Source organism: Sturnira hondurensis, unplaced genomic scaffold (genome assembly GCF_014824575.4).
Source record: "Sturnira hondurensis isolate 20B ecotype Veracruz unplaced genomic scaffold, ASM1482457v3 Scaffold0017436, whole genome shotgun sequence".
Lineage (NCBI taxonomy): Eukaryota > Metazoa > Chordata > Mammalia > Chiroptera > Phyllostomidae > Sturnira > Sturnira hondurensis.
The window spans coordinates 18,954,060-19,096,218 of record NW_028090067.1 but is presented as its reverse complement, the minus strand read 5'-3'; the positions used below and the strand labels follow the sequence as shown (position 1 = coordinate 19,096,218).

The following is a 142,159-nucleotide window of genomic DNA, read 5'->3' as shown; positions in this document are numbered from 1 at the left end:
GTGGCAGAGCAGGTGTCTTTCCCCGCTCCTCCCCATACAGGGTGCTGTGGCAGGAGGCAGGTGGAGACTCCACCACTGCCCCCCCCCCCGTGCCTTGCCAGGCTGTCCTGAGTCCCCGGCCACAGGCTGCCTTTGAGGAGCTGCCAGTCCTGGGCAGGAGACAGACAGTTGGGGCCCACTGTGGGGACAGTGGGCAGTGAGGGCGGGGCGGCCTTCAAGGGCCAGGATGCAGCAGGAGGGAGGCTGCGGAGGTGGATGGGGTCGCTGAGGCTCGGGGCGGCTGGGCCTGGCGGCAACAGGACCTTCAGGCAGATCCGCCACAAGGAACCCAGCCGACGTTTCTGAGGATGAGCAGTCTTGCTGTCTGTGACACTGCCCCTCACACACCAGCACGTTTTCTGGTGACACCCGAGAAGCCTGTGTCCCAGGTTTCTGTAGCAGAAGGTGCTGACGAAAGTCTTCTTGGACGCTTCAGGAGTGTTGGCAAGAAACGTGCTGCTGATCTGGGTTTGGAGGGGTATCGAGTGGCTGAGGCTCAGTGGGGACGGTCCATCTATCACATTCGTCCTTGTGATCTGGGAGGGCGGCAGATGAATTGGCCTCCTGGTTAAGCATGTTTTAGGGGTAATTTTCCCTACTCTAGGCAACGTTAAACACCACACTTCAGTTTTGTCTGTGTGCGGAGACTGAGTGACTAACGTCTAGAACCCTACGTAGTAGACATTGTCATGTGTTCTGAACAAAAACAGGGATGCCAGGACTGAGTCTCCAGGTTCCACTTGGGCTTCTCGTGGGTGATGTTTGATGGAGGAGAAACAGGCTCAAGGCTGAGCAGTGGCCTGTCCGAGGCACTCCGGCCTGGCTGTTCTTTTCTTTTGGTCCCAGGCGAGCAGGTTCGGACTGCCCTGGCCCCTCTCACCCTCCAGACCAGCTCAGCCGTCAGGACCCCTGCCCAGCTCCAGGTGCAGAGAAAGGCCGGGAAGCCTCTAACTTCCTGCTTTCTGAGAAAGCCATAGCCTTTGGGGTTTTCTCCCAGACTCAGGTACTCCCCAAAACTACAGATGACCTAAGCTTGAACAGGCTGCAGGTCCGTAAGCACTAAGATTTGGGATCTGCAAGATCACAGATGCGCTGGCCTGGGACCCCTACATGGAAAGAGCCTGCTCAGCACCACGCTGCTCCCACCAAAGGGAACGCAACCACCGGCTCGGGGCCAAAGCACCAATTCTTCTCTGAAACTTTGACCAGAGGAGCCCAGGAAGCCTGGTCACAGGTGCTCCCAGCAGCACATCTGCTGGCAAGAACCTAGAAACGACGCGCAGACCAGTACTGGGAATGGATCAGATGCAGAGTGGCCCAGTGGAACAGTTTGCCATGGTGACAACGCGCCAGCAAGGGTCACGTGCACACCACGCACACCACACACACCACACACACCACAGGGGGATCCTTGGCAGGGTTGGGTGGAGAGAATCTCAGCGCCACACCATTAGCAGGTTAGCGTCTACTTAGGCATGTGCATGCATGCGACCAGCACAGGAGGGGCTAGACCCAAGGATTCTGAGTGGGACAGGCAGGGCCAGGGCTGCGTGGAGCGCCGAGTGTTCAAGGTGATCCAGGTCCATCCCTATTAAGAGCCATATTCTTCAAAAGGAAATAAAACAGGAGAGCATTTTTTGACATAAAAAAATTTTAACCACCTGGCTGGTGTAGCTCAGTGGATTGNCGTCTACTTAGACATGTGCATACATGCGACCAGCACAGGAGGGGCTAGACCCAAGGATTCTGAGTGGGACAGGCAGGGCCAGGGCTGCGTGGAGCGCCGAGTGTTCAAGGTGATCCAGGTCCATCCCTATTAAGAGCCATATTCTTCAAAAGGAAATAAAACAGGAGAGCATTTTTTGACATAAAAAAATTTTAACCACCTGGCTGGTGTAGCTCAGTGGATTGAGCACGGGCATGCGGACCAAACAACCGCAGTTCGATTCCCAGTCAGGGTACGTGCCTGGGTTGCAAGCCAGTTCCCAGCAGGGGACACACGAGAGGCAACCATACATTGATATTTCTCTCCCTCTCGCCTTCCCTTTCCCTCTAAAGATAAATAAATAAAAATTAAAAAATAAAATAAATAAGAGCCAAAAAAAAATGTTAACCACAATGAAGCTTGCCCATGTCAAAAAATGTAAAACGATGGGAAGATACCCTACAATGGAAGAAAAGCCGATGGCGTCGAAAGACCTCGTGACATACACAGCAATAAAACCAGGACTGGGGTCGAGCATATACATCGAACCCAAAGCTGGGCGAAGTGTGTGCACAGGTGTCCCACAGAAGAAGCAGCCTGACACGCCAGCCCCGACGTGTCCTGCACGCGGCTGGAGGGTGTCGCATCGATAAGCCGCCCGCCAGAGCAGTCTGGCAGATGCCAGCACGACTGGGGCCTGTGACCCTGGATTTCATCTCTGAGGACCTACCTCAGAGCACTCGTACGCGTGCCAAGGGGGCACATACAAAGGCAGTCTGATAAGGGATACCAGAAAATTAAGAATGGACCTAAATGGCCGTCGGTAGGAGAATGATCACATGTTGGCACGTGTGTGCAATGATATGCAGCAGTTAAGCCAGAAGTCACCTGCATCCACATGAATGAATCTGGACAACATTGGGAAGACATAGTTGTCTCCCAGAAAACTACAGAAGGTAGTGTAGCTGAATGTCTTCAAGACCACAGGAGTAAGAAAAAATGAATAAATTAATCTACATTTAACCTCCTGATTTGCCATTCTTGTAGGGTGTTCAAGCAATGGACACTGTAGCGATAAGAGCAGGTTTCTCTTCACCAAAAGGCATCATAAAGGAGTAAAATTAAGACATAGAAAGAAAGCAATTACAGCGTATATAGTAAAATAACCCAGAATATTTGGTTTCTAAAAATTCAAGACAGCTCAATAGAAAAATGAGCACTTCACAAAAAAACATGAAAAGCTGCTTACTTTAACTAGTCTTCAGAGAAGCGCGTACTAAAATCACGATGTGATACCACTATATCCTCACTGGAATGGCTAAAATACAAAAGACAGCCCTGGCCGGTGTGGCTCAGAGGATTGAGCAGTGGCCTGCAAAGTTAAAGGTCGCCAGTTCGATTCCCAGTCAGGGCACATGCCTGGGTTGCAGGCCAGTTCCCAGCAGGGGGTGTGTGAGAGGCAACCGATTGCTGTAGCTCTCTCACACATCGATGTTTCTCTCCCTCTCTTTCTCCCTCCTTTCCCATCTCTCTAAAATAAATTTAAAAAATTTAAAATATACAAAGGACAAATGATACCTAGCATTGGTGAGGATGTAAAGCCACTGGAATGCTTGGCCGCCACTAGTGAACGTGTGAACTGGTGCACCCGCTTCGGGGGACTGGTGGGCTCCCTTGGAGATGAAAATAAGGGCATTCTAAAAGCGATTCTACCCGTAGGTATGTGTGTATGTAGGTATCCTTACAAAAATGGGTTGTGATATGTTCATGAAAAAAGTGTGCAGAGACTTTCCGCCAAGATGGAGGGGTAGGTGGAAACACTGTGCCCCTTCCAGGAACTAATTTAAAGACAGCGAAGTTTTAGAAACAAAAACAAAGCCAAAACAGTGAAAACTGAACTGTATGGAAGTCCGACAACAACAAACCACCCAGCCAGACCAGTAAGAGGGGAGGAGTCGGCGGCGGAGCGGAGTCGGGCTGGAAAGATCCTTCTGAGCCGGAGGCAGTTGGCAGATCCCAGGCGTGGGGTGGCAATGGGAGGGCGCAGGGCAGCTGGCTGACTGCGGTCACACATTCGCGCGCAGATAAACCAAGCGAAGGAGCGAACAGTGAGACAGACCCTGCAGGCTAGGGCCCCAGTGATGGGAATTAGAGCCTGAAAGCACCAACTGGAAAGACTTTCTCGGGGTCAAGGGGCTGGGATAGGCTCCCAGGCTCACAGAGAGTTCATTGGAGAGACCCACAGGGTCCTGGAGAGTACACGGGCCCACACACCTGGGAACTGGCACCAGAGGGGGCGAATTTGCTTGTAGGAAGCTGCAGAGGGGACAGAAATCTGAGAGAGAGTGGAGCACAGCAAAGCGCCATTTTCCCCCCCCTCTCTGACCCCTCCCCCACATACAGCGTCACAACCCAGCATCTGGGTCGCTGGTCCTGATGAACACCTAAGGCTCCGCCCCTCAAACATAACAGATGTGAACAGACCAAACATTATGACTCAAGAACAGCTCAAAGCTCCAGAGCCTATAATTCTCAGTGACCAAGAAATAGCCAACCTTTCAGATGCACAGTTCAAAACACTGGTGATCAGGAAGCTCACAGAATTGGTTGATTTTAGCCACAAATTAGAGGAACATGAAGACTAAACCGATTGAAATGAAGGGAAATGCACAGGAAACCAATAGTAATGGAAAGGAAATTGGGACTCAAATCAAGGGAGTGGACCAGAAGGAAGAAAGAATCAACCAAACAGAAAAGAAGGAAGAAACAAGAATTCAAAAAAAATGAGGAGAGGCTTAGGAACCTCCAGGACATTTTTAAACGTTCCAGCATCCAAATTATAGGGGTACCAGAAGGGGAAAAAAAACAGCCACGAGTGGAAAACCTATTGGAACAAATAATAAAGGAGAACTTTCCCAGTCTGGCAAAGGAAAGAGACTTCCAGGAAATCCAGGAAGCTCAGAGAGTCCCAAAGAACTTAGACCCAAGAAGGAACACACCAAGGCACATCATAATTACATTAGCCAAGTTGAAAATGAAGGAGAGAATCCTAGAAGCAGCAAGAGATAAGGGGACAGTCACCTACAAAGGAGTACCCATCAGACTGTCAGCGGATTTCTCAAAAGAGACCTTACAGGCAAGAAGGGGCTGGAAAGAAGTATTCCAAGTCATGAAATCCAAAGACCTACATCCAAGATTGCTCTATCCAGCAAAGCTTTCATTTAGAATGGAAGGGCAGATAAAGTGCTTCTCAGATAAGGTCAGGTTCAAGGAGTTCATCACCATGCCCTTATAATAAGAAATGTTAAAGGGACTTATCTAAGAAAAAGCAGATAAAAAATATGAACAGTGAAAGGACAGCAAACTCACAGTTATTAACAACCACACCTAAAACAAAAGCAAACCAAGACGACAGCTAGATCAGGAGTGGAACCATAGAAATGGAGATCACATGGAGGGTTAGCAACAGGGGAGTGGGAGGAGGAGAAAGGGGGAGAAGGTACAGAGAATAAGTAGCATAGACGGTAGGTAGAAAATAGACAGGGGGGAGGGCAAGAGTAGTAGGGGAAATACAGAATCTAAAGAACTTGTGACACATGGACAAAAGGGGGGATGGTGGGGGAGGGGTGTGCAGGGTGGAGGGGGGTGAAGGGAGGGGAATGGGACAACTGTAATGGCGTAATCAATAAAATATATTTTTAAAAAAAAATTTTAAAAGTGTGCAAATCTGGTATGCAGCACTTCCTATTAGCCCTACCCTGGACACAACCCAGATGCCCACCAAAAGTGGGATGGATAAGGATTGTGGTTCAGTGAGGCAGAGGTGGCCACGGTCTGCCCACACAGGGAAAGATATTTTAGACCGCTTTGCCTGGTTCTAGGAAGTGTATCTCCACCCCTTGTGGCTAAGGGTGAGGGACTACCTCTGGAATGTGAGCCCCAGGATACAAAGCTTGTCTCTGGTAGCAAATGCTGCCTCAGTTTCCTCTCCCTGCCCCCAAAGCTTGGTCGGAAGTCAATGACAGGTAAGACCCCTCACAGTGGGGAGCAACCTAAGCCAGACTCGATCCCTTGGGAGGCCTTCATGGAAGGACTCGGGGCTGCAACAAGGAGCAATGGACTCTCGCCCCTCAGCTTTGACATAGCCCGAGTCCCCATGCCCTCTGGGAGAAGCGCTTCCTGGCTCTAATCCCCTTAAGCCTGAATACCTGTTGGGGAGGGGTGCAGCTCCTTGCCTTGCTAGAGAGTGTCCTGGGGAAAAACCTGGCATCACAAAGACTTCCTGATAAACCTGTGAAATCTGCTCTGCTAAGAGTGCTTTCGTTCATATGTTAAGGGTTCAAGCCGGAAACCCTGAAACTGTTCCTGACAGACTCGGACTCAGACTAAGCCCTCAGATTTCTTTGAAATGTTATCTACTGTTTGATCCTTGCTGCCCTGTATTCCTGTGTATTAAAACCCAAAAAAAGGCCCTGGAGGAGGGGGCTCAAGGCCATTTTCTCCTCAGAGAAACTGACCGCTGCTGGCCTTTTTCCCCTGAGAAACTGGCCACCTCTCCTCCCCAAGCAGATCGCATCATATCTCAGTCATATTTACTCTCATCCGTGGCACACGGGGGGACTTGCGAGGCAAGTCGCCCCCGCAGAGAGACAGTTTGGTACTGACAGCGATTAGAATTGCCAGTGGATGATGGTGAAAAGCAGACCAACTCTAAGTTGGTCCCACTGCATCTAAGTTCCCTGCAGATGGTACCCTGCTTGCCTCCTGCATTCGGTGCAGACTGCCTCCGCCTCGGCCCACGCCACTGGGGCGGTACGTTTACAGAATGGAGTGCTGGTCAGAAAAGGAAATGCACAGGTTAAGAAAATATGAATCATAGGCGAATCTCACACACAGTTGAGTGAGGAAAGCTGGACACAGAAGACGTGATTCTGTGTACTGGGATTCTGTTGGTAGGGAATTTGCTGAGTGACACGGTGCATGTGGAAGGTCGAGTGCCATGTGGTGCTATTTCTGCCTAGAAAACAAACCAACCCAAATGAAACAGTGAAAGATGCAATTTCGTCAGAAAAATTAAAGGTGCATAAATGTTTGCTAGGATTGGACGGACTCTTTAATTGAAGATGCATATGCGCCCAAGTAGGTAATCATTTGTATACTTTTGCAACCTTGTCATCGCAAAAACTTGGAGGTAGCAGAGATGAAGGAAAATTGCCCTGGCTGCTGTGGCTCAGTGGATTGAGAGCAGGCCTGTGAACGGAAAAGTCACCAGTTCGTGGGCACGTGAACGTGAGTCAGGGCACAGGCCTGGGTTGCAGGCTGGGTCCCCAGTTGAGGGCATGTGAGAGGCAACCAATCCACTGGTGTTTCTCTCCCTTTCTCCCTCTTTAAGAATAAGCAAAATCTTTTTTAAAAAATTAAGGAAAATTGATATGTGTATGCCGTGGAATGCTATATAGCGGCCAAAATGAAGGAGCACGACTGAGAAGACAGCGCCCAATAATCTGATGCTGAGGGAAAGAACAGAAGTGTAGAAAGTTGATGTATAGTGTTGAACAATGTGTGTAAAGGCATAATCACAAAAGGAAAGGACAGAGTTAATCATTCTTGAGCACCTACTATGTTCCAGGTGCCTACCTTCGTTCCCACAGCAACACTCTGAGCTAGTTGCTACTTCTGTGTTTTTCTCACAGAGCAAGAAATGGAGGCCCCGTGAGGCCCAGCTCACCCAGGGACCCACAGCCGGAGGTCCCACAGCCCTCCAGTCCCCTCTCTGCCGGGCCATCCTGGGACTCCGCCGCCCAGGCTTGGGCTTCAGGCCTGGGCCAGGATCTCAAGCTGGTGCAGGGCAGGAGGCCCTGTAACTCCAGCTGCTGCTCCAGCCGCTGCCCCAGCCCCTGCCTGCCCCTCCTTCACCTCAGCCTCCGGCTGAGCTGCCCACAATGCCTCCCATTCAGCCCTGTCTCCGCTGCCAGGCCCACAGGCAGGGAGGGGGGCTCCCGCCAGTATCCAGACTGGGACAGACGCGGCTTTTCCCTTGCGCTGCACCTCCAGGCTGGACTGACCCTAGGCCGTGGCATGGAGAGGTGAGTCTTTAGGCCCCGGGGTTGGGGCAGGGGGATTGGAGGTGTTGAGCTGCTGAAGTCAAGCCCCCACCCCACTCTGGGCCTCCGGGATCTGCCTGGGCAGAGCTTCTCCAAGGGTCTCCTCGAAGTGGGTTCAGAGGAAGGTGGTGTGGGGCATTGTGGCTGCTTCTGTGGCTAGTCCCTTGGGGGCTTGTCTGAGAACTCTGTGGCCCTCTGAGCCCTGGAAGCTTGTTCCCCGGATCTGCCTCTCCTCCCAGTTGCCTTCCCTGCCCCACCCCTGAGCCTCAGCCTCCCCACAGACTGGGGAATATCACCAGCCCCAAGGCCAGGGCTGGACCCTGGGACCCCAGGGAGGCTGAAAAACAGATGATTGACAAAGCACTGAGCAGAAATGGGGGAGACTCAGGGTGGGGGCCCGGCCCAGGGATCCAAAGAGGCTGCTCGGAGGTCCTGACAACTAAAAAACGGAAAGAAGAGCTGGGCGCCCTGTGTGTCACAGACGACGAGGAGCCAAGTGCTGAGGCTGAAGAGTGTGAGCCGGGTCTTCCCACCACGGGCAGAGGGAAGGTGCTGGGGGGCTTTCAGTGGTGTCAGAGCCCAGCTGCATTTTGGAAAGTTCCCTCTGGTGGTTGGTGGTGAGCCGGGCCCCAGGGAAGCCAGGAGACCCTGTGGCAGGGGTCGGCCCCAGGATGCAACAGGCGGTGGCTGAAGTTTTGGCTTGAGGAGGTCCAACAGGGGAGGGGGGAGGATGGACAGATCAGTGGACAGACAGGTAAGTGGATAGGCGCTGCCCAAAGCCCAGCCCTAAACCCAGACCCTCATGTCCCCACCCCAGTCCTGGCCAGCTGGTGGCACTAAGACGAAGGGAGGACAACAGGGAGGACATAAACAGGAGAGAAGAGGACTGAGCCGTGCCGGCTCACCCGTGAGGGTGGCTCTGACCAGCCACTAAGGCTCCTCAAGGCTCTCAGACCCCACAACACCTGGTGCCCAAGTCTTACCCCACAACCCGGGCCAGGCCTCAGTCCTCCCCTCTGGCTGCCAGGCCACCTGCTCGAGGTAGATGCGGCTTTTGGAGGACTGACTGCTTCTCTCTCCACCACCAAGCTCACACTGGGGGTTCAGGCCTCCCCCAGACCTCGGCACAGCCCAGGCACCGACAGGACCCCGTTTAGCAAGGCCTCACGGGGCCTACTGGGCAGACAGCAGCAGGGATGTGCCAGGTCGCCTCTCTAAGCCTCAGTTTCCTCCAGCCTAAAACAGGGCTGACAGTGTCTGCTGCATGTCAGGGGTGTGGGGGGCTCAGAGAAATGACACCTTCACTGGGGCCAAAGGCCCAGAGCCTGGGCTCAGTGCGTGGACAATGTTGGACCCCTGCTCCTGTGAACAATGGACTCTCCCTCTATCCGCCAGGCCCCAAAGGGTCTCCTTGGTCCTGCTGCTTTTTCTGCTGCTTCCACTGGGCCCAACTTGGCATGCGGCCGCCCAGCGCTGCCCACAGACCTGCATCTGCGACAACTCCAGGCGGCATGTGGTCTGCCGGCACCAGAACCTCACTGAGGTGCCCAACACTATTCCTGAGGTCAGCAGGGCGAGGCGGGGGGCTGGGGGGTGGGATGGCAGGAGGAGACTGGGCTGGCATGGGAGGGTCTGCCGCTGCCTGACTGGGAGGAGACCTTGGAAAGTAACTTTTCCTCTCTGAGCCTCAGTCTTCACATCTGTAAAATGGGAATGATAACTAACAACAGGGAGATAAACTATCTGAAATCCTCTGTGATTGGCACCAGTAGGTGACCTGTGGGTATATACTGAATTAATTGTAAACCCCGGGGCAGAGAACTGGGGATAAACTGGGGGAAGATACAATCTCTGCCCTATGGAGTCAAGAACTAGTGGGTAAAAGAGGAAGTAAATGGGCAGTGACAATTCAGTGCGAAAAGTGCCAGAGTTGGGGATGCCCAGGTGGCTGAGGAGGAAGGCTTCCTGGAGTAGGTATCAGGGAGCAGGATGAAGAGAATGAGAGCAAGTCCACGTGGAGGAGTCCCAGGTGAGGGAAATTAGCCAGCAGCACTGGCTGTAGGACTTACTGTGCTGTCTCCCTGCCTCTCTCCCTGCTCAGCTGACCCAGCGGCTGGACCTCCAGGGCAACATGCTGAAGGAGATCACTTCAGCTGCCTTTCAGGACCTGCCCTATTTGACCCACCTGGACCTGCGGCACTGCCAGGTGGAGCTGGTAGCTGAGGGCGCCTTTCGTGGTCTGGGCCGCCTGCTTTTCCTCAACCTGGCCTCCAACCGCCTCAGTGCACTGCCCCAAGAGGCGCTGGATGGGCTGGGCTCATTGCGGCGGCTGGAGCTACAGGGGAACATGCTGGAGGAGCTGCGACCTGGGACATTTGGGGCACTGGGTGCACTGGCCACACTCAACCTGGCCTACAATGCCCTCGTCTACCTGCCCCCCATGGCCTTCCAGGGGCTGGTGCGCACCCGCTGGCTGCAGCTGTCCCACAATGCGCTCAGTGTGCTGGCCCCTGAGGCCCTGGCTGGCCTGCCGGCTCTGCGCCGCCTCAGCCTGCACCACAACGAGCTGCAGGCCCTGCCAGGGCAGGCCTTGTCCCAGGCCCGCAGTCTGGCTCGTCTTGAGTTGGGCCACAACCCATTCACCTATGCAGGGGAGGAGGATGGGCTAGTGCTGCCCAGCCTGCGGCAGCTGATGCTGGACCACGGGGCTCTGCAGGCCCTGGACCCCAGGGCTTTTGCCCACTGCCCACACCTGCACACCCTGGACCTCCGTGGAAACCAGCTGGACACTCTGCCACCGTTGCAGGGCGCAGGGCAGGTGCGCTGGCTGCGGCTGCAGGGGAACCCGTTGTGGTGCGGGTGTCAGGCCCGGCCACTGCTTGAGTGGTTGGCACGAGCACGCGTGCGTTCGGATGGCGCGTGCAGGGGGCCCCGCCGCCTGCAAGGAGAAGCCCTGGACACCCTGCGGCCCTCAGATCTGCGCTGCCCGGGAGACCCAGCAGAGGATGAGGAGGGAGAGCTGGTGGCCGTGAAGCCCCGCGCCCCTCCCAGTGCTCCCAAAGAGGAGGGTGGGGCCTCCCGGCCCTGCCCACGCGCCTGTGTGTGCGCCTCTGAGTCCCGGCACAGCAGCTGTGAGGGCCGAGGCCTGCAGGCCGTGCCCCAAGGCTTCCCCAACGACACCCAACTCCTGGACCTGAGGCAGAACCACTTCCCCTTGGTGCCCCGAGCAGCCTTCCTGGGCCTGAGTCAGCTGGTGTCGCTGCACCTGCAGCGCTGCAACATTGCGGGGCTGGAGGAGGGCGCCCTGGTGGGGCTGGGCAGCCTGCTGTACCTCTACCTCTCCGACAACCAGCTCTCAGGCCTCAGTGCTGCTGCCCTGGAAGGGGCCCCTCACCTTGGCTACCTGTACCTGGAACGAAACCGCTTCCTGCAGGTGCCTGGCGCTGCCCTGCGCACCCTGCCTCGCCTCTTCTCCCTGCACCTGCAGGGTAATGCAGTGGGCCACCTGGCACCTGGGGACCTGGCAGGCATGCAGGCCTTGCGCTGGCTCTACCTGAGTGGGAACCAAGTCACCCAGGTGTCCCCAGGGGCGCTGGGCCCAGCTCCGGAGCTAGAGAAGCTGCACCTTGACAGGAACAAGCTGCAAGAGGTGCCCACTGGGGCTTTGGAGGGGCTGCCCGCCCTCCTGGAGCTGCAGCTCTCAGGGAACCCGCTCAGGGCCCTGCGGGATGGGGCCTTCCGGCCTGTGGGCCGGTCACTGCAGCAGCTGTTCCTGAACAGCAGTGGCCTGGAGCAGGTGGGCACAGGAGGGGTGTGGGGGAGGCAGCGCGGCCCTGTGCAGTGAGCACTCACTGGACAAACACTGCCAACCCCTCAGTGCCGGCCCGGGGTGGGCGTGCGGACCCTGAGATAAGCCGCACTGCGTCTGCCCTCAGGGAACCCAGGTGTGAGTGACAGCAGGCGGAATCCAGCGCCACTCAGGCCTGCCAGGGAGACACACAGGAGGGAGGATGTGTGTCCACAGGGTCACCTACTGTTGTACACTTTCAGGACAGGGCTGGAGCCCCCAAGAGGCTTTGCCATTATTGGGGAGGGTTCAGGAAAAGCAGGAAGAACCATGAATCAGGGGCCCAGGTGTCTCGCAAAGGGCAAGTGCTTTGGCATCAGACGAACCTACGTTCCCACTGCCGCACTGCCCTTCCTGCCCGGCCACCTTGGGGGTCCCCATTTCCCCATTTCTGCTAGGGGAGCAGGAGCCTCTCTCTCTAGTCTGACAAGAACTCACTCCTGGGCCTGACACCTCCTTGCAGATTTCTCCCGGGGCCTTCTCGGGCCTGGGGCCCCAGCTGCAGAGCCTACACCTGCAGAAGAACCAGCTGCAGGCCCTGCCTGCCCTGCCCGGCCTCAGCCGGCTGGAGCTGGTTGACCTCAGTGGCAATCCCTTCCGCTGTGACTGTGAGCTGCTCCCACTTCACAGGTGAGTACCTCCACCTGGACCCCCAGCTGGGAGCCCACCAGCTGTCCTCAGTCAAGCCCCCCCCATCTGCCCAGGGCACCATGTCTGCCCGACCGAGTAGCTTTGAGAGCAGGGGCCAGTGCCAGCTACCCTTCCTGGGGGAGCCAGTGTGCACTGGTTTGGGGGTGAACTTCTCTGAGTCTAAAGTCCATCGTCCACAGAATGGGGATGAGATCCGCTCTGCCCAGTGGGGCTGGACCTAATCAGTATTGGTGGACACTTCACATAATTACACGGGAAAGCAAGGAAGACCTTGGAGTTCCACAGACCCGGCTGAAATCCAGTGCTGTCTGTCTGACAGACTGACTAACTAGGGCCACAGGACCTGTCTGTGCCGGGGCCTCAGCTATTAATTAAGGAGACGATAGTAATCGTGTCCATCTTGTGGCAGTGGCTTGTTAAGAATTACATTGAGCCCTGGTTGGTGTGACTCAGGGCACTGAGCGCCCCCGCCTACGAACCAGAGGGTGGCAGGCGGGTTTGATTCCTGGTCAGGGCACATGCCTGCGTTGCAGGCCAGGTCCCCAGTAGGGGGCATGTGAGAGGCAACCACACATTGATGTTTCTCTCTCTCTTTCTTCCTCCCTTCCCCTCTCTAAACTAAGTAAATAAAATATTTTTTTTAATTAAAAAGAAAAAGAGTCACATTGAACTAGTTACGTGTGCACATTGGTTTGACCAGCACTTGGACCACTAGCCCTTTGTGACTGTTATCACTGTGACTACCCCCTGGTTACAGAGGGAATGTGAGGTTGAAAGCGACTTGCTCCGGGTCACGAGAGGTGAGCAGCTGAACCAGGGTTCCATTTTCACGCACGAGGCCCCGCTGGCCCAGATTCCCTAGGATCTCCGTTCTGTCCCCAGGAGAGCTCAGCACTGTGGGTTCTTCGAACTCTCTCTCCTCAGGTGGCTCACTGGGCTGAACCTGCACGTGGGAGCCACCTGTGCCACCCCTCCCAGGGCCCGTGGCCAGAGGGTGAAGGCTGCAGTTGCCGTCTTTGAAGCCTGTCTGGGCTCAGCTGCCAGGAAGGCCAAGCGGACACCCAGTGCCAGGAAAACCCACATGAAGGGCAGACGGTGGGGAGCAGACAAGGTTGGTCACGGGGCAGGTGTGGAGGCCCAGGTGGGTGGGTCAGGTTCCAGTGCTCCCAGGGGAGCAGGGCTCCAACTTCCCTCCGCCCCTGTCTTGTGTGGTTCTCAATCTGGGCAGTGACCGTGTTCTTTCCTGCGCTCTCCCCTCATCTGGCCTGGCCCGGGCCCAGGGAGTCTGCAACGACTCGCTGTTCCGTGTTATTCCGGTCAGTGGGGCAGTGGCCTTTCCGATGAGCCACAGCACACCAGGCCCAACGTGCCCATGGAATCAATTCCGCTGTTACTGTAATCGCCGGGTCTCTGTGGACGGAACCTTCTTCCACCCTGGCCTCACAGGCCTGGCTCATCCCTGGGGCGAGCTGAGCAGCAGTGCTGGTGCCCGCTGCTTCTCGGCCACAGGTTGGACCCCACTCCGCATCAGCCCATCACCCCCAGATGTTAGGCTCACCATCCTGACACACACATTCACACTTGGCGGCTTAGCTGTAGTGAAGTGTAGCACATCAGTGAGTGGGATGTGGGTGCCTCTCCACGTGTGGTGAGGGCACCTGGTGGGGGGCCACAGAGGGGCAGCCAGTCCTCACAGAGAAAAGGAGAGCAGGACAAGGGGGCACTGGGAAGGTGGGGAGAGGGCCTGCGTTTTGAAAATGTGGGGTGTTAGCTCCCAAGGCTGCCGAACAAAGCACCGCACGCTGCACATGCCGGCTACCTCCCTGCCCTGGAGGTCGGGTGTCTGAAACCGAGGCAGAGCCATGCTCCCTCTGACGGCTCTAGAAGAGGGTTCTTCCTGCCCTCCCAGCTTCTGGTGGCCCCAAACATCCCTTGTCTGTGGCGGCATAACTCCAGTCTGTCTCCATCTTTAGATGGTATCTCCTTGTGTCTTTTTATTTACTTACTTTTAGAAAGAAGAGGAGGGAGGGAAAGAGAGGGAGAGAAACATCCATGTGTGGTTGCCTCTAGTGTGCTCCCAACTGGGGACTTGGCCCAAAACCCAGGGATGTGCCCTGACTGGGATCGAACTGGTAACCCTTTAGCCATGAAAAGGGTTGAGCATGGATTGGCCATGCTCAATCCATTGAGCCACCCCAGCCACAACTTCCTTGCATCTTTCCATCATCTTCTCATTACCTCCTGGGGTGTCCACATCCCCCCCTTTTATAAGAACAGTCATATTGGATTAGGGTCCACCCTAATGACCTCATATGAACTTGTTACCTCTTTGAAGACTTTTTCTAAGAAAAGTCTTACTCTGAGGTCCAGCCTCTTTGGAGGGACAGAATTCAACCTATGTTCCTTGTCAGGGTAGGCTGGGAGGGAGGAACCCCTAAAAAGATCCCACACTGGAAGTGAGCAGCTTTGCCTTAGAAGCAAGACCTTAATGACAACAGCAGTGGGGGTGTTGCCTGACACTGGCGTGGCACCTACTTGCTGCCAGGCCTTGTGCTGATCGACAGCACCGGGCTGTCCCTGTGTCAGCCCAGGGAGCCCAGGGAGCCCACCTGATGGGTCCACCTCCAGGTCAGGGCTTTGGTTCAAAGGGAGCCCCCCGCCCCCTGGCTGGTGTAGCTCAGTGGATCGAGAGCTGGCCTGTGAAATAAAAGGTCGCCTGCTAGATTCCCAGTCAGGGCACAAGTCTGGGTTGTGGGCCAGGTCCCCAGTAGGGGGTGCACAAGAGTCACCTACACACTGCTATTTCCCTTTCTCCCTCCCTTCCTCTAAAACTAAAGTCCTAAAAAATCTTTGTGAGCCCCATACCCTCAGTATGGTGGCTGTAGCTAGGCACTGGGACACCTCTGCCTACCCCACCCAGCCACCCCTTCCCGACATGAAGACATTTCACCCAAGGCTGCACTTGGAGCTCTATGTTTTCATCTTTGTTCAAAGTGGCAGTTCTCTCCCAGGGGCACAAAGGAATTGAGGGCCAAGGGTCCCGAGGCCCAGTAGGGTGTTCTGGGAGGGGTGCTGCCCTTGCTGCGGCACAGGCTGGACCACGCAGGGCTCTCCCCTTAGAAGCCTGACCTCCAGCTTGGGGTTCGGCCTGTGCGAGACGCTTAAACGTGTTGCGTGAACAAACGAGTGCAGAGCACCAGCAAAGCCGCCAACAGACTGGGGCTTGACCCCACTGCTGTCATTGTAGTAAATTCCGGCAACCAAGTCGCTGGGCCGCAACGAGCCTTCTTACCCTTCTGGGCCCACTGTGCAGGGAAAGCTCTGTACAGGAACCAAGGCCTGTCAGAACCAGCCATCCCCTTGCTTCCGGCCCCTGGAGCAGAGCAAAGGGGAGGCCCGGGTGACAGGAAAGGTGTGAGGTGGGGGGTCCCTCAAACATTTGGATTTGGTCTGACGGGCACCCGGGAGCCACTATGCGGCAAGCAGTGGGAGGCGGGGAGAGTTCCTCAACTTGCTTCCCAGCCAGCAGCCCCACCGCGGCGAGACCACCCGGGGAGGTTGAGGCACGGGCCCATTCTGTGCCGTTAGTGGAAATGTCCCAGAGGTCCACACTTGCATCTGCGATTCGTCACACCGTCACTTATGCCCCAGTAACACATTACCCACACTTCTGCGTCACACTCACATGATGCCAGGCCCTGCAGAGGGTACGAGGGACAGACAAGGCACAGGCTTGGCCTTTGGGGAATTCGGGGTCGAAGGGAGTGGCAGAAATAAAGATGTCAGTTGCTCTGGAGGCCAGCCCTCAGGAAATGACAGGCGACATTTATTATCCTCACCACACGTGGCCTCACTTTGTAATTGTCCCCGAGGTGGCATACAGAACGCACTGCTGCTTAAGGAACAAATACCCAACAGATCGCACTTACTGTCTCACTGTCTGGGAGGCCAGCCCAGGGCTCAAGTGGCAGCTGGACCTGTCCCCCGGCCCTGCCCTCGGAACCACGGGGCCTTTGCACCCGAGGCACCCAGAGTAGCCGACACGCCCTCACCCGAGGAAGGACTAAAGGCCAAAAGGCCGTGCTGGTCCAGTTTCCTCAGAAGTTCTTCAGTCAGAACTGGACCCCTTGCTAGCCAGGGGGTCATTTTGACTGGGCACACTGCCCTCGACAAAGGCAGGGCTCCACGAGCAGGCTGAGGGGAGCAGGCCGAGGGGCCCGAGCAAAGGCGGAAGCCATCTTCCTCCTTGAGGGCTGTGTCACTGACTGGCCACAAGCCCACTCTGGGGTGCGAGAAAGAGACAGCTGTTCGTTTTTGGTCTTCACTGTGCTCCAAATGCAGCCACTTTTGGAGCATTCGGGCTGCACCGACAGGCTGCTCTCTGCACTATGCAGGTCTGCCTGTGCCTTCAGCAAAAGATAGCAGACCAGGTGCTCTGAATCGACTAAAAATTGGTTTCCTGGGCTGCTCTCCCCATCCCTGAGATGACATCAAATAGCCCAGATCCCAAGCAAACAGCATGCCACACAGGCCACGGCCCCTGACAGACCAGCTCATGGAGGCCGCTGGACACCAGGCAAGCATGGCTGTGCTCCAAGACTCCATCTGCCCACCCAGCAGTGTGGTCCTCACCCCAAACTTGGGAGGAAAGAAAAGGGCCTAGACTGCAGCTTCGGCCTCAGGTTCCAGAAAGAGCAGTTCATGGAGACAGGACTGATTGGAAAGGAGAGTTTCAAGGGAGACTAAGAGGGAAAAAAAAAGCTATAGTTTGGGCGAACACTAGGTGAACTGGAATAGAATTCCAGAGAAGAGCGGGGAAAAACCTACGGGCAGGGTGAAGGGCTTGGAAAGGAAAGGGGAGAGAGCCAGCAAGTGTCCTGCTAACCCTCTTCTCAGGTGGGGCTCCACCACACCCAAGCCAAGCTCCCCTTCCATACGCCACCCCAGCCCCGTCCACCACCAACCCTCCCCGAAGCACACGAGCTAGTATGGTCTCCCCTCCCTAGGCACTAGGCAAGCCCCCCAGCCCAGGGAGCAGACCCCACCTGTTCCACCAGTCCTTTTAGAAATGGGAGTCAGTGTCCCTGCCAACAGAGGAAACCGGTCAAAGCCACCTCACAAGTCACTGAAACCGACATCCTGGCCACTGCTTCTCTGCTGCCTGCTGGAGATGGGTGTCTGCACGGGCTCCCCAACCTCCCTACGGTGCTAGGAGGAGCAGAACCCAACCTGGAGGCAAGTAGGCCACTTGGTTACATTAGACAGCTGACCCGGCACTCGGCTCACCATCCATCAGGTGACTGCCCTTTGTCAAGAGCTGCCGCAGGCCTTTATTTATGTGACCTGCTCGGGCACCCACACACACACACTTCACTGCCTTGTCTTGCAGTGTGACTGGATGACAGCCTCCCAGGCCCAGCAACTGAGGGCTGTGGTGGGCGTGGAGGGAAGCTACCAGAAAGGAGGGCTTCAGAAACTAGCGGGAGAGGGAGCCACTCACAGACCAGTGTGGGGACTCCAGGCAGTCCCAGGCACTAGGCCTTGCCAAAGAGGGCAGAGGTCACAGGGTGGGTCAAAGGAAACCCCGGCTGGTCCTTCAGTGCCAGGGACCCTAGCACCAGGCCAAATTTATGCAAAAAGGCTCAGTCTCCAGGTTAAAGTGGGGTGGTGGTAACAGAGGAGCCCTGGGCTGGCGTCCTAGGTGGCCAGGCTGGCGGCAGGGACAAGTCAGTCTTCTGTCTCCTGTTTGATGTTCTCAAGGGAAACAGGCAGCTCTGGACTCGGGGCCTTGTCAGGCGTGGCTGCATCCATGTGCTCTTCCTTCACGCGCACAGTGATGACTGCGAAGGGTGGGTGTGGGAGGCAGGGAGAGAGAGGGGGTTGGGGAGAGACTGCATGTAACTCTGGGAAGGGCAGGGGCTCAGGATCTGGGGACGGGGTTGTGCTTCCCATGGATGGGGGCGTCCGGGTGAGGTGGGGAGAAGGTGGGGGCCCTGCCACATGCCCGCCAGGCAGGAGCTGCTCAGCTCCGTTCAGATCTTCGGGTGGGTGTCTGGGAGCCCTGCAGGCCCAGGGGTCTGAGGATGGCTGTTTGGCGCCCAGAAGATTCCCTTCAACACTGACTGCGCTTTTCTGTGCCCAGGCGGGGAAGAAGGGCCGCCTCTGAGCCCGGGAGCAGGCCGGCCCTGCCTCGCCCTGCACGGCTCTTACTCTCATCAGGAGCAGACGAGACCTTCCCTGAGGCCTTCGGACCCTCCTCCAGCAGGGGCTTCTTTGACCCCTGTCTCAGGGGCCGGGTCTTGGTTGGTGGTATTCTTTTCCCTTTGAATAAAAATGGAATTACACCCAGCGTTAGGGTTATATTCATGTGAGGCTTGAAGGTTATATTCATGTGAGGCTTAATGTCGCAGAGGTGACAATACCAATTTGGGGGAACTGGCCTAAACCTTTGACATCAGCCCTCAGGGTCCCACAGCTCTGGGCTCAGAGCGCTCCATACCCTCTCACAATCTTTTTTTTTTTTAAGGTTTAAAAAAATATTTTGATTCATTTATTTTTAGAGGAGAAGGGAGGAAGAAAGAGAGGGAGAGAAACATCAATGTGTGGTTGTCTCTTGCACCGTCCCGCAACTGGGGGGGACCTGGCCTGCAACCCAGGCACATGCCCTGACTGGGAATAAAATTGGCAATCTTTTGGTTTGTAGGCCGGCACACAATCCACTGAGCCACACCAGCCAGGGCCCCTCCCACGACTCTCTGTGCTCAGGGACCCCACCCACTGGCTCTCTGTCCCATTTCGGTCATCCTCTCCTCTGTATGGTGCCAGGTCACGGGCACCACCTCACCGCCACCAGCCCAGACAGCTCCACCTCCTCCAATCCTGGCACCTTCAACCCGATGCCCCCTGAGCTAAGCTTCTGCTGGACCCGTTGAGAGTGGGGCACCACCCAGGGAAATGACCCCAAAGCTCTGTGGCCACCCTGGCTCCCACCCTTAGGCTGGTGGCCTCAGGGAGCAGCTTCTGTTTCTGCCAGTGCCTCTGACATTCACACCCCGCAGCTCACACTGCACGGAAGCCAGTTTCTGCCACTCGGGGGCTGCAGGGCCGGGGCCCCTTCCCTTCTCTCTCTCAGACACAACTTCTTGTCTTTTCCTTGGCATCCCAAACACTGCCAGAGACTGAGGCTCCCTGTTACGGATGCTCTGGGTCTCTGAAGACAGGATGACAGCCCGTGGGGCCAAAGGGCAAGGGGAGGAGATGGAGTGACTGCCATCAGTACCTAAGTGACAGCTCCCAGGGACACAGGCCTGGCCCATGCCAAGGCCCACACCAGCCCAGGCTGCTTTACAGCACTACTTACTTTTCTTTCCAAACTGTTTCTTTTTCTTTTTCGTGGCCTCTTTGGCCTTCAGAGGTGCAGTGGGCTCTATTGTTGAAAAAAAGGACAAGAGGTGAGGAGAAACTGAGAGGACAGGGGGCAGAGGCACATCCGGAGACCCCTGCCCACCCGCACTAGCCTCCCTTACACATGGGACACCCCAAGAAGGAAAGTTAAAGTTGGGCAACGAGAGTGGGGGAGGGTCGGGGGGAGGGACTGGAGAACAGCTGTCCCTTCCCACCCTCGTCACCAGGGCTGCTCCGAGGGACCTGGGTAGTTTACCTGGGTGCATAAGGGCACGAGCATATGACAGAGTGGGCAAGATCAAGGAAGGAGCTCTGCAGGCCAGAGGGAAAGGGAGACAGAGAAGTCAGGAGCAAGGGTGGTCCAGGAGACTTCTCGATCTCATGCCAAAGAATGAGGTGGGAATGGGGCACGGGGAGGGGTCGGCAAGAAGGAAGAAGGAAAGTCAAGAGCCCCTCAGGGCTGCAAGAACCCAGACCTGTGGCCACGGGTGGCTGGAGCTGGTAGCCAGTGAGCTCGCACCAGCCCACGGGGTAGATGTCCGGGGACTCACAGTCCACCCACTGGTCATACTCGCTGTCCCAGCCATCGAAGTGGATGCTGAGGAGCCGATGCACCACCCGTTTCACCGTGGCCACACAGATGAGCCGGGGTTCCATCAGGTCCACGGCCTCTAGCTTCATGCCCACCTTGAAGCCGTGGTTGGGGCAGTCCTGGGGAGCAGGAAGGAGGCAGTGACCCAGCCAGCCCGCTCCCCAGCCCGGTGGGGCAGAACGGCGCGGGGGGTGCCTGTGGGGGCGGTCCCTTGGCCCCACTGTACTTTGTGCCCAAGCGCCAGGCCCCATGGAAAAGGGAGCGGTTGCACTGTGGGGCGCAGTGCCTATGTCGGGGCCAGGGCTTCTCCCCGGAAGTGGCTGATTGCAGCAGGAGAGACTCTGATGGCGGGCAGGGCCAGTCTGAGGCCGCCCTGGGCACCCCGCCCCCACCCTGCTCCCGGTCTCCTCACCATGTTGAAGAGTCTCGACGGAGCTGCTTTGGACTTGGTCTTCTCCAGGTAGGCGTCCCAGCTGAAAGCGTGTGCCTCGTACCCTGCAGGGGCGGAAGGCACAGATGCAGAGGGAGGAGGGGAACTGCCAAAGGGGCGCCTGCAGCTTGGCCGGGCCACTCGTACCTTTCGGGGGTGTGAGCTCGATGTCATTCTTTTGGCAGAAGGTGGCTGGGAAGATGGCATGGGAGGAGGCGTGGTAGCAGAACCAGTCGGAGCCGTCTGTGGAGGGCCCCCCATCCACAGAGATCATCAGGTAGCCATCCAAGAGGACCTGGGGGGTGGTAGAATGGGGGGCAAACCAGAATATGGTATCATGAGCTGCACCCCCACCCCAGGGGCAAGGTGGCTGCCGTGGGGACTCGAGGCTGAGGATCCAATCGGAGCCAGGTGTCAGCTCACCCAAGCTGCCGTCCCAGAGCTCTCAGGTGGTCTGCAACCTGTGCTTGCGAGGTCACTGACCTCCCGCACTAGAGGGCAGTCCGTGCCCAGAGGGACCATGTCTATCTTTTTGCCACTGTGCTCTCAGTGGCCAGTGCCCGGACTCTGCCTGGAGATCAGCCGAATGGACAAATGAGCACGTCTCCCAGGAGGGCGAGGTCATTTGCTCCTCAGGCTGCAGCAATCACGGGGGAGGTTCTTAGCAAAGCCAGCCCCACTGTGGCACTCAGCTGGGCTAGGCCAGGACCCAAAGGAGATGGCATGTGGCTGTGGGGCGGACCCCAGGGTGGTGAAAGGGTGGGGCCTACACCTGACACAGGAGCAGGATCGGACCAGAAGGCGACCAACAGACACCTGCCCAGTGCACCTCGGACCCTGACATGAAAGCAGATGCCAAGCAGGTGCAGGTGAATCTCCTGCTCACAGAGTCAGGCACCCAGGGGCACACAGCCTGGGAGTGTGGGAGGGCTGGGGGTATAGGGCTCTGCACCCTTGCCCTCCCCCGAGAAAGCCGTACTGGAGGTCGGAGGGCCAGTCCCCGGCTCACCTTGCAGATGGTTGCCACGCAGATGTTGCCCAGGTTCAGGGGGTCAATGGCCTCCAGCTTCATCCCCTCCTCAAACCAACCGCCTTCTGTGTAGACAGCTCGAACCTTAAAGGAACGGGACAGTTGGGGAATCTGGGCCTGCCCAAGTGCAGGGTCGGTGGGGCAGGCCTCACGGCCATAGACCTGGAAGGAATCGGGGAGGGCCAGGGTCCTGAGGCCTGGAATGGACCCACGGTCGAGGGGGAAAATGCCCAAGGGCTGTGCCTCACCTTCTTGAACAGGTAAGGAACAGCATCACAGTAGATTTTCCGGAAGGTGGGATGGTGGGCCATGTCGCTGCGCCTCTCTTTTGGGAAGATGGCGGAGGGAGAGAAGGCAGTTGAAGGCTGTCAAGAGGGCCGTGGCTACTACACCCTCCAAGAAACACGGGTGCTGCCCGGCGTGTGCTGTAGCCTGTCTCCACCCCTGCCCACCTAGACTAGGAGACCGAACACGGCAGGCACTCTGCAGGGAGCACTCAGACCCACGACCCCGGCTATTCCTATGATAAAGGAGAAGATGGGCCTTCTAAGCTGAGTGACCTTGGTCTCCCCGGGCCTCAGTCCTGACACTGGCAGGGTGGAAAGGATCGCCTCTCCCAGAGAGAGTTGTCATGGGCATAGGTATGCTGGAACCAGGCCTTGGGGCAGCGGAGCCTGGGGTCACGCTGGCCTAGGGTTCTGCTAACCTGACAGCTTGATGCCGTGGCCGACACGTCGTGACCAACCCACTGGGTGGATCAGGGGGCTCCACATGTGGCACCAGAAGTCATCATCACTGTCGCCATCCTCATAGAGGAGCCGTAGGCGACCCCCAATTACCGTGTCCACCACGGCCATGCGGGTCCGTGACACCTGGGACTTGTCCACCACCTCCAGCCGCATGCCCTGCCGAAAGGGGTACTTCATGCTCTCCACCATCTGTAACATTGGAACACAGGCCTGTTGTGGGCACGTGGGCCCTCCCTCCACCTTCCTGTTCCGTCTCTTACAAGTGAGCGGGGGAAGAGGGAAAGCGGGTGCAGCCACCCAAGCACTAAGTCAGGAGTTAGCTCTCCTGCCCCGGCAGGTCCCACCCTGGCCTCCGAGTCCTTAGGACGACAGTGAGAGAAGGCACATCGCCTACAACATGCACACCGGAACGCCAGGGAGCCAATCTGGTGGGAGTCACAAAACCTTCCTCAGAGTAAGGGAACAGGGGCCCCAGGGAAGCCGACTGACTCGCCCAGAGTCACTCTCAGGAGTGCAGAGCTGAGCCTTGAACCTGGTCAGTCCCAGTCTCCAGCCTTGTGCTCTTCACGGGAAGTGCACTCTGATCCAACAGGCACCCACACGCCCCTCTCCCTCCGGCCCCCTGCTGATGGCACACACGAGCCTCCCGTCCAGAGCCGAGGGGTCCCCTTGGCTTCCATACGCCTCATTCCAGCTCTGGCCTCACTAGGCTGTGGCTCTAAATGGCTCTCCTAGCACCTGAGTAGCAATGCCTGCCCTCAAATGTAGCAAGCGGACAGGGACCCCAAGAGGACCATGAGCTGCTCTAGAGAGCCCTGATGGCAGGCACTCATGAAGGGGTAGAGGTTTCTTTGTTTGCTGTGACTTCAGTGAGGACCAGGCACAGCGTGCTGCAAGGCAGTCAGTCCCAGCCCGGGGGCCCGGCCAGTTCAGGGAGAACCAGCCTCGGCCTGGCCTGGGCAGAATGAGCTGTGGGTTTCACATCCCCTGGTAAGGGGAGTGTCTCAGAGGTCAAGACACAGTCACCAGGAATAGCTGACACAGTCCCTCACCATAGACCCTCGGCCTTCAACTCAGGGCTAGAACCACCGCCCCAACACCGACGGCCCGGCCTGCCCACTTAGGAGAGTGAGAGACGAAGGGGAGGCCAGGGTGGGGCCGCTCTGGGCTGTCTCCCTGCCCAGGCTCTTCCAGACACAGTCCCTTCCTCTGCACCCACCCAGTGCAGCCCGTACCCAACACTACCTTACTGCCCACGTTCATGGTCACCCTGGAACGTGAGCTCTCTGATGACAAAAGCTAGTTTAGGTCTGATTCCCGTCTATAGTCTCAGTCTGGAGCACAGAGAACTAGACATATAGTTAGTGGTCAGTTCATGATTTTTCTCAACAACGAACAAATGCAGATGACCCTGGCTGATGGGTCATTAATTCAAAACATTTTACTAAGAACTAACCATATTGCAGGCATTGAAAGGCACATCTGAAGTTTCCTCCATGAACCCTGCCCTTCTCATCCTCTCCCCCAGCCTCCGGCTTCACAGGCAGCTGACAGACAGCAAATGCAAGCCCACCAACCGGTTCCTGTGGAACCCTGTTCTGCCACCCGAATCACATTCTCTTTAATTCATGCAGAAAAGAGGCCACCCTGATACCCGCAGTGGCCTGCGCCACCACAGCCATCTGCCTCATCTTAAGACAAGGGCCAGCTGAGAAAGAGTGAACGGATCCTCTTCCACCGCAAATCCGCCAACTGTGCAGGGCACTGTGGGAAATGCAGGTGGACATATGAAAAAATAATAACATATAAAGAGATAAACAGCAAAGGAGTAGTACCTACTGAATTCAAACAAGGGAAAGATCATTTCTACTTAGGGCAAAAAAATTCCGAGAATGCTTCTTCGAGGTGCCTGAAACAACCCCTTGCTGAAGGCCAGGTCTCCACCTGCTAAGGCCATGCGGCCACCTTTACACCTGGTTTCCAGTGCCTTGGCAAGATGGCCCTATCTTCCACTCCATCCTTGTTTTCCAGTACAGGCTTCCATACCACCCACATCCTAACCATCAAGGTCAAATTCAAATGCCCCTTTCTCCATGAAGCCTTCCTTGATACCTGCTCTTCCTGAGATCACAAAGCCAGTTTAATTTCATACATGGCAGCACCTGCCCCGCACCCCCTACACACTGCTGTGACCCCCAGGCACCTAGGGGGGCAGGCCCACAGCAGGTCTGGCAGAGTGCGAGAGACTCCATCTTCACCGTGCACCCTTGAGATGCCTTTGGATTTTTACCATGCGTGTGGCTTTCTAGGTTAAAGAATTAAATGTTTTTAAAAATATTTAATTTATTTATTTTTAGAGAGGGAAAGGGAGGGAGAAAGAGTGAGAGAAACATCAATGTGTGGTTGCTTCTCATGAACCCCCAACCAGAAACCTGGCCTGCAACCCAGGCATGTGCCCTGACTGGGAATTGAACCAACAACCCTCTGGTTCAGGCCGGCACTCAATCCACTGAGCCACACCAGCCAGGGCAAAAGTAAGTTTTAAAAATTAAAATTAAAAGCCACATGCGTGATTCTGAAGCATGTCACTGGTGCAGAACCAAGGCTAGTTTATAAGTACTCACTTCCTCTGCCCAACTGGAGAGGCCTGACCGGCAGGGTCTGTGTTCCCACAGTGCCCTGTCCACAAGTACTTAGTAAAAATCTATTGAATGAACACTCCTAAAAAATGCTGAGAGCACAGGGAGGGCTCTGGAAGAATAAACGGCAGACGCCGCAGTGTGGTCGGTGTGGCTGGCTCGAACTCTGGGTGGGGCGGAGGCTGACATCTCGCTGAGAAGGCAGCAGGAACTGCCATCCTTCCTTGAGAAACACGGAACCGCTACAGACTATTAAACAAGGGGTCTGAAGAAGTCATCCAACGGGTAGTGGAAAGCACATACAGTATAAGGGAGCCCTGGCTGGGTTGCTCAGTTGGTTAGAGTGGCATCCCAATACAACAAGGTTGCAAGTTCAATCCCCGGTCAGGGCATACAAGAGTCAACCAATAAATAGACAAATGAGTGGAACAACAAAGACTGGTTTCTCTCTCTCTCTCTCTAAAAACTTTTTTTTAATGGGAGGAAGGATATCACTTGGGAGATCCACAGGGCTCACTGCCAAACCTTGATATGGAAATCCACGGGAAGCGTCCTGGAGCCCACCAACCGTGTCATGAGGTAGCCCTTCCAGTCGGTGAACTTGGCATGGATGGCTGTGAGACAGAAGATTCCTGGTTACATGCTGACAACACTCCCACCGACAGAGGGCGCCAGAGCCACCTCTTTCTGCCTTTGCTAGCTAGCAACCACCTCATCAGATAGAACTGGGTTCCAAGTCCTGGAGCGGCCACAGAGCCCCTGGGACGGAGGAGGCAAGTGGGGTCTGTTCTTGCCCAGCTTAAGACAGACGATGGCCCTTCTCCCTAGGGCCCCGCAGAAACCAGCACAGGGAGGCTTCTCATCAACTCACTGCGAGGGGGCACCAGGATCTTGCTATTGATGGCGCACCAGCCAATGGGATGGACATCCACGGCGCCCAGGTTGCACCAAAAGTCATGGCTGGCGTCATTTTCAAAGCCCTCGTACCGCAGCAGTACTCGGTACCCTGGTGGGAGGAGAAGCACCGGTGAGGGAAGGCGGGCTGGGGAGAGATAAGCGCATCTCCGCAGGCCTTCCTCCTCCTCTGGCCTCACCCGGACTCCCCGCTGCCTCCTCCAGAACTCCTTGCAGGCACCACGGTCTCTGCTGTCCACAAGAGTCACGGCCAAGACAAACCCATGCCACTTACTTGGAAAGCAGCATGGCACACTGGGGAGAACCAATTTTCTATAGCCTGATTATCCCGGGAATGAACTTAAGAAATGGGTGTTTCCATACTCACCAAGCTCTGTGGTCCCCTCTAAGGTAGGCAAGAGTCACATGGAGCCAGAAACTCCAGCAGGTGTTTGTTGTTGTTGTTATTTTCTGCCTACAGCACTGCCTGCCCATCTGGAGATGCCGCTCCCCCGACCCTGACCCTGATTTCGCCAGGGGAACACCCACCTGCGGCCTGGATGACAGAGGCGATCCAGTACACCCGGCTGGGGAGCACGGCATCACTGTTGAGCACCTCCACCTTCATCCCTTTCATCACATCCTCCCACTGGTCATAGAGAGGGACCTGGTGGGGATGAGAACCCGAGGGAAATGGTGAGCTGCCTGGACCGGCAGAGAAGAGTGTAGGCCCATGGCTTCCGGGGTCACTGTGGCCGCGCCTTTTCACATCGCTCACTGCGCGGAAAGCCAGGCACAGGACGAGGGTGAAGGAAGAACACCATGAGCCTGCTGTCCTTGAAGAGCAGAGTCAGGGAAGAGAGACAGGTGGGCAGGGGCAAAGGTCAGAGGCCCAGAGTCAGACAGCCCTGACTGCTGCATCGTCTGGAGCACATCACACCTGTGCCATGGGACACTCAACAGTTGCTAGCGCTTACCACGTGCCAAATATTCCCTCCTTCAATCCCTGCTCGAACCTGGGCATTAAGGACCACGACTCCTGGTCCCAGCCGTCACTTCGCCAGCTCTCACAGAGCTGTCCACCCACATTACTCCTGGCATGTTCTGCCTCCATCTCCCTACCTGGTCCCCGCCTCCTGTTAAAAGTGCCCCGACAGCAATGGACCACTTTTTGGGTGTTTTCCCAATAACTAATCTTTACTTCGCTGCCAATGGCACAATGATTCTCCTTTGCAGAAATTCACCTTTTCTTCATTTTCAGCCCTACATTAAGCCAATTGGGGTACCCTGTCCCATCTCCCTGGCCACAGAGATTGGGTTCATCCTAGAACCTAGAAATGGTTAATACCACCCAGGCACAAGGGTGGGCTTTTCACAGAGCATAGGAATCAGATGTGTTAAATTAAATGCAAGTGGGATGGGATCTACCCTGCAGTGAAAACGCCAATGTTGGGAGTGCTAGAGAACTCAAGGCAACCAGGAGGTCCCCAAACGGGACATGCACCTTCTCCAGGAATTCCGGGAGGAGTAAGAGGCCGCGCTGGGGCCTGCTTTTCACTCCTCAGGGCACCCTGCTGAGGTCAGGAGCAGCTCAAGAAGGAGAGGCTAGGAGACGAGTTTACTCTGGTGTGAGGACTCCAGGAATAAAAGAGGCCTCATCCTGGGTTTCCTGGCGGTTTTGGAATTGGCCTGAAAGACAAAATGAGACTGCTGCCCTGGGCCTCTCTCCTTGCCTGCAGACCACTGCAGGCTGCAGGCGCTGCCGGTTTGGTGCTTCCATGCCCAGCCCAGCCCTCAGCACCTTGCCCTTCAGGTGTTTCTCAACGACAGGGGTCAGGGAGCCCTTTGTGGAAGCTTCAGGAGGTGTCCACAGGGGCCTCCTCGGGACCAAGGGGCCCAGGGTAGTGCAGAAGCACCGAGCGCTCAAAGGGAAAACATGAGAAATGGGAAGAAAGGAGAACAGGATTTCAGAGTTGGCTCTCAGACACAAACCCACACAAAGGGCTATGTGTAAAATGGCAAAGTGGGGACCTCAGAGGGCAAGTGCCATGCTAGAAGCCCTCAGTGGAGGCTGGAGGGAGGACCTGAAGAGAAGCAGACAGAAAGGCAAACAGGAGTGGCGGAGCCGGGCCTCAACCACCCAGACCCCACCACTGCTCTCCCGGTGCCAGGTGCCAAGGTCATGTCCAGCCTGGATCGGTGCCCATGGGGCAGCTGGACAAGATGGGTGGGGAGCACCTGGCTCCCTGCTCCCCCTCCCCTCCCCTCAGGGGCACTCACGTGTTTAAAACAGCTGACGGGAGCAGCCTTGTAGCTGTGATCCTTCAGAAACTTGCCCCAGTCGAAACCCAAGACCAGCGCTGTGGAGCGGAAAGGACGGGGTGAACGGAGTGCAGGCTGGGAGCTCAAGCAGCAGCCACTCTGGGAACCCGGCTCCCGAGGAGCCTGGAGAAGGTGGTCTGTTCCCCGCCACAGCAGCATCTTGATCCTAAGCACATGGGGAGGCCATCTGTCCCCCACGTGCCCCACTAGGGGCCATTGGGACCTTATCCAAAGGCTGCCAGACTCTCAGGAGCAGAGGAAACATTCACAAGGAAATGTCTGACCTTTCTTCCCCCAAAAGAAAAAGAAGTTGCTCCTCTTGACCTTAAATTCCTCAGACCTCCTCTGACTTTTCATTGGCTGTGGCCCATCTAAGTGGGTGGGAGGTCACACACCTAGGCCCCACCCCCAATTCCTGCCCATGGAGCTCAATTCCAGCCAGAAACTCAGACCACCTACAGCAGAGGTGTTCTGTGCCTGTATTTAGTTTGCTCAGAATTGCTACACACATTCAGAAAGAAAGTTTCCTGTTCCCATCCCACCACCCCCTCCCACCTAGATCTGGTTTCCCACTACCCCCAGGAAACCAAAGCCACAGGGCAGAAATCAGTGCGAAACAACAGAGGCTGACTGTTGGCTTCCGAATTATCAGTAGGGATGCCACGATTTCAGGGTGACTGACGGTACTTTTCTGGAGTATTTTCCACATACCTACTGGGCGAGGACGGTGCCATCGGCAGCAGGCCCGTGTCAGGGCACTTTCTAGTGGCCATCTTTCCCCCTCGCTCCTAGGGCCATCCTGTCCTGGCCTCCCACCCGGCCCCCACCAGCTTCCTGAGCACAGTCCTCTGCCCACTTACCGTCTTGCCCTGTTGGTGTCCCATCTGCCAGCTGTCCAGTCCCTTGCGAGTGCAGAAAGGCTCCAATTTTGGCAGACCAGGCTGCTTTGTGCAGGACCTTGGCTTTCTTGGTTGGTGGTTTACCCTGAAGGAAGGAGAGGCTATTGGCTAAGAACCTAGCTCTGGATTTGGGCGGTCTAGGTTTAAACCTAGGCACGGGTCCAGTTACTTAAACTCTTTGGGGCTTCAGTTCCTCGTTTGTAAACCAAGGTAACACTAATAACAACGCCCAGCTCAGAGCAGGGTTACAAGGATGCTAGTTACTCTAAGAGCCTGGCACTGAATGAGGGCTTAGCTATGGTTCAGTAGGGAGGGACTGGGGGGAGGGCGCAGGCAACAGAGCAGTAGAGCAGAGCAGGACACCTGTTCCATCTTTTAAACCTTTGCTTCCTCCAGGCACCTTTGCTAGTGGCTCAACTCTCAGCCACTACTCGGCCCTGCATGTCTACAGGTTAATGGCAAAGAATGGGTTTCAGCGGCATCTGTGAACTGAACCCTGAACCGGAAGGCAACATTCTGTTTACATGTGAATGTTCTGGAGAGGACCTCTGGCTTCCACCAGGTGCTCCAAGGGGCCCTCTCCCAAAGTTAAAGGACACCGACCTGGTCTGTAATTTGTAACTTAACCTCTACTCAGAAAGGTCTGGAGAATTTATTAGAGAGACCAGTGAAGCAGAAATGTAGGTTTCGAACCTACACAGACGGAGGATCAAATCTTGGCTCTTCAATTTTATGTGTACTTTTGAGCAAGTTGCTAAAAATCTTTGACCCTTTAAAATAGGAATTTTTAAAAATTCATTTTTTAGCAACCACTGGTTAGACTGAGAGCACCAAGCTCTTAGTAACCACCCCCGAACAGCAGGTACTAACGACATCATCAGCTCCCCGAGGAAGGCCTTTCCCGCGCCTTGACTACAATGCACGAAATGACAGAAACAACAGTAATTGTCTCCTGAAGATGAGAAAGTGTATGAAGCACTGACTTTCGGTAAATTGGAGCAGAAGGCCTCAAGCTTTGCTGCACACCAGGGTCACTGGGGAGCTCTCTGAAACCCGTGTCCAGGCCGCACTCTGTCCCAATTAAGTCAGAATCTTGGGGAATAAGACCCAAGCACCAATATTCTCAAAACCGGCCAGGTGACCACAACGTGCAGTCCAATCTGAGATCCAGGGTTGTGAACAGTGGCCACAGCCACCACCAAACAACACGAGGCCAGGCAGCTGAGGTCAGCGTCCGGCCTCATCTGCTGCCCCCCTCCCTCAGAGCCGCCCTGGATGTCTTCTTCCTCCCGGGACTGCAGCACACTCATCGACTGACGTGCGGGTTAGACAGCACATCAGAGTCCTTCCATTTCTAGAAGTCCTATGGATGCTAGACGGGTGGCTCCTTGGCTAGAGCATCGTCCCATCCACCAAAAAGGCTGCAGGTTCAGTTCCTCGTCCGGGCACCCATAGGAGGCAACTGATCAATGTTTCTCTTTCTCCCTTCTTCTCTAAAACCAGTAAGCATATCCTCATTGGAGGATTAAAATAAATAGACAAATTAATTAGTGCTATGAATGTCAATAATTAACTAGAGATTGGTGAGACTTTCTGGATGGCTGCCTGTGACATGGAGTCAGAGACGAGGCATCCACTGTCTAAACCCTCTGTGGCTGATGAACTTGTGGCTGGTTCCCAGCTTCCTTTCAGAACATTTACAAAAGTGTGGTGAAAGGCCCAAGGGTGTCAGACTCCCAAGAGGCTCTTGTTTAAAACTTAGACCACACTGGACTCTGAGGGGTGAGGGCAGGAAATGAAGCTCCAGGAATCTGCAATTTAAGGAGCTCCATAAATAGATTCCTCTGCCCTCTAAAGTTTGAGATTATAATAAATACCAGGAAATTTACAATCTCGGATGGATGCAAGCAAGAGCCTTCCCAAGCCCTTTTGGCCCCTTGCCGTCAGTTAGTTGGCTGCTCCTGTCTCAGTACCCCGGGCCCCAGGAAGGGTCTTCCCAAGTGACTGCCTCTCACCTGTAATCTAGCCAAGATACTGGCTTTCTTGGAGTTGGAGGAGTAGCTCCTGGAACAGGAGACACTGCAGAATCTCTTGGTCTTGGAGAAGAAGGCTTCCCTTGTACCCACGATACCACACATCTCACAGACAGCTGGGAAGAGAACTTGGCACATGACTCACCTGACACGGTCACCCCACATCAAACAAAATGACGGGCCTGTCAAAACCTGGGCCCCGAATTAACCAGGCAAGTCCTGAATTCCTAAATCTATTTTGCCTAAGATAAGCTGCTTGGCATCTCTTGGCCATGCGGCAACCGTGAAAATCCATGAAGAAACACGTGAGTGTTGGGAGTCGGCAAAGAGGAAAATGAGAAGAAAAAAGTGCCTAAGTCACTTAACATCTGTAAGTCCATTTTCTTCTCATCTATAAAGACACTGAACTAGATCAGTGTTTCACATTAGAATCACTTGACTTCACATTAGAATCACTTGGGGAGCTTTAAAAAATGTCCAAGCCAGAGATTCTAACGTCCATCCAGGATAGAGAGCTCTTGGACTAGATAGTCTCTACTAGCTGGGTCTTTCTATTTGTAAAGTTCTAAGATTCTAAGAGAAAAATTAGAAGAAGACAGAAGGAGATAAAGGAAAGGTGAGAGAGGAAGAGAAGAGAGGATGAATAGAAAGGAGATAAGATTCAACTGGCAAAGAGTCTTAAGATAATTTTTCTAAATGGTTTAGGCACCAAGGAACATCAATGTCCTTGCAGACCGTCTAGCCTGCCTTCCATAGGCAGTCCACATGCTGGAGACCTCGGTGCTGGTCCAGCAGCTGTCCAAGCACGACCTCTCTGAAGCCAACTGGCTGCCAGATATTCCATGCGGATTCTTATCTGCCCATCCCCACCCTAATCCTCTTACCCAGGGGATTCTGTATTTCTCTTCCTGTTACTCCCAACCCACAAGCTATTTCTTATCGCTTTCTGGAAAATAACCAGAAAATTTTAGGTGTCCTATCTTCTCAATATCCAGGCTTAAAAATCCACCAGTTATTCACACAAATGTAGAAGTAGCACTAAATTAATGAGTAGCATCTAATATGTGCTATGAATAAAATCAGCTGTATGAAAGAATGAATGAAATCATGATTTGAAATCATTCTGCAGCAGAGGAAATGACCCTTGGGCATACTTGGGATGCTTCTGTCTGTCTAAGAGGTCCTTAGATATGTGATCCTTTACATTTAAGATCAAACACCCCGTGCCACCTGGATGCCTCTGCCCACAAGGCCTGTATCACCCTCTTCCCCCTTAGCCTCTTGAAACCTCCCCATCTTCAAGGACACCCTGAAGGCACCTGGCTCAGAACCACTGCCATCCAAGGAGCGAGGAGTCCCAGGGCTGAGCAAATGCAGAGGGGAGGTGGGCAGCTCCCCTGCTTCCCTCTCCTCATTTTCTGCTTCACTTGACTCCTCCAGGTAGGAGCTGCTTTCACTGCCCGCACTGCTGTTGTAACTCCGGAAACTGTCGTAGCCACCAAAGAGCTCTAAGTCATCATCTTCCTCTTCTTCCTCCATTGGTTCTGAAGAAGGAATCTCCTAGTGCAAGAAAGAATGACACAGACCAGGTAGGAGTCATAGTTAGCTTTAGTGCACGGGCAAGGCAGCTGCAGATCTGCTATCAGCACCCTTTGTAGTTCTTGGTCTACACTTCTGGGCAAAACGGCAGGCAGAATCAAATACCCCTTTGCAGACACCAGAACCACTACTCTTGTCCACCCACTTCTCAACCAAAATTCAACAGAACAGCTTAATAAGACAGAGAGAACATGTTTTGGAATTAACCAAGCTCCTTCTGTGGATTTGTAAATGATGATATTTTAACACTATTCAAATGGAATACAATGATATGAAAATATCCTAAGTGAGGTACCTCACAAAGGCTTTCTGGAAAAGGTACACACATCAGCCCCGCCCCCCGTATCAATGAGTTCCACATTTGTGGGAAGAAAGTATCAGTATGTGGGGGGATGTGTGTAGGTTACATGCAACTACCACACTATATATATTATATAAGGGACTTGAGCAGCTACAAATTTTGGTGCCTATGGGGGGTCCTAGAACCAATCCCCCAGATATAGAGGGACAACCGTGCAAGCACATCTCTTTTATTGCACTTTGCTTTATTGCCTTCCACAGATACTGCAGTTTTTACTAAGCACTACCAGCAAAAAGATTACAACTCGCTTTATTGAGGTGGTCTGGAACTGAACTCATTAGACATTCATTCTTCCCCTTTTGGCATATGTACACCGAGAATATCTCAACTCAAAACAATTTAAGTTAGAGAAAAGCTCATTTGAGACTCAGACTGCCAAAAGAAGGATTTGGAAGGCAGAAGACACACTGGTTTATAGCACACTGGTATGTACCACAACTAGGGACTTAGCTCTGATCCGAACTAGACAGGGGTCCTAGGGCAGGTCACTTCACCTCTATGGGCCCCAAGCTTCTCATCTATAAAATGAAAAAAATATCTGGTTCACAGAATGTGATATGTAAATGAGATACTGGGTATGAATCTACCCAGTATGTGGTGGAAAAGGTGTGAAGAGTTTGGGCTCTAGGCCAGGGCTCAAACACCACCTCTAATTTTTACTAGATGTATGATCTGCAGCACATCAATATTCCAGTGCCTCAGTTTCCCCTCTGTAAATGAGGTGGTATTATACCACCTATTTCACAGGCTCGGGTGGGGAGGGAGTAAGGGTTAATACAGGTAAAGCGCTGGGAACAGTGACTTGCACACAGTAAGTGTTCAATAAATGTTGGCAATTATCACCGGGTAAAAGCAGGGCATCTCAAATCCTGGCTCTGCCACTTACTATCCACGTGCTTTTGTGCAAGACAGTTAACCTTGCTGCTCTGGGCTTCTTCATCAGCACGAAGGAGATAACACCAAGCCTTCTTCAGAAGACTGTAATGAAGACTGAGATGTGTAAAGCCTACATTTGTTTCCAGCAGCGACAGCTCTAAGAGTGAGCTATTATTCTTATGTTCTACTTTATCACTACTCTCCTTTTCCACTGTAGAATTTTTGAGCTATTTCACTTTATATTTGCAACTACACATGCAAATGTGCCAGAAAGGAAACTGAATTCAAATACAAGGTGACCAGAGGCCAAATGATTAAAAGGTAAGTGGGTTCCAGGGTGAGGTAGCGTGCGAAGAGCCTAACTGGTCAAGCCCAGGAGCCTGCGGGACTTAGTGCCCGTCCCCTGCACTTCACAGCTGGGCGAAGCGCCTGCAGAGTCTCACCACCGGGCTAAGCCTCAGCGACCTCAACCACGAAAACGAAACAGTAACACAGGATTGCTGAGTACACTGGGAGAGAATGCACGTGAACGCTCTAGACACGGAGTGTTTATTAAACTTTAATCTCCCTTCACGTCACACCAGGATGTGACAGGCCTTACAATCCCCAAAGAACACGACTATTCGACAGGAAGGACGAAAAGATTCCAGAGCTCTCAGGTCCTCAACTGAGCTCCCCTCCCCCAGACCAGGGAGGCTGTTCCTCCCACAACTACTCGCCAGTCGTCGGCCTCAGCACTATCGGGCCAAAAGGCAACTCCAAATGCGCCTGGCCCACTTCAACCTCAGTTTACCCATCCTCCCCTCCACCCGAAAGGCGTTGCTAAAGGGCCTAAAGGAGGGTCCCGCGAGCTAGGCTCTCGGAGTTCCCCCTCCCCGACACCGTAAGCCCTCCCCATCTCACCTCCATTCCCCGGGGTTTCTCCATGAGACTTAACACAATATCTTCAACAGTCACCAAGTGCAGGTAGCCATATTGGCTGCGCCGCTTTCTCCGAGGGCGCTCATTGGCCACCTTCCAGAGCCACAAGCCAATCACGCTCCAGAACACAGGGAAAAAAAGCCGGTACCGCCCCCGCCTGCGTCCCTGCGATCCTTGGGGCGGGAAGCCGCCTACCTTGTGGGACTTGTAGTTCACCTGTGGGTGGGTATGGAGGGGCGTTACTATAGCGATGGGAAAAATCCCAGGGCGCTGACTTAAGTGGGGCTCCTACAGGCGGGTGTATTTTTTATATTTAATAGTTCATTTTTATTGTATTTTCCATGACCATTTATGCCCCTCCTGCAGGCGGTTTTCATCTCTCGAAGACAACTTCTTCCCAGTCACCCAGATCCCATTCTGCATTAAATCAATTATTGAGTACCTGCAATCATCAGGTACTGTTCCAGGCCTCAGCAATAACCTCGCATTCTTCCTGATCAGAAATTTAAGGTGCTCTTGGGCCCGGAAGTCTAGCAGAGAGATTCATTTCCAGTTTAGGTAGAAACTGGAATATTCTCATACCCAATGCTATACATAGCTCAGATGTTTGAATCATGCAACTCTGCCCCTACCTCTCCATTTCCCGAATAAAAACCTCAAGTATGAGGCTCTCTACCTCGTTCCGTTTGGATTTCCCACGACCTCCTTACCCACTCCAATTTCTAGGTGCTGTCATAGAGCTTCAGGGACATCTCAAATCCAGGGATGTCCATCCCTTAAAGATGAGGGAATAGTGGCTCTTTGGGTTTAGGCTTTCCAAGATCACGTTGGATTGGAATATAAGAATTAGTCCAATTCTTTCCCTATGTCGTGCTGTGCTCTGATGAATTGAAAATCTAAATGTACTGTGTAGTAAGTGAAGGCTGAATATTTGTTAAATATATTTGTAAATTTAAGGTCCACAACATAGATGTGAAAGTCTTCCTTGAACTCTTTCCTTCAAACTTTTCTACCTCTAACCCCAGACCCTTGCTATTAATACTAACCAGTACTATTGATCCTTCTACCTCCAAAATACACCCTTATCCCTCCACTACTACCGTCCTAACATGAGCCATCGATCCACTGCAACAGCCTTCCAACTGATCTCCTTGTTTGAGGCGTCACCTTCTTTAATCCACACATGTAGTATTTTTTTTTGTTGTTTTTAGGATTTTATTTAGCCCAGGTTGGAGTAGCTCAGTCGATTGATAGCTCTAAAGACAAATAAATAAATAAAATATAAAAAAATATATATATACTTATTTATTTTAAATCTTTTATTTATTTATTTTTAGAGAGAGGGGAAGGGTAGGAGAAAGAGTGGGAGAGAAACATCAATGTGTGGTTGCCTTTCATGTGTCCCTTACTGGGGAACTGGCCTGCAACCCAGGCATGTGCCCTGACTGGGAATCGAACCAGTGACCCTTTGCTTCACAGGCCTGTGCTCAATCCACTGAGCTACACCAGCCAGGGCTAAAAAATATATATATTTAAAAAATCACAAACTGGATCATGTTCATTCTCTTGATTAAAACCCCTAGTTGTATCCCTTTGCAACATGAATAAAATCCAAACACTCCACAAGACCCTGCATGACCTGGCCCCAGCTTTCGCTCCATCCTCCTCTGGTACTACCTTCTCCACCTTTCTGCTGTGTCCATCCACTCAGCTCTTCTTCCTGATTTTTTATTTTTTAATCCTCACCCAAGGATGTGTTTATTGATTTTAGAGAGAAAGGAAGACAGAGAGAGAGCTCCTGTGAGAGAAACATCGATGTGAGAGAAATATTGATTCCTTGCCTCCCGAACCCACCCCGACCAGGAATCAAACCTGGGCCATTTTCGTGCATGGGATGACGATCCAGCTAACTGGGCCACCTGGCCAGGGCTTCCTCCTGTTCTTTTTTTAAAAATATATTTTATTGATTATATCATTACAGTTGTTCTATCCCCCCTTCATTCCCCTCCACCCTGCACACCCCCTCCCCCATCATTCTCCCCCCTTAGTTTATAACCACGTGTCTCAAGTTCTTTAGATTCTATATTTCCCCCACTATTCCTGCCCTCCCCCCTATCTATTTTCTACCTACCCTCTATGCTATTTTCTGTGCCTTCTTCCCCCTTCTCCTCCTCCCACTCCTGTTGCTAACCCTCCATGTGTTCTTCATTTCTATGGTTCCAGTCCTGATCTAGCTGTCCTCTTGGTTTGCTTTTGTTTTAGGTGTGGTTGTTGATAACTGTGAGTTTGCTGTCCTTTCACTGTTCATATTTTTCATCTTCTTTTTCTTATATAAGTCCCTTTAGCATTTCATATAATAAGGGCTTGGTGATGATGAACTCCTTGAACTTGACCTTATCTGAGAAGCACTTTATCTGTCCTTCCATTCTAAACGAAAGCTTTGCTGGATAAAGCCATCTTGGCTGTAGGTCTTTGGATTTCATGACTTGGAATACTTCTTTCCAGCCCCTTCTTGCCTGTAAGGTCTCTTTTGAGAAATCCGCTGACAGTCTGATGGGCACTCCATTATAGGTGACTATCTTGCTTATCTCTTGCTGCTTCTAGGGTTCTCTCCTTCATTTTTATCTTGGAAAATGTAATTATGATGTGCCTTGGTGTGTTCCTTCTTGGGTCCAACATCTTTGGGACTCTCTGAGCTTTCTGGATTTCCTGGAAGTCTATTTCCTTTGCCAGACTGGGGAAGTTCTCCTCTATTATTTGTTCAAATAACTTTCCCACTTGTTGCTCTTCCTCTTCCCCTTCTGGTACCCCTATAATTCAGACATTGGAACATTTAAAGATGTCCTGGAGGTTTCTAAGCCTCTCCTCATTTTTTTTGAATTCTTGTTTGTTCATTGTTTTCTGGTTGGATGTTTCGTTCTTCCTTGTGGTCCATTCCATTGATTTGAGTCCCAGTTTCCTTTCCATCACTATTGGTCTCCTGTGCATTTCCCTTCATTTCAATTAGTTTAGCCTTCATATGTTCCTCTAATTTGTGGCTAAAATCAACCAATTCTGTGAGCATCCTGATCACCAGTGTTTTGAACTGTGTATCTGAAAGGTTGGCTATTTCCTGGTCACTTAGAATTATGGGGTCTGGGGCTTTGAGTTCTTCTTGAGCCATATTTTGGACTGTTCGTGCCTGTTAAGTATGAGGAGCAGAGCCCTAGGTGTTCACCATGCGGGGCAACTCAATTGCTGGGTTGTGACACTGTATGTGGGGCGGGGTCAAAGGAAAGCAATGGCGGTCCCCTCTGCCGCCTCCGCCACGGGGGCTGCGCAGTCCATCTCACTGCACGCGAATGTGGGACCCTGGTGAGAGGTTGCACACCGCCTTGCGCAGTCAGTCAGTTCGCCCGCTGGGGCCTGCGCGGTCCGTCTCACTGCTCACTCCTCTGCTGGTTTATCTGCGCGTGAATGTGTGACCACGGTCAGCCTGCCCCGCACCCTCACTGGGTCCGTGCTGCTAATCTGGCTGCCTGCGAGCCTGGGTCGGGGGATCCTTCCTGCCCGACCCTGCTCTGCTGCTGGCTCCGCCCCTCTTACTGGTCACGGTTTAACGGTTCATTGTTGTTGGACTTCCATATAGTTCAATTTTTCTGTTCTTTGGCTGAGTCTTTGTTTACTAAACCTTTGTTGTATTCAAACTTGGTTGTGGGAGAAGGCACAGTGTTTCCACCTATGCCTCCATCTTGGCGGAAGTCATGATGGTCAATCTTGAATTGTTCACTACACTTTGAAATCAGTGGAGTTATTGGAGTTAAATGAGATTAACGTAATCCAGTTTACTTGATGAGGAAGAAGAGGCTGAAAGGAGGAAAGTCTAAGTCTCTTGGTGGAGGAAGTGGGCTTGGACCCCTGTTAGTTGTAAAACAAAAATAAAACAAAACAGTTCACAGGGGTCAGAACAGCAAGCTACCCAATCCAGTAGCCTTTTGACAGACAGAGAAAGACAAATACCATATGATTTCACTTATGTGTGGTATCTAAAAACCAAACCAAACAGAAACAAAGATTCACAGATACAGAGAATAAACTGATTCTTGCCAGAGGGTAGGGTGGTGGAGGGAATGGCAAAAGACATGAAGAGGATTGAGAGGTATAAACTTTTAGTTATAAAATAAATAAGTCACAGGGATATGATGCACAGTACAGAGAATACAATTATAATCTAATAACTATAATTGCATGGTAACAGATTGTTACTAGACTTATCTAGTGGTGGTAACTTTGTAGGGTGTATAAATGTTGAATCACTTTGTTGTACATCTGAAATTAATATTATATGTCAACTACACTTTAATTAAAAAAAAACAGTAGTCTATTGTCATCCTTGAAGTCTTATTGCTAGCTCTTTAGTCATTAAGTCCCTTGCACATACAAAGCTCTGTTCTTGGCTCTGGAAATACAGTCGAGAACAAGACAGACTAAGTTTCTTCCTTCATGGGGCTTCTATTTCAGTGGTGGGGGAATGACAAAAAAAAACAAATAAAAGAGCAAGATAATCTCAGACAGAAACAAGTGCTATCAAGGACTGAGAAATGGAGGAAGGGCTACACAGTGAGAGGAGGAAACAGCTGCTTTAATTAAGGCCCGAGGAGGTGATTTTGAGCTGAAATTTGAAAAATGAGAGCCATGAAAAGAATGTCCCACGCAAATGGAACAGCAAGTGCTAAGGCCCTGAGGCCAACTCAAGCCATGCAGTCAAGAACCGGAGGAAGGACTTCCACCAAGATGGAGGCATAGGTGGGAACACTGTGCCTTCTCCCACAACCAAGTTTGAATACAACAAAGGTTTGGAGAACAAAGACACAGCCAAAGGACAGAAAATTGAATTATACGGAAGTCCGACTACATCTAACCAAGCAACTGGGATGGTAAGAGGGGCGGAGCCAGCAGCGGAACAGGGTCGGGCAAGAAAGATCCCCCAACCTAGGCACGCAAGTGGCCCGGACCCAGTCAGGGTATGGGGCAGACTGACCGCGGTCGCACATTCGCTCACAGTGAGATGGACCACGCAGGCCCCAGGGGGCGAGGGCTGATGGCGGTGGCACACTCGAATGCAGTGGGACGAAACAAGCAGGCCCCGGTGACAGTGGCAGCTGCAGCGGGAGACGGCAGATGAGATGCCATTGTTCCTCTTTGACCCCGCCCTCACATACAGTGTCACAACCCAGCGACTGAGTTGCCCTGCTCTGGTGAACACCTAGGGCTCCGATCCTGCTACGTAACAGGCACAAACAGCCCAAAAGATGGCGCAAGAAGAACTCAAAGTCCCAGAGCCGAATACTCTCGGCGACCGAGAAATTGCCAGCCTCTCAGAAGCATAATTCAAGACACTGTTTATCAGGATGCTCACAGAACTGGTTGATTATGGTCACAAATTAGAGGAACATATGAAGGCTAAATTAATTGAAATGAAGGGAGATGTCCAGGAATCCAATAGTGATGGAAAGGAAACTGGGACTCAAATCAATGGAATGGACCAGAAGGAAGAACAAAACATCCAATCAGAAAGGAATGAAGAAATGAGAATTCAAACAAATGAGGAGAGGCTTAGGAACCTCCAGGACATCTTTAAACGTTCCAACATCCGGATTATAGGGGTACCAGAAGGGGGAAAGAAACAGCCACGAGTGGAAAACATATTTGAACAAATAATAAAGGAGAACTTCCCCAGTCTGGCAAAGGAAATAGACTTCCAGGAAATCCAGGAAGCTCAGAGAGTGCCAAAGAAGTTGGACCCAAGAAGGAACACACCAAGGCACATCATAATTACATTTTCCAAGATAAAAATGAAGGAGAGAACCCTAGAAGCAGCAAGAGATAAGCAAGATAGTCACCTATAATGGAGTGCCCATCAGACTGTCAGCGGATTTCTCAAAAGAGACCTTACAGGCAAGAAGGGGCTGGAAAGAAGTATTCCAAGTCATGAAATCCAAAGACCTACAGCCAAGATGGCTTTATCCAGCAAAGCTTTCGTTTAGAATGGAAGGACAGATAAAGTGCTTCTCAGATAAGGTCAAGTTCAAGGAGTTCATCATCACCAAGCCCTTATTATATGAAATGCTAAAGGGACTTATATAAGAAAAAGAAGATGAAAAATATGAACAGTGAAATGACAGCAAACTCACAGTTATCAACAACCACACCTAAAACAAAAGCAAACCAAGAGGACAGCTAGATCAGGACTGGAACCATAGAAATGAAGAACACATGGAGGGTTAGCAACAGGGGAGTGAGAGGAGGAGAAGTGGGGAGAAGGTACAGAAAACAGCATAGATGGTAGGTAGAAAATAGATAGGGGGGAGGGCAAGAATAGTAGGGGAAATATAGAATCTAAAGAACTTGAGGCCCTGGCTCGTGTAGCTCAGTGGATTGAGCGCGGCCCTGCAAACCACACGATCGCAGTTCAGTTCCCAGTCAGGGCACATGCCTGGGTTGCAGGCCAGTTCCCAGCAGGGGACTCATGAGAGGCAACCATGCATTGATATTTCTCTCCTTCTCTCCTTCCCTTTCTCTCTAAAGATAAATAAAGTGTATTTAAAAAATAAAGAACTTGAGACAGGTGGTCATAAACTAAAGGGGGGGAATGGTTGGGGAGGGGGTGTGCAGGGTGGAGGGGAATGAAGGGGGGAATTGAACAACTGTAATGGTATAATCAATACAATATATTTTAAAAAAAGATTGACCATCAAACATGATAAACAAACGGAGTCTAGGTTTTGGTATGTAAAATGATGAGAATAACAGGACCACCTCACTGGGCTGTTATGAAAACTAGAAATAATGAATGTGCAGTGCTCACCACATGCTGGGCACAGTCAACAGTAGTTCTTTCCATCCCATGAGAGACTCCGTGGCAGCAACCAGAAAAGTAAATCAGCCAAGAATATCCTTTATGAGTAGCTCAATCTTTTAATTTTTTTCACAAAAGAGCAACCGTGAATCTCACAGGTAAAGCAGCTGCTCATGGCAGATCATCTTACTCATTGAGCATTTATTTAGTGCCTACTGTGTGCCCGGCACTGTGCTAGACTCTGAGAAGACGCATGAAGTTGTGGACTGCCTCTTGCAGGGAGTTCCAACTGAGAAGGAATTTAGCAGGGTGCAGTACAGGAGAAATGGGGAAGGGACAGCCCAGTCCTGGACGTCCAGAGAAGGCCTGCTAGCTAAGAAACGAACTTCCCTGACTTGCAGGATGTGAAGGAGCCATTTAGGAGCAAAGGGGAAGGGCATTCTAGGGAGAGACACAGTTCAGGGAGAGAGGTGAACCACTCCAGTGGTAGGGGATTATATGGGAAACCTTGGAAAGATTTTAAACTGTGAGTTGATTAGACTGCGTTTTAATTGATCACTCTCCAGCCGCTTCGTGGACAGTGGACTCTACTGAAGCCTCCTAGCTGGTTTCTTCTCCTATCATGTCCCATAAATTGGATCGATTAACTCCCCAGCACCAGTGATTTACAGGCTGGGTGCTCTTCATCACTTCTGCCTGGCCTTCCTCCAATTATTTTATAAGACCTTTGGGGAGGGAGCAGTGAACAAGAAAACAAGACAATGGCACAGTTCCTGCTCTCAAGGGGTTTCCACTCTGATATGATCCAAAGGAAAGGAGACCAACGCCTTCAGGTGCAAACCAGCGGCCTGCAGGGTCAACAACTTCACGCGTCTTCTCAGAGTCTAGCACAGTGCCTGGCACACAGTAGGCACTAAATAAATGCTCGATGAGTAAGATGATCTGCCATGAGCAGATGCTTTACCTGTGAGATTCATGGTTGCTCTTTTGTGAAAAAAATTAAAAGATTGAGCAACTCATAAAGGATATTCTTGGCTGATATTCTTGGCTGATCGCTGTGGCTGCAGGCCTGCCCCCTGTGGCCCTAGGCAGTTCGCCTCCGCGCCAAAATGGGCTGATAACTCGTAGCTCGGGACCCTAGCCCTCCCTTGGTAGGGGGTGGGGTGCAGGCCCAGGTCTGAGGGGCTTGCACCACCCCCACCCCGATCCCTGCCAACCACCTGTCCCCGCGCGTGGGCCCGACAGTCAAGTGTTCGGGCCGTGCGCGCGGGTTTCGAACTCCAACCGCCGCCCGTTCTGCCACGCCCCTCCCCGTCACGCCCCGCCCCCAGCACGTGGCGCGCCCCGCGCCCTCCACTCCCCCACCCCGCCACCCGGTACTCCCCGCATTTCCCAGCATCCTGGAAGGCAGAGCCCCTGCCCGACCAGAGCGGGTTGGGGAGGCGCGGGTTCGCTCGGACTGCTGACCAGCCGGGTCCAGGCTGGGGCACCAGCGATGGCAGTGTGGGCGGGACGCGCTGCGGGCGCAGCGGGCAGCGAGACCGGAGCGCTACTGCAGCGTCGGGCCAGAGCAATTAGTACAGTGAAGGGCTCGGAGCGAGCGCTCCTAGGATTCTGGCCCTGATTGCAACCGCAGCGCGGGCAGACACCAGGGAAGGGAGAGTTCGATAACTGGGCTGACCAAGGGTAACTGCCATTATTAGCACCCAGGCTGGTCTGCCCCGGTCACCGCCCCTTCCTTCCCGCGGTGGCAGCCAAGGCACACGGGGCACGAGCTTGTGTCCTAGGATGATGAAAGCAGCAGACCTGGGATGCGAACTTGGGACTTTTGGCTCTTGGCCCACAGCGCTAGGGTGAGGAAAACACGTAGTACTTTAAGGACTGGGAAGGGTTTGATGGATGGAAATAACGGAGCGAGCTCAGCCCTAATTCTCTTGGACTTTGGGAAGTCGTTTGCTCTTTAGGCCTAGTTTTCCTCTTCCACAAAAATGGCTGGACTTGGGAAAACTAAGAACTAGAATGTAAGTAGTGCTTTCTGATGTGTAAAGCACTTTCAATGATGTTGTCATAGGTAATGCCTCACACTTAACTTGCCAAGTATGCGTTTTCGTTAGCCGCCTTCTGCAGATGAAGAAGTTGCGTCCTACAGAGGCGTATTAGGTCAGGGAACAGTGGCAGAGCGGTACTAGTGAAAGATTCAAAAGTTTTTCAGGGTACCTGCCTTGGATGAGCATGAAACACAGCCACCCTGTGACCTCACCGTCTGAGCTCCTAGCTACCAATTTAAAAAAAGACTTTTGCTGGGTCTGCTTGCCCCTCCCCGACTACCAAGCGTGGTATCCCAGCAGGCCAGATTACCACGACAAAGCAGTTTTAACTATTACTATTTTTTTAAAGTTTGTTTGTGATCTGGGCTGGACCCACTACAAAAGGCCTTTAGGCAAAGTCAAAACTGGGAGGTAGTTTGGTGGGGGGCCTTGACTGAATTCTGAAAATTCCAACTGAGTGTTGAGTTTTCTAAGTGAGGATTATTTTGGAGGCATTGGTGGTAAATAACAGTTTTGTCCTTTCCATCAACAGGTCTACCTTCTGGCAAATTATTGGAAGGATCATGAGAAATGTAAGTACGGATTTGAAGTATTAGTTAAAGGAACTGAAATTGTTTTCTCTTAAATTCTTATTTATTGATGTGTGTGTGAGAGAGAGAGAGAGAGAAGGAGGGAGAGAGAGACACTGCTTTGTCGTTCCATGTGTTGATGCATTCATTGGCTGCTGCTTGTACAAGCCCTGACCAGGGATCAAACCCGAGGCCTGGTCATATCAAGAGGACAAGAGGACGTTCTAACCAACTGGGCTATCAGGCTAGGGCTGGGACTGAAATGATTTACACAATAATAACATTTAATTTGGTGACACCATTTCAGGATGTATAAAGTTAGTTGGCAGATGCCTGTCAAATGTCCGTGTTTGAGGGTTGTATGCACTAATAGCACAGGCAGGGAGATTACGCGGGTGGCAGCCCGTCACCACAGACGCTGACAGACACGTGGAGAGATGCTGTATTTTCCAGCCCCTGTAGGCCCATGGAAGGGAAGTGGGGCCAAGTGTTTTCTGATATGTGTGTGATGTGCGCCAGGTGTTTTCTGGGCTAAGTATTTTCACCTGTCCTGTAACTTCGTTTATCCCCTAAACAAACTTAAAAGGCAGGAGGAGTTCTTACTATTTTTAGAAATGAGGAGACTTAAGCTTAGGAAAGTTAAGTCTTTCAGCACAAACCCTGTTGATGCTGAAAAAACTTTGCACTAAATAACTCCTTTCATATTGTTGGCCAGGTTCAGAGTCCACAAATATTTAATGAACATCTCTTTCTGCCAGGCACTTTTGAGTATTTTATTTAATCCTCATAATAACCCACCATGCTTTTTGCTCATTTCAGCTGATCACCTTAAAATCAATTATTGAGGCTTTAAAAAATGTAGAGCCCACACAGCCCTGGAAAATAAGCATTTGTAAATCCATTGTTATTGTGTCAGAGCGACCTTTCTAAATGTGATGTGCTGTGGGGGAACCAGAAGTATCAATTCCCTTTTAAAATGTTTATTTTTAATTACAGATTTTATTTATTTTTGGTTAGAGGGAAAAGGGGGGTGGGGAAGAGGGAAAGAAACATGGGTTTGAGAGATGTCAATTGGTTGCCTCTTGCAAGCCCCCACCAGGAGACCTGGCCCTTAGCCTAGGCCTGAGCCCTGCCAGGGAATGGAACTGGTGACCTTTCGGTGCACAGACCGGCGCTCAATCCTCAGAGCCACACCTGCCAGGGCAGCACCTTTAACGCACTCCTGACAGCTCAACAAGAGTGGTTCGAAACAACCGTGCAGACCTTAGGTAACAAACTGAACTGCAAGAGCAGTTTCTTCTCCCGATCCCATGACAGTTAAAGCTGAAAATGCCACCGGTTTCCTGTGATAACTGCTTGCAATATTGACTCATGGAACTAAGCACTGATCTGATGCTTGGGCAAATTAGGTATTACTTACAAACAAACATGCGGATGTGCTACCACGGCCAGTAAGAAAGGGGATTTGTCGAGTGTGGCTTACATCTGAGCACTGCGGGAAACATCGACAGGGGCAGCCTTGGGTCTGAACCTCCCCCACCCCCTTCAGCTGGCCTCCATAACTGTGAGTGATGTTTAAAATATATATAAATCTGATCGGGCGTCTCCTCCCTGCCTTTCTCGGAACGGTATTTATTTGCATAGCCAGGAGCAGATCAGGGTTGCCTGGTGTGGAGGTGGGAGGGGCCCTGGGCAGAGAGGTCTTCTCTGGGTGAGGCCATCTAACACCAGATTGCGGCTGCACAGCTCTGTGTATTTACTAACAATCCCTGAATTGCACATACAAAAGAGACGGAGTTTATGGGATATAAATGTTACCTCAATAAAAGTTTAAAAAACTAAAGAAAACCCCTTTATTTTTATTTTTATTTTTATTTATTTTTTCAATATATTTTTCATTTTTTAAAACATTTTCGAAGATTTTATTTATTTATCTTTAGAGGGGAAGGGAAGGAGAGAGGGAGAGAAATATCAATGTATGGTTGCCTCTCGTGCGTCCCCTGCTGGGAACTGGCCTGCAACCCAGGCATGTGCCCTGACTGGGAATCAAATCGGGGTTGCTCGGTTCAGAGGCCTGCTCTCCATCCACTGAGCTACACCAGCCAGGGCAAGAAAACCCCTTTAGATTCTCTGCCTCTTACCAAGTCAAGGCCCAGCATGCTTAGAATCCGTCTACCCTCCAGCCTCTCCCCACATGGCCCGCACATTCCCTGCATGTGAGCCATTCACAGCTGGTTGCTGGTCTTTGGATAAAGGCTGGGTCATCTCACTGCTTTTGCATGTGCTGTCCTGGGCTCTTTCTCCTGCCTCGTCTGCCTGGGAAACACTTAGTCTCTTCCCTCAAGACTCAGCTGGAGCATCTGGGAAAGGAGCGAGCTTCTCTAGGGGCAGTTCTGCACCACGGTGGTCCTGTCCATGTGCAGTGATTTAAGAAACTGAGTCTTAGGTTAAATAATGGATTCAGGGTAACACAGTGAGTAGGCAGTGGGGCCAGTGTCCCAGTACATTTCTTCCTGATTCCAACGCCCTTTGTCCTAACCGTGGCAGGGTAAAGCTTCCCTGAGACGACCACCAGTCAGAAACCAAACAGTCTCCCCAGAAGGGGTGTATTCACATAGGTTTCCCACATTGTTCTTCACTCACTCAGCAGGTGTTTGCTGCGTGGCCACTGTGGGTGGGGGCGGGGGGAGGGGTGTGGTCCGGGAGCACAGAACAGTGATCACACAGCTGTGATCACAGCGCCTGTCCTCCGGAAGGGCACAGGTGGAGGTGACAGATACTTGCAGAGCCATCAGCGAAGCACTGGAATTGTGTGCGGTGTACAATAGTGAAGAGGAGGGAGCAGGGGAAGGGAGGTGTTAAGGTAAGTGATGTTTGAACTGAGTCTTGACAGGCGGGTGATTGTTTAAGAAGTCCACAAGGGGAAAGGGTTCTTCAGCAGAGGAAACAGCATAGGTAAAAGCGTGGTCAGTGGGAATAGGAATTCTTTTAGGGAATGGAAATAATGTCGCATGGCTGCAGGCGAGGAGGTGGAAGAGGCTGCCTAGGCAGGAAGGACCTTGGATGTTATTCTAAAACATTGGGATTTTACTCTGCAGGCAGTGGGAGCCATTGCAGTGTTAATGAAAAGGCAGTGAAATGATTGATTTATGTTTTAGGCAAAGTTGAGGACAGACTGGAGCAGGTGGAATTGGGGGCAGGGAGGCCAGGAAAAGAACTCTTGCAGTTAGTTCAGTGGAATGAATGTGGAAATGTCCACTGGCTGATAAAGATGATAACGGCTCTTTCTGTGTGGCCAGAGGCTGCGTGAAGTGCTTTGTGTGCATTATCTTAATAACTCTCACAACCACCCTTTGAGCTAACTACGGTTGTCCCTGTTCTCAGGGGAGGAGCTGTGAGATGACTGGGCAAGGTCACAGAGTGGTGGAGCCGGAATTCAAATCATCTGTCTGAATCTCAAGCCCTCGGGCTGCAAAGCTAAATCTGGGCTGTGAACTTGAACACTTGTGACTGGTGTCAGACAGAACATCCAGATCTTTGTCCCATGGAACTTGCATGTAAAGTGCAAGTCCGGCTGATGCTGTATCTAAGACACACCCCAGATCTGTCCTCTTACCTGTCCCCTGCCACTCAGGTGAAGTCACCATCATCATTTCCTGTAGTCCTGCAGTGGTCTCCTAATGAGTTTCCCTGGGTCCTCGCTTGCCCCCCCCTAAAACCCGTTCATGATCTCTTAAAATGTAAGTCAAACCATGCCATTTTCCTCCTAAAACATGCCTGGCTCCTCATAGCTCTTAAAATCGAACTTCCTACCCTGATCTGTTAACTGTCAGCCTTGCCAGTGTCATTCGGCATAATTCTCTCCCTTTCTCACTGATTTCCAGTCCTACTGCCCTTCTTTCTGTCACTGGAACATTCTAAGCTGGTTCTTACCTGAGGGAATTTATACTTGTATCCTTCTAGAACATTCTTTTCTTGGATATGCTCCTGTCTGGCTTCTTCTCGCCATTTAAGTTTTAGTTTAAATGTTATCTTGCCCTGACCAGTGTGGCTCCATGTGTTGGGTATCGTCCCACAAAGCAAAAGGTCACAGGTTCGATCCCCAGTCAGGGTACATGGCTGGGTTGCAGGTTCGATCCCCAGCCAGAGTGTATGTGAGAGGCAGTGGATCGATGCTTCTCTCCCTCTCTTTCTCCCTCCTTTCTGCTCTCTCTAAAAATAAATAAATAAAATCTTTAAAAAAATATATCATCTCAGAAAGCCCTTTCCTGAGCATCCAATGTAAAGTAGTTCATGAAGTTCTCTATCAGCTTTTTGATTTTCCTCGATGCACTTATTGTGATACGGTATTGTTGGTCATTTTCCGCCTTCTTCCCTCAGAGTGAAAGCTCCCTAGATTGTAATAGCTAAAACTTATGGGATGCTTATACTTGTCAGGTAGCATTCTCAGGGCTGTAATACATTAATTTATTTAATCCTTATAACAGGTCTCATGGGAGGTGGATACCTTTATTATCCCCATTTTACAGGTGAGAGAACTGAGTCTTCAGTGGGTTAAGGCATTTGCCCAAAGTCGCACAGCTGGTAAGTGCAGAGCGGGGGCTCGAACCCGGGCAGCCCACTCTGACATCTACACACCTCAGCAAAAGCAGAAACCTTCTTTTTCCCACATCTCTGTCCCAGCACCTTGACACAGCCTGGCATCATCAGGCTCTCAGTAGAAATTGTGGAATGAAAGTGTAGTCGCCATAGAAATACAACTCCATTAGAACCAAACACCTAGGAGTTGTCCTGGGCTCTGCTCACTCCAGTTCACAGTCCGTCCGCAAGTTCTGAGTCAGAACTTCTTCTCACCTCAAAACAAATCCCAATAGTCTAATTTTCTTTTCTTTAAAAAAATATTTTATTTATTTATTTTCAGAGAGAGGGGAAGGGAAGGAGAGAGGGAGAGAAATATCAATGTATGGTTGCCTCTTGTGTGTCCCCCACTGGGAACTGGCCTGAAACCCAGGCATGTGCCCTGATTGGGAATTGAACTGTGATCCTTTGCTTCACAGGCCCACGCTCAATCCACTGAGCTACACCAGCCAGGGCCTAATTTTCTTTTTTTAAAAGACTTTCTTTTGACTTCCGGCCAAGATGGAGGTGTAGGTGGAAACACTGTGCCTCCTTGCACAACTAAATTTAAAAACAACAAAGTTTTAGTAACAACAATGCAGCTAGAACACAGAAAATTGAACTGTATGGAAGTCTGACAACAACGAACCGTTCAGCCAGACTGGTACAAACAGACCAAAATATGGCTCAAGAACAGCTCAAAGCCCCAGAGCCTATAATTCTAAGTGACCAAGAAAGCCAACCTTTCAGATGCACAGTTCAAAATACTGGTGATCAGGATGCTCACAGAATTGGTTGATTTTAGTCACAAATTAGAGGAACAAATGAAGGCCAAACTAATTGAAATGGAGGGAAATGCACAGGAAACTAATAGTGATGGAAACAAATCTGGGACTCAAATCAAGGGAGTGGACCAGAAGGAAGAACAAAATGACCAAACAGAAAAGAATGAAGAAACAAGAATTCAAAAAAATGAGGAGAGGCTTAGGAACCTCCAGGACATCTTTAAATGTTCCAACATTCGGATTATAGGGGTACCAGAAGGGGAAAAGAAACAGCCATGAGTGAAAAACTTATTTGAACAAATAATAAAGGAGAACTTCCCCAGTCTGGCAAAGGAAAGAGACTTCCAGGAAATTCAGGAAGCTCAGAGAGTCTCAAAGAAGTTGGACCCAAGGAGGAACACACCAAGGCACATCATAATGACATTAGCCAAGACGAAAATGAAGGAGAGAATCCTAGAAGCAGCAAGAGATAAGGGGACAGTCACCTACAAAGGAGTGCCCATCAGACTGTCAGCTGATTTCTCAAAAGAGACCTTACAGGCAAGAAGGAGCCGGAAAGACATATTCCAAGTCATGAAATCCAAAGACCTACAGCCAAGATTGCTCTATCCAGCAAAACTTTCATTTAGAATGGAAGGGCAGATAAAGTGCTTCTCAGATAAGGTCAAGTTCAAGGAGTTCATCATCACCAAGCCCTTATTATATGAAATGTTAAAGGAACTTATGTAAGAAAAAGAAGATGAAAAATATGAACAGTGAAAGGACAGCAAACTCACAGTTATCAACAACCACACCTAAAACAAAAGCAAACTAAGAGGACAGCTAGATCAGGAGCGGAACCATAGAAATGGAGATCACATGGAGGGTTAGCAACAGGGGAGTGGGAGGAGGAGAAGGGGGGAGAAGGTACAGAGAATAAGTACCATAGGCGGTGGGTAGAAAATAGACAGGGGGGAGGGCAAGAATAGTAGGGGAAATACAGAATCTGAAGAACTTGTGACACATGGACATAAACTAAAGGGAGGGGTGAATGGTGGGGGAGAGGTGTGCAGGGTGGAGGGGAATGAAGGGGGGGAATAGGACAACTGTAATGGCATAATCTATAAAATATAATAATTTTTTTAAAAAGAAAAAAAAGATTGTATTTATTTACTTTTAGAGTGAGGGGAAGGCAGAGAAAAAAGAGAGGGTGAGAAACACTGGTGTGTGAGAAAAACAGCCCTCAGTAGCCTTTCACACCCCCCTGCTGGGGCAGGTCCCCCAACCCAGCCATGTGCCCTGACAGGGAATCGAATTGGCGACCTTTCAGTTCGCAGGTTGTGCTCAGTTTACTGAGCCACACTAGCCAGGGTTGCTTTTCGTTATTTTTTTCTTTATTTTATTTTTTAAAGATTTTATTTATTTATCTTTAGAGGGGAAGGGAAGGAGAGAAGGACAGAAATATTAGTGTATGGTTGCCTCTTGTGAGTCTCCTGCTGGGAACTGGCCTGCAATCCAGGCATGAGCCTGACCAGGAATCAAACCGGTGACCTTTGCTTTGCTGGGCGATGCCCAACCCACGGAGCCACACTAGTCCCAATATGCCTACTGTTCTGCGCGTTCCCATTGCTACCATCCTGTCCAGGTCATAATCGGCTTCCTCCGGTACCAACGCAACCACCTCCCAACTAGTTACCTTGGTCATTGGCCTAGGGTAATTCTTCAGACTGTGATTAATGTCTGCTGTAGCACAAATTAGCTGTGTGATTAGGGTGCAAATGTTTATTTATGCTGAATGAAATTTCCTAGCTGACTTACTACCCTAGCAATATGTTCATTTATCTCTGTTAGTGGTTTGAGCAGGGTCACACTCAGGCAATATTTAAGCCCCCAGGTGTGTGGTTCTCTAGCTGGGTGTTGACATGCTGCAAGGTGTGGCGGAGAACTCGCAGGGATGCTGAGGGGAGTTTAAACTCATAGGGGACACCTAGGGTGTTTGCTTGCTAGGCTGCTGTAACAAGATACCGCAGACCGAGGGGCTGGTACACCAGAATTTGATTTCGTCTCAGTCCCGGAGGCTAGAAGTCCACAGTTAAAATGCTGGCAGGTTCCGTTTCTCCTGAGGCCTCTGACTTTGACTTGCAGGTGGCCACCTTCTCACTGTGTCCTCATGTGGTCCTTCCTCTGTGTACGCTGTTGGTTTCTGTGCCATTTAATAACATTTTATTTTTCAGTTACAATTGACGTACAATATTGTATTAGTTTCAGGTGTACACCCCAGGGATTAGACATTATATAGCTTAGTTAGTGGTCATTTTGATAAATCTCATACCCCTGGCACCATGCGTGGTTATTAGAATATTACCAACTCTACTCCCTAGGCCAGGGCTGTTAAACTCATTTCCACCAGGGGCCACATCAGCCACATGGTCGCCTTCAAAGGGCCGAAATAATTTTAGGACTGTATAAATGTAACGACTGCCCTGGCTGGTGTAGCTCAGTGAATTGAGAGCAGGCCTGTGGACCAAAGGGTCACTGGTTCAATTCCCAGTCAGGACACATGCCTGGGTTCCGGGGCAGGTCCCCAGTAGGGGACATGCGAGAGGCAACCACACATGGTATTTCTCTCTCTCTCTTTCTCCTTCCCTTCCCCTCTGTCTAAAAATAACATTAAAAAAATCATTAAAAAAAGTAAACGTAACTACTCCTTAACTGTTAAGGAGTTGAAATTACATTTGGCCCTTTGAAGGCAACCTTGAGGCTAATGTGGCCCCCGTTGAAAATGAGTTTGACATCCCTTCCCTGTGATGTACTTTACATCCCCATGACTACTCTGTAACTGTCAATCTGTACTTCTCAATTTCTTCACCTTTTTCACCTATCCTCCCAAATCCCTCTTATCCATCAATTATCAAAATGCTCTCTGTATCCACAAGTCTGTTTCTGTTCTGCTTGGTAGTTTATTTTGTTGTTTTTTTTTAGACTCAATTGTTGATAGATATGTATTTATTGCCATTTTATTGTTCATGTTTTTATCTTTTTTTCTTCTTCTTAAAGAACATCCTATAACATTTCATATAATACTGGTTTGGTTGTGATGAACTCTTTCAGCTTTTTCTTGTCTGGGAAGCTCTTTATCTGTTCTTCAATTATAAATGAAAGCTTTGCTGGGTAGAGTAATCTTGGTTGCAGGTCCTTGCTTTTAATCACTTTGAATATTTCTTGCCACTCACTTCTGCCCTGCAAAGTTCTGTGGAGAAATCTGATGACAGTCTTATGGGAGCTCCCTTGTAGGTAACTTTTTTCTTGTTGCTTTTGAGATTCTTTCTTTGTCTTTAAACTTTTGTGGTTTTTAAAAAATATTTATTTATTTTAGAGAGGGGAAAGGAGGGAGAAAGAGAGGGAGAGAAACATCAATGTGTGGTTGCCTCTCATTTGCCTCTTTTGGGGACCTGGCCTGCAACCCAGGCATGTGCCCTGACTGGAAATGAGACCGGTGACCCTTTGGTGTGCAGGCTGGTGCTCAGTCCACTGAGCCACACCAGCCAGGGCGGGTAGTCTTTTTAAAAGGTGCTGGAGCAACTGGATATCCATAAGTAAAAACAAAAACCAAAATAAAAAAGACTAAAATAAAAATCTAAAACCTCAAGCTAAAAGCTCTGTACAGAAATAAACTCAAGCCCTGGCTGGTGTAGCTCAGTGGATGAGCGCGGGCCTGCGAACCACACGATCGCGGTTGATTCCCAGTCAGGGCACATGCCTGGGTTGCAGGCCTGTTCCCAGCAGGGGACTCACGAGAGGCAACCATACATTGATATTTCTCTCCTTCTCTCCTTCCCTTCCCCTCTAAAGATAAATAAATAAAATCTTGAAAAAAAACTCAAAATGTTTTATAACTAACATAAAACATAAATATAAAACATAAAAGTATCAAGTGTTAGATGATAACATAGGAGAAAACCTCCAGAACCTAGGGTTTGGTTAAAGAGTTCTTAGACGTATCACCAGAAAGCATGATCTATAAAAGAAAAAAAACTGACGCTGTTGGACTGCATCAAATTTAATACTTTGCCCTGTAAGCACCCTACTGAAGGATGAAAAGACAAGCTGTAAACGGGCAGAAAATATTTGCAAACAATGTGCGTGACAGACTCATCATCTGGAGTATGTTTCATTTTCTAACTCTTCATTGCTGGTGTATAGCTATGCAGGTGATCTTTGTAAATTTTTTTCTGATATCCTGCTACCTTGCTAAGTTCCCTTACTAGTTCTAGTAGCTTTTTTTTGTGGATCCTTAGGGGTTTTTTTACTTACATATTTATAACACTTAAAAAAAATAAAGTTACAGAGGTAGAAAAAATGAGCCAGTTGGGCCATGTGGGCTCAGGAAACAGGAAAGTTACGGAGACAAAAGTAGGGCTTGAGAGAGAGGAAAGTACAGGCCTTCAGAGAAAGAGTGGGAATGAGGTACTGGGGGGGCGGGGGGAAAGAGAGAAGGTGCTCTGGGAAAAAGGGGCAGTGAAAGTCACAGGCCTGAGAGAGAGCTGGAAAGAGCCTGTGAGACCTTTTCTACTTGTTTCTTTTCAACCATTTTGTTTTTTATTTTTTCTTGCGTTATATTGCTGGTGAGAACACCAACATAATGTTGAAAGCAATTGGTGAGAATGGAGATTCGTGCCTCCTTCCTGAGCTTAGGGAGAAGGCGTGTGGTCTTCACAGCACATATGATGTTAGCCGTAGGTGTTTCCTAAATGCTCCTTTCAAGCTGTGAAGCTCACTTCTACTTCCAGTTTGCTGAAGGTTTTTTATTAGGAAAACCTTCATGGGTGATCTGTTGAGATGGTCATATATTTTGTCTCCTTCATTCTGTTAATATGGTGAATTAGACTGATTTTGGAATGTTAAGCCAACCTTGAATTCTTGGGATAAACCCCATTTGATCATGATATAATATCATTTTTATACATTGCTGGACTTTGTGTTCTAATATTTTGCTTAGGATTTTTAAAAAGATGTTATTTATTTATCTTCAGAGGGGAAGGGAAGGAGAGAGGGAGAGAAATATCAATGTATGGTTGCCTCTTGTGAGTCCCCTGCTGGGAACTGGCCTGCAACCCAGGCATGTGCCCTGACTGGGAATCGACCGCAATCTTCTGGTTCGCAGGCCCGCGCTCAATCCACTGAGCTACACCAGCCAGGGCTTGCTTAGGATTTTTACATCTTTGTTTATGATGTAAACAACATAATGTTGAAAGCAATTGGTGAGAATGGAGATTCGTGCCTCCTTCCTGAGCTTAGGGAGAAGGCGTGATTGGTCTTAGTTTTATGAGGGTGATTGGTCTTTAGTTTTTTTAGTAATTTTTAAAAATCGTGGTATCAGGGTTCTGTTGGTTTCATAAAATGCATTGAGAAGTGTTCCTGCTGGTTTTGAAGGAATCTGCTTGTGATTCTCTTATTTCTTCCTTATGTGTCTGGTAGGACCCATCGGTGAAGTAACCTTGGCCTGAAATTTTGTTTGTGGGAAGGTTTTAATTATACATTTAATTTCTTAAATGGACTTAGAGCTATTTAGATTTTCTATTTTTTTTTTTGGTATCAGTTTTGGTAATTTTGTGTTTCAAGGAATGTTTCCTTTTCACATAAAAGTTGTGTTATAAATTGTCAGATACATTGGCATACACGTTAGGGCTGTTACATCTTTTTTAAAAATATATATATTTATTTATCTTTAGAGGGGAAGGGAAGGAGAGAGGAAGAGAAACATCAATGTATGGTTGCTTCTTGTGCATCCCCTGCTGGGAACTGGCCCCTGCCAGGAACTGGCGTGCAACCCAGGCATGTGCCCTGACTGGGAATCGAACCGCGATCGTCTGGTTCACAGGCCTGCGCTCAATCCACTGAGCTACACCAGCCAGGGCTTCTTTTTTTTTCTACAAACAGGGACAGAACACATCTGTCCCTGCATGGGACTCCAGCATGGGTAATAGGCACATATTATTTTTATTTTTTAAAAATATTTTTATTCCTGGCTGGTGTAGCTCAGTGGATTGAGCGCGGGCCTGTGAACCAGATGATCACAGTTCGATTCCCAGTCAGGGCACATGCCTGGGTTGCAGGCCAGTTCTCGGCAGGGGCTAGTTCCTAGCAGGAGATGCCCGAGAAGCAACCATACATTGATGTTTCTCTTCCTCTCTCCTTCCCTTCCCCTCTAAAGATAAATAAAATATTAAAAAAATATTTTTATTGATTATACCATTGCAATTGTTCTATTCCCCCCCTTCATTCCCCTCCACCCTGCACACCCCCTCCCCCCTGCACACTCCTTCTCTCACCATTCCCCCCCTTTAGTTTATGACCACGTGTCTCAAGTTCTTTAGATTCTATATTTCCCCTACTATTCTTGCCCTCCCCCCTATCTATTTTTTACCTACCATCTATGCTACTCATTCTCTGTACCCTTTCCCCCTCTCTCCTCCTCCCACTCCCCTGTTGGTAACCCTCCATATGATCTCCATTTCTGTGGTTCTGTTCCTGTTCTAGTTGTTAGCTTAGTTTGTTTCTGCTTTTGTTTTAGGAGTGGTTGTTGATAACTGTGAGTTTGCTGTCCTTTCACTGTTCATATTTTTTATCTTCTTTTTTTTAGATAAGTCCCTTTAACATTTCATATAATAAGGGCTTGGTGATGATGAACTCCTTGAACTTGACCTTATCTGAGAAGCACTTTATCTGCCCTTCCATTCTAAATGAAAGTTTTGCTGGATAGAGCAATCTTGGATGTAGGTCCTTGCCTTTCATAAATTTGAATACTTCTTTCCAGCCCCTTCTTGCCTGTAAGGTCTCTTTTGAGAAATGGGAACTGGCCTGCAACCCAGGAATGTGCCCTGACTGGGAATCAAACCGCGATCTTCCGGTTTGCAGGCCCATGGTCAATCCACTGAGCTATACCAGCCAGGGCTACTCTAACAATTTTTAAGTGTACAATTCAGTGTCATTAAGGACATTCACACTGCAGGCCAAGCTAAACAAACTCTGTCCCCATTAATAACCCCCAGTCCTCTCTGTCCCCAGCCCCCCAAACCAGCATTCTACTTTCTGTCTGTATGAATTGAACTACTCTATGTATCTCACATGCAGTGTAATCATACACTCTTGGTCCTTAGGTATCTGTTTTTTTCACTTAGCATGATGTTTTCAAGGTTCATCTGTGTGTCATAACACTGGTCAGAAATGCCTTCTTTTTTGAGGAATAATGTTCATATATACCACATTTTGCTTATCCATTCATCTGTTGATGACATTTGGGATGTTTCCACTTTTTTTTTTAAAGATTTTATTTATTTAATTTTAGAGAGAGGGGAAGGGAAGGAGAAAGAGTGGGAGAGAAACATCAGTGTGTGGTTGCCTCTCATGTGTCCCCTGCTGGGGACCTGGCCTGCAACCCAGGCATGTGCCCTGACCGGGAACCGAACCTGTGACCCTTTGCTTCACAGGCCCGTGCTCAATCCACTGAGCTACACCAGCCAGGGCGGGATGTTTCCACTTTTGACTACTGTAAATAATGTTGCCGTGAACAGTGGTGTACAAATATCTGTGCAGGTCCCTGCTTTCCATTTTTAGTGCATATACTCAGCAGGGGAATTGCTGGACCGTGTGGGAATCCTGTGTTTAGTGTTTGAGGACCCACCACACTGCTTCACAATGACTGCATCGTTTTACATTCTCACTAGCAACATGCCAGGGTCCTGATTTCTGGAAATCCTCACCAGTACTCCTTTATGTTTACCACCACTTACGAGGACAGTGCCATCTCATTTCACAGATGAGACAACTAAGAGCAGCCTCTTTGCACCTCTGAAGTCTGTAGCACTGTTGACTATGATCGTTATGCTGTGCATTAGAGGTCCAGAACTTATTTATCTACTATTTCCAAGTGTGTACCCTTAAAGAATGTCTCCCGATTCCCCTACCTCCAGTTCCTGGTAACCACCATTCTCCATTTTATAATTTTGGCTTTTTTTGATTTCACATATAATTGTATCATTTAATATTTGTTTTTTTTTCTGTCTGACTCATGTCTTCTTAGCCTCCATGTTGTTGCAAATGGCAGGATTTCTACAATTTCCACAACAGATGCATAAATCAAAAATGTGTATCACAATTTTATTTATTTATTGTTAAAGATTTTATTTATTTATTTATCTTTAGAGGGGAAGGAGAGAGGGAGAGAAACATCCATGTATGGTTGCCTTTCATGTGTCCCCTGCTGGGAGTTGGCCTGCAGGGAACCTGCCTGCAACCCAGGCATGTGCCCTGACTGGGAATCGAATCACGATCCTCTGGTTCGCAGGCCTGTGCTCAATTGTATCACAATTTTAAATGTATGCATCTGTTGGCTGACACTTAGGGAGTTCCCCAAACCTTTTGACTTTATGTTTACTCTGACAGTGTGTGTAGTTCATCTCTTTGTCTCTCTTCTTCCTCCCTTCTTTTGTCTCCAGAGCTCAGCATGCGCCGTGGGCCTTAGATGCTTCATAAATGGGAAAAGACTAACGTCACGGTTAGGGTTATGAGTCGGGAGATGTTCATCTGCTGCTTGTTCTGTCTTTGGGGTTAATTTCTATGTAGTGAGTAAGAAGGAAGGATGATAAATTTTTCCTTTAACTGTCAGACTTAGGTAAGATCGTTGCGTCACTACTGAGCATTAATTTATAAAGTTTTTTATTATCCAGTTTTTTCCCCTATAAATCCTCATCAAAGATTGCAGGTGATCTTAGAGGTCCCTCGGGTTTATTCCACTCTCAGTAGAAAACTTGTTTCCTGTTTATGCATTCTTGTTTCTCAGTAGAAACTCGTTACATCCAAGGCAAACCTGCCTCTCCTGGGACACCTTTTGCCCCAGCCTACAACTAAGGACAGGTCTTCCTCTTCTTAGTTAGTGGCCCTTCAGACTGTCCTCTGGGCTTTCCCGTCTTCCTGCCTAGAGGCTGAACATCCCAGAATTTCAGGTGCAGCTCTTGGGAAGTGGCCCCCAACACAGCCTTGTCCTGGATGGCCATCCAGCTGATCTGTTGCCTCCTTTTTGATTAATTATGATAGAATTCACATACCATAAAATTTGTCCTTTTAAGGCTTATCGTTCAGTGGTTCTTAGTATATTCGGAGTTGTGTAATCATCACCACTATCTAATTCCAGAACATTCTCACACCCCAAAAAGAAACCCTGTACTCATTGGTAGTCACTCCTCATTCTCCCCTTTATCCTCCAGCCTTTGGCAACCACTAAGTTACTTTTTGTCTCTGGATTTGTCTATTCTGGACTTTTAAACAATTTTTAAATTATTTAAGTTTTAAATTACTAAAACTTAGAGAGGAAGAGAGAGAAACATCAATTTGTTGTTCCACTTATTTATGCATTCATTGGTCGATTTGTTATATGTTCACCGGGGATTGAACCTGCAACATTGGAATATTGGGGTGATGCTCGAACCAACTGTGCTACCAAACCAGAGCCTATTATGGACCTTTTATATGAATAGAATTATACAATATGTGGCCTTTTGTGTTTGGCTTCACTGATCATAATGTTTTCAAAGTTCATGCTGTTGCATAAGTACTTCATTCCTTTTAGTGGTTGAATGATGGGCCACTGTGTGGCTCTCCATTCATCAGGTGATGCACATTTGAGTTATTATCTCAACATTGTGAATAATGCCGGCAGAAACATTTGGGCCCAGGTTTTTGTGTGAACGTGGTTTCATTTCTCCTGGATATAAATGAAGGAGTGGAATTGCTAGGTCATACAGTAACTCTCTATATAATTTCCTTTTTTGGCCATGGACAAATATTTATTGGAATAAATTATCTTCAGTGTGCAAAAAATCCTTACGAATACAAATAGTTAACTTTTTAACGGAACTGCTGCAATTCCCCCAGGGGCTGTATCATTTTGCATTCCTACCAGCGGTGTTTGAGGGGTCGTTTCTCCGCTCCCTGAGCAGCACCTGTTGTCTTTTTGATTACAGTCATCCTCGTGGGTATGGAGTGGTATTTCATTGTGCTTGTGATCATTAGCATTTCCCTAATGACTAATGATGTGAACATCTTCCCATATGTGTTTGGGCCACTTGTATATCCCCTTTGGGGAAGTATCTGTTTAAATCCTTTGCCTACTTTTTCACTGGATTGTTTTTTTAATTAAGTGTCAGACTCTCTCCTGTGGGCTGTCTTTTTGCTTTCCTGACAGTGTCCTTTGATGTGCGAAAGCTTTTAATTTTGATGAAGTCAGGTTTTTTTTGTTGCTTGAGCTGTAGACATCATATGGAAGTAACTGTTGCCTAATCCAAGGTCATGTAGATTTATACCCGTTTTCTTAGGTATTTTTATAGTTTTAGCTCTTATATTTAGGTTAATTTTTATATTTGGTTTGAGTTAAAAGTCTAACTTCATTCTTTTGAATGCCGATATCTAGATGTCCCAGCAGTATTTGTTGAAAAGACTTTGTCTTTTCATTGGGTTGTCTTGGCATCCTTATTGAAAATCAGTTGGCCACAAATATATGGGTTTGTTTCTGGACTCTATTCCATTGATCTAGATGTCTGTTATTATGCCACTGCTATAATCTTTTATAAAAAGGATTTTATTTATTTAGTTTTAGAGAGAGGGGAAGGGAGGAAGAAGTGGAAGAGAAGCATCAGTGTGTGGTTGCCTCTTGTACGCCCCCTACCGGGGACCTGAACTGCAACCCAGGCATGTGCCCTGACTGGGCATCAAACCGGTGATGCTTTGGTCCACAGGCTGGCTGGCATTCAATCCATTGAGCCACACCAGACAGGGCAATAGTCTTGATTATTGTAGCATTGTGTGCAGTTTATTTTGAAATTGGGAAGGGTGAGTTCAGCAAATTTTTACTTCAAGATTGGTTATTTTTGCTTTTTTGAATTTCCATGTGAGTTTGAAAATCAGCATGCCAAATTTCTGCTAAGGAAAAACAAAAAGCAGACAGCAAATGTTTTGATAGGGATTTCATTGAATTTCTAGATCAATATGGGGAGTGGCACTTTATTAATGCTAGGTCTTCCCATCCATGAATGTTTTCATTTATTTAGGCCTTGAATTTCTTTCAGTGACGTTTTATAGTTTTCAGTGTACAAGTCTTACAATTCTTTTGCTAAATTTATTCCTAAGTATTTTATTCTTTTTGATGCTGTCCTATGTACTCTTTAACTAAAGTGATGTCATCATGAACATAACATTCCAGGAAACCTTCTGTCTGGAAATGTTTCCTTGGTTGTAAAAGAAGCCTGGAGAGCTTACCTTCGATTCCATAATCCCCTCTCCCCTTTTGGTTTTTAGTCTGTATTTTGAATTTGCTTGGGACAGGACACATACCCTACATATTAGTTAATTTGCAGCCATCACTAGGGCTTCTCTACAGTATGGAAGACAAAGGTTATGGAGCAGAAAGGGTTTGGAGCCCAACAGAACTTTGACTTGATTGGGCTGTGTGACCTTGAGCCCGGTTGTTTCACCAGAGCTTTAGTTGTCTCATCCACAGTGCGGGCTGTGTGGCCGAGCAGTGAGCTAAGTCGGTGAGAGATCCTGGAACGCGGCTAGACCCCAGGTTTGAGGTTAGAAACAGCCCAGTTGGAGACTTGTGGCTTTTAGCTCTTCCCAGCTTTTTCACTGGGCTAGTACTTGGGATCAGATTATTGTATCCGACTCTAGAACCATCTGTATGTTGTCCTTCCCTAGGACTACCTCTGGTCTGGGCAAGCACAGTTTTCTTCCACCTCCCTACAGAAGTGTGTGGCCTTCAGTGCCTTACAATATTGCAGTGAAATGTGGTCTAACGCTCCAACCTTGAGGTCTAGTCAGAGGCTAGAGCTGTAACAGCTGGGAATTTACTTCTTGAAAATGGGTAAAAGACGGGTGGAAATGGGAGGGAGGTGGGGAGCACTGCGGGGGTGGGTTGGGATGGGGGTAAAAGACAGAAAACTGTACTTGAACAGTAACTAAATAAAAAATAAGTTAATAAAAATTAAAATAAAAATGTATAAAAGTTCCCTTTTGGGGGCTCGGATCAATCTTGGACCCCTAGTAACAGAAAGGAAAAGGCGGGTCTCCCTGTAACAGGCGCCTTCTTCTACAATCTGGTCTCAGCCAAGTGGATCTGAGCTCTTTTCTGAACAGGACCTTATCTTGCACTCTTCTGGACCAAGTTTCTCCTTGCTCCTTCATTTTTTCCTATCCATTTCCCCTCCAAGGTCCAGTTGACATACTATCCTTTCCAGAAACTCCCAGTGTTCACTGGCCAGGTTTCCCTGCTACTTGCTGAATCTTGTTCCTGCTAGTATCTTCTAACATTTTCCATTCCAGCATCATTCTATCTTTCCTGGATCTCCAAATGGCTTGCTTAAGGGTAGCGCTACATCCTGTCCATGTGTGCTGTCTGGCCTGGAACTGAATGTAGGTGCTTCATGTGCATCTGCTGGACCATTGACCTGAGGTAGGTGTGTGCTTGATAGCTTTTCTGGGGTGGGCTCTAAAAATACTAAAGTTCTGGCTGGTGTAGCTCAGGGAACTGAGCACTGGCTTGTGAACCAAAGGGTCACAGGTTCAATTCCCAGTCAGGGCACATGCCTGGGTTGCAGGCCAGGTCCCCAGTAGGGGGCATGTGAGGGGCATCCACACATTGTTTGCCCTTCTCCCTCCTTTAAAAAAAAAAACAACAAACTTATGAGTGTTTAAGTTCACTTCACATTAAGATACTGGCCATTTTGCCCTGGCTGGTGTAGCTCAGTGGATTGAGCGCGGGCCTGCGAATCAAGGGATCGCAGTTCGATTCCCAGTCAGGGCACATGCCTGGGTTGCAGGCCAGTTCCTAGCATGGGACACACAAGACACAACCATACATTGGTATTTCTCTCCCTCTCTCCTTCCCTTCCCCTCTAAAGATAAATAAATTTTAAAAATCCTGAAAAAAAAGATAGTGGTCATTTTTGATGAAATAGTAAAAAAAGGCGTTTGAGTAACTCTACTGGGTTTTCTCTCTGGCCCTCAGCAGACTGTTGTGTATAGTGTAAAGCTCTGTGACAAAACAAGATCCACCAAATGATGCAAAACAGCTTGTGAACAGTATTCTCATTTTTCAACTTGTTCATGACCAATGTAATTAATATGAAGTTGGAGGGAGGACCAGTAATCTGTTAATAGCTGGAGAAGTACTGGACTCACTAATCTTTCTCTCAGCTTCACAGGTCTTATTTCCACACTTTTCTTTCCTACTTCATCCCTCTCCGCCCCCACTAACTTCTTGGTTGGCACTTAGGAAAAAATGTATTGTAGCCCTAGGTTTAAGTATTCCTATTTCAAGAAACTGGGTAACTGAGGTGCTCATTTTCATCACTGTAAGGTAAGGTCGATTGGAGGACCATGAAGTCATCGACAGGGGACCATGTAAGAAGGTCCCATGGCAAGATGTTAAAGGCTAATTAGTATCAATTCAGATCGATAAAATTGACATCTGGCTTTTACTTGTAGTAGTGTTTTTCTCTGAATTTCGGAGACGTTTACCAAAGCCCATTCGCAAATTCGTACATCTACATAGGGCAGCTCTAAGTTAGTGCTTTTGCTTTTTCTCTGACCACTATGCATCGGGGACTTAAATCGATGCCTCTGAGACAAAGATGTGACAACAAGAAGTTAGCTGTCTCACACAGTTTATTTAACAATAGGTAATAAGAAATCAATTTTAACAGTCTATACAGTGATCCAAAGTTCATATTTATAAGTAATCAATTTTAATTGCATGATTTACAACAGTTGAGGGTTTTTGCTTTCTATTTTCAAGTTTTACAGAAAGTGTGTGTGTGTGTCGGGTGGGGAGGGCAGGGTAAGGAGGAAGAAAGCAAGCAAAGAAGAAACCCCAGGGACATTTTGCATGTTAAAATCATCCCACTGGAATCGTTTCTTACCCTCTTTTTAATTTTTTTCTTTGTTAGATGTAAAAATAACGAAAAAAATTCTTCCGAGAAACAGAACCACAGTATATAATACATCAATTTGGCAGCTGCCCCTGTATATTTTGAAAAAGTCATTTTTCTTCCTACATGTACAAATTATTTTAATACTTGAAGTTTTTACGTTCAGACTTACGGAATAGAAAATTTTCTGGAGCACAAAAGTTGACTTGGAAGGAAGGAAAGAGATTTTTTTTTTTTACATTTTTAAAAGAATGAACATCTTTGCACCCAGAGAAAAAAAATTGGTATTTTAATATATATTTATATATATTTATATATATATAGAATGTAATTTTAAAGTAACATTAACCCCCTTTGTCCTCTGGTTTTAGAAATGTTCTTTTTTTTTTACTCTTCGATAAAGTGAGGAAAATAGGGAAAAATGTCAACCATCTGCACCAGTAAATAATAACTATTAATATTACATATTTTCATTAATTTAAAAAAAATAATAAAACCTATTGGAGGTGCAAGGCAGGAGCACGTGGGCGGCGTCACAGACCTCGGCCCCCTCCCAGTGCACACTTGAACCACACACACAAGGGCAAAAGGCTGGTGGTAACCAGCCATAACAAAAATATATTCTTTGTATTCTATTATCCCTCAGGTTCATCTGGCATGTTTGCTTTAAACCACAAACAGCTACTGCACAGTTCTTATGTGTTCCAAGGAAAATTGTCTTTTAGGCTAAGAAAGATTCAAAAAAATTGTTTTCAGTACAAAACAGTCTTGTTAAGAGAAAATAATTTTTTTGCTCCCAAAATACTACAAGGTGTCTCTAGTGTATGTCTAGTGTACTCTGTGAGAGGTTTGAAGTCAAGTCCGAGTTATCGGTGCTGAGTCCCAGGTCTGTGGCGCTTGCACCATGGAGGTTTGCCATGCCTGGATTGCTAGTGAGCTGAGAAAGCATTGGATTCTGGTCCGGGCTGGCAAAATGCCCTTGTTCCATGGGGTTGGCCTGGGCTGCCACCAGTCCCGGATGTGGAGAACTGGTCTGTGGGGAGACGTGGTGTGGAGAAGGCTGAGGCTGCATCCTTGGGGAAGGGCTGGAATGGGGGGGCTGAGACTGCGGCCGTGGAGAAGGGACAGGCTGGGGAGAGCGCACTTGATTGGAGAGAGAAGAAGGGATCTGCTGGCCTTGTAGGTGTGGGGACTGAGCCTGATTTGGGAGCATATGCTGTTGCGGGCTCATGGGGTTGGGCTGAGCAGGGGACCCCATCTGTTGCTGAAGGAGTCGTTGCTGATAGGCTTGCAGACTGGCTCCTGCCTCGGGTCCCAAGGCCTGGGGGAGCTGGCCCATCTGTCCCATGTTCCCTTGTTGCATCTGTTGCATGTGATGCTGCATCCGTTGCTGCTGCTGCTGCTGCTGCTGCTGCGGGGGATAGCCAACTCCTTGGGGTTGCTGGAACTGGCTGTGGTTGGCCATCCCAGGGCCGATTCCTGGCCCTGCCCCCTGTTGCTGCTGCTGCATCATCTGTTGTCGTCTCAAGATGTCTCGGAACTGTGAAGGCATGGTGTTGTGATTCATGTTCATCTGCTGAGCCTGAGGGCTCATCCCTCCCATGGGTGGCTGGAGCTGCTGCTGTGGTTGCTGCTGGGGCAGGCCAGCCCTCTGGACGCTGGCCTGCATGGGGTTCATGTTCTGCATGGCTGGATTGGAGTGGACCCCCTGCTGACCTGGCATGGCAGGGGGCTGCAGCCCTGGCTGGCCCTGGGGCATGCCAGGCTGCCCAGGGAGGGGTTGCGGATTTGAGTTGGCATACTTGGCAGCCCGCTGCTTGATGAATGCAGCCAACAGCTGGGGATTGGCATGAAGGATACTGAGCACCTGTTGCTGCTGTAGGGGAGAGCTGGGAGACCTGAGAGTCCGCAAAAGGTTTTGTAAGGCTTGTTGAGACACAGTGCCTGGTTTGAGAGGGCTCACACCGACCTGGCCCAATCCTGGTTGGGGAGCCATGTTCAAGGGCTGACCATGTTGGGCCACCGACATCATGGCTGGCCTTGGCATCCCGGACTGTAGCTGCTGGGGCTGAGGCAATGCTCCTTGGGCCCATGGTGGCTGTTGCTGCATCCCAGCGGGGCCCATCCCTGGCTCCAAATGCCCACTGGGACCTCTGGCCATGGGAGGTGGGTTCATACCCATGGGGGCCATTGGGGCCATCTGGGGCATCTGGTGCTGGATTGGCCTTTGAAATATCTGCACATGGGCCATCTGGCGCTGCGTCTCAGCTGCCCTCTGAATCTGCATCGCCATTTCCACTGCTGCAGGTGGGGGTCCTGGAAGGGGTGGCTGAGCAGTCTGAGGGGGGGTTGGAGGGGTCACCTGGCCTGGTGCTTTACCCTGGGACACAGGGCCAGCAGCTTGAGTCCTGGGCAAGTAGGGTGGCATGCTGTTGGGAGGGGTGGGCTGAGGCTGAGAGGGGGGTTGGGGCTGGGGCGTCTGTGGGGTGGTGGGCTGTTGGCTGGTCGGCGTGGTTGGAGTGGCAGGAGTTGGGGAGGGCAGGCCCTGCTGCTGCCCTACCACACCAGTCCGCTGCATGCTGGCCATCCTTCTGCGGAGCATCTGGGCCTGCTGGAGCCGGTGCTGCAGCTGCTGTTGCCGGAGCTTTTGCTTGATGTTTAGGCAGAACGGCACAGGGCACTTGTTCTCCTGGCAGTGCTTGGCATGGTAGCAGCAGAGGGCGATGAGCTGCTTGCAGATGGGGCACCCTCCGTTGGTTTTCCGTTTGCAACCCTTGGTGTGCTGCACAACCCTTTTCATCTTCTGGCAGGAGGGCAAGGAACAGTTGGCATTTCGGCACTGGCAGGCATGGACCAGAGACTGGATGCAGCGCTGGATGCTCAGGCGGCGAGAGTCTCCTGGGCTCTGGGTGGCTGCAGCCTGCTGGTTGTTGCTCTCATCATCTAAGCCAAGCCCTAGTTTCTCCATTTTGTGGTCATGGTTTTTAGTGTTATAGCAGGTGATACACAAATCATAATCCTGGGAAAACAGAATATAGGTGCAGGTCAACTCCCCAAGGTTAAAGTCATCCAAAAACATTTTACATGTCTGCTGGAGCTCAAAAGCCCCTTTAGTTCTACCACTCAAATACAAGGCCAGGCCGTGCTTACCTGCCTTCTAGCACTCACCACTAGCACTCCGCACCCTTCAGCAGCCTCCCCTCCCTGCCACCTGGGGCCTACCTCGCAGACAGTGCAGTGCCAGCGCGTCTCCACGTGGTGCTTGCATTCATTGCAGGTGTAGACGAAGCGGTCCTGGCTCTGGGTGTGCAGCTCCACCAGCATGCACATGGTGGACCACTGGGCTCTTCGGAGGGATGAGAACTCCAGATGTTTGTCTCTTGCAAGAGTGAGAAAGGCATCCCGCCCATCCATCAGATCGCAGGGGATAAGAGGGTCAGGATCCACAATGGGAGGCAGGGAGTTGGCGGCAGGGCCAGCGATGAGACGGATGACAAAGAAGACCTGCAAAACAGATGTGCTCATTCTGACTCTGGAACCAGAGCACCACGTGGTGCTGGATCAGTAATAGCAGACAGGTGAGTCTGACTGGACGCCTGTGAGGCCGACAAACAGTGAGTGAGTGGTACAGCCCTCCCTCCTGCTTCACGTGTCTCTGGTCTCTTCTCTGAGACTGCAACAGGCCTAAAGTCTACATCTGATCTTTTCTACCTCCTTCAAGAATTCCTTCAAAATAAGAATGGAAGAGGTCAGGTACAGCTCTTGGACAGTGGACACTGTGCTTCAGAGAGGTCTACTTTTTAAGAGGCAATCTGTTGTTTAATCTAAATCTAATAAGGGAAAATAATCAGACAAAGCCAAAATGAGGGAAATTCTCAAAAACAATTGGCCTGATCTCTGAAAGGCCAGGAACTGAGGCATGGCAAATTGTCAAGGCACAGACTCTGTGACAATGGAGCCTGTGACTGGAGCCCATTAGGACCAGACGTGAGATGATCACACTGGGCTAAGTTTCCTGAAAGCAAAACCATAGTCTGGCCATGCAGGAACCGTCTTCTTTCTTAGAAAGTACTGGCCGAGAAACAGAGGAGATACAGAAAATGTAGCAAAATGTTAACAACTGGTGACTCCAAATGAAGGGTGTGGAAAGGGCTCTTTCACACAACGTTTCCTTTAAGTTTGGAAAAAAAAAAATAGTTGGCAGGGGAAGGAAAGGTAAAAGAAAAGCCAAAGAAACAACTCCCACCCCCCGGAAAACCACCTTATTCCTTGCTGTGGAAGCAGCAAAGCTTTTGTTCACCAAAGTTTGAAGACACCCAATAACCATTAATTCTAATATCCGTTAGTAGAAAAGCTGCAATGGGAAGCTGATATATATGAGTACGTATTTGAAATCAATGCATGTATAACTACAAACTCTTAGTAACCTAATAAAATATAAAATGGTACCTTCACGAGATCAGGATGTTATAAGCAAGTGCTATACCGCCCTCTATATTCTAGCAGTTTTTCAGAGACTGAAAACCTGTGCATACTGCAATAAGTCTTCAAATATACTTGGGAAGCAATGTTTGCATAATAAAACAAGAGTCTTTTAAGATAAGATACATTTCTAGAAAAAGAACACAGGACAGGAGAGCACACACTGAATACAGACACATATAAAACAGATGCCAGAAGTTAAAAGCATCAAGGGAGGACTTGGGGATGGGTGTTTGACCTTCTAAGGAATACTGGGTCTCGGGCCGTGGCTCACTGGAAGCACTGATAAAGCCAGAAAGTGCACCTGAAAATGTGACACAGAGGCACTGACGAGACAAGTGGTGAATGCCTAACTCATTCAAGACAGAGGCACACAAAAACCTTCTGGTGAGTCCCAAACAAATCTTCACCAAAGCCGCCCCTCTAATGGCAGCCACCATAACTGTTCCACTCTATGTCACTCCCCAGGTATGATACCTGAAATTAACCTAAAACTGACACCACATTGTCTTTTTCCTAACAGGTGACTTATACCTACATCTTCAGATTAAACAAAGTCACAAACATATCCATTATTTAAGAAAAACCCATCACACTAGGGCCTTTCCCAATTGCTGTTACGTAACCTACACATCACTCTAAATAGCCAATGATTATTATCCAAGTGAGGTGCCCACGAGAACGGAGGAAGCCTTCCATCTCACTGGCATGGCCGAGGTAACAGAGTTAGGCCTCCATCGCTGTAAGCCAGCCTGCTGTCCTTAGTTTGTTAGGCTTTGATAGTAAAGGCAGGGGCAGAGCACTGGCATATGAAAAACAACCCTCAGAAAACATTTACTAGGTTCAGCACCATTATAAGAAACAACTCTGAAAAAGGGCTCTGCCATGACTACTTCTCTCCCAGAGACTGCTTCATTAATTTGGTTCTAATGCCACACTTAAGCCTTCATTCAGCTCCCTCTCCACACCACTTCTTAAGAACTTGATTGTGATGTCTGAACAGAGTCCAACTGAGATGTTCAAAACTGGGCATGAATCACCCTTTAAGACTTCTCATCTCACCAATCAGATGATGTTGCAAGGAAACAAGCCCCAACACACCCCACAGCAACAAATAGATAAATAATGAAATAATTCAGTTTTAACTTTTTGAGAAGAGGTTACAAATATAGTTAACAAAAGTTTAAGTTTTCTTCAATTCTCTCCACTTCTCAATTCACTTTCAGGAAGGCCAATGGTCAACATTTTTATTAATTGGTTTTGCCTAAGTTCTGTTTTAAAAAACTGGAATGACCAATGGCATCCTAAGGAGCTTGGTTTAAAACAGAAGAGCACCCTGGCTGGTGTAGCTCAGTGGATTGAGCGCGGGCCTGCGAACCACAGGATCTCGGTTTGATTCCCAGTCAGGGCACATGCCTGGGTTGCAGGCCAGTTCCCAGCACGGGGCACACAAGAAGCAACCACACATGGATATTTCTCTTCCTCTCTCCTTCCCTGCCCCTCTAAAAGATAAATAAATAAATAAAATCTTAAAAAAAGAAAAAAAGAAACCCCGAGGCTTAAAAAAATAAATAAAAATTCAAACAGAACAGCAAATATATCCAACAGCCCATCTCCTGTACAATGGACAATATACCCACAGATACACTATGCTCACGGTTTCAAAATCCACAGTCATGTGCTGCTTTGCAACTGGGAAAGGTTCTACAAAATGTGTCATTAGGCGAAAGTCACCACGCAAGGACAGTTGGTACACAAAAGGTCTGTTCAGAGAAAGCCCAGCCACTGTTAATTTAACAAGAACAGTTTGTTCAACATTAATGTAACCTTCAACATTAATGTAACCTGGCAGCCAAGAAGAGTCGACTGCAATGTGTATGTGTGAACAACGATAACTTCATTGTACTGGTCAGTGGGGACGGTAGATGCCACTGAGTGTGGCTGTTGCATTCAAAATGACTGAATGAGTAGAGCAATTCATCTGGATCAAATTTTGCATTAAGCTTGAACATTCTTCTGTGGAAACTACTCGGACAATTCAGAGGGCCCCAACTGTGGGCCTCTGGTGGTTGGCAGCTTCATCACAACAATGCATCTTCTCGTGCATCATGTATGGTACAGAGTCCCCCCACCTCTTCCAAAACATCAAATCACCCAGGTGACCCAACCCCTTACAGCCCAGATTTGGTGCCCTGTGACTTCTGGCTTTTCCCAAGACCACAATCACCTCTGAAAGGGAAAAGATTTCAGACCTTTGAGGAGATTCAAGAAAATACAACGGGGAAGCTGCTGGTGATTGGGACAACTGTGTGAGGTTCCAAGGTGCCTACTCTGAAGGGGACTGAGGCGTCACTGTCCTATGTACAATGTCTCTTATATCTTGTATGTTCTTCAATAAATGTCTCTTTTTCTTATTACATAGCTGGATACCTTCTGGACAGACCTCGTATTACCTACTACTGTAATGGTTATGTGCTATACTTTCTGACTAGCAGAACCTTAGGTTTGTTTACACCAGCACTACCCACACTGTAAGTGATGTGCTGTGTTATACGTGACATAACAGCTGTGACACTGATAGGTGACAGGAACTGTTCAGCTTCATTATACTCTTATGGGACCACCACTGTACACTGCAGTCCAGGATGATGTGAGCAACAACCCACCACTGTCTATATTTATAATGGGTGCAAATCAAAGAGACTGTATCACTTCCTGTGTCGAGCACCTACTCTAGCCACCCTCTCCATTCTTATTCAAGTGATGCCTTCCTTCTGAATTTCCAGTGTGGTGCTTAGATCGTAAGCACCAACCTGCTTTTTGCCCACTCTTGGAGGCTCCGCCTTACCTCTTTGTGTTTCTCCATGGTGGCGTACAGTTTCTGCGAGAGGTCATTGGACACGTTGGGCATGCCTGGCTTCTTCTTGTTGCCCCTACTCAGGCTGCTCTTGTTTTTGCTGGTTTTCTTATTGTTCTTCTTCTTAGCATTTTTGCTGTCTCCCTTTGTCACCTGCAGGATAGCACAAAGGAGAGAGAAAATGTTTTGTTAGGAAGTGATTTGAGTAATACAAATAATGGCAAAAAGACCTGTTTCTTTGAAACTAGAGTTCATATTGTACCTTCCACCAACTGCTCTCTGCTCACCCTCTTTATTTTTAAGCTGCTGTTTAAAATACTAGTTACCTCCTAGTGAAGAATCCCTACACTAAGACCCTTCATTAAGACCACGGCAACCTCAGCCCTGTGACCAGAAGAGCACTGTAGTTTGGAAACCCCTCAGATCAAACAAGCTTATCCTGGAACTGAGGATGGGAAGGGTGGCAGTGTGTGGCAGTGTGTGGCAGTGAAGGGTGCATGGAAGTGGAGAGCCGAGGACTTGGAGTCATTTGTTTCCACTCACATTCTAGAATTTTATGGGCCTCCTTTCAAACTATCAATGAATTTAAAATGACAAGGCTATAAAGAGTTCTTTTTAAATATATATATTTATTAATTTTAGAGAAAGAAACGCAGAGAGAAATATCAGTTTTGTCATTCCACTTAAGTGTGTTAAAAATAAAAAAGACGATATATGGCAAGGCCCAAAATGTCCACATCTGGACCTTTACAGAAACTAATATTCAGAGTTTCCTTTCTGTTTCCATACTGGAAATCAGGATTCTATTTACAAAGGTGTTTTGATGCTAAAAAGGTTTAAAACCACAAAAGTAGAACCTTAGTAACGTAGCTAACACTTCTTGCCCAATTTAAAGAGCTCTTTTACACCTAAGAGCTTTAAGACCAAGCTGAAGTTTAAACTCACTTCTGGATTACAGACAAGAATCAAGGTAGAAGTCGGAGAGGAAAATGAAAAGCCCTTACATCTGTGCTTTCATTGCTGGTGTTTTCCTCTCGCTTCCTCTCTTCCTCCTCCTGTTCCAGTTCCTTAATGCTCTCTTCCAGAACATTGGGCCAAAAATCACCTTCAAAGTAGGGCAATTCCTTTGCACTTGTTAATCGATCTTCAGTAGCTTGTTTAAAAATATCCTGTGAAAATATCCATGTACAAATAGAAATTTCTATTAAAAAAAAGCATTTACACTATATAGGAGCAGTCACAGCTAATAGGATACATGAAACACCAAGGATTAAAACGTCTCCTAAAATGGTGGTAGGGATGTTGAATCTAAGCACCATGTCTGAGAAGGCATTTAGTACCATAAACAGTAAAAAAGGCCGTTTTAAGCCAGTATTTCTGGTTTTTGCCTTTCCCCTACCACAGAGGCAGGAAGCTGCCTTTGTATAACCAAGTGATCGTGCCAGGACCAATGGTAGAGGCATCATCATTCATTCACACATGGCCTTTACCACTCCTGATGACAAAGGCAGCACAATGCGAGGCTCACCTGCCTAGCACCCAACCTTAGAACTCCAGCGCTTTCACTGAGAAACCTGTTCGACACGTCAAACTATAACTACTGGAAACTGTATGGCTGTAGAGTGATCTGCTGTGCTGCCAGGGAAACACCCAGCTGATGGTCTCCCCTCCAAGAATAAAAACAGGTAAGAAATTCAGCAGTTCAGGAGGTGGGATGAGATGGGGGTAAAGGGCAGAAAACTATACTTCAACAATGAAAAAAAAAAAAGGCTAAAAAATTCAGCAGTTCAGGTTCTTTTTATGGATAACTTACAATGAAAATGGCTATCAAGAATACATTTTTATTAGTCATACCTTTAAAACAGAAATTTGTTGGTCTAAGACTCTTTGAAAGGCTAATTTTCCTTTAAAAAAGACTGACTATAGAAAAAAAAAATTTACACCAATAATACTCAACTGACTAGATTTAGCAATAAACATTTTGTCAAGTGTACTTCATCTTAATAATTCAGGCAAAATAAAAACATTTTACCAAATTAGCATAATTTTATAAATTACACGGAAGGAGAAGGAAAGATTTTTAAGACTGTCAAGTGACAGAACACAGAGCTGGAGGCTCAGGAAATCCCCACTCCCCCCCCACAACTCGTCCTGACCTTGTAGTCGTGCACGATCCTCTCGGACACAGACTTATCCAGCATCTTTTTGTACCACTCCTGCAGGCGCTTGGGCTTGGGTATCTTCTGGTCAGGAGGATGGCAATGGAAGATATAGTCGTCCCCTTCGCTGGGGGGACATGCCCAAATATGCCCTGTGGTATAACTAACAACACAAAGAGAAGGAACATTCAAGAGAAATGATCATTCAATCTAAGCTAAGGAGAGAACGCTACACTTTAAACTACAAGGTGAAGTCAGTAAAGAAACAGTAACTTCCCCCAAAGACAACATAAAGTATACAATCCAATTATCAAATCAAAATTTTCAGGCCAGAACTAGGCATAACCCATAGTACTAACAATGGCTCTCACACTGACTACTTCTTAGAGGCTTCTTGGAATCCAGTTATTTTTGGAGCATCCCAAACCCCCAAATTTGCACATAATGACAATGAAAAGGAAAATGGATCCATTTCAACATGAACACTAAATAAAATGCACATTGTTAAGAATAACCTGTGAGGTGAGGTGTCAATATTCTTAAGCACATACATAGCTTAAAGAAGGCAAGGAACCAGTCTGACACATTTTTATTATCTCCAGATCTTTGTTTTTCTTTCAATATCCAGGTGAAAAGGATCAAATGCAAAGGTCAAGGTTCTGGCTCCAAATGAGTACTAATCAACCTTCAAATCAAGCTTCTTAAATGAACAAAATAAAATTAATCTGAGATGGGTGTAACATCAAAAGATCTCCAACAAAATTAAGGTTATAGTTCTACTAGATGGAAAACAAAGCCGAGGAAAAAAAACAAAACCAAAAGTCACATATTTGCATATTTTAACCTGTGTCTTACCACAGTGGTAATAACTCTGAATCAGTAATTTTAAAAAATGGCATTTCTTATCAACATGCTTACCCTAATTTCTTGACGTATTCCAAATATCCAATCAGGATTTCATAGTAGACTGCAGTCCTCAAGCATTTTGGACGGAAGAAATGAACACTATCGAGGTATGATATATACACTCTCCTGTACCAAGTGGGGAGAAAGAAACCAAGTCAGATCACGTGAGTTATCAACACGGCTAAAAACACACCCTCTCTCTTCTGTGCTTTTCGCTCTCCTGGTCAACATGGTGTTACAGTAAGTTAAAGGACTAGACTGTGAACCCTTTGAGGGAGTTTAATGAACCTATGGCTCTAGTATAGTCTCAGAACCCAGCAGTGCCTGAAACACAGTATTATCAGTCAATACATATGGACCCAAAAGTATTCTGGTGGCATTCTTATACTGGCCTTTAACTATTTTGGAAACAAATTCTAAACCATACTCTACTTTACTTGCATGACTTTCATTAACGTAGTCTCAGCAAGGTACTTAAACACCATTTAGAGGTAAGCCCATTTTCTGAAAAAAAAAAAAAGAGTGAGCCTGGGTTTCCCATTCCAGGCTGCTATTCATAACTCTTTCCTTCTTACTCACGCTATGAAAAAGCAGTATTGAGCAGTACTTTGTGATTTTGGTTTTACTTCAACACTTGAAGAATTTGCATTTCCAACCGAGTACATCAGGTGCTGCTCACTTCGCCTTTTCANTCTACTTTACTTGCATGACTTTCATTAACATAGTCTCAGCAAGGTACTTAAACACCATTTAGAGGTAAGCCCATTTTCTGAAAAAAAAAAAAAAAAAAAAAAAAAGAGTGAGCCTGGGTTTCCCATTCCAGGCTGCTATTCATAACTCTTTCCTTCTTACTCACGCTATGAAAAAGCAGTATTGAGCAGTACTTTGTGATTTTGGTTTTACTTCAACACTTGAAGAATTTGCATTTCCAACCGAGTACATCAGGTGCTGCTCACTTCGCCTTTTCACCTAGTTGCAAACCCCGGACACATTGGAAGGCAGCCGTAGTGAAGCCTACCTCTGGTTGGGTGGAGGGCAGTCCGAGCCATACTCCTGAACGTGCATGCCAAAGAAGCACAAGTCCACACCATCAATCTCCTCAAAGGCAAAGAGGGCTTTGGTTCGATAGGGAAAGGATTCTGCCATCTCTCCACTGTCCACAAACCTGCACAATCCAGATTGGAAGGAAAAACCACATCTCATTCAGATTAGAATCATCAAGAATAACCCAGGTATGAGCAACTGTGGATCCACAAGAGGAAAAAGGGGAACAGCACCACATACCTTGCTTTCATGCCTGGTTTGACCTCCACAGTTTTGTCAGAAGCATGAACTACACGAACAGTGACTTCTCCTGACTCAGGGTGATTTTGTCGCCTCAGAAAGTCATTCACACGATTCTCTAGAAAAGTGCCAAGCCTGGTAGATGGCAACCCTAGGAATAGAGAGGTTAAAAGTTCAGAAGTAACCAAGGTAAAATTATTAGTATCAGTCTTAAGGTTCAGTATCAAATCTGTTTATCCTTTTTCAATACCAGACTTTGCTAAGAGTATGCAATTTAGTCAACACTTAAAAAGCATTCCCCTGGCACTCCGCCCACAAAAGACTTGATGAATGTATGTATCATCCTTGTGTGCAGTTAAAGCAAGCACGGTAATTAATATTTTACATGTTATTTCCCCAATTTTTATTATGAAAGCTTTTCCGTTTTAGAAGTCAGACTATCTATGTATGCACTTTGCCTCAATTTCAAAGAATTTTTGAAACCTTCCAGCAATAAGAAAAGCAACTTGTAGGTCAGCAAAGACTGCAACGGCACTTTTGAAACGAAATCAAATACTCTTGAGTTAGATTAATTTTATGATAAAATTTTTGACTACCACTCCTCCAGACCCTTCAGCTGAAGAGATGATACGGGCCTGAAAAGCAGCCCCCAACTGCTGGTCTAGACAAAGCTAAACGAGTCCCTCAAAGGATGGCCAGTTCCGGGCAAGTATTTTTACCTGGCCCCCATTAAGAAATGCCACAAACATGGAGAAATGGAGAAACAAGAAAAACAGTCCTCTACAAATCCTGATTCTTGAAAATGGTTTTTCTTATGTCTAACAAATTTCACACCAAAAAGTACATTATAGTTCAAATCTAAGAAGTACATTATAGAAAAGTTATTTTTAGTCTGGCTAAATATTTTAAATAAGGTCAAAACAAGTCAACTCATTTCACAGCTTATTCTTAACTATGCTTCAGTTTTGCCTCTAAAATGCACCTGTAAGAATAAAACTTACGTTTAGCAGAGAACTTATTTTCTTTCCTAGTTCGTGCAGTTTTCTTTAAACAGCCATCACAAATAAACCTAAAACGTAAACCAGCATGTTGCTTATAAAACTCAGAGAACGATTTAACATAACATACACTATGCAGTCTGCCTCAAGTATATATAGAGTTAAATGGGAAGGATGACCTGGGAGAGATATTTCTAAACAATATACCAAGAGCTTGAGATGCCGTTAATAAAAAAAGAGAAAAAAACCTAATTGAAAAACAGGCAAAAGCTATGAAAAAATGTGAAGGGTATATAAACTGGCTTACATGTGAAAAGATGATGGAGGATTAGATTAACACAGGAATTTTGATTCTGGCTAATCACCATGGCAAAGTCTATACGCTACTGATAAGTATGCAAGTAACCATACTCAGAACTAGTAACAATAGATTTATAAGATGTACATTCTTTTTGTTCCTGCAATTACATAAGGATGTATACATATGCTTAATTTCTTATTTAAAAAATACTTTATCTTTAAAATGTTTTATTATTTTTTAGAGGGGGGGAAGTGAGAGAGAAACATCAATATGCATGAGAAACACTGATTGGTTGTCACTCACACACCTCACCTTGGGACCTGGCCAACAACCCAAGTGTGGTCCCAACAGGTCTTCTAACTGCAGACCTTTCGGTCCACAGGCCAGCGATCAATCCACTGAGCCACACCAGTCAGGGCCGTCATCCCTAGCTGATCTAAAGTTGCAAGAATCACTGCTAGTCTCTTAATTATTCTCATCCACTGTGAGATTAAAGGGAACACAAAAATTTGTATCTAAAGACAAGCCATGTAAACATCAACTACTATAATTTTCCGGAAATTTGTTAGCTTCCTCTTCCTTGTGATCTTCAAACCAGCATCAGTAATCCAAGACAAGAGCGGAAGACAGTGTAGATAGAGACCCTATTCCAGCAAGTCGAGTGATGCACAGATACCCCCTTGGAACAGGGTTGGGAGCAGCTCCATTCTTGGAGAGTGAGAGGTGACCCATAGCAGTAGAAGATAAGGTGTCCCAATGGATACAAATCTGCTCATTGATATCGAAGTCACCGATGATGTGCCACTTGGCCAAATATGTGGCGAATATTCAGAAACAGAACATGGGGCCAAAGAATAGCTAGTTAACTCAAGTCTGTATCTAGTCACTTTATGTAACTCTTTCACTGGACTACAGCCATGTAACTTACTACTAAAGACATTAAACTTATGACCCAACCCCTCAAAGATGGTTAAATCAAATCCTAACCAGGGCCACCACTATGCACAGTGTGATGTTTTCTCAGAGGGAGACACAGAGGTGTTCCCCTGACACGCTCTATAGCTTCATCTTTTAAAACCTGGAAAATTTAATCGTATCTAAAACCTCCTTACTACTTTTCAGGTGGTAGAGATTTCCTGTCAACTATTGAAATCTTCCAAAAGCATTTAGTTTCCATGTAGAATAATCAGAAAATAATTTTAAAAATACAAAACAGTCAAATTTGTGTATGGATGAAAACAATGCATGCACGTAAGAGAAAGACCTACATTTCTGGATCCTAGGCTATTTAATGTTTTAAATCTGGATTTTAATGATCTTTTCCCAATTCAGAGAACAATGTTTAGAGACAGTAACTTGGAAGATATGATAATAATGATTGCAAAGACAAAAACTCGCTACAACTCACAACGAAGAGTCTAGAGAAAACACTAATGTATTACCCCAATGGCCAGATCATTTCATGATGAAGAACACAGATCTGATGCATCTTTCTTCCACACTCTGAACATTCCACGAACCTGGAAATAAAAACCAAAAATCAAGACTTGAAATAATAATAGTTTTTAAAAGCTTTTAATTTTTAAAAAGCTCTTTAGTGTTAGAGGTAGAGCAAATTTTAAGAGAAATTAAGTGCAGTTGTTACATGTGAAAAATTTAAAGATCACCACTGCTTAAACGTCCCAGTGAGTTGGAGAGCATCCTGGCCTTCTCAGAGTGCCGGAAACGCTGACACCACTCAGGGCTCTGAACGGCCTCCCCAACAAAGTAGGGGACTGTGAGCTTGTTTGACAGTGGGGAATAGCAATAGAACATGTGGTCCAGAGCAGAGCCAATGTGGGCGCTTCACTTGGGCCTACCTAACACCAGTGTCAGGTCGATGTGGGGAGATGTAAATGAATACTAACTGTAATGTCAGCTTCCACACTTCCATCATCTCTGTTAGTCGTACATTATTTAGTTTTAGCCCAAGGATACAGAATCATCTCACTGGCCATGCAAACCAAGAAAATGAAAGGAAGAAGAAAAATCCAAGTCCACTGACTCATTGTACTGACTAGTCAAGGAAAACTACTTACAGTTCAGGATCCAGTGTGTCATTTTTTCTCTTGGAAAACTGTTCTTTATTTATTGTACTAAGGAGAGAAGAAGAAAAAAAAATGAGAAAAAGCAACATTGAAAGATGAATACTCTGACCACTGTTCTAACCCAAGGAACAAATCTCATGCTGTAAATGGATTATTTAAATCTCCTGAGACGATACTGAGGTCACATTAAACAGGTACATTCTTGGCCCCCACAAAATGCATATTTACATAAAGGAATACCCATGTTTTTGGAAACAACTACAGTATAATAAATCTACTTTTCCTTATAAGAAATGGAGAAACCAGGAAGAACTAGAAACATGAGTTCATTATTCTTTTTAAATCTTGCCAACAGTCTTATTATGTATTTATGCCTTTTAATAGTTTAATGACCCTAGACTGAACTATGAATGATGGCGTGTATACAGGCAGCTAAACCATTGTTTAAAAATAATACTCATTTTCCAGCAAAGTCTAGTCAATTTTTGGTATAGAAAATTTCAATATTAAATACATATTTCAGTTTTAAAGGGTGAAACATTTTTAATTGATACTATTCATTTTTAAATTTTCACATGGCCTCCCACCCATCCAGAAATCTGGCACACCACACTCACAGTCTTATCATTCTCTACCTAGAATAAACTTTAGGGGGCCCAATTCTGACTACTGTTATTCTTCCCCCCCAAAATGGGCACACTTCCACATCTAAACTGTTTCCTACCACTTACAGCCTGGAGATACATGGCGTAAGGCCTTGCTGCGTTAAGTACACTCTAAAGACCAGCAGCACAAGAGGACACTGTTGGTAATGCAGGATCCTCCCAGGTCCACTACACTCTCGAGAATCAGAAGGGGGTTTTGGTACTCTTCAAAGCCAGAGATGCAACATCCTAAAGTTTAGAGCACGTGGTACGACGCTCAACAGTACCAACAGTAAGTCTGCCTTCCTTTCCTGCACCAGGGAAACCTGGCTAGAGCTGACTTCTCTTACAAGGTTCAAAGGGACCCAGTACCTACTCTCCAGATTGATATCTGACTCTACTATAAGTACTTTAATGGTAACTGAAGTTAAAGGGCAACTTTAAAACCCGATATAGAAAAATCAACCAGTTTTTCTCAGAAGCCCTATTTTACTAGTAACGTAACAATTCCATACTTTTTGGAATGTTCTGAACTGCTTCTGTTTATCAGAGGTTAAACTGGAAAAAAGGAAGCTGAAGAATATTTAAAGTACACCAAACAGCTCTTTCTTCCTAGTAACAGTTCAAATTTGAAACAGTGTCTAACTTAAATCTCAGAGATTTAGTTAGTACAATGAGAGATTTAGAAGTATAATGAGACAACTCAAGATATGTTTGAAAATTTTTCTTGGCATTCACCAAAAACTAAGGGCTTATAAAATGGCAAAAGCCCAAGGAAGTCTCTGAGTCATTCGAACAAACTTCTAAAGCCCTAATGTTGTTCAATGACTTTCATGATTACTGTGACAGCTGTGTTAAGCTATAAGAGAAGGCTGTAAGGTTTTGTTCAATTCCCCTTCAGATCCAAAAGAGTTAATAAGGAAATTCCCTTGCACTATAACCTGTCAACTGTTAGGAGAAAAGTAGACTGTTTCCATGTAGAAAAAGTCTCCCTGCAATGACCCTGGTGCTGATATGTCCCCTCCACCAGTGTGCTAACAGCACTTTTCGCTGTGACGGAAACATTCTTTTTTTTTTTTCTAATTTGGATGCCTTTTATTTCTTTTTTTTAAATAATTTTTTTATTTAATTCTTGTTCAAGTACAGCTTTCTGTCTTATATTCCCAACCCTGCCCGCCCCCCCGGAAACATTCTTCATCAGTGCTGACCACGATGGCAGCATCTCACAGATGTCTACCGAGCACTTGACATGTGGCTAGTGCAAGTGAGAGACAATTTAAAAATTTTTAAATTAAAATTTTAAGATTTTATTTACTTTTAATTAATCTGTATTAAGTAGCCATTTGTGGGTGATGGCTACCATACTAGAGAGCATAATCCGAGACCACTGAGAAGCCTGAGCTTAATTATCTGAAAACAAACTGAGAAATAAGATGGTGCTTTCCAAAATAATGCAGCTTACTTACGTTTGAGGCTGGGAAGGGTCATCCCCCAAAGAAACGCTCTCCCCTTGGATTTCATTGAAACACTTCTCACAGAAATGATACCTGTCGGCAAGAAGGCCATACTGGGGTGAACTGTTCCGTTCACACAACACAGCCCAAGCCAAGCAACGAAGCCACCAATCACAGCAGGCCAAGGAGGGGGACGGGAGCAGAGAGCAGGTCATCAACGGCGACAAGGACATTCAATGATGCAGATATATGGGCCCCACAGTATGGGTTTTGTTTTTGTTTTTTGGTTTTTTTTTTTTTGCAATCAAAGTCAAGTGCAGACAACGACAAGCATGAGGGAGAAAAAAAAAACACAAAACAAACGAAGAAATGAGGGATTGCAGGACAACAAAAAACAAAGCAAGACAAGACAACACAAAGCAGAAAGCCAAGGCAAAGCACAGATTAGCATTAAATATCTCAAATGGAATTACAAGTAGCAAATGATTACAGCAAATAAAACAAAAAAGTTTCACTTACACAGACCCACAACCTTTCATTTTAGTAATTAATGCTAATTTATGCAAATAATCAGAAGAAGAAAGGAGGATAAATCTACTAAGGAGAGAAAAATGGCCATCCTGTTACCTAGCAATCACACACTTCTCCCCACTTACTTAGAATAAAAATAGAAAGTGAAATAAAATAAAATCCACTACAGATAAAGTGCCAGAGAACAAGTCTTCCAAAAACAATTGTGGTTTGGGGGGGAGACGACCCTTTTGATCCCAAGGAAGCAACATAAGCAAAAAATGTTTTTCAATGAAAGTCTGCACAAACAGTTAAATGCCGATTGTCACCATCAGCAGACACAGCTAAAAAGGCGGCAGTGGGCGCAGTGGCCTGATTACTTGCTCCTCGGCACAAAGATCACAAGCCCTGTAGGCTGATGCCAAAAATCCAAAAATGGTATGAATGTTAAGATTGTAGCATGAGAAAAGTTCCATCTTGGCCGTTACTTTTTTTGAATGTAAGGTTGTGAATGTAAGGTGCTTAAAAAACAATGAGACCCACTTTTCCCAGGTTTTATTGAGTAAAAAACTATTATATCTAATGATTACAAAGCACTAAGAGTGCACCTGACTTTTTACAAATAAAACAGAAAGTTTCAAAGCTAGAAAGGCATCTGTAACACACAAGTTCAGCAAAAAACCACCACCATGAGCTTGGTTTTACTAAAGAAGTAAAAAGTATTAACTGCCCAATCTCAGTAGCACCATCTCAGAGCCTAAGGTAAACACTCCATTACTGAAAATAGGAGTCAAACCATGGTGAAGACAGCTCAGTGAGTGCAATTTTTGTAACTGTAGCCATTGTTTGGGCAGGGGTAAATAAGGCCAGAGCGCCTCCTGCATTAGAACTGTACCATCCACTGTCACATGCGAGTTTGTGAGAAGTAGTCTGGTACAGAGTTATTTTTGGAGGTGGTCCTTGTTGTTTGCTTAATAGAAGCAAAGCAAATACATCAAAAACTACTACTTACGTAGGGATAGACCACGCATAAAAAGCAAACATCTCCAAAAAGATAAATAAATCTGACTGACAAATTGGGTTAAGATTTTTCTGGGTAGTTTTTGGGAAAAGAGAGAGCCAGCAGCCATTTCACAGGCAAGCAAAAAGACTAATTAGTTACAAAATCTTCCCAGTGTTGTCTGAGGTTGTGGTCAGCTAGGAAAGGGCAGTGGAAAGAGCAGTGAGGCCTGGGACGATATCCCACTGATGCCACCACCTCACAAAGTTGTGTGATCTCCTAAGGCTTTGGGGTTTTGCCTTTAATATTTTTATAAACCAGGGCCCAGACATCTGATGCAAGGCTACTTTCTTCCAGAACTTGTGTAATTCTACAAAGGCAAATTGCAAAGACCAGAAACTTGTGCTGTACAGTTGTTTCCAAGCAGGTTACACACATGAACCATGACCATGTGTGTTGGTCCACCTGCATGCACTCCCAAGACACAAAGACACATGAACCATGGGCCACATGGTCAGGCTTACCTGTTCTGGTAACTGTAGTATGTGGCGTCACGAGGGATTGTGCACAGCTGCTTGCCATAGCAACAGAGTGTCTGTGGAGAAAATTCCAACTGCAAAAGAAACCAGCCATTAAATAGTACATGGGCCCGAAGGACAAGCTAGAGTATTTTTTTAAAAGATTTTATTTACTTATTTTTAGAGAGGGGAAGGGAGAGATAAAGAGAGGGAGAGAATCATCAGTGTGTGGTTGCCTCTTTCGCCCCTTACTGGGGACCTGGCCCACAGCTGAGGCATGTGACCTAGATTGGGAATCAAACTGGCAACTCTTTGGTTCGCAGGCCAGCACTCAAACCACTGAGCACACCAGCCAGGGTGACAAACTAGAATATTTACACTGGCAAATTAAACAAGTCAGTGAAGTCTTAGTTCTCATTTATGTTAATGAAAATGGGCTGTTTCCAAGACAGTTCACAGAACTAAAACCATTATAGTTTACTAAAGCATTAGTTCTCCACTGTGAGTAGACTGAACAGTCATATCCTCCTACCACATGCCAAAGAACTCAAGAGTTTAATGTGAATTGGCACGCACAGGTAAACAAGTACATAACAGGTAGTCTGCACCCAGAGGGGACTAAGGACCAAGGCCCCACTCCAGATGACCTTATAACCCAATGGTTCAGGATTTAAATTAGTAAGTATTCAACTCAATTTTTAAAAATCATTCATTCATAGAGGGGAAGGGAGGAAGAAAGAAAGGGTCAGAAACAACAATGTGAGGTTGCTTCTTAAGCGCTCCTCACTGGGACCTGGCCCACGACCCAGGTGTGTGCCCTGACTGGGAATCGAACCAGAGACCCTCTGGGTCGCAGACACTCAATCCACTGAGCCAGAACCAGCCAGGGTCAACCCAATGTTTATCAGTGCAAAAACTTCTTACCTTTCTGCCACAACAATATCCAAGGCTTTGCATTACTGGGTCAATTTCTTGTTCAAAGACCTCAGACAGCTTGGAGCAGTATTTGTACACTCGCGATGTTTTCCGATTATATAACCAGGCATTGTTGAACATAAGCCAAATGTCATCCACATACTGCCAGGGCTCCTGATACTGTCCAGTGTCTAACTTCCTCTTGATGGTAGAAAGATCCATGGGGCTCTTTACAATATCAAAGTAATCCTAGAACATGTGACACCAAACAACATTACCCAAAATATTTAAGGTAGATGGCATACCTTCCTATTATTCATCACTCCTTTTTCCAGGCAATGTTGACTTTCTGACCCATCCATATTTCTGAGGAGTTCACTGATATCCAACACTTCTTGAAATCACTAGTCTACAGAGATATCAAGCATCTCAGAGGGCAGAGAGAATAAGAGAGCTACCACAGTGACTCTCCATGTGGTAGGCTGATGATCTACTGGAGTAATTCCAGGTGCTATGCCACACAGTATCTGTGTGATCAGTTCACAGCCCCTTAACATTTTAGTACTAGAAAGAACATACAGACAAGGAAATTAAGTCCAGTGAACATCAGTGATCCACCGAAAGCCACAGAAAATACTGGGGTGGGGGTGGTGGGGAGTTTCTAATGGATTTCTGGCCCATGAAGCACTCCATTGCCGTATTCTGTAGCACTTAAAATGCTCATACAAAACCTGCTAGCCTGGTGTGTAAAGACGATTTTAGAAGCAGATGAAGCTAATTTGGGTCTATCTTCTTTTTTTTTTTTTAATTAATTAATTAATTTATTTTTGGAGGGGAAGGGAAGGAGAGAGGGAGAGAAATATCAATGTATGGTTGCCGCTCATGTGTCCCCTACTGGGAACTGGCCTGCAACCCAGGCATGTGCCCTGACTGGGAATCGAACCGCGATTGTCTGGTTCACAGGCCCGCGCTCAATCCACTGAGCTACACCAGCCAGGGCTGGGTCTATCTTTTCTATCATGAACCATTGCTACCCAAGTGACAAAAATAAACTATATGACCCAAGAATCACATTCCTAGGTATTTATCCAAGAGAAATAAAAACACACCACACAAAAATTTGCACACAAATATTCATAGCAGGACTAGTGCCACCAGTCAAAAAAAAAAGTGTAAATTATCTGAACATCTATCAACAAAAGAGTGGGCAAAGACAATGTGGTATAGCCACACAAAGGAATATTGCTCAGCCATAAAAAGAAATGAAATACTGTCCTTTGCTACAAAATGGATGAACCTTGAAAACATTCTGCTAAGTGAAAGAAGGCAGTCACAAAGAACCACATATGGTATGACCTCATCTAATGAAGTGACCAGAACAGACAAACCCAGAGACGGAGATCAGACCAATGGTTGCAGGTACTGGCAGTGGGGGTTGGGAAGGAAATGGGGAGTGACTGCGTATGGAGATGGGGTTTCTTCTGTGGGCTAATAAAAGTGATCCCAAACTGACTGCGGTGATGGTATTCAATTCTGTGAATACAGAAAACCCAGTAAATCGTACAACTTAAATGAATGACCTGTGCAATGTGTGAATCATATCTGAGTGAAGATGATAATAAAACACCACCAGTCAAAAGTACCACCACATACTTACAGGGATTCCTAGAAGCTGAGGGTCCACAGGCTGACGAAAGGGAAGGGACTCTGGATCCTGTCGGTAAAGTGCCTCCAATGTTGGCATCAGTGCCTGACGTAATTCTTCTGGTTTGAAAACTTAAAAGAGTATGTTTGAAATTAGTTATCAATTAAGCAAAGGAAGGAAAAAAGGTTCAAGTCAAAACTATGGAAATCTCTCAAGAATCATAAAACACAAAATTGCCTACACTGTCCCCACAGAAATATCACTAAGGGTGGACGTCCTGTTTCTAATTCCTGGTCTGCTTCAGGTGGCACCTTCAAAATGCCATGCCCAGTCATCTTTAAACACCTTTTATGGCTCAGTTAATTTTGTAGTCAGAAATTTAATGAAGATGGTCTTGATCAAGTAGACAAAGGATCTCAAGCCTTCCAAAAATTTATGAAGGGACTTATCAAAATATCTCCAAAGATACTGGTGACAGGACGGGGATGCTGCCAAAGAAGAACACAAAGCGTGCGTTCTGTCGTGATACCAGTATTCAACAAGCCAGAGACTAGACCTGCCGTTCTCTTATCACTGAAGGTATCAGAAGACTGAAGAGTCCCTCCTTATGTTTCAGAGCTGAGGAGGAAGACGGAGTTATAATTTTAACTGCAAATGTTAGGTTTGTAGTCTAAGGAAGCAGAACTAAATTGCTATTGCTACAACAACAAACTCAGCTGACCAAATCATGTCCAAGTGCCTTTTCAGTATGTTTCCCAAAAGTCAGGAAAGATCTGCAGGTGTGTCATAAGTGGAATCAATTTAAATCTGTAATTCAAGGAGGATGTCATTACGGGTCTAGTTTTGAGCTTTAAAAACACACTTGAGCAGAGACCTTGTTATTTCTACTATTTACAAGTTAATTTTATCTTCAGGAGGGTATGTATTTTAGCACTTTAGGTATTTTCCACCTCACTGTGGGGGTTGCCATGGGGGAAAAAAAAAGGCGGGCAGGAGAGGCTTCTTTGTCTCTCATACTTAATCATACTCAAGCAGAATTTGAGCAAACCTGTGAAGTTAGCTATATTTGTATTTTTTAAACATTAAAAAAAAAGATTTTATTTTTATTTACTTATCTTTAGAGGGGAAGGGAAAGAGAAAGAAATATCAATGTATGGCTGCCTCTTGTGTGCCCCTTGCTGGGAACTGGCCTGCAACCCAGGCACGTACCCTGACTGGGAATCGAACCGCGATCCTTTGGTTCGCAGGCCCGTGCTCAATCCACTGAGCTATACCAGCCAGGGCCTGAAGATTAGCTGTTCTAAAGAGAGAATCCTACTAGTAAGACCAGGTTTGTTGCAGCCTACTTCAAAATAACACGTCATATATACAACCTTTTTTTTAAACAAAAATAACCTTTTTAACTCCAACATTTTAAAGTGCGTTGTATTAATGATACATCATCTCCAGGAGACTAACTCTTGAGGTAAGTCCTAAGTGTGCCACCAAAGGGGTCGCCAGAGCTGCAGTTAGTTCTCGTCCTAAACTAGTTAATTTCTGCGGGAAATGCTTGAATTTAACACTGTGTTAAGCAGTGCTGCTTATTTGACTTAATTAACCAATGCTCAGCAAAATGGTTCAAAACAAACTTCTCTACTAGACCACCCAGTTCACTTACTGGCTGAGTAAGTTGAGGCCAGTTATTTAAACTTACTGAACTTCAATTTTCTGGACTGTAATAATGGGATCAACAGCCTCAGAGTTTCCGTGAGCTTATCAGATGTGAGAATGCAGGTGTGTGATGACAGTGCCTGGTGCACAGTAGGTTAACAATAAATGTTATTATTGCTATTATTTTCTGCATTTCATGAATTGGTTAATTTCTTTCCTCTGAAAAAGACAATTTTGATAGGGTGTTAACCAGCCAACCCTGAAGAAGTGATAGGAATGACTTACCCAGTGATTCCAGGAAGTTATATACATTAAACAAACAAAATCAATATATTATTTCCTAATATTAGTTAACAAAGAGACCAGGCCAAGGGCTCCAAGACTAATAAAATCATACTGAAGTCAATTTCCAAGGCTTAAAGAGTCCCAAACCTGATGCCATTCTTCTCAAGCTCTTTGGATTTTCCCCCGCCTCCAAGAACGCAGAGCTTGAGAGACTACTTACTCTTCTTCTTTGACTGTCCTGGGGCTGGAGACGACTGGGTAACTGAAGTACTTGGCTGATCTTCCTCCTCTTTTGCTTCAGTTTTTAATTCAGTGCCTCTCTCTTCTGTCTCTGTAGGTTCCACTTTACAGTCTTCTGCTTTAGTCTGAAAGGCAAGGTAAATTTTTTAGTATTCCAAAGGCATGCAACAGGATGCAGGAAGATCACTGTCTTACTTCCACCCCTTTGCCTCCCCATGGACATATCTAAAGACCCTTTTCTTGCATGGAAATCAATGAAATGAGATCTGATTCTGAAAGTATCAGAGTACTTTCCTGTTAACATGTTTAGTTCCATTCCTAGACTGAGTTCCTAACCAAGTAACAGTAACTGTCCTACTCTCACCTCTGGAATATCCTCTGGCTGAGAATCTGCTGGTTCTGGCTGATCCACTTCCATTTTAGTCTCCACTTTCACTTCCTGTGAAGGCTGCTTCTCAGAAATGGCCTGAGAGTTCACTTCTGTGCTACTAGTAGATGGAGGGTTTGATACCTGCCCCTCAATGCTTACAGCTGGCTGGGAAAGCTAAGCGGAGAGAGGGGGGAAAACACAAAACGTTTGCCAATTATACAACCAGACTTTAAGTTACACAACAGGATGGCATAGTTAACCATCTATTTCTAGGCTGGTATATTTATATCCACTTATTGTGCTTTCACTTACTATCTATTTCACCCCCTTGTAGTCAACCATGCTCTTAGAACAGGAGATTAAAAGACTTAAAAAATATATATGCACTGACTGGCTGTACACAGAAGAACTATCAGAGGGCTCTTTGGTGACCATCATTTTGTGGCAGTGTGTGAGGGGTAAAGGTTTCAGATGACTACTCAGAGGAGCTCACACTTATAGAAAAATGGAAAGAAAAAAATGATGACTGACTACCTTGTTTTATAACGTCTTATTAGGAAAAGTTTCAAATGTCCAGAAAAGTCGACTATGATGAACTCTCATACTGAGTAGCTGTTTGGAACAATCACATTCTATTGGCATAACTGTCCATTCCCAACCTTTTTCCTAAGTCTTCCAGTAAAAAACCTCATAAGGAGAGGTTAGTATTTTCAGAAGCTACCTTATATACAAAATCAAGTTTCCTTTCTGCATGCTGCCTTTTCTTGCCCATCAGACGCACCAGGGTAAACCAGACGTTAATGAACAGTGTTCTGTCAAGTAGCTGTGCCTAATGGATTTTCTCAGTTCCGCAATATGACAGAGAACGAAAACAGTAGTATCAGTGATTGAGTAGAAGGTTCTAAGCCTTCACACACAGAATTGTATTAGTAAGGATGCAACTATTAGATGTGGATTTAGATGCCCATGATATATATATAAAACAAGAAAGCCGCAAGTTGTTCTAGGCCCATACCTTTCTCATCTTAGATCATAATTTTCTAACCTTGGTTAGGACCACAGATACTCATAAATCCACGATTTTGTTGTTCATCTGCTCTCAATACTACAGCTCAAACCATGTGAAAAAGACTGTTTAAAATTCATGTGGGTGTAAAATTCATGTACTACTGGATCTCCTCTCGTGATCTCCCTTACATGCCCTGACGCCTCAGAATACAACTCAAACCGTAAGAGGGTCAACAACAGACCTAAACAAAATCTTTGAACTACTTCTGTGCCAGACAGTACAAAAGGAAAAGAAAAAAAAGAAGGGAAAGAAAGAGAAAAGAAAGTCCTTAACTGGAAAGACAACAGTAAGAGGTAAAATGGTAGATAACAGAAATACTGCAGCACGGAAGTACTTTAACACCACAGTACAGCTGAGGTGCCGCTGCCCAAACCCTGACCTCCGCTTACCGGAGTGGCGGGCTGCGGAGGCAGCAGCGGAGCTGTGGGTGTGGGAGCAGACGCGGATGTACTCTGCTGTGAGAGGGGCTGCTGCTGTGGCTGGTCAGCTGAAGCAGCAGCAGCAGCAGCAGCAAGTGAAGGCTGCACTTGGGGAGGAAGTTGTGTTGCTGGTGGCGTAGGTGTCTGCCTTGGAGGTGGATGTAGAGCCTGGGATTGTGGTCCAGGCGGCATGGCTGGAGGTGTAGAAACAGGGGCTGGAATTGCTGTTGCTGGTGGCTGTTGAGCCCCTATGCTTGGGGGGGTGTGGTGAGGGGTGGGGGTACGACTAGGTACAGGAGAGGGTGAGTTCTGATGCAGAGCTGGTTGAGGGAGAGGGGGACAGTGAATGTGGCTCCCTTGCGACCCTGGAGGCATTATAGGTGAGTTCACCGGGCAGGAAGAACTGGACATTTGTGCCTGTTAAAATGAAAAACACAGTAAGATGGCAATTAAGAGAACTAAAGAAGTATTTACATAGGTAGTTTATATGCATTTAAGGACACAAACTGATTAAACAGAAAATGGCAATGAATGCCTCCATTTTACAATATGATAAAAATCCTGTTATGGGGGGTGGGGTACCTATCTCTGGATAATATAATACAATTAAATAGACTTCAAAAAATTCAGCAGAATGGACTCAGTCACTGCAGGGGCATGGAACAGGTAAGTACAGTGTATTCTGGCCTTTGTATGCTCTTTAGCTAGAGTTTTTCCTTCTGCATTGCAGTTGTCACTAAGATTGCCTTTTAATTTTAATGAGTTCACTACTAAAAAAAATGGTTAAAACTATCAATTCTATTTTTTCTAGTCAATAATATAGCTCTATGCTACAGATTAATCTCTTCACTGTCCAGAATACTACACGTCCATAACTGTTCTTATTAAAACCTTAAAAAAATAATTTAGCCCTGGCTGGTGTAGCTCAGTGGATTGAGTGCGCCAGGCCTGCGAACCAGGCAATTGCGGTTTGATTCCCAGTCAGGGCACATGCCTGGGTTGCAGGCCAGTTCCCAGCAGGGGACCCAAGAAAGGCAACCACACATTGATATTTCTCTCCCTCTCTCCTCCTCTACCCCTCTAAAGATAAATAAATAAAATAATTTACTCTCGCCCACTATTTGCACTCCCCTGCCCTCTGAGAAACCCAGGCCAGCACTGGCTGGTGTGGCTCAGCAGACTGAGTGCCAGGTTCCCAGTAGGGAGCATGTGAGAGGCAATCACACACTGATGTTTCTGTCCTTCTCTCCCCACCCCCCACGACTAGAAATAAATGAAATAATCAAAATTAAAAAGAAAATCCATTTGTGAGACATACTTGAGACACCGGTGCTTGACCCCCAGTCGGAGCCAAAGGCATATTCGTTACATTCATTCCCTGTGCTGAGAACGGAGTCTGGGGCAGAAACTGGCTCTGGCTGGAAGGCTGCTGCATTCGAGGCCCATAGCCCATAGGCTGCGCACAAAGAAACACAGCTTCATTACGGGTACCCTACCGGAGCAGCTGGATCCACCAGCTGCTCTGGCCCTGCCATGGGAGGCTGGTGGAGGACAGGAAGGAAGAAAGTGGTGCAATAGCTGGCTCTCCTGTCAAGATAATGGAGGAAGGCCTCATAGCTCACTTAGACTTAATCTAGAGAAATTACAAATTTTCTGGTACATAAATGCACCTAGAACTCTGATAGAGTAGACCTAATTAGTTCTTAGCAAACTCCGTTAAGTGAGGAGAGTGAATCAAAATTTCATTAGACCTTTCCAAATGTCGGTGGTACAGTAACAGATCAAACTGGAAGATGCCATAACGGGTACAAACAAGTAAAATCTTGCAAGTTGTGGCTGAACAAGTTGTAACATTCATGGTTCAAAATGAATTGTTACATCTCATTTCTAAAAAATCCCAAACAAATATAAGCCTTTAATAAAAATTTATGGTGTACCAAGCGCCAAAATTTCCATAATCTAAGAAAGGTATGTGTATTACAGACTAAATAAGACTCCTCATTACATGTGGAAAACATTATGCCAGACAACTCCAAAAAAAAAAAGGCTCAAGAATTAGAGGCACTAGCTAAATCTGAAAGACAGGTTAAGGGTTGGAGCCAACCAAAAGTTGAGAATAGGATTAAGAGCAACGAGATGCTTAGACTCCTTTTTCTCTAGTCCCAAGGACCAAGCAACTGACCCTCTATTACAAAATACAGTTTCTTCCTGGGGAAGACAGGCAATTGTGTCAATTGGCAAGCTACTAAACACTGAAACTCCAGGGAAAGGTGACAGGCTACCCTTATGAGCTCTCCAGTACTATGACTATGAAGAGCACTGGGAAATGCTGTCTTTCTTGTAATGTTTACTTTATGTAGATAACCAAGACAGATCTTAGCTACATTGGATCCCATCTCTCTCTCTCTCTCACACACACACAAGAAATCAATTTTTCAATTAATTTTATGCCATCATGTAAGTTCTCAAATTACTGCTTACAGAGCATTCCAATTTACAGATGTACCATAATTTGACGTAAAAAATCCTCCAGTGTACATTTAGGATATGGCCTTTTTTCAAAACAGAGTAGATAATAGAGTATCTTTTACACGAATTCTCTTCCAAGTATATCCTTTTAGGTATCTCAGTGATTATTTCTACAGGCTAAATTTCTGAAAGCCATTTATAGATGAGAGAGAGAGAGATAAAAAACTGCTTATTTATCTCATCTCTGAAACACATGTAATCATTTAATCATGCCTGTATTAGGGCCACATTCAACAGAATTACAGAAAGAAATCAAAATTAAAGATTAATCATTTACAGTTAGCTGTTTAGGCACATGTGGAAATTTTTGTTTTTGAAGTAGAAACAAAGAAAAAGGACTTAAAAAATGTCAGGTAGAGACTAAAAGAGATTACCCAAAGAAGTCAAACTTACCGGGTTGAGAGTTCCAGGCTGAGCTAACTGTCCATGGTGCTGAAGAGGAGAGGTTTGCCGGGGTCCAATAGGAGGCTGAGGCATATTCATCTGGCCAAATTGATTTAAACCTGTGAATAAGTGAAAAATATTAGATCTGAATATCTTCGGAATCAAATAAAAGAGTTTTTACTTCTGATTACACATCATTTTATCAGAACAAATAAAGGAACCTGTTCTCAACTATGAATCTGTTTAATTCACAGCAGCCATAGAAGGGCACTGTTAAGTAATATAAATTCCATTTTGGCCAATTGTTTTTAAATGAATGCTTGATCATTTAATGTCCTTTGCCCTTGACACACAAGCCAACCTGCTCTTTTATCCTTCTCTTCCTCTCCCGGGCTCCAGTTCTAAAAGGTTTCCAGATTTCTTAAGCAGGTAATTATGATACCTACAGCTGGCCTGAGGCAAGAATCAAGGTGGGAAATATAATCTTCTAGTACACCAGGGACTCTATTAAAAAAGGCTCCGTTAAATACACGGATTTCCTGCATGACATACCCGACTGTGGAGTCATCCGAGGCATCATCTGGTTTGCTGGCACACTGCCGCGCACCAAAGATGGATCAAGCAGAGGGCCGTCTAGAAGACAATAGAGAAATGGTTAGAAAAGTATCCTTTCCAGCCAGCTTTCTTCCCTAAAATAAAACTAGACCAAGTTTTATTACTGCTGAAGTATTTTAGCAGTATCTTAAAGAATTCAGCCTCAATCACAAAACAATAAAAACTATGAGTTAGACAGGATCTGAAGAAAATGTTAGTTCTGAAATATAAGGAAAAAATCCCACAAAATTTCCAAAATGGTTTTAGTACATTCCTTTACAAACTACTGTACTTTCAGCATTAACAGGAAAATAATGTAAAATCTTAAAAAAAAAAAAGCAGCTGCCCTGGATGGCATAGTTCTGTGGGCTGGGCACAGGCTGCCAACCGAAGGATCACCAGTTTGATTCCCAATACAGGACACATGCCTCAGTTGCAGGCCAGGTCCCCAAGTCAGGGGCGCAAGAGGCAACCACACACTGATGCTTCTCTCCCTTGCTTTCTCCTTTTCTTCCCCTCTCTCTAAGAATGAATAGATAAAATCTCTAAATTAGATTGTTTGGTTTGTATGCAGCCCTCCGTAGACAAGGGCCAGAGATTCTGTCCAGTAACCAAATCTGATTGTGTGTATCCCAATGATATGTGTTTTTATGGACACAAGCCCACTGCGAACACTAACTTTAAATAATATACACATTATACCACACTACATCTCATGCACCTTTTAAAACAAATACAAAAAAAGAAATAATTAAGAGATTAAAACATGAATAGAAGAGATTCTAATTTTTATTGGATGATGTACACATCCTCTAGTGTAGCACTTCCCAATCTTCCCCACAGCACGGTGAGCGGAATTAGTAATTCTCTACACAGCACTCTTGGAAAAGACACCATGCTTGTGGTGACCAGCTATACCCCATCTACCCCACACTGAAAGCGCTGCGCACTCAAGCCTTCGGGTCACTGTGCTGCACAGACAAGCCCACCACTTCAGGCAACTCTCAAATTTTGCTATCGTTTTTGTTTAATAAAATATTAATATCTTTAATCTTCCATGTACACTTTATGGAAAACAGTTTTCACCGAATATACGAGGAACTTTTATCTCCTGTCAATTATACGGATAGGTACTGCAAGCTAAATGCCAGCAGGGGGCAGGCAGTTAATATCAATGAGTAAAGAAGACTGGCCACCCGAAACAACAGGGAACAGGGAGGACTGTGGTGAAGTAGAGAAAACACAGCCCTTCTAAACAGGAAGCCATGGCTCTAGTTACAGACAATGGTGCCCCTGTAGGAGAGCGAACCAAATCTGCTGGATTCTTCCATTTTTACAGAAAGCCAGAAACCGAGATCTTAAATTGGTGATACTAAGCAAATGGAAAAATTAGAAACACAATCCTACTGCCTACATCTGGCCCAAGCACTTTTGCATACAACTATGATATAGAACTATAATTTTTAAAAATTGACTGAATGGCATGAATTGCCCTAAATCTACTGTGCGCTTATTAGGTAACTCAATTTTTTTAAATCATAAGAAACATCTGATGAAGATTTGAAGGAAATCTTAAAAGCTCTTTGATGAGAGCTTTTAAGGTAAATATTTACAGATAAATATATGTATTCATAAAAACCCATTAATTAAAATGTCAACCATTTATACTTAAATACTCAATGCAAATACACACAGATCAGACAACCAAAAACCTCATAAAACACAACACTAGGTTACACAGGAATCCTACCACCTGCACAAGAAACCAATGCTATAAGATTAGTATTTATTTCTTCCAAAATTACTTCCTGGAAATATGCTACAATTAAAAAAATAAAAAATAAAAATCAGATTATAATATATATCCTTGTCTGTCATCAACTTTCTCTTTAAGTTTTCAAATTTTCAAAAAATTGAGTTTGGCCTAGTTAGTGTTGCTCAGTGGATTGAGTTCCAGCTTGTGAACCGAAAGGTGGCCAGTTCAATTCCCATCTTTCTCATATAGATGTTTCTCTTTCTCCCTTCCTTCCCCCCTCTCTCAAAAATGAAAGACAAAATAACCCAAGTTGGCTCCTGTTCAACCTTGTTAATAATCCATTTTTTTCAGACTGCACATGTATGTTGCTTATAGTAACTTACTACAAGTATCTTTCTAGACCAATACATAAACTCATAGACCATAGCCACCCTTTGGTTATATAATAAATGTTCTATTATACTTTGCAAAAACAAAAACAAAAAAATCAAAGTTCAAGTCTTCCATAATCCTGCCTCTTACAATTATTCTCTTGTGCAAATATAAAAATTATATAGAAATAAACTCACTCAACTTCACACTGAAGGTGAAAACTGCCATCGACTCGCCTAATTTCAGGCAGACAACATAATAGTTTGGTATTTGTATAGACCATAAAATGATCACTACAGTGAGTCCTGGTAACCTCCCTCATCATACAGACTTACCATCTTTCTCCTTGTGACTAGAATTTAAAGATCTCTCTTGGCAACTTTGTACTGCAAACGAGCAACACAGTATTAACAACTATGGTCACAATGCTGTTCATTACATACCCTGGACGTTTACTTTATAACTGGAGGGTGTTTTTTGTTTTAAATGAGAGAAAGAAAGAGAAAAAAAGAAGGGGGGTGGGGAGAAAGAGCCTGAGAGAGATGCACTGTCGAAACCACAACCTTCTTGGGTTTATGGGACAACACTGTAATGAACCAAGCCACATCAGCCAGGGTTGGAAATTGTATCTTTTGAATGCCCTTCACCCATTTTGCCCATTTCTCACCCTCTTGTCTCTATCAACCACCAATCATTTTCTGAATCTATGAGCTTGTTTTTGTTTTACGATTGTACATGTAAATCACATGATATTTGTCTTTGTCTGCCTGACTTAGGTTTTTTGGCACAATACCCCCTCAAGGTCTACTCATATTACTGCAAATAGCAAGATATTTTTCTTTTTTTAAAATTTATTTATGTTTAGAGAGAGGGGAAGGGAGGGAGAAAGAGAGGGAGGGAAACATCAATGTGTGGTTGCCTCTTATGTGGCTCCCACTGGGGACTTGGCCTGCAACCCAGGCATGTGCCCTGACTGGGAATCAAACCAACGATCCTTTGGTTCGCAGCCTGCATTCAATCCACTGAGCTACACCAGCCAGGGCTCAAGATACTCTTTTTTATAGCCAAACAATATTTTGTTGTGTGTTTATGTATGTATGCATGTACACACACACACATACACACACTTTCTTTATCCATAAATCCACTAACATGTCAGTTACAGCACCTTGTCCCCATATACTGCAGAAATCCTTTTTTGTATTTCAGTTGCATTTTTACCTTCTTGGAATAATAAAGTATAATATGCCAAAAATGTTGCATATTTTCTTCCATCTTCAACATTAAATGGCTACACAAGAATTCATGAATTTTTATTTTCATTTTTTTAGATTTATTTTTAAAGAGAGAGGAAGGGAGGGAGGAAGGGAGGGAGAAAGGGAGAGAAACATCAATGTGTGTGGCCACCTCTGGAGCGCCCCCAACTCGAATCCTGGCCCTCAACCAGGTGTGTGCCCTGAGTGGGAATCCAAACCAGCGACCTTTGGTTCACAGCCTGGCACTCCATCTACTCAGCCACACTAGCCAGGGCTTGATTAAGTTTTTTTTCAATGCACACTGACATGACAGCTGTCAAAATACAATCTAACAAAACTATTTTTAATGAAGTTAAAGACAACTAGGTGCTATCAGAGCCATCTTACGTAAAAAAAAAAAAAAAAAAGAAGAAGAAAACAGATGAAGTTGTTGGCCAACCCGGTATCTATCATCTCCCTAATGATCTGATTTTTAAAAAAAAATTTCCCGTTTTATTTTGAACCATTTAAAATAAAGCTGTTTAAGTCCTACCTTCTGTTTTGTTATTGATAATATGGTTTTTAACTTGGTCAACAATCCAGTGCTTTTTTGTCCTCTGCTGTATTTTTTTGAATTTCTTCTATGTAGCAATTTTTCAATTTTTTTCTTCTGAAAATTTGTCTTTCAGAATAATTCTTCCAATGCCTTTCCTATGACACTGATTGTGGGCTTCCCTTGCAGTTTTACTCAAGAACCCCAGGTTGGACCCTTCCCAGCTGTTATGTATCCGTCTCTGTGGAGGCAGCGGCAAGCTTGGGCTGTGCTGCCTGCTCAGAGGGGGTCGGTGGAATCACTGTGGGGCTGCCATTCTCTCCGCCATAGCTTGGCCACCACCTCTAAGTACATGGCTCCTGGTGGCTAGTTACACCCGCCTATCTCCCGGTGCTTGAGGGGAAAGGAGCGCTCTGGGGATGCCTCACTACAGTATTCTAGTGTAGAGCTGTATGATTACTTTAGCAACACAGTACCGGGGCACTTTTAGGGTGTTTCTATAGTATTATGCTGTGACTATTTCTGTGCCAATTATACCATTATTGCTTGGAATTAAATTCCTAAGAATGGAATGACTGGAGTTAGGGAATGAACAACCATTTAAATTCTTACATATAGCATATATTTTTAAAGTCATGTCACTCAAGTCCATTTTAACCTTTAGAAATGTACAAAAGTCTGTACTAATTTTACTTATTCTTTCGTTTCCTTTTCCTACTTTTCTTCATAATGTTTCATCTATTTCTTTACCCTTCAGGTTATATATTAAGAAAATTAGTACCTTTAATATTGAAAATATCTTCTTTGGCTTGCCTATTATTTATTTATTTAATTTATTTATATTTTAAAGATTTTACTTATTTATCTTTAGAGAGGAAGGGAAAGAGAGAAATATCAGTGCATGGTTGCCTTTCGGGAGTCCCCTGTGGGGAACTGGCCTGCAACCCAGGCATGTGCCCTGACTGGGAATCGAACTGCGATCATCTGGTTCGCAGGCCCATGCTCAATCCACTGAGCTATACCAGCCAGGGCAATTATTATTTATACTTATGATATCTTTTGTTCTCATTTTCTCCCCTTCTGTTAAAGAGTTTATTGATTCCCTTTGAGAGAGAGAGAGAAACATCAATCTATGAGAGATGTATTAGTAGGTTGACTCTTGCACGCCCCCAACTGAGGACCTGGCCTCCAATCCAGGGATGTGCCCTGACTGGGCATCAAACTGGTGACCTTCCACCATGTGGGAAGATGCCCAACCCACTGAGCCACACAGGTCAAAGTTCTTCGTATCATTTAAATAGCCTATATTCTTTCTCACTATTGTGTACCTAACTACACATTTCACTGTTGAGAACCTATTAGTGAGTCAATCAATGAATAAGGCAATGGAAAGTAATCCCAGCTACCTGGTTAATTTGTTAGGTTCAGAGGGCTGCTATAATCAGAACACCGAAACTACCAAGATGAATTTTAAGCAATGCTTGTAAAAAACAGTTCTTAGCTTTTGAACATATTCTGTCAATGTAAATAACATGATATTGTTTTTTAGGGTGTATGAAAGCTGGTATGTCCTTTGAACCTGTTCAGTCTACATCTATTGGCTGCCTACCATATGTAAGTCAGTGAAAACCTGTGGGCTAAAGGCGTCACTGTGAGAGAAGAGTATCTTGGACTCTAAAATGATGCCAGATTATCAAGTCATGTTGAGCACCACATCCAAAAATCTTAAATATACTGTTTAGCTACTGTTTTTACCAGAGAATGAATTATTTTCTTTAGGAAAAAAACAGTTCAGAAACTCTAGAATAGTTGCATAAGCAAATACAAATTTATGACTTTGGCGAGAAACCATTTATTACCAAATTTTCCCCAAATCAAATACAGCGCAAAGCACTTACTAGAAGTCATTCCTGGCTGTGGCTGCCCCATGGCAGGTCCTGGATTCATGGAAACTGGCACCATGCCTGCAGCATTTGACAGGTTGCTTTGTTTCTGTAGTCTAGTCCTTCGTTTTTCTTCTAGTTCTTTCTGGATTTTATAGATCTTCTCAGCTAGCAGATGGTAGTATTCCGCCTTTTTGAATTATGAAAATAAAGAAAAAATACAAGATTTATCATTAGGTAACAAAAAATAAAACAAACAAAAGAACGAAGAACAGATTTTAACTTCATTTTTTAAAGAGGTAGGCAGAAGATCATTCCAAATGAGCTTATTTCAGAATGATCATGTGAAAGGCAGCTGTACTATGAATCTACATAGTAAAGCATGACCTCTCAAAGCAGGTTTACAAAGTATGTGCTGGAAATTTAGAGCACACGCAAAGACTATGCTACAAAAAGTGCCGATTTAGAGAAGTTTAAATGATGTGGAAAAACTGCAGTACTACTTGAGATGAAGATACTTTGCAGCTGATTCACCATGTTCTAGTGAAAATAGCACAGAACTGGAAACAGCTCAACGACTTTCTAACTTGACGGAAGGACAACCCAGATAAAGTGCCCCATGAGTGCACTGTATTATTAAGAGGAAAAATGCAAAATTCTTGGTAACATACACTTTAAGAAAGTAAGTTACTTTGTTATCTTAACTATGCACAATGAGAGTAAGACAGGACAGCTAAAGGGTATCTTCTTAAGTATATGCTACTTCATGTACTTCAGAAGATATTTAGTTTATTTAGGAATAAACTAAGCAACCACAACAGGTCCATTTCTGATGTTATACAGAAAAAAACAGGTGCTCACTCGATTATTTGCAGATTCATACATGTCGCCTTCCACTTTCCGGGCATATGCAACTAGGTTTTCCATTCGTCTGTCTTTTAAAGCAGCAGGATCCGGAGTAGGAAATATGGCTTGAACACTAAGAATACAGAATACTATCACTATTATATCACATCAGCTTTCTAATCTCACCACAGAAATGTACAGTACTTTAAACTTTTTGTAATTAATATTTTCTCATTTTTGTACAATGTACAGATTAAATAATATTTTAAAATGAGGGGTAGCATGTGCTCACATATTACTGACCTAAATGAAATTGTCTCTTTGTAGTAAACAAAAAATTTTCCTGATCAGAATGTAAGAAATAACTCCATAAATATATTCTCTGGCCTCTCCCTATGACTCTAATTTGGAGCAAAAAAATCACACTGTGCAATTTGCATAAAGGATGTGGAGAAACCTGACCTCTGTTACAGTATAATAGCCTTCAGATCCTTCTACTCTTTTAAATTTATTCACAGCTTAGTGAAATAAAACTTAACCATCACTATGAGATCTTACAGAATCAAAAACTTGAAGCAGAGGGGGCAAAAATGCACGACCACTCTGCTACGTGTCTTTTGAGCTCTAGCCATTTCCTACAACTGCTGGGCACTAGAGGTGTTTCTAAAGCCTGACAAATGTAATTTCTAGTTGCCGATTTTATCAGTTGGATATCTCATTTTCAGTTGTACAGTACCTGAAGGAATAAATGGAAGTTTAGAAAAATTCTTGATTGAGAAAAAAACCCCCACAAGCATATTTACAATGAAGTCATCAGATGATCAACCCCAAATAATTATCTCTGTTCGTTAACTTAAAAATATGGATGGAATGAATAAAGTAAGTGAAGGGAAAAAAATTTTTTTCTTCAGGAATTAAAAATATTGTGTGCTTTTGGAGTGTAAGCTCTGTAGTCAGTGAAGTCCAAGCTCCATCTTCTTTCTGATATTGGGTACATTATGTTTTTCCACTATTTGCCTTTGCCCTCATTATCCTGAGAAGCACTCTTTAATAAGACAGTGTTTGTGAGGCTGAGTGCTTGGTATATATCAACTTCTCAACAAATAATGCAAACCATTTCACAAAATGTTGATACATGTACTTTTGGAGGATCAGAAGATCATCCTACCAGATTCAACTTGTCAACATAATAAAAGCTTAACAGGATAACAAAAAATAGATTACGGCACCGCCGTAATCTAATGAGATGAGACCTAGTTCTTCATGATTTTTTTAAAGGCAGTGACAGAAAAATGAATAATTTTTAACTCATATATTTACTACTGTTACTAGACAGAACAGATCATACTCCTAACAAATTATAGTGAAAAACTTGAGAAGCAGAGCAATGAAGCAAGACAGCAACAGGAGAGTATATTAGCAACAACAGCCAGGCAATAGAAAAATCAGTAATACTCCTCCTGGGGTTAAGTGCCTGGCAGATTGGAAATATGGTGATGCAGTAACTCCTTATGGATACGGCATGCCTACGATCTTACAGTTTGTGAACAAGATGATTTCGAAGATCCTGAGTAATATCTTCATGCCACTGTTTCCGAATTCCAGTATTGGATGGCTGAGCTGCTGTTGGCATAGGACCCAGAGAGGCCACACCGGCATTTTCATTCATCATCGGGCTTTAAAAAAGGAGCGGTGGAACAGTTTCAGTAGAGTTTACAGGGCAGTGAGGTTTCGTCTGAGTTGAAAGTGATGGCCACAATAGGTTTAACATACCGTGACAAGTCTATTTGCTAAAAGAAGTATGGGAGGAAATAGTGTACATGTGTGTGTTTCTGTGAGGAAAGGTGTCAATCCACAACACTTCACTGTGTGGAGTGGAGGGGGGCGATGTGAGTTTTTAGCAGGCTAAATCTGTGTTATGAGATGATGGTGTCACTTTGACATACCTTATCCCAGGAAAGTCACAGGGCAATGGACTAATTCTTAACACCAGGATAAAACAAACTCATTGTTTAAGTAGCTGCATACTTATAACTTCCTACTGCAATTGGGAAGGTGTAGGTTACCCCAAATAACTGATACAATTTCAAATAGGTTATATAGAAAGCCTGGAAGTATGGATGCAAACATTATGTTTATCTTTATGTATCAAGGATATCTCAAAATTAAAAAAAACTAAAACACTGAAGAAATTTTAATAAGTGTTTGAAAAAATGACATAGCACAAACCAAAATAAAACTTACTTTTGAGAATTTATGGCTGAATGTAACATTGAGTCAGGAAGAAGATTTGATGTTTGAACCCCTACACCTCCGTTTACTCCCATAGGACTAGCATCTAGGTCAAAACAAAAAACAAGATAGAATATTTTAAATACCAGTACAAAAAAACAAATAAAAAAGAGCCACAAAAAGGGGAAAAAAAGAATGAACAAAAAGCTATTAAAGTACTAGAAAAAAATATCGCAAGAAATTTTTACCTTTCAAGACCTCAAACTCAGAAGCCATAAAGATATTAAGAAATTTGAGAAATAATCAACATAAGCAAAGTCAAGAGACAAATGACAAGTCAGGGGAAAAAATACTAGCAGCATATATGATTATTAGCAGTATAACCTAAAATTCAAGAAGATGTACTCTCATAACATGGGAAGGAAGAGGAAAAAAAAAGCCATCTTGTTAAAAGAAAAACAAAAAACCCAAGACATAAAAGAAGGGGGGAACCCTGGCTAGGGTGACTCAGTGGATCTGAGCACAGGCCTAGGAACCAAAGGGTCACCAGTTCAATATTCAGTCAGGACACATGCCTGGGTTGTGGGCCAGGTCAGGTCTCCAGTGGGGTTGCGCCAGAGGCAACCATATATTGATGTTTCTCTCCTTCTTTCTCCCCCTCTTCTAAAATAAATAAATAAAATCTTTAATAAAAAAGTGGTGGTGGGGGGGGTGGGATAAAGTCCATCAACCTTTTGATTCTGAGGTTGGCATTCAATCCAATGAGCCACACCAGCCAGGGCCATTTTTAAAAAATTCCTAACACAATAATTATTTAACAATTCAGCACTATATATCACAAATAATGTATACTTCCTTAAGTTAAAACAACATTACATTTCTGGAATAGTATAAACAATTTTGTTTCCTAATTTAGAATCAAACAATAATGGACAGTAACTGAAGACTATTGCAAACATTAATAGAGAGATGAAAATCAGACTTCACAGGAAAAAAAGCATAACGGATTACTCAGAATCAGGCTATTTTCTAGTTAAAGAACTTATCACTATGATCAATTTTAGAATAAAAGTCACAGTATTAAAAACATAAAAAGCGATTAAAAATTTAAGAAGTCAGTATCTATTTAAACAAAATGGACTGAATGTTCAATTGCCTAACAGAAAAGCGACAATCATAGAACAAGGCTCCTTTACCACAGACTTAGAAGGAAAAAAAACCCCACAGCCCAATTAGGCGATTGCAACACTGTTCACTGGCTCAGTCACATCATGGGAAGGTTAGGCAAGCAGGTGCACCCAGTACACCATTTCAAAAGGCACACTGTTTCTGCTGCCAGACAGGTTGTATGCGGAACTCTACACTAACAACATCCACACTCATTACTACACATTTCAAACCAAAAGAGTACTTCAAGCCAAAACATAATTTCTTTGCACAGTTTAAAATAGCAAAAAAGCCCTGGATAGTGTGGTTCAGAGGACTGAGCACCAGCCTGTGAACTGCAAGGTCGCCAGTTTGATTCCCAGTGAGGGCACATGCCTGGGTTGCGGGCCAGATCCCTCCTGCCCCAGTTAGGGGCGTGTGAGAGGCAACCAATCAATGTTTCTTTCCCTCTCTCTAAAAATAAATAATAAAACCTTAAAATAGTGAAGTAAAAACAAACCAACAAAAAAACTCAAAACTAAACCAACAAAACAACTGGAAACCTAAATGTCCACTTGTTATACATTTTTTTAATATAACAAAGTACTATAGAACTAAAAAGGTAATACTGGTTATGGAAAGTGATATATGTATGACCCTATTATGCTGAAGAAAGTCTGTTATAGCCCCGGCCAGGTAACTCAGTTGGTTACAGTGTCATCCTTGACACGCCAAGGTTGTGGGTTTCATCCCCAGTCAGGGCACACACAAGAATCTTTCAATGACTGCATAACTTAATAGAATGACAAATTGATGTCTCCCCCCCACCCCACAAAAAAGCAGTAAGAAAAAGAAATAGTCTGTTACAGAATAACATATGTGAGGAAAAAAGAGGAAAAGAACACATGGGATCCCATTTCTAGAAATTAAAGTCACATATGCATAAAAGGATTTAAAAGGATATAAACCAGTAGCAGTTGCCTCTACTATATGGATTACAAGGGGCCTACAATCTTTTAAAAATTACTCCAAAAATTAATCACGTAACAAAAAAATTAAAGGGGAGAGACAAAAATAGGTATACACACAGAGAGACTAAAATAACCTAAGCAGACAATCCTGTATTTTATATGGTATAGACAGGCACAACCAATATCACATCGATCACTAGGAAAACACAAACTTACTAATGTTGCTCATGGACCGTATGCCTTGGGGAGACTGCCCAGACTGCTGATTCTGCTGGTTCTTTGCCTGTACCTGGGGCTGTGTCGGCATCTGATTTACTTGATAGGGCAGTCCAAGGGCTGCGTAGGCTCTTTCTATAGAGCTGGGGTCAATCTGACTAACAGTGCTTAAACTGGGTGTAGACTGCTGACCAACTCCTAGAGAGCTAGTATTTCCAAGTCCAACGGGTGCTCCAGTCAGGATTGCTACAGAAGACAAAAGAAATGGTATTACAACATTAAAAGTGGTTAAAAAAAAAGACCAACATATTTAAATGAATTTTTAAAACCATAAGAACTACTGCTTCGTGAGATATCTCTGTACATGCATCTTTTTTTCCATTATTTCCCTGAAATAAATTTCTAGATATAAAACCGAACGGTGAAAGGGAATCATTGGCATGGAAAGTCTTTTGATCCAAAATACCCAAAAGCCTTTCTACAAGCAGAATCAGCGTCCTTAGCAACAGTGTATTAATGCCTCAGAGCCATACCAATGCCAACACTAGGAAGCATTATTTCTGCCAACATGAAGGGAGAGATGGTACTTCATTTCCTACTTTAACAGTGAACTTTTTGACTTCTGGCCAAGATGGAAGCGTAGGTGGAAACACTGTGCCCCCTCTCACAACTAAATTTAAAAACAGCAAAGTTTTAGAAACAAAAACGCAGCCAAAACAGTGAAAATTGAACTGTACGGAAATCTGACAACAAACCACCCAGCCAGACTGGTAAGGGGGGCGGAGTCAGCGGCAGAGCGGGGTCGGGCTGGAAAGATCTTTCGGTCCCACCGACCCAGGAGTGGAGGCGGTTGGCAGATCCCAGGCGTGGGGTGGCGATGGGAGGGCTCAGGGCAGCTGGCTAACTGCGGTCACACATTCGCGCACAGATAAACCAAGCAAAGGAGCGAACAGTGAGACAAATCGCTTGAGCTAGGGCCGCAGTGATGGGAATTAGAGCCTGAAAGCACCAACTGAAAAGACTTTCTCGGGGTCAAGGGGCAGGGAGAGGCTCCCAGGCTCACAGAGAGTTCATTGGAGAGACCCACAGGGTCCTGGAGAGTACACGGGCCCATACACCTGGGAACTGGCACCAGAGGGGGCCAAAAATCTGAGAGAGAGTGGAGCAGAGCAAAGCGCCATTTTTTCCCCTCTCTGACCCCTCCCCCACATACAGCGTCACAACCCAGCATCTGGGTCGCCTGGCCCTGGTGAACACCTAAGGCTCCGCCCCTCATACATAACAGGTGTGAACAGACCAAACATTATGACTCAAGAACAGCTCAAAGCCCCAGAGCCTATAATTCTAAGTGACCACGAAATAGCCAACCTATCAGTTGCACAGTTCAAAACACTGGTGATCAGGATGCTCACAGAATTGGCTGATTTTAGCCACAAATTAGAAGACTATATGAAGGCTAAACTGATTAAAATGAAGGGAAATGCACAGGAAACCAATAGTGATGGAAAGGAAACTGGGACTCAAATCAAGGGGGTGGACCAGAAGGAAGAAAGAAACAACCAGCCCTGGCTGGTGTAGCTCAGTGGATTGAGCGCGGGCCTGCGAACTACATGATCGCAGTTTGATTCCCAGTCAGGGCACATTTATGGGTTGCAGGCCAGTTCCCAGCGGGGACTCAAGAGAGGCAACCATACATTGGTATTTCTCTCCTTCTCTCCTTTCCTTCCCCCCTTAGGATAAATAAATAAAATCTTTAAAAAATGTAAAAAAAGAAAAAAAGAAAAAAAGAAACAACCAAACAGAAAAGAAGGAAAAAACAAGAAGTCAAAAAAAATGAAAGGAGAGGCGTAGGAACCTACGGGACATCTTTAAACATTCCAACATCCGAATTATAGGGGTACCAGAAGGGGAAGAGGAACAGCCACAAGTGGAAAACTTATTTGAACAAATAATCAAGGAGAACTTCCCCAGTCTGGCAAAGGAAATAGACTTCTGGGAAATCCAGGAGGCTCAGAGAGTCCCAAAGAAGTTGGACCCAAGAAGGAACACACCGAGGCACATCATAATTACATTAGCCAAGACTAAAATGAAGGAGAGAATCCTAGAAGCAGCAAGAGATAAGAGGACAGTCACCTACAAAGGAGTTCCCATCAGACCATCAGCAGATTTCTCAAAAGAGACCTTACAGGCAAGAAGGAGCTGGAAAGAAGAATTCCAAGTCATAAAATCCAAAGACCTATATCCAAGATTGCTCTATCCAGCAAAACTTTCATTTAGAATGGAAGGGCAGATAAAGTGCTTCTCAGATAAGGTCAAATTCAAGGAGTTCATCATCACCAAGCCCTTATTATATGAAATGCTAAAGGGACTTATATAAGAAAAAGAAGATGAAAAATATGAACAGTGAAAGGACAGCAAACTCACAGCTATTAACAACACCTAAAACAAAAGCAAACCAAGAGGACAGCTAGATTAGGAGCAGAACCATAGAAATGAAGATCGCATGGAGGGTTAGCAACAGGGGAGTGGGAGGAGGAGAAGGGGGGGAGAAGATACAGAAAATAAGTAGCATAGACGGTAAGTAGGAAATAGACAGGGGGGAGGGCAGGAATACTATGGGAAATACAGAATCTAAAGAACTTGTGACACATGGACATGAATGAAAGGGGGGGAATGATGGGGGAGGGGTGTGCAGGGTGGAGGGGAATAAAGGGGGGGATGGGACAACAATGGGGTAATGGCATAATCAATGAAATATATTTAAAAACAAACAAACAAACAAAAAACCAGTGAACTTTTTGGCATTTCCTCCCTCTAATGAATGGTCTGTTTCCTAGTCTCAATTTTCTATTGGGCTATGTATGACTTCTTCATTATTTATCAAGTTAAAATGCTTTCCACATGCTGCATATGTATTTCCAAATTTAACTTTCAATCTCAAGTGCTTAATGTTTAGATTCTAGAGCAGAGATGTGATAGCTGCACTTAAATCTTCCTACTTTTTACTTGTCTTTTCTACATGTTATTTTATATAATAAGCAATGTAATAAGTAATATATTATTTTATGTATTAATTCTAACCTCAATAATATGAAATTAATGAGAACTAGGTAACTAATGGGAGGAGGAGAAGGGGGGGAGAAGATACAGAAAATAAGTAGCATAGACGGTAAATAGGAAATAGACAGGGGGGAGGGTAACTAGGGAGAATGGTAAGTAGGCAGGTTACAGGAACTTCACAAAATCAAATTCTTTAAATCCCACCAACTTGCACTGGGTAGAATCTAAGAATCCTTTTGCTATAAAAGCTTCAAAAGATTTAATCACGGCTCTGGCCAAGTAACTCAGTTGGTTAGACCACTGTCTCCATACACTAAGGTTATAGTTCAATCCCTGGTCAGGGCACATACAACAAGCAACCAATGATTGCATAAATGAGTGGAACAACAAAGAGATGCAACTGTTTGTCTCTCTTGAAAATCAAATTTTAAAAATCATGAAAAAAAGACTTAATAACTTACACTGTTGATTTCTCTTATCCCCAGCATTTTTAAGGGGGAGACACACAGGACAATCATGCCTTGTACAGTTCTTCCAGTGTGAAATGATTTGTCGAGAAGATGCACAGTGTGCCACTAAAAAGAAGAAAAATTACTTTTTTGTCTCCAAACGCAGGTTACATTTTTACATTAATCTCAGCCAACTTACTGATCACTTAACAAGTGCCACAGATTGTAACAGCACTACAGGGCAGCTATTAGGACTCGTGTTTTATAGTTGAGAAAACAGGTAAAAAGGTGGTAATTTGCACAAAGTTTAAGTCCCAAAGCGGGATTTAAACTCAAGCACTCTGGTTCCAGAGCCCATATTTTCATCACCAAGCTGTGCAGTCTACTTTATTCCATAAAAACAGATTTTTAACAACTCCACAAATACATGAATTGTATTAAGTCAGATAATACTGTCTAGTATTGGGCTACATGACAGTTAGCCCAATTCGGTCACATTTAAAGTATGCTCTGCCGGGGCAAATCAAACTCGGTGAGAATCATCACGAAAAGCAAGTGCTTTAAAACTTTCTTCTCCTACCATATTCCTAGTCAGGCACACACAAAATGATACTCAAAAGAATATCCTACTACAGAGGAAGACATGATTAGTAAAGGAGTCTCAAACGCAGTTGCTCCTATTTTCTCTCTTCTCTGATATAAATATTAATTGCTGATCACACACACCCTCCGAGCTCACTCACCTTGGCAGGACTTGCCCGACTGGCAGTGTGTCATATGATTTAGGACGTTCTTCATGGTGCGACAGTGGGGAAGGTTGCACTGCCGCACTTCGCCGTTAGCCTGCTCCCGGCGCTGGCACTTGTGTGCATGCAAAAGGAGGACGAGCTGCTGCTGGATGAGTTTGCGCTTCTCTGGATCAGCAGTGTGGGCTCCGGAACCCATCCCTTGGGCTACTGGAGTCACAAGCCCCGGCTGCTGGACCTGAGGGGCCTGCTGTTGGCCCTAAGGGAGGAAACAATAAAGATCCACATAATGTTAGGTGTCACAATCTGCTGACTCTTTAATAAATATGAACCTAGACATTTTCAATTAAAACCTTTAAAGACAGTCTATTCTAAGCCAGACTCAATTTTTGACACAGGAGATTCCAAAATAAATAACTGGTACTCCTACCATTGAGAAAGACAATGTAATAAGAAAACTAAGTACTTACATTACCAAAGATATAGTAAAAAAAATGTGTAATACAGAGAGAACAGAAGAAAAGAGAAGACGTGGTAAAACTCCAGTGGGGCAGGGAAAGGCAAAGAGTCTATAGTAAAGAACAGGTTAAAGGAAGGTTCTGAAGAACAAAGGAGCTTCTTGGGAAACAGGATCTTTTAGGCGGGTGAAAATTAGCTTTTAGAAACTCTGGAAGAGTATTGTTTTTCCAATAAAAAACCATTTCTGGAGACAGAGATGCCATGTTGTATTTGTCTTTTATAGCCATTGCCTCACTTCCTAGAGTACCTAATACAGGTAATTCAATAAACACATGACAAAAAGCAAAACACTAAGACATCTGAAGGAGAAATAATATTCCTATAGGACACTTTTTTACAACTAGAAAGTTTTATTTTAGAAAAATAGCAATGTTTAGAAATGCTGCAGATTTTTCCACAACAAAAATGGCTGTTTAAAACAATGGGTAACTTTTGAGAGGGAAGTTCCTTCTGTGCACACCATCAGATTCAGATCAGCAGTTATATTCATTAGGAATTGCAAAAAAGGTTCCACTTTCCTATCCTACACACATGCTCAAAAAAGCAGAAGCTGTGTACCACAGCAGACCCCAAAACTTCCATTGCAGCAACCCCATTTGCTATTTGGACCAGCACCCTTACTGATCAGTATCACAGGTGACAAAATACCTCATGAACTGGAGGGAGGGTATCAGCCTCCTTAATCACGGGGGCCATCCATTACATTGTACTGTTTACAGTAGAAGGAATGAAAGTTTGAAGACAAAATTGCAGACAGATTACTACCTACCATGTTGGGCATTCCTCCACCAGGAACTGCCTTTTTGTCCATTGCAAATGGAGATAAGCTATTTGGTAGAACAGACTTTGCTGGAATCTGGAGACCAAGGCCACCGGCTCCAATCTGTTGTCCAGAATTTTGAGTGTATGGTGAACCATAAGGATTAGGGTTGTTCATCATTCCCATCTAAGAATAAGAAACAAAAAACTTACATCTTATTCCTCATATTTACAGAACATTATTATTCCTTTTATACTTCTTAAATTATAAAGAAAAAAATTTTTAGTTGCATTCTCAGATTTATTTTAATGGCATTTTTTTAAAATAATTTTTTTATTTAATTCTTGTTCAAGTACAGCTTTCTGTCTTATATTCCCAACCCTGCCCACCCCCAGCCCCATGCTCCCCGCCTCCCTCCCATTTCCACCCCCCACCCTTAGTTATTGTCCATGTGTCCTTTATACTTGTTCGTGTGAGTCCGTCCCCTTTTCCCCTATGATTCTCTCCCCTCTGGACCCTGTCAGCCTGTTTCGTAATTGAGTGTCATTGGTCATATTTTGCTTGCTTGTTTGTTTTGTTTAGATCCCTGTTAACAGTATAAAGAAAAATTTAAAGGAAATCCTGTACATGTGAACAGACTGTAGAGTATGCTCACGAAAATGCATTTTTTAGATTAAGATCTATGAGCCCTGGCCGGTATAGCTCAGTGGATTGATCCCGGGCCTGCGAACCACACAACTGCCGTTCGATTCCCAGCCAGGGCACATGCCTGGGTTGCAGGCCAGTTCCCAGCAGAGGACTCATGAGAGGCAACCATACATTGATATTTCTGTCCTTCTCTCCTTCCCTTCCCCTCTAAAAATAAATAAATCAAATCTTAAAAAAAAAAAAAAAGATTAAGATCTATGAACTTCCAGTACAGTAAAATTTACAGAGCTATATTCTGTAAATATTCGACATAAATGGGCTTTGGAAAAACTTACAAGCATCTTCATTTAGCTATAACTGCTAAGCAAGGTTTGCCATTCACCTCCACTTTTAATGCATTAAATGCACAAACTATGTGGCTTAATGAATTCAACTCAGTAACTAATCTAATTCTTAAACATACGAAGTTTGATACATCAAAGCATCTGAACGCTTACTTATTACAGACATTTCATTTATATAAAAGGTAGAAACTGGTAGATTGGTGGTATATCTTTTTTAAAGATTTTATTTATTTTCAGAGATAGTGGAAGGGAAGGAGAAAGAGAGGGAGAGAAACATCAACGTGGGAGAGAAACGTAAGTTGGTTGTCTCTTGCATGCACCCAACTGGGGACCTGGTCTGCAACCCAGGCACGTGCCCTGACAGGGAACTGAGCCAGCAACCTCCTGGTTCACAGGCCAGCACTCAATCCACTGAGCCATAACAGTCAGGTCGGATATATCCTTTTTTATTTCGTTACATGGTGGCACCATGATTAAAAAATTTTTTGAACCTGAATCCCTTACACAGAGCATGTAGACTTCAGAGTCCTCACCATTTCCTGCTCTCTTAAACCTAGCTTTTATATTATGAAATTACTTGGTTGGCTCTTAAATTTGACTTTCTTTGCAACCCCTATGGACGTGAAAAAGAAGCCCCTTCCCACAGTGTGTATATTAAGTCCACCTGGAGCCATCATACTGTATAATGAGTAACTGAAACAGAGTATTAATTATTTAAGAGCCAAATGTTTTGGTGATAACAATGATGCAAGCAACTTACAGTTCTGCTCTTCCATATAAGATCCCACTGTAAGCCCATCATTGCCTACTAGAAATACAGAGCAAGCACTAAGGATACTACAGCAATTATCCAATTAAAAGGAGTCATACAAGATTTTAATCCTTCACAGTTGGGTCTAATTTCATCAAAGGGTCCTTCAAATTCTACCTCCACACACCTGACTCCAAATCCTTCCCATGTATTTATCCATGGCCACTGTCACTGTCTTAATTCCAAGCCCCTCATTGCAGCCTATGTAGACCGCCTGACATGTTTTATTGCCTTCTGTCCTCATGCACTCAATTCAAGGTGTACCAGTGTTTCGTGGTGTGCATGAGGCCTGACTACTTACTTCTCCATGGTACCCAATTTCCCATACCCAGTAACTTGCAAATCTGAGAGCATCATACTTCTTAAATCTCCAGTATTTGCCTTAAGCTTTTCCTTTTTGCTAAAACTAGACAGTGGTTTATCTTTCTTTCCTATCTGACTCCTGAATGTTAACCTATAAAGAAAATCAGCCCTAGCCAGGTAGCTCAGTCGGTGAGAGCGTTGTACCAAGTTTGGGGGTTCAATCCTCGGTTAAGGCACATGCAAGAATCAACCGATGCATGTGTAAATGAGTGGAATATCAAATTGATATTTCTTTGTCCTTTTTTCTCTCTCCCTCAAAAAAAAATCAATTAAAAAATTTTAAAGGAAATTAAAGTCAAGCTCACAAAGAGGAAGTACAACTTTCATTTTTTTGTTTAAGCAGCTATAGATTCTAGTCATCCTTTAAAATACATTTCAGAAGTTACTACCTGTGTGAAGCATCTGTTTATTGTCCTAAACAGCTAAAGAGCTCCCTTTCTACCCTGATACAAATGTTCATGTCTTTATTTATAATACAACTTAGGTAATGAAATAATCTGTTAAAACACATGCCTTTATTCCCAGACCACACACAAAAGGGGAAGAACCTTAACTTAATTCATCTTTGTAGCACCATCACCCTAAATCTGATTGACAAGAGCTTGTTAACTCAGGAAAACAGAAATTATAAAAGTCACAAAATAAACTGCATAAACCTCTATAAATAAAATTCAGTTCTTTAAATCATATGCAGTTATCTTTATCTTGCAAATTTATATGAATATGATGGCTTTATCAGTTCAAAGGTTTGCCTATACTGGAAAGGCAAATTCATAAAGAAAAAAATTAAAGTACATTCACATTTTCCAGATGATACTGGAGACTAGGAGTTAAAGTAACTTGCCAAGCTCTCTAATGATGAAAGGAAATGAGACTGAGGCAAGTGGCATGGCTTGGGTGAAAGCATAAGAGAACTGGGCAGCCTAAATGAAAAGCATCCAGAGTAAAAACTTATTCATTCAGCCTCCAATAATTGAAATTTCCTAAGTGTATCTGGCTAGTAAGATAGTAGGAACAATCAAATGTAGAACAGGCACCTATGCAAGTTCATTTTAAAAAAAGATTTTATTTGTTTTTAGAGAGTGGGGAAGAGAGAGGGAGAGAAACATCAGTGTTTGGTCACCTCTAGTATGTCCCCCACTGGGGACCCAGCCCACAACCCAGACATGTGCCCTGACTGGGAATCGAACCAGCAACCTTTTGGTTCGCAGGTTGTACTCAATCCACTGAGCCACACCTGCCAGGACAAGTTCATATTTCTCTTAGTAGTTTCTAATGTAGCTGGCTGCAAGTGCTGCTGCTATGTATGCTTTTAAAACACAAATATTTAGCCCTGGCTGGTGTGGATCAGTGGACTGAGCACCAGCCTGGGAACCAAAGGGTCACTGGTCAATTCCTAGTCGGGGCACATGCCTGGGTTGCAGGCCAGGTCCCCAGTTGGAGGGAGCATGAGAGGCAACCACACATTGATGTTTCTCTCCCTCTCTTTCTCCCTCCCTTCTTCCCTTCTGTCTAGAATAAATATTTTTAAAGAGAAAACTAAAATACAAATATTTATACTAACATACTTCCAACAATATGCACTTACACCTGGGGGAGTTATATTTTGCTGTTTCTTATTAGCATGGAAATTCATGAGAGACATAAAATGAAAGCCATTCTATCACAGAACCTGCATGACGGGCCATAAAAGATCAATAGACAGTAAGTTATGATTTCAAGAGTCCATTATTAACATAAATAAAATGCTGGGATTTATAACCTGTCTTAATGTCTCTTGTTAATGAGCATTATGTTTTTATTCAAATACTACATCCCAAGAGAATCTGGTCCATCACATTTGTTCCTAAAGTCACTGCATTGCCTGTCTATGCCAACTGAGTTTCAATCAATTCCTGACATTGCTTGCTCCCTCGATCACAACATATTACCAAGTTCACTGTCTAGCAGACTGACCTCAAATGGACTGCAGTAACTACTCATCCGTTGGCAGTACTCATTCTCAACACTTCTCATGATTCAGACCAACTGACTCAGGATTGGGTTTTACTGTCTCCCTCAAAGTTCAGCTGCCAGTGTTTGAACCACTCCCCCACAAATACAATAAGGGAATATACCATATTTAATTTCTGCCATACTGTAATCATTTGATCATGTTCTTCCTTTTGTAGATAACATGATCCAGTTGTCCAACTACCCACCACCTACCCAGAGTACAACAAAACAGATAACCACCTAAACTGACAAGGCAAAGGACCAGGATGCCACTGTTCTAGACAGCTGAAACAAAGACGACCTACAGTGAATTATTTTTTCTTTCTTTTAAAAATAAATCTTGCTCTACAGGTTGTTTCTAAGTTTTCAATATAGTAAAAGCAAAAACTGGGGAAACAAAGGAACATAAAGACACATGATAGCAAGAACCACTAACAAAAAAAGAATGCCCAAAATATAACGAATATAACAGTTCCCAGTTCAGGGCACATGCCTGGGTTGCAGGCCAGTTCCCAGTGGGGGATGCACAAGAGGCAACCACGTATTGATGTTTCTCTCCCCCTCTCCTTCCTCACTAAAGATAAATAAATAAAGTCTTTAAGAAATAAAATAAAGTATTTTTTAAAAGCAGTAAAAAATAAAAATAAAAATAAAAAAATAAAGCGTAACAATTTAGGAACACCTAACAGAGAAAAAATTCTTTTTCTTTTTAAAGATTTTATTTATTTTTAGAGAGGAGAAGGGAGGGAGAAAGAGGGAGAGAAATATCAATGTGTGGTTGCCTCTCACACACCCCCTACTGGGGAACCTGGCCTGCAACCCAGGCAAGTGCCCTGATTGGGAATTGAACAGAACTTTCGGTTTGCAGACAGGCACTCAACCCACTGAGCCACACTAGCCAGGGTGAGAAAAAAATCCTTTAGTAAGACTTGTAGGCATTAAAGTAATACAAACAGTAACACAATACATGCAACTTTAAGATTCACCAAACAGCAAAAAATTAAATTACGTTCAGACATCTCCTACTGCGTACCAGATTCAATAAATGCATCCAATTTAAACACTAGGCACTATGTTAAGCACTAGGGGTATGCTGATAAACAAGGAACGCTAATATCTCAGAACCTACACCAAACCCTACACATTATTTTTCAGACCCATTCCCAGCTTTCCTATACCACTGCCTTAGTTTAGGCAGCCTCGTCACCTCAGGAGGGACTGTTCCTTGTAAATTGATGCTGCACACCTAAAACCACATCCATCCATTGTAAATGTGGCCCTAAGACCCTCCTATTTAAAACCCAGCAGAGTATGCCCCTGTCTTTCTCTTTAACATGGACTCTTCCTCCCCGTCTTACACTTCATACCCCTGTAACTGGTCCTTCCTATCTGCTTTCCTCTTTGCCTATCCAAAGACACCCAAGTTCTAAAACAGCAATGCAACACACCAACCACTGCTCTTGCTTTAAAACTTTATAGGTTAAGTGCTCTTTAACATCACTGCCAAAGACCATCACAAACTTATGTTAATTTTAAAAAAGCTCAAAAACTGACATCATTAGCTCCTACCCCCTCTCAACATGTTTTTAAGACGGAAAATGAAGGAGCCCTGGGTGGTGTGGCTCACTGGATTGAGTGCCAGCCTGCAAACAAAAGGCTACCAATTTGACTCCTGGTCAGGGCAGATGTCAGGGTTGCAGGTTCAGTTCCTAGCTGGGGCGCACGCAAGAGGCAACCAACTAATGTTTTTCTCCCTCCCTTCCCCTTCTAAAAATAAATGAGTTTTTTAAAAAAAAGAGGAAGGAAAAGGGGGATTATTCCTAAGGCCAATACTCATTTGAAAACAGTTCAATTTCTTTCTTTTAACATCATCAGTCATAAAGCATACAAAATTTGGATATGAATCTATCCAGGTACCAAGTGACACACACCTCTTTAGCCTGTGAGGTAACTAGAGTCCGAGGAAAGGGGGTAGGAGTGTTCTTTCCCCCTAGGTCTAGGACTACAGAATAATAAGTAAGGATGTTCCCAGATGATGTCTGTGAAAGGTCCAGGGAACACTTAAGGCAAAATTGTAGAAAACACTGGCTGCTGCTTTTATAGACCCCAGCCCAGCAATGATCAAAGTCTTAGACTAAAGTCTAAGTCAGTCAGGAACCCTACTGCAGCAACCCTAAACACCTTGTGTTTGTCTTCAGCTGTGGAAGTTTCATTAATACATGATTTATATACTACAGCGATGAAAAATGTGGACTTTTGATTTAGAAAACAAGTTCTCTACAACACCGCCCCACTGACTTTGTTTCCTCACATGCACAATGGAAATAAAACTTTCAATTCACCAGGTTGATGTCAGCATTGATGGTCCTAACATATATTAAATACCTACTCAGGAGATCCTTAAGCATTTGGAGACAAACATTAATCTAGGTAAAATGATACTGCTTGATATTGTCACTTAGTAATAGTTTGAATCTTGTCATCTTAACTATAAGCTATTTCAGATTTATTTTGTATTGATTTCTGCAAAAAACTAAAAACTCCAGAATATTAATGAACATTTCTTGAATAAAAAGTCCTTAGTTCCAGAGAAAGTAAATCTTCCTTCAAATTTATAATATTAACACAGTGAAGTCTCTACTAGTAGCATCCCCGTATCCTTAGTCAACTTGCTGCTGATGTAGTACGCCGCTTTTTTCTCAGCCACTGGTGCTGAAAGCTAGGCCTCTAAAAGACTGTAGCACAACCAGATGATGTAGTTTTTACTTCTCTCCTGTGCCATAAAAATGTTTTAACATCATCACAAAATGGGAACCACAATAATATTAAAAACTTGTTGCTACTACTATCACCACTACACTGGCACGTGCTCACTACATGCCACTGATGAAGACATTAGTTTAACTCATTTAGTTCTCCAACAATTCTACGAGATAGGTTACACCTACTCTTAACTATTTGCATTCCACAGATGGGAAAACAGAGATACAGCAAGCAACTTGCCCAATGTAATGTAGCTACTGTATCAGTGGCTGAGTCCATTTTCAACCCAGAAAGTGGTGCTCCATAGCCCACACTATTTGTCATGACGCTTTTATCAATTAATTTCATTTCTTCTTTCATACATAAAAGACAGCTATTAAAAAAAGAATTTTCAAAACTTATTTCTTTTGTCACCAGCGTTTCTTAGGAGACAGGTACAATTTCTTATGAAATGATTTAAATAAGAGAGTGAAATGATTTAACCAACAAGCTTTGGGAAACACAGCTACAGAGGGGGAGGGTTGTGGTAGAGTTCAGATTCTAACCCAGGTAGGATGGTCTGAAATCTGTGCACTCATTTAAAACAAGCAAGTATTTTAACAATAAAGTTTTATACTTAAATACCCCCTTTCTGTGAAAATAAAGCTCCTTGGGGTAAGGAATTCTGTCTGTTTTGTTCACTGTATACATCCAGTTCCAAACACTGTTGGGGCATGAAATCTGTGATTTCGATTATAAATAAACAGCGCCCCACTCCTAACCTAGGCATTCTCCCAGTGAGCCTCAGCCTTACTTTTTTTTTTTTCCATAGCACTTATTTGGAATACTATAAATTTACATCTTATGTGAAACACTAGAGAGTAAATTCCAGGAATTAAGTTTATTCACTGCCCTATCTTCAGCACCAAAGTTAGGACCTGATAAATATCTGATCAATCAGTGAAGATCTACTGTCCGTCATCCCTCTTCTCCCCAGAGAATGTGAACATCAGGAGGGCAGGGACTTTTCACAACTAAGTTCCTAGGAACTAAAAGAGGCACCTAATAAGTATTTTACCTTGTTTGTGGTTTTCACTCCCAATAGTTTAAGTAAACCACATTAACACAGCAATATAAAAGTACCAGAAAGGGAGAATGTACAGCACAGGCAGAGATGCCAAACAGGACCTTTCCTAAGTTCAATGTCAACACTCCTTATTGTGTAGTACAAAAACTTTTAAGGGCTTTCATACATCCACAAGTGACCCTAGTCCCCACACTCCTGATTTGGGCCTGACTATTAATTTCATCCTTGATAGCTTACCATTATGATTCTCAGGAGTAAAGAAGTTTTAGTATCTGCTCAGATTATTCCTCTTACGGAGAAAACTTGCTTTTGACACCATGTAAAAATCTTAACCATCTCAAATAACACCTTTCAAGCAAAGCCATCTCTTTCATTCAATAAATATTTACTAAGTACATGACAAGCAGTGTCATCTATAGTGGCATCATTTTAGAAAACAGGAATAAAGTATACAGGAAAAGTATGACAGAATGAGCATCAAAAATGTGTTTATTAATGTCTTAATTATATAGAGTACACATTTTTAAAGTTTTAAAAAAATATATGTAGCATTTTCTAATTAATGAAACTCAAGAAAGTAGGCCTTGGAACACCTGGAATGTTAACTTAGGTTTCATAATAAACTACCGTATTTTGCCGTGTATAATGTGCACTCCGCCTTCCCCAAATTTTTGAGAATAAGGATGAACATCATTATACATTGGTAGTACTAATTCCATATCTACATAAATGTTTTAAATTCTTTTATTTATGCTAACGTGTTAAAAGTACAACTCTAGATAGCAGTAACAATATCCGTATTTTCAAAAATAAATGCTAAAATTCCTTTATAATACCAAAACAATAACAAAACAAGTTTCTAAATATAAATGAAAAGTTGAATTAAAAAATTAAAACACCCCCCCCCCCGAAAAGTCTGGGCCAAAAAATGCAGGCGAGGTGTGCGTTATACATAGCAAAATACAGTACTGCACCTGTATTTCCATCAACTAATAAGGAAAAACAACATTAAGAAAATCCTGTAATAAATAGCTATCTGTTAAAAACTAGGGACGTTCAAAGCAGTGGTGACAAATATAGTCTATCTGAAGAGAGTATAATGCCAGCTATGTCAAAGCTGTATTTCTTAAAAAGATTTTTTTTTATTTATTTATTGGAGAGAGGGGAGGGAGAAAAGACATGGAGAGAAACATCAATGTGTGGCCGACTCTCACATGTGCCCCCCACTGGGGACCTGGCCTACAATCCAGGCATGTGCCCTGACTGGGAATCGAACCAGTGACCCTTTGGTTCACAAGCTGGCACTCAATCCACTGAGCCACACCAGCCAAAGCTCAAAACAGTATTTTTATAGGAAGGCTAAAGTGGCCTTAGAAGTAATATGAAAATTTTCTAATATTGTTCCAGAGATAACAGGAATTAGCTGACAATCATCTGGAACAAAATGCGAAGGTATACATACAACACTACTCAGTTGTGTAAAATGTTTTACTTGAATTTAGTATGAGTTCAAAAAATTTATGACAATACAGCAGATCCTTGGCATAAAATGTGGCTAATGCTACAGTGTAAGAAGATTAAATACGAATAAAAGTAAATAAATAAATAGCTGACCTCAGCCCTCTCTATAACAATGGAACACTCACTCAAACAGACCAAAATCACACTTACCTTAAGAGGCTGGGGGCCTCTCAATCCTGCCTGTCCTCCCATCTGGGGAGAGCCCTGCTGCAGCGGCTCAGTCATTAAGTTGCCAGCATTTCCCATGCCTGGGTTTGGGTACTGCATATTAGGACGCCCTCGGCCTGCTCCAATCGAACCGTTCATGACTTGATTAGGCATCATCCCCTGTCCATTGCCTGCAGTCAACATTCCAGGATTCATGCCAGCATTCATCCCTGTGTTCATTCCCATGGCAGGTTGACTCACTGGACTGTTCATCATACTTGTTGCAGATGGTGTGGGACCCTGATTTGGTCCACTAGTGCCCATTCCCATGTTAGGGATTGGGCTTTTGACCATGCTGTTTATCAAACCTAATCCAGGACTGTTCTGTTGGGCCTGGCTGGCCATGCCTTGGCCTGGGCCACCAACCCCCATATTTAGGTTAGGGGAACTACCAGACCGCAGCAATTCTGACAGTTGTTTATGTTTAGAAGCTGCATCTTGTACTATGCCAAGACTTGTCGGAAGCTGACTAATATCACCACCATTGGTTAGTCCCAATTCCGTAGAGTTGATTAATTCATCTGGTAAGTCATGCTCCAAGTCAAACAGAGAGCCAAAATCTAAAGCAAGAGGAAAGATAATGGTTAAAGTTTGACAAAACCAAAATTAAAAACTGCTTTCTATTTTGTTCTTGATAAACATTACATTTCTATACCTGACTCTATGGAATACTATCCATTTGTACTGTAGTTTTTCATGTTATACTAAATTTCCCCCTGACATCTACACATTAAAAAATGGAAGAATGTTTGGTTATACCAGCAACTTTAAACAATGAACTGTACCTAAAATAATACCAAGGAAAAAGAATTAAATCTTAGTGTAACACCCACATGAGTGGCCAAAAGTTTGTCTTAATAATCATGAGAAAAAGATGTACAATTAAGTTGTATAATTCTCCAGAATTTCTTAGAAGGGGTTAAAATAATTTATCAACATACAAACAAGTTCAGAACAAAAAATTTTAAACTATCATAACAACAGAGACAACTGATGTAAGACCCATCATTCGTCGAACACTCAGTGTGAGCTCCATGAAGCAAGGGGCTACCATTCTTTGCCAAGTTCTTAGTACAAGTGCCTGCCACAAAGTAGATCCTCGATCTGCTGAGTGAGCTTGCTTTTTCACTTAACCTCAGCCTACCAATTCATTTTCCTTAACCAAAATCTGGCTGAAATAGGATACAAAACCATGTCTCTAGTGAAACTGCCCCCACCCTACCCCTGTCCCATCCCCGCCAAAAAGTGAAAGAAGTTATAGACTAACCCAGGGTTTCTCAATCTTGCTACTATTAAACATTTTGGGCTGGATAATTCTTTTTGTGGGGGAAGGGAGGATTGTACTGTGTATTGTTAAGATACTCCGTAGATTCCTGCTCACTTCTCCCAATGCCATTATTATCCATAACTCATTTGTGACAACCAAGAATGTCTTCAGTACCATCAAATGTCCTTTGGAAGGGTAAAATTGATACTGGTTGACCTGCTGACAGTTTTAACTCTTTCTATACATTAGGTACCTGAGTTTTTTTCCCTTTTAATTCTTCAAGTAGTTTTCACATTAAAAAGACATTACTGGTATTTAATAATTAAATGTACTTGAATCTACAACTAATTTTCCTATTAAAGACAGTTCATCCCTTGAAGACAAGATACCACTTTAAATGATCTATGTGGTCCAATTAATCTTGATTTTTAAGTACAACTCTTCCTCTATGTGCCCTTCCTCTTTTATAGAACTCTATTGCAGCACTCAAATTATGAGTGTCTTTCTCTCTCTCTCTTCCCTCCTGGCTGCCACCTCTACCACCCTTTCCACCACACCCCAATTTACCCAGACTGCAGCTCTTTGGAAAGCGCTTATCTTATCATCTATAAACCAATTCCTTGCCTAATGCCCACCACAGTTAAGTATTCTGGTCATATCTTAATCTAACCAAATTGTATCTCAGGATCTCGGGACAAGATTTAGAGTCCAGACTTTTTTTACAGAATTATTTTCTTTCCTTCTGAAAAAAATCGTATGTGCCCATCTACCATTAAAAAAAAATGTGTCTTATGCTTTTGGAATATAAATAGTCTCAAATAAAACCTATTTTACATCATTACTCAAAGAAAATTACTTAATATACTGATACATCTCCTTAATCATTTGGGTTTTTTTTTTTTTTAAAAAGATTTAGTTTTAGAGAAAGGGGAAGGGAAGGAGAAAGACAGGGAGAGAAACATCAATGTGTGGTTGCCTCTCCCATGTCCTCCACCAGGGACCTGGCCTGCAACCCAGGCAAGTGTCCTGACTGGGAATCGAACCCTTTGCTTCACAGTCCGGCACTCAATCCACTGAGCCACACTAGCCAAGGCTATTTCCTTAATCATTTCTAATTATGTAACTCACAAAACTGGGATCATACATACTTTTAAGAGAGATTTGACGTTTTACTTCTCCCCTGAAATACACAATACATTTCAAAACTTAAAGCTAAAAATTATGAGTTAAGTATCCAAGTTATGTTAGAATAATATTAGGAAGCAAGTAGATATCAACAAGAAGAAAACCAGATACAACTGAGAGACTATGAACAAACCAGAAGTTGGTACTTTGAACAGAGTAATATATTTCTGGGAACGTTAAGGAAAAAAGAAAGTAAAATGAGAAAGTGATACTAGCAACCAATTTCTTGGGGCGGGGAGAAGAAAAAAAAGATGGATAAATTCCCGCCCTGCCTGGTGTAATTCACTGGGTTGGAGCGTTGTCCTATAAACCAAAAGAACATGGGTTTGATTCCCCTCAGGGCACATGCAGGTTCAGTCCTATAGGGGCACTTGTGGGAGGCAAGTGATCGATCAATCTTTCCCTCTCCCTTTTCCTCTAAGCATGTCCCCAGATGAGGATTAAAAAAAAAAGAAAAATTCCTGATAAAATACTCACCAACCTTAAAAAGAAAATATAAAGGATAAATGTCCTAGTCTCTCCAACAAATCAGTGGCAAAAATAGTAAATGGTAAGAGTTACTAATCAAATAAAAGATTCAACTAGATATACCTTGTTTAGATTTGGATTCAAACCAAATGAAAAAAAGGGGAGAGACACAAAAACTGGTAACTTGAAGCAACAAGCACATGGGAGTTTTTTATTTTATTTTAATTTACTTTTAGAGAGAGGGGAAGGAAGGAGAAAGAGAGTGAGAGAGAGAAATACCAATGTGTGACAGACACATCAACTGGTTGCCTCTCGCACACCCCCACCTGGGGACCTGGCCCACAACCCAGACTTGTGCCCCGATGGGGAATCTACCAGAGACCTTTTGGTTTGGGAGACAACGTCCAACCCCGTGAGCCACAACAGTTAGGGTGAGAGTTCTTTATTCTACTCTATTAAATTGAAATTTCTCATTTTAAAAACTTTAAAAGGACGTACAGAAAGCCTGAATAACCCTATTACTATTAAATAAAAATAATGATTGGTTAATTAATCTTTCCATAAAGAAAACACTAGATCTAAATATTTTTTTAAATGGGCATGTCCTACTGAACAAAACTGTTCAACCTTACACAAACACTTCTGGGAAATGGAAAGAATACTCTATAATCACACATGGCCAGTATAAATCATGAACATAGAAGAATCCTATAAAAAGATAAAAAAGAGGCCTGGCTGGTGCAGCTCAGTGGATTGAGTACCATTGGTCATCGGTTTGATTCTTGGGCAGGGCACATGCCTGAGTTGTAGGCCAGGTCAGGTCCCCAGTAGGGGGCGCAAGAGAGGCAACCACATATTACTGTTTCTCTCCATCTCTTTCTCCTTTCCTTCCCCTCTCTCAAAAAAATATTTAAAAATTAAGTAATAAAAAAGAGCAAACCAATTTTTCAGTGCCTTAGTCATGATAATGTATTTATTATCATGACTAAGTTGGGAAAATCTAAGGAATTTGGGGGGGGGCGGGCAGTTTGCACCAGAACCTTAGATCATCTATAAATGACATTCACCATATTAACAAAGAAGAAAATATAAGATTCATCTCAATGGCTACAAGAAAAGCATTCAATAAAATTCAATACCAAATCACATTTTTGGTAATCAAGAAACTGACAGGAATTTCTTTAAACTGATAAAAAGTCTTCTTCCAAAACATAAAAACTGAGAGCAAACATGCATGGGTAAGGGACCAATATTAAAAGCAGTCTCCTTAGCGTCAGAATAAAACCAAGGTACTCCTGACAACCACTTCTGTTCAATGTCGTACTAATGTCCAGCTAAAACAATAATATAAGAAGAATTATAAGCAAAAAGACTGAAAAGAAACACAACTCACTGTATTAAGATGATGTAACTCTCAATACAGAAAATCCAAAGCAAAGAAATGAAAAGTGAAAGGTTAGCACAGCGACTGAATATACTATAAACAAATTAAACTGCATTTCTAGACACCAGCAATGTTTTGAAAAAATTTTAATACAATTTAGGGTAGCACGGGGACAACTTAGGAAAAAATCTGACAATATGTTACTATAAAATACATGTAAATTGGGGAAACTAAAGACTACCTAAGCAAACAGAATAACAACCCAGACAACTGGGTACAACTCCTTGATATTACATAAAGGGACACTGAGCTTAACAAAGAAAGGATGCTAAAACCTTGCTAAAACCTAACACTTCCCAGCCTATCCATCAGTAATACTGTCCTGGAAACCAGGTTCCAAGAAGGAAATGTCAGTGGTGTTCCATGCTCCAGAGAGAATAACTGAATGTAGATAATAGAATATATTGAGCAATTTAAGTAAGAACAGTTCGGGGGAGTGGTAAAGAGCAAAAGCCAGACTGCAGTGGATTGAGATGTAGGAGGTAAAGTGAAAGACACCAAGTGTGTTTTCTAAATATTAAGGTGAGCTTTTAGATAGTAATCTTATTCCTCCCCCACTTGTTTGATTATGAAGCTGAAATTTATTTCATTACCTTTAATCTACCCTGTGGCAAGTATCACAGAGCTGCGACATACAACTGACATTATCAGTGAATTCACACCATCTCCAGTATGACATTTACTGCTTACTTTCCAAATATCAACCAATATTTGGCAGGCCACTACTACCAAATAGTTTGTTTTAAGTTCTCATATACATTTACTGATAGTCAAATGAAAAGTGACTGAGTAAAACGTTCTGTCATCTGAATGTACATTTAGTCCCAACAGTGATACAAACAAAATGTGACTGACCAGGTAGATTTAAATCTTTGAAAAACTGAACATAATACATAAGGTTTATTTGATAGATCATATATTATTAATGTGACAATTTAAACAAAAACAAATTTGGATCATGTGGGAAACTAGTAGAGTCAAAACATCCTTTCATTATTATACACTCATTCTGTAAATCAACCTTGGTATCTTCCTATGTTGCTGTGATTCTCAAAGCAAATTTAGCCATATAACCTCTTTTAAAATAAGCCCTGGCCAGTGTAGGTTGGAGCATTGTTCCCATAAACCAAGGGGTCCCAGGTTCAATTCCCCATCAGGGAACATGCTGGGTTGCAGATTCCGTTCCTATTGAGCACCCAATTGCTTTTCTCTCTCACAATGATGTCTCTCTCCCTCACTCTTTCCCTCCCTTCCACTCTCTCTAAGACCATGAGCATGTCCTCAGGCAAGGATAAAAAAATCCCTTGTAAAATAAATACTCATCTCACTTAGCCTTTCCATAAATCAAAAGATCAAGGCGATTCCATGGTACATGAACAACTAGACAAATATTACCACCATGAAATATGTAAGTAAAGCATAACCTTCAAAATTAAGATCAACAATCCCAAACACTGCACTGTCTGGGAACACAAATACATTTTTCCATTACTAACTAGGATGCAAAACAACTTAAAATTGAGATAATTTTGCCTCAAAATCTAATTCTACTACATAATAATATCTCTTCCAGTTATACATTATTTGTTGAATAAACAGGCTTATTTTGGTGTTTCAGGTAAATTGAAATCAAATGAAAACTCAGTTCTGCTCTTAAAACTGTACATTAAGCAAAATATCCATATGAATTATTCCAAAACTAGTCTATTCTCAAGTATCCACTTAGAAGACAGAATACATCCATGGATTTTCCTCTTTTCGATTCGTTTTCACTGGTATCGAAAAGCTTTTTAAAAAAATGAAGATTCCTGCTCTTAAAACTCTTTCTGTCCTCTAACCCAACAGTGAGGCCAGAGAATGGAGTAGGAACTGGACAAATGAAGAGCGCAGAGAAAGAGAACAGGCTGTGAACCTGTAGCACAGCCCATCCAGCAACTGCAAAAATTCCAAGTAGGGGGAGGACAGTGAGCGATGAGGCTGGCAGAGATGGAAGCACTCAGAAACCCTAGTAGTTCCAGGTGAGGGGTTTGGGATTTAAAAAGAAAAGGAAAGGGGACCCTGGCTAGTGTGGCTCAGTGGATTGAGTGCTGGCCTGCTAACCAAAAGGTCTCAGGTTTGATTCTGAGTCAGGGCACATGCCTGGGTTGCAGGCCAGGGCCCCAATTGGAGGCACATGAGAGACAACCACACATTGAGGTCTTTCTCCCATCCTTCTGCCTCTCTAAAAATAAATAAATAAAATCTTGAAAAATAATTACAAAAATAAGGATGAGATGGAAGTCCAGTATACCTAATTTTATAACAGTTTGCCTGGACACTGAAACTATCAATCTCACAATGATCTCTTGTTCTTACTGGTTTGGGGCACTCTTAACATTATCTAAGCTGTTTTGAGTGCTTAAAAAGTATGACATTTTAAAACATCACAGCCTTGAAAAGTAGACAATTTTGCAAACTTCAATTTATCAGGTAAAACCCTAAGTACTTTATTAAAAAGTTTTTTAATATAGTGTAAATGAAACAGAATTAAACTACTCATAAACAGCCTAAGCACTTAAAACTATGTAATATAAAGTACACAAAGACAAATGCAATATCCATGCTGGCAAGACTTGTAAAACTCCTGAAACAAATGTAAACGACCTGTGATTTATATACAAATTTGAATCAGATTATAATCAATATGAAGTTTTACAGATCACATAGCTATGCATGTTGGCAGCTGTTGAATTTTGATATCCATAGTCAACGGGCAAAAGTGCAGCAAATTTCAAATGTGCATTCTCTCAACCCTGTCCTGCAACCATGACATCAAAAGTTGTATTTAGCCCTGGTTGGTGTGGCTCAGTGGATTGAGTGCTGGCCTGTGAACCAAGGGGTTGCTGGTTTGATTCCCAGTCAGGGCACATGCCTGGGTTGTGGGCCGAGTTCCCAGTGGGGAACGTGTAAGAGGCAACCACGCATTGATGTTTCTCTTCCTTCTCTTTCTCCTTCCCTCCGTATAAAAATAAATTTAAAAATATATTTTTAAAAAAGTTGTATTTATACTTTTGGAAGTGACTGACTAAAGACATCCCATCACAAAAATCAACTCAACGACATGTTGGTATTGAAACTAAACTGCATGCTAACCTAATTATCACTGATCATTTCCTCAGTTTAGTAGCAATAACATGGTGTGGGCAGCTAAATTGTGAGTCTAGGATTTGTTTGCTCAACCGGGAATGGCTATAGTGAATCCTGATAACGAAGCTACCATACTCTCTCTTTTTAAAAAGATTTTATTTATTAAAAGACAGGGAGAGAAACATCAATGTGTGGTTGCCTCTTGCATCCCAACCTGGGACCCTGCCTGCAACCCCAGCATGTGCCCAGACAAGGAATCAACCAGCGACCCTTTGGTTCACAGGCCAGTACTCAGTCCACTGAGCCACACTATCCCCAGCCAGGGCCATACTATCTCTTAAAAAAAAAAAAAAGCCCTAAAACTTACATATTTGAAAAAGGGGAGAGTGCATGGTTTGTTTTTGAGTTATCTACTATATTTTCTACACTTATAATAACTGGTAAACAAAGTTTGGATGTTAAAGAAAAATCTTTAAAAAATAAAACAATTCACTTTGGTAATTACAAAGTGAATTGGAATAAACTTCCAAGGCAAATGATAAGTGTATTTCAAGATATAAGTGACACATCCTTGGTCTTCCTGCCATTAGGTTCTCTCCGTGTTACTGATCCTATACCATGTCACCAGAATCAGTCTCCTTTCCCTGACCAATGTCACTTCCCTGCTCATAGATTTTTATCCTGATAAGATAAATGTCAAACTCCTTAGCAAATCTCTGTCTTTTCATAACAGGACCCCAACATCCTTTTCCATCTGTCTCCCATGAAAACACTCCACAATACAATCAATGCTCAGTCACATCAAAACCACCTGTATTTGTTACCACCTGAAATACCCAACTTTCCCAACTTCTATGAAAAGGTAAGTTACCTTCAAGCCCCCCTGCCCCCATTCAAATACACATATTCTTTATGAAGTTTTCCCCCAATACTGAAAACCTACACTATTAGAAATAATGTATATTCTCTGCCTTTATTCAATACATTTTTAAAAAACTTATCAGAGTATCATTTATGGGAAAATTGTGTGTACACATATACCAACCCCACCAGACCCTAAAGGACTGGAGAGTAGAAACTGCACCTTGATTCCCCTTTAATTCCAAGTGCCTAATGAGAGAAAGGTACATCAAATGCAAAGTGACTACTCAATTTGGGAGAATCATACAACTTCAAAACATACAAAATTAAACCCATCACAACCCCTCCCCCAACATCCATACACAAATACTGCTTCTTTTCTCTTGTTTGCTATTTCAGTAAATGGAATCTTCATCGATCCAGCTGCCCTAACTTGGAAATCGGGAGTTACCCCCAAGTCCTCCACTGTAATATCTTAACATCATATTAATCATCAAGTTCTGTTGGCTACCACCTTCCCTCAGATCTTCTCACTTCTTTCCATCTTCTAATCCAGGCTACCCTCATCACAGCTAGAATCTTATAAAGAGCCATCTCACTGGTCTCCCAGTTTCCTATTTTTCCCTGACCCTTTCTGAGTAATTCCTCACTTAATCATCTTTGGTACAAGTCTGCCCCATCCATTTAAAAGAGCTAGAATGAAAAGTCTGAACTCCAGTAAGCATTACAAGCCCCGCATGATTGGCCCATTGTTCATCTCTACAGAAGTATTTCTTGCTATCCTCCCAGCAGATGGAACTTATGGGTTCCCTGCACAGGCCACGCACTCTCCTTCACAGCACGGGTCATTGTTACTAACCCTGTATCTATTCTTCAGATTCCAAGCTCAGACACCAGTTCCTCAAAGATAGCCACCAGAGTACTAATAATACAGGATAGGCCCCCGGTCTCCCTGTGCTTCCCGAGTACAATACTGGTCATGTCAGACTTAAATGCTGCTCCCCTGCTCTCACCTGTGAGTCCCAGGAAGGAAGGGTCTATGTCTGCCTGGACCACCAGAGTACTCCCTGTACTGAAGATAAATGCCTAGGGTACAGAAAATGCTGGTCTAATGCAGGACAACTGCTACCTTGTCAAGTCTTCTAAGCCAGTATTTCAAACTGTGGGTCAAAGCCAATAAAGGACCAGAAACTCAATATAGTGGGTCATAACCAGTTTTGTTTTTAAAGGAAACAGAAAACATCGAGTACATTATAAATAGTGAGGCTAAGTATTATTTTACTTGTTCACTCGCTGAGACAAGGTCTCTGCTTTTCCACACAGAATGTAGTTCTTGGGTGTGGTCAAAAAATCTGAAAAGCATCGCACTGCTCCTTCTTTTTTCCTTCCTCCTCCTTTATAAGAAAGTACCCTTTTAAGACCCAGATAAGAAAAAAAAAGAATACAGAAAAAAATAGTGCTCAACCGCACAATTCTTTAGCAAAAAGCCATTCTTTTTAAAAAAATATTTATTTATTTATCCCTTTAGATGGGAAGGGAAGGAGAGAGGAAGAGAAATATCAATGTATGGTTGCTTCTCATACATCCCCTGCTGGGAACTGGCCCCTGCCGGGAACTGGCCTGCAACCCAGGTATATGCCCTGACTGGGAATCGAACCCGCAATCGTCCGGTTCGCAGGCCCGCACTCAATCCACTGAGCTACACCAGCCAGGGCCAAAAAGCCATTCTTAACTTAAGCACTTCCAATAAGGACGATCTGCTCTGATTTCTCATTATGCCTTAAAAGTTTGATTTTCATTTCGGTTACACATACAAGACATCCTATGTGACAGTATATGTAGTGCTTTTATTCCTATTTTAATCTCTGCTGTCATATTCTTATATTTTCAAAAAAATCCCAGTATATGATATACAGGCCAACTGCACCATAATCCTCACTTTTAAGACTCTCTGAACTCCGCACACTTGACTTTCTTTTTCCAGTTTCCATATATCCATTACAAAAATCTACCACTGCTTTTTCCTGTACACTTAGTAGTAAGGTTAAAAATAGCCATTAATGGACACGTAGTATGCTGCAGCAAACCCCACCTCAAGCATTTGATAAAGAGAATTCTTGTTTACTCCTCACCACAATCCGGGAAGGTGGACACTACAGGTGGGAAAGCTAAGACAGAGAGGTTAAGTAACTCGCCCAAGCCGACTCCAAAACCCAATCTCTTAACCACTCACTTTTTCCCAGTGGTTTTAATTTTTTTCTCTCTCCTAAATTACTCTTATTTACCTTGTTGGGCATTTATTTAAAAAAAGATCTACACCTAAAAACAAATGAGATCCAAACTGTTTAGAAGAGGCTTAACTCTTCAATTAATATTTGTTTTCCTAAACCTTTTCAATTGAGCAATGAAAAATTCCCATTAAAATTTCAGAAAACTACCATCCATCACATACACACAAAATCATCTGCAAAATTCAGAGTTGTAAAAATTTTACACTGGGTATAATTTAAGTTTTAAACTTGCTCCTTAATTTCTCTAATGGATGCCAGACTTAAAAAAACAAAATCAACTTCGAAAATTCTAAATGGAGGAAACTACAGTAATAAACACACACACACCTATGTCTTACTTTTCCATTAATTGTTGGGTGTTTGGCAGAATAACTCCTGAAATGTTTCTTTGTAAATATACCCAGAAGTAATATTTTACACTCCCACTGTATCTGTAACATTTTTGCTATTCTTTCCCTTCCTATTTACTACTCAATACCCCTGCAGAAAACACCACTATGCACCAACTTTCAACTTCCACTGGATATGCCAATCAATACATTTCTTACCTTTGCAATAGAACCTGAACTACTACTGGAAGAGGGTATCCACATTGTTACATACAAAAGATTTACAACTTAACAAAAGTCATTTTACCTCTCTATCTAGCACAGAGAGCCTTCCTGAAGCCCTACAAAAGAACTTACAAAGTTTGAGAATAAGCAATTGTCAGAGTTCAAGGCACTTGGTAAAATGTGTTTCACTTTAATTTTAACAGTAATACCTAACTGGGGTCAAAGAGCCATAAATGAAAAAACTAGAAGCAGAACTCTAAACACTCATGTGTAAAAGTTAAAAGGAAAACATAGTATCACAAGCTTAAGAGCTGAAAAAAAGAAATGGCCTCCTCCGAAACCATTCTGATTAGGATGTTAATTTAAACCACTAACACACAATAGTATTTTCAAAGAGTAAAACTGAGGTTTAAAAATTCCTTGCCACTTCTCTTCTGTGAACATCAACCTGGTGTTTAAAATGCAGGTATATTTTATATACTAGTTGCCCTGTGCCTTTAAAATGCAAACTAGGCATAAAACCCAAGCCAAGCCTGACATGTAAGTGTCAGGGCCACAACACCCAAGCAACACCAGGAGGACCATTACCTACGGACAGGACAGATCCTGGCACTGCGCAGTCACCCATCTTTTCAGGGCCCGCTCCCTCAGTGCAGACAGCATCGAGCGTTCACAGAGCACTGGCAGAAGACGTCCAGTGTGGAATGGAGACAGCACATCCTCCTCCTCGTTCCCACCACTCAGGTTATCGTCAGAAATAGATTCAAGAAATTCCTCCAGGACTTACCTGTTTACTTTCCTGTCAATAATTTTATCTTTTTTTAAACAAATGGCTTTATGATCTTTTTTCTTTATGAGAGAAAGCAAACCATTTGATTTATCAAATAGTTTGCCCAAAATATAGTAAGTTAAAACTTTTAATAACTCAAGGGTAAATATTGAAAACAGGAAAATAAAAATATAAAAACTAAAAAACAAGTCTTTCCCTTTCCATTCTAACACATGAAACTTAAACTCAATTCGAGTTATTTGAATCAACCTCTAAATTTTTTAGAACAATCTTTGAGTAAGTCATTTTTATTCTCTACCAATGGCAAACCTTAGAAATTCAGAAGTTAGGTTTTAAACACTAATTTGTTTTGTGAGGCTCTCACAGGCCAACCCAACTGGGTTCTAGTTTTCTTTCCTATAAAACTGGTACATGCAAACACTCTTGGTAGGTACACTTATACTAATAAACTTGTAAGCCTCTATTTTTAAAAAATTTCTGGGGTCTAGAATTTTAGTATCATTTTGACTCAGTTCTAGATAAAATTCATAACCAAGTACCAAGGAACAACTTACTTTCACATTTATAAAACGTCCAGGGGACAATTCAAAAGTCATAATGTAGAAGCTACAAGTTTGAAATTTAAAGTTTTAAAAGTGAAGTGTCCTTGTTAAAAGTTGCCTGCAAACTTACACCACACACTACTGGATGCAAAAAAGGAAGAAAAACCCTAAATGCAATGGTGCCCCAACTTGAAGAAAGTTCACAGGGAGACAGTATCTTCTTTACACCTTCTCCACCTCCACAACAGCAAACCCCAGACCTATTAGAATTAAAAACTGGACAAAAAAATTCTAGGAATAAAATCTTCATTGGGGAGGGAGCAAACCATCAGTATAAAATTTAGACAAAGCTAAGGAAGATCAACTCACAGTTTATCTGGATGTTGAAGGTTTGTTTGTTTTCTATAAAAACCCACTTGATACATTTAGGACTCTTATAACTATTCACAGACATAAGTAGCAAAACAGTTTTTTATGTAATAGGTGAAACACTACACCAAAATGAGTTAGCTGAAATTACCAAACACAGATCAAGTGCAGAGAACGCAGCAGTGCACCTGAACAGAGCAGCGTCTGAACAGAAGGGCAGAGTAAGCCTTCCTTCCAGGCCTTGCATTACTCCAAGACTAAGCTGCTTCAATAGGGGGTCATCAAAATAATGTACAGAAAAGTTGTTTTCTCTAGAATGTCCCAAACCACAGGCTAACTCAAATGTAAAATCCAATACATTACCCCCAAACTAATGAAACAACCTGAAAATTTACAGGTGAAAACGTGTCTAATGGTGATCTAGGAAAATTGTGAATGACACTTTATCGATAAAGTGCAAAGGAATACGCTGCTCATTGCATTGCATGCATGAATTCTGAGGGGAAAAAAGGCAGATTAAAAAAATCCCTGAAGACTACAGAAACTTCAAGAAATAAGGACAGATCAAAGTTCATGCAATGCCAATGTCATAAGCCTGAAGTGAACTCTGCAAAAGTCCTCAATTTTTGCAGGTACTCTTTCTTATAAAAGTAAAGAAACCAAAACATTTGCTATAGCCTTACATTTTCACCCTTCAAAATGAAGCTACCTAGAAACGTGCTTAGAAGTTCTATACAAACTCAAAGGGTACATTTAACTCCATTAAGCACTCTTACTGGCAGATGGAAGGATGACGCTGAGCCTGCTCTTGGGGAGTTAAAGAGATGCTCCCTATTAAAGGGGAACATCTTGTGGACTGTCAGATGGCCAGCCATTCTTCCTCTTCATTATCCTGGTACCTCTAACTATGACAGCAAAAGAGAAGGTTGGTGGCCCTCAGGACAGTACCAAACTAACTGTAAGAAAGGGATGATGAAAGAAAGTCTCCCTGACTATCTCCTGATAGTGAAATAAAGAATTCGTAGAGCTTTTTAAACGGAAATCTCCAAATATTTTAAAGCATAAAAAGGCTAAAACACAAATACAAAACCCAATGCACATTTCAAATGTGTTTGATCAGTTCATGTTTGCAATTCGTGATTGGGGCTCTTTTCCCATTTCTTATCTTGATTTCCAAGTACACAACTCCACAAAATCAGGTATCCCCCCCCCCGCAAAGAGAAAGTGACTACAAACTGCAAAGAAAATGCCCCTGCTCTCTCCCAACCTGAAAAGCCAGAGTTTCACACATTTTGGTCTCAAACCAAAGAAATGGAAGATGTAAAATGAACTGCGCTCCATATTGATTCTTAAAGCAAATGGGGGGGGGGGGGAATTTAGAAAGCTAGGAATGGTAGGTAAAATAATTCAAAACAAATTTCGAGCTTTACTTAAACCTCACGTCAAACCTAAAATCCTGGGTCACCTACACACAAATACGTAAGACAAAGATTTTTACACCCTCATCCTTAACAGAGAAAATCTTGTGCAAAGAAAATCTTGAAAAGCAAGAGTAGAAAGTAGAGGAAACAGAGTAAGAAAAACCAAAGAGAAAGGATTCGCAATTCCTCCTTTACCAGCAACAAAAAAAATTAAAATTGCATAAAAAACCCTTACACTCAAATGCACTGCCATTTCCAAAATTAAATCGCAAGGGAACAACAATAAAAACCATTTCTATAGCACCACTAAAGAGCTCTAATTCCAGAACACACATCGATATGACATAATGTTGCAACGAATGTATTAGGAAGCGAAGAAAATGGTTGGGTTACTGGACGTCTTCGACTAGCTCATTCAAACACCTTTAAAATTAATCAAGAGAGAATTAAGAGAGAGAAAAGAAAATATGGAAGAATAAAGGTGCACGGAGCAGAAAAGATTAAAGGGGATGTGGAAGGCGAGGGCTCCCGAGACTAACCTGTGCCGTCGCTGGCCGACGCCGAGAGGGCCGGAGATGAGAGTTTAGGCCGCTTGGCTGAAGGCGGCCCCGGTTCCACCACATTCTCGGCCATTTTTAATTCTTTCGGAGATACAGGCGAAGAAATAGAGAATCCCCGGGACATGTCTTCTTCAGATGGGGTCCCCGGCCCGCTCCCTGGGATGGGCTTGGGGGGCTCCGCCGGCCCCCGAGGGGGGTGGGGGAAGTTCCTTATTCTCTCCGCCAGGTCGCGGTGACTGTAGAGGGATGCGGACTCGATAGAAAGGTAGGGGCAAGTGCGAGGGGCCGGGCCCGGCCCAGGCCCGGAGGAGGGCACAGAAACCTAAATCCGCCGAGCGAGTCCGCTGCGGCGAATTCCCGAGAACTCGCTGCTCTAGAGGCGAAGTCCCCGGCCCGCCACGGCCGGTCCCTGCCGAGCCGAGGTCTCTCGGAGCTCCGCCGCCGCCATCAGCCTCTTCCTCCTCGGCGCTGTCCTCCTCCTTCTCATCGCCACAAGGAGGCGGGGGCGAAAAGGGGGGAGAGGAGGAGGCGAAGAGACACACTCACCTCCTCCCGGTGCCCCCTCCCGGACCTGCGCCCCCACCCTCCGAACCCTCCTCCTGCCGCCGCACCGGCCCCTAATGGCCGCAGAGAGCTCGCGCGAGCAGAGCCAGGCTGGCGCCGCCGACTCACATCGCGCGGCGGAGGCGCAGCTAGGACGCCGGGCGCGGAACTCGCTAGCTCAGAGGGCCGAGCCGAACTGCGCTGTCCGCCCGTGCGGACGCCGAGCCCACCAAGGAGGCCCAGTTACGGCAGGCGCCGCGCTCGCCTTCGCTCTCCTCTCTCGCGGAAAAAAAATACGGCCGCCTCCGGCACCCACTCCCGGCGGCCAGGTGCCGGGAGCGCCCGCCCCCCCGGGGCTCCGCTCAGGGCCGCCCTCGGCGGCGGGCGAAGGCGCTGGGGGCGCGGGGTTATGTAATGGTCCCCCCTAGGCGTCGACGCCGGCCCGGCAGCCGGGCCGCGGTGGGGGTGTGTTCGGGCGGGAGGAGGCTGGGGGTCGCTTCGGCCCGTGCGCCCCGGGCCCCCTGCTACTGTCTCGGTCCCTGCCGCCTCTCTCCGACCCGGCTCCCCTCCGCACTCTCGCTCTCGCAGTTCGTACTCAGCCCGGCGTCCCGCTTGCCCACTCTCGCCCGCTCCCACTCGCCCTCTCTCCCCCCCAGCCTAGCACACAAACAAGATGGCGGCTGTTGTTTCTTCCCTCTGCCGAATCCTCCTTACGGGCTAGCGGTAGCAGCGGCGGCCGGAAATGAGCCAAGGGGGGGGAAGGGGGAGGGGTTGAGCCTCCGGAGGGAGGCGGTGAGGGGGCGGAGCCTAGGCCCCAGCCTCTCACACAATGGGGGAAGAGGACCCGTGGGCGGGGCCAGTACCAATCACGGGATCCGCCCAAGGTCCCAACGCTGTTGGCGCTTCCGCAAACTCCCCCGGAGTCACCCGGCGGCTCCTTTTAAAGGGGAGGATTTGAAGAGGGGGGTCGGGGAAGGACTTGGAATTTATTTTCAGTCGGTGGATACTTACGGGAGAAGGTGCTTGGGTTGGGTCTCTGCGTAGTGGACCGGTGGGAGTCGCGCTGCGGAAGGCGCCGAGTCACCGTGCAGGTGGCCAAAAACGAGCTGTGGGGGTGGCCCTGCGCCCTAGGCCCTTGAGCCATAGGTCTTTCCTACCTCGGTTGAGTCCACCAGTCAGGAGTAGGTACCCCACTGCCCTCCGTTCCGGGCCAGAGGCCTAATGCGTCCTCTCCCCTCCATCGCTTTCCCAAAGGGGATAGGTTACATGAAAAAAATCACACTGGTTACAAGTTGTTTACTTTTTCTCTGAGTTTTACATTTTTTTGACTACGAGTGTATATTATTTTCAAAATCAGAAATTATTGATTTTGATTACTTTGGTAATCAAAAATCACAGCAGTGGGAAGAGGTTTTAGGATCAGACCTAAATTTGTTTCTTGTTGACCACGTTTCCATACACTCTTACCAGGTATCACTGTCACCCAAGGGTCCTGAATTTTTTCCTGAACTCATCAGGGATCTGAGGTCACTGGAAGACATTCTTTAGAGAGAGGGGAAGGAGAAAGTGGGGGAGAAACATCAATGTGTGGTTGCCGCTCATGTGTCCTCTACTGGGAACCTGGCCTGCAGCCCAGGCATGTGCCCTAACTGGGAATCGAACCTGTGACCCTTTGCTTCACAGGCCCGTGCTCAATCCACTGAGCTACACCAGCCAGGGCTGGAAGACATTTCTCTTCACCTACCCGTAATAGACCACATCAATAAAAAAACACGTTTATGCAGTGCCTTAAAGATAATGTGACTGTGGAAAAAAAGCAAAGACATAAGGTGCTAAAGGTAACGTAAGGGTGGAAAACAGCAAAAATGTAACAATGGAGAAAAGTGCTTAAATAATGTGTGCTGTGTGAGACTACAGCTTTGCAGAGGAGGACCTCGTGGGCCACCTGCACGAGGTGCATTTCACATTCCTACACACTACAGGATTTTGCTGTGTTGGGCCTTGCGAAAATTGGTACTTGAGGAAGTGGCAAATTTGTTAGTGGTCCCCAAGGAAACCCCCAAACCAGCATCTGTGGAGAGAGTTAAAAGCTTTATAACGTTTAAAACATCATGCTCTGCAGTTGGTGTTTGCTTATTGTTGAGTTTACTTTGGTTTTTATTATTATTTGCTTTTCAAATGCATGACGAGAATAAATAAGAATCTAGTAATGAAAATCTTAAGCTCTTAAGCAACTCAGGTTGCCAGCAAGGATTAATTCTGTCATGTTGTTCAGGCCTACTTCACCCGAATTGCAGTAAAAAAGCAGGCAAGCTGAAAAGGACAGTATCTGCTTATGAAAGTTGATATAGGATGGATCCAATGTGTGAGGCTAAGGTCAAAATTGGCCCTCAGTTATTTTTAATAGTTCATACTCACATTCACAGTAAATAAGAAAGAAATGTGGACAACACCCGAAAGCATAGCCAGTAGTTCCCTTGTAACTAAATTAGTCTCCCAACTAAATCAGGTTGCTCGCCTGATTTTTGAAGACTCTCTGACCTTTGGAAAAACTTTCGCATAGTTTTGCAGAGGATCCAGCTTCAGTCTAAGCATCATTCGAACATACTCGGCCAGCCAAGCCAAAAATACTGTGGTACCAAGTACAGGAAGCTTATTGAAGATCAACCAGCCTTGGCCCAGTATCTCAGTTGGATAGAGCATCGTCCCAATACACTAAGGTTGCAGGCACATGCAAGACTAAATCAAGTAATTCATAAATAGAAAAATAAATTGATGTTTCTCTCTCTTTTTTCCCATTCCTCTCGTTCTCTCCAATTGAAAAAAAAAAGATCAAAGGAAGGTCTCATGAGGAAATTATGCAAAGAAGAATAAGGACCAGCCCAGAAGGGAAAGCTCAGGCGAAAAACGGGGAATTCTTCTCCTTCCTGGGATGCACTTTTCTGGGTCCTTACCTGGCACTCCGAAGTAAGTCATGTTGGAAGCAGCTGGAGAAAATAGAATCACACTAATCAAGATGAGACTTCAGAGGGTTTCAAGAATGCAGAATTGAATCATCAGCTTCGATTATATAACCTAATCAAATGAAAGTGTAATCAGCTATGGAGTACTACGTGTAGATTAAAAGGGAATTCATGAAGAAGGAATTGTCTGCCAGTAGCTGGGGGGTGGGGGAGGGTAGGAGTGGAACACACATGAGACAGAAGTGACTGGCAGATAAGAGCAGGAGCACTGAAGTCAACCAGGACTGTGTTTAAATTCTGGTTCTGTCACTTATATGCTGTGTGACTAGAGCAGTCTCCTCATCTGTAAAAAGAATTTCCTGAGGAGACCTACTTTAATGTTGCAAAGATTAAACATGGTGGTTTATGAATATGCTTATCACAATGCCCGGCATAGTAAACAATATGTCTTAGCTGTTTCTAGTCATTTGTTCTAAAGGGAAAGGATCTTACCTAACTCAAAGAGCTGCTAAGAGAATGAAAATGTGACAACTGCATGTAAGGTGTTTAACAGTGGCCAGAGACTGGCAAATGCTCCTGGGCTCCCACATTGGCTTCTCAGTTGGAAGGAAGTGCCTCCCGGGATCACCCAACTCCCTTTAAACCATCTGATGACTAATCCAGCTTTCCAGGTCCTCCGATTGCCAAAAAGGAGACTCCTACATAGTGGGCACAAGGACAGGAGGAGAAAGGTACTACCTCAGGATAAATTCATCAGTTGCATTTAGTATGATCCACAGTCACCTTAGCCTTGGTTAATACATATCCCTTTCTCCAGGATCTGTATACTTCTTGTGTGTGTGCCTTATTTCTATGCATGGTCCTTCTGTCCAGCTGGAAGCCTGGGCGCCATCCATGAATCCACGCAGTCTTCCCTATTCCTTCTTCCACATACCCCGTCATGAATTCCTACAGATTCTACTTCTTGAATTACCTTCCAAACCAAATGGATATTCACCATGAGCAAGTGTTACCTATTAACAAAAATGAAAAAGGGCTCTCATAGGTGTGGCCTCAATGAAGTTTTCCCGAAGTACTTGTCATCAGTGGAAGACGGTTTGGGAGGTTGGGGCACTGCTGCAACGGTGAATGTGCTCAGGGCTGTGGAAGTGGCTGCACACTTGTCACAAGGGATTATCAATTTAGGTACTGTTCTAAAATATTGCCATCATTTGCAAGAATACATTTTTATTGGTAGCACACCTTTCTTAAAAGCTGTTTTTGAAAGAGATCTTAATAGCCAGTATTGATAAAAAGATGAAAAATGGGTATTTTCCTATACTGCTAGTGGTAAAAAGGCATGATACAAATTTTTAGGTTCACACCAGTGATTATAGACTTTGAAAATCCCAGTATGTGTAGGATGTATTCTACAAGTGTACAGAGATGTGCAATAGTTCCCCCTTATCCACAAGTTTGCTTTCCATGGTTTCGTTTTCCACAGCTTTAGTTACCCACGGTCAACCGTGGTCCAGAAATAGTAAGTGGGAAATTCCAGCAATAAACAATTCGTAAGTTTTAAATTGTGTGCCATTCTAAGTAGTGTGATGAAATCTCATGATGCCCTCCTCTGTCCTGCCTGGGATGTGAATCATTTCTTTGTTCAGCATCTCCACACTGTATATGCTTAGCCATCTCAGCTGTTAGATTGACTCTTGAGATATCACAGTGCTGTGTTCAAATAACCCTTGTTTTACTTAATAATGGCCCCAAGGCACAAGAGTAGTGAAGCTGTTGAAGTTCAGATATGCCAAAGAGAAGCCATGACATGTACATAGTCTATGCAGGGCTTGGTACTGTCTGCAGTTTCAGAAATCCACTGGGGGTCTTGGAACTATGCCCTGCAGATGAGGGGGGACTACTGTATATGAAAATGTTCCCTCTGCAGCATTGCAGTAGGCCCCCCCCGCCCCCCCCAAAGGAGAAACAAACCAATAGCCCATCACTAGGTAAATGGATAAAAAAGACACTATGGGTGTGATCCCATGTATATGAGGCACTTAGAGTACTCAAACTTACAGATAGTAGAGTGGTGATGTCCAGGGGCCAAGAAGAATGGGAAGTTACTGCCTCACGGAGTTTCGCTTTGTTACAATGAAACACTTCTGGAGATGGAGGGTGGTGATGCTCCTACAGCAGTGTGAATGTGCTTAAAGCCACTGCATGGCCCTTAAAGATGGGGTGATCAATTTTATGTGTATTTCACCACAACTCAAAAATGTTAATGATTAAGATGGTAACTTTTTGTGATACACATTTTGCCACAGTTAAAAAGCAAAACAAGCAATCAATACCACATAGCCTTATGATGATGGGATACTATGCAGTCATTTACCAATTGGCCTACCATAGAGAGATATCCATGTATCACTAAGGACAAAACGAGAAAAGTGTAGAACAGCAGGTATAGAGTGGCTCTGTGTTTATGGATGTAATAAACAACAGTAGTGAGTTAGAAGCTGAGCAGATACGCACCAGGCGGTCAACGGTGTTGGGGTGAGAGAAGTGTTACCGGCGGCTCTCATTCTACATCATGCATTGTTTCTGGTGTGTGAAATCAGAACCAAAAAGCATTAAAAAGCAAAAAACAAACAAACAACCTTCAACTGTTAGGACAGAATTTCCTGTGCAGGACATGGCTTTCCTATCTCCTCTCTCTCATCTCCCCTCCTCACAGCCTAGTGCTTGTGCCATGCTTTGTCCGTCCTTGGGAGAGTCACACATAACACTCCTTCCGCTTGAAACACTCACCACCCCCACCCGATTCTGACACCCATCAGGTCTCAGCTTACACATCCCTCTCTACGTAAAGCCCTCCTTGATCCCCCCGAATCCTGTTTACATACCCCTCCTGTGCCCCCCCCCCATGGCTGTCCTCCTGTACTTCCAAATTGCCCTGCATTCACACTGTGTTACAGTCCTTGTCGGCCATTCCCTGTCACAGTGGAAGGGTGACCATGCTGTCCATGTCTCTAGCCCCAGCTTCTAACTCAGACCCTGATGCGTAGCAGGAGCTCAACTCAAATTCTCGAACAAAAGAACGGGCAGCACTGATTTGTGAATCTGGTCTGCGTGGGTGGGTCTGTTCTGCAGCGACAAGGGCTTCCTGGTCCTGAAAAGGACATGGTCTGGTCCGTCAAGGTGCCAGCCAATCTTCCTCTCTCCTGGAATTTTGAATATCTTGACTCAGAGTCTTTATAAGTAAAACAGAAAGAGAATAAGTGTCTCTGTTCATTAATGATCTGAGAATCTGGGACTCTAAAGCAAGTAATATGACCTTCACGAGATTCCAAACTGAGGCAAGGGGAAGGCTTGAATTAGGCCTTCCCACACCACTGTGGGCCTCTTACCACTGAACTCTGAAGGTGGGAAGCAGGTCTTATGCTTCTTCACGTCCCTGGGCCTAGCACGGGAACTGCCACAGAAATCACAGCCAATGAGTGTTTGTTGAAGGAAGGAAGGAAGAAAGAAGGAAGATCTCTACATAAACACACATTCACAAACACACACGTACAATATCTTTTCTATAAAACTGGAATAATGTGTGCCAAAGCCACCAAAGCAGCCAGAGAATGTGTAACTTTCCGTGTCATTAAACGTCCCACCATCAGGGCTGAAGTGGACTAACAGAGCCTGAGGTAACCAAGGAACTTACCCTCTTCGTACCCTGAACCTGCCTTTATTGAGCATCTTCTCTGTGCCCAGCACTTTGCTGGGTACTGTGGACTCCAAGAGGGGCAAGACACTAATCCTGTCCTCTGGGCACACCATCTAGTTGGAGAGAAACTCACAGAGATAAGTAGTTACCAGGCAGAGTGATGGAGGCTTTCTCAAGGCAAAGAAGGATGGCTAGTTTGTGAGGGAGAGCGTTTGTCACATTGGCACCTGGATGCGGCTCACTAAGCCCGGAGTACATGCCGACGAGAGTGCCCTGGTAGGAGAGGATATGGAAAAAGGGAACCCAGTCAGACCACAAAAAAACTGTGTGTGATGTTCTAGGAAGTTTGGGCTGAGATCTAGGTCTTGCTTTTCGTTCGCACTTTGCGGTCATTTGGTCCACA

The 142,159-nt window shown here is 45.0% G+C and overlaps 3 protein-coding genes across 6 annotated transcripts; 1 reads left to right on the top strand and 2 right to left on the bottom strand.

Moving 5' to 3' along the window:
• Positions 1-7,745: 7,745 nt before the first annotated feature.
• CHADL (chondroadherin like) lies at positions 7,746-18,574 on the top strand. Its single transcript, XM_037067936.1, has 6 exons — positions 7,746-7,830; positions 9,244-9,412; positions 9,950-11,644; positions 12,159-12,325; positions 13,271-13,457; positions 18,489-18,574. Exons 1-6 carry the CDS (start codon positions 7,823-7,825, stop codon positions 18,510-18,512), a joined length of 2,250 nt encoding a protein of 749 aa, XP_036923831.1. The 5' UTR covers positions 7,746-7,822; the 3' UTR covers positions 18,513-18,574.
• On the bottom strand, positions 16,243-35,183 carry L3MBTL2 (L3MBTL histone methyl-lysine binding protein 2). Of its 3 annotated transcripts, none has more exons than XM_037067937.1 (17): positions 35,078-35,183; positions 32,658-32,898; positions 31,321-31,454; positions 29,267-29,390; positions 28,365-28,444; positions 26,634-26,751; positions 26,062-26,196; positions 25,716-25,804; positions 22,509-22,740; positions 22,051-22,127; positions 21,782-21,886; positions 20,920-21,067; positions 20,755-20,837; positions 20,227-20,461; positions 19,707-19,772; positions 18,557-18,667; positions 16,243-18,186 (listed from the first exon to the last, which is right to left on the bottom strand). In XM_037067937.1, exons 1-17 carry the CDS (start codon positions 35,099-35,101, stop codon positions 18,074-18,076), a joined length of 2,115 nt encoding a protein of 704 aa, XP_036923832.1. In that variant the 5' UTR covers positions 35,102-35,183; the 3' UTR covers positions 16,243-18,073. The 3 variants fall into 3 exon arrangements, with proteins under 3 accessions (XP_036923832.1, XP_036923833.1, XP_036923834.1); XM_037067938.1 differs by having other exon boundaries at positions 22,509-22,707; XM_037067939.1 differs by lacking the exons at positions 16,243-18,186; positions 18,557-18,667 and adding an exon at positions 20,007-20,062.
• A 28,449-nt stretch (positions 35,184-63,632) lies between these two features.
• On the bottom strand, positions 63,633-135,820 carry EP300 (EP300 lysine acetyltransferase). 2 transcript variants are annotated; one of them, XM_037068433.1, is made up of 31 exons: positions 134,533-135,820; positions 119,619-120,235; positions 109,967-110,143; positions 108,676-108,937; positions 107,945-108,058; positions 104,424-104,669; positions 102,103-102,196; positions 101,397-101,534; positions 99,874-99,991; positions 99,028-99,202; positions 93,172-93,252; positions 92,629-92,738; positions 91,025-91,162; positions 89,677-90,123; positions 88,213-88,392; positions 87,829-87,973; positions 85,686-85,804; positions 84,038-84,277; positions 83,120-83,208; positions 81,098-81,178; positions 78,979-79,035; positions 78,343-78,420; positions 76,603-76,670; positions 75,602-75,752; positions 75,336-75,482; positions 74,330-74,443; positions 73,409-73,574; positions 72,257-72,421; positions 71,244-71,405; positions 67,136-67,417; positions 63,633-66,932 (listed from the first exon to the last, which is right to left on the bottom strand). In XM_037068433.1, exons 1-31 carry the CDS (start codon positions 134,675-134,677, stop codon positions 64,731-64,733), a joined length of 7,308 nt encoding a protein of 2,435 aa, XP_036924328.1. In that variant the 5' UTR covers positions 134,678-135,820; the 3' UTR covers positions 63,633-64,730. The 2 variants fall into 2 exon arrangements, with proteins under 2 accessions (XP_036924328.1, XP_036924329.1); XM_037068434.1 differs by lacking the exon at positions 88,213-88,392.
• Between the last annotated feature and the right edge of the window lie 6,339 nt (positions 135,821-142,159).

Coding starts and splice junctions, on each gene's coding strand:
- CHADL (XM_037067936.1), top strand. Junction 9,413..9,949: donor TGCCCAACACTATTCCTGAG/GTCAGCAGGGCG, acceptor CTCCCTGCTCAG/CTGACCCAGCGGCTGGACCT. Junction 13,458..18,488: donor GACGGTGGGGAGCAGACAAG/GTTGGTCACGGG, acceptor TTCTGTGCCCAG/GCGGGGAAGAAGGGCCGCCT.
- L3MBTL2 (XM_037067937.1), bottom strand. CDS start 35,101: ATGGAGAAACCCCGGGGAATGGAG. Junction 22,741..25,715: donor CCGTGGATTTCCATATCAAG/GTTTGGCAGTGA, acceptor CCAATGTTACAG/ATGGTGGAGAGCATGAAGTA. Junction 19,773..20,226: donor CCAGCCACCCGTGGCCACAG/GTCTGGGTTCTT, acceptor TTTCAACAATAG/AGCCCACTGCACCTCTGAAG.
- EP300 (XM_037068433.1), bottom strand. CDS start 134,677: ATGTCCCGGGGATTCTCTATTTCTTCGCCTGTATCTCCGAAAGAATTA. Junction 102,197..104,423: donor ACGGTCCATGAGCAACATTA/GTAAGTTTGTGT, acceptor GTTTTGACCTAG/ATGCTAGTCCTATGGGAGTA. Junction 71,406..72,256: donor CCAGCAATGAAAGCACAGAT/GTAAGGGCTTTT, acceptor GCTATCCTGCAG/GTGACAAAGGGAGACAGCAA.